The sequence below is a fragment of the Phyllostomus discolor genome, chromosome 8 (assembly GCF_004126475.2).
Source record: "Phyllostomus discolor isolate MPI-MPIP mPhyDis1 chromosome 8, mPhyDis1.pri.v3, whole genome shotgun sequence".
In the NCBI taxonomy this organism is placed as follows: Eukaryota; Metazoa; Chordata; class Mammalia; order Chiroptera; family Phyllostomidae; genus Phyllostomus; species Phyllostomus discolor.
This window is the reverse complement of record NC_040910.2, coordinates 33,793,723-33,917,174: the sequence shown is the minus strand read 5'-3', so window position 1 is coordinate 33,917,174 and position 123,452 is coordinate 33,793,723. Positions and strand designations below refer to the sequence as shown.

At 41.2% G+C, this 123,452-nt stretch overlaps 2 protein-coding genes across 2 annotated transcripts; both read left to right on the top strand.

Annotated features, from left to right (window-relative positions):
- The first annotated feature begins 44,147 nt into the window (after positions 1 to 44,147).
- MTMR9 (myotubularin related protein 9) lies at positions 44,148 to 79,163 on the top strand. The gene is made up of 10 exons (XM_028520794.2): positions 44,148 to 44,814; positions 49,568 to 49,676; positions 53,102 to 53,227; positions 58,812 to 58,985; positions 61,997 to 62,214; positions 63,303 to 63,464; positions 67,593 to 67,734; positions 69,497 to 69,717; positions 71,236 to 71,387; positions 74,326 to 79,163. The coding sequence occupies exons 1-10, from the start codon at positions 44,633 to 44,635 to the stop codon at positions 74,487 to 74,489; spliced, it is 1,650 nt and encodes a 549-aa protein (XP_028376595.1). The 5' UTR covers positions 44,148 to 44,632; the 3' UTR covers positions 74,490 to 79,163.
- Positions 79,164 to 89,878: 10,715 nt separating this feature from the next.
- LOC114502344 (L-threonine 3-dehydrogenase, mitochondrial) lies at positions 89,879 to 101,585 on the top strand. Its single transcript, XM_028519182.2, has 9 exons — positions 89,879 to 89,961; positions 93,715 to 93,914; positions 95,459 to 95,501; positions 96,154 to 96,224; positions 97,965 to 98,114; positions 98,213 to 98,385; positions 99,111 to 99,201; positions 100,347 to 100,616; positions 101,213 to 101,585. The coding sequence occupies exons 2-9, from the start codon at positions 93,731 to 93,733 to the stop codon at positions 101,350 to 101,352; spliced, it is 1,122 nt and encodes a 373-aa protein (XP_028374983.1). The 5' UTR covers positions 89,879 to 89,961; positions 93,715 to 93,730; the 3' UTR covers positions 101,353 to 101,585.
- Positions 101,586 to 123,452: the final 21,867 nt, after the last annotated feature.

Sequence of the window (123,452 nt, the reverse complement as noted above, 5' to 3'; positions counted from 1 at the left end):
AGTTGCAGGGTGCCAAATCTGGGCTGTAGTGGTACTGAGTCACCTGGGTGATTTAATATTTCACCAAAAAACTCTTCACGAGACATGATGCATGAGCAGGTGCACTGTTATGACAAAGCTGCCAATCACCAGTTGCCCATAGCTGCAGCCTTCTGAATCATCCTAACGGTTTCCATGGAAGAATGTACAAGCTTAACACAAAATTTGATGCAGATTCATTGCTCTACTCAGTCACTTTGAATGCGATGGCCACACAGTACACATGCTCAGTCAACAGCGTCTACTACCCCCACTGACTGGTACAGTAAAGTCATTGTTCATGCACGCACATTCCAGTCCACTCACCGTGGCTGCCAGGTTACATCGATGTTGCGCAAGCCATTCTCATTACAATCTTATATTAATAATGTAACACTATTACATTAACAATGGCTGGACTTTTTCCATACAGACTTCAGTATTATAGAGATACCACTATTCTTTAGTAAACAAGGGGTGCAGTGCCAGGAAGTTATTTGTTAAAAATGTGTTGTCCAGAGGTCTGCTTTCTTAACAGCATACCAGGTAACTCTTTCCTGATGACTTGACCTTAAGGTGGTCTCATGCTAAGAGGCTCTGAGTATCTATGGGTGTACTAAAGAGCCACCCCTGGCCTACTGGACACTTTTGTTGTTTCTAAATAACTTTTTTAAATCTCTGCTTTTCAGAGTTCAGTCAGGTAACAACTTTGGCCCCTGTTACTTCCACTCAGATATAGGCTGGGAAGCCAAACTACAAAACATGTTGGAATTACATATAAAATAATAATACGTAGATTTTAGAGCCTCTTTTATGAGTAAAATAAGACAGATTTAATATATGGAAATTATGGCATACATCTTGGCTGTTTAGAGAATCCTTTGGGGTTTTTCTCCCCAATTCTCTATTTTCAGAAAGGCAAAAAGGGGAAAGTTAGGGTTGAATGCTATTGTGCATTAGACACTGTCTCAAATATCATTCCATGTAATCTCACCACGGTCCAAAAGTCATGGAGATTAGTATCCCCACAATAATGGTCTAGAGAGTAGCCTTGAGTCTACCAAATGACTTAGCCAGTCACACCCATCGGAGGTAGAGTGACCATTGATTAGGATCCAAGCAGGTTCAATTCCAAAGCCTAAACTATTGCTCAAGACTAGGCAGTTATTGGCCCCCGGAAATGAAGTCAGTGTTGCTGTATTAGTCACTGGAGGGACCCTGTTATGATGCTGATACACATCTAGGAGACAAAAAACTTGAATTCCAACATGGAGATTTGCCCCAGCAAAAGCATTACAATGGGGCTTCATCATACATTCTTCACAAGATTTTCCTAATTGGAGCCTGAGTAAAACCTCAAAACCAGCAAGTAGATGTCATACTCATCGATTTTATTCCATGTATCTTACTGTCTTCTATAAAAATAAGACTTCTTTGAGCACTGCAGAGTAAGCTCGTAGAACCCATTGTCCCTTGAAGCTCCATTTCTATATTTGATATTAAGAGTTGAAATTTCAGCATACATTCCTGCTAGTGTTACAAAATGACACAATTTCTATTGAAGGGAATTTTGAACTTTCTGTCAAAATTAAAAATGCAGTCACCCCCAGACACAGTCCCTCTTATGTGCGTTTATAAATATGCACATGTCAAAAGTTACATGTGGTCAAGGTTATTTAGGTAGCATTGTTTATAATACAAAAGAAAAAATGAAGGAGGGGAAAAAACAAGTATCAGTCTAAAGGGAAACTGATAGAATACCATGCAGTGGCAGTGGAAAGTTACAGTTTTCTTTCTGATGATACAGAAAGAGTTGCAGGATACTTTGTTATACAAAAAGAGCACAGTGTAAAACAATAGAGCATTTTGTGTAAGATAGCAGGAAGGATAAGGTTATCTATTCTTATTTGTATTTGCATAAGCAATTCAGGAAAGATACCCAAGAAACAAAATGATTGCCTATAGGGTGGTGGTAATGGTGAGGAGAAATGGTGTGAACAGGAGCAGGGATGGGAGAAAGACGACAAATGTTTGGAGGTTTGGGGGGAGGAGTGTGCACACACATGATGAGGTACAGGGATAGGTAGGAATGAAGGAGTAGGCATGTCTGTATTTCTCTCTGGACAGTAACACCACTGGGGAGTATTTGGAAAGGTTCTCTCTCTCTCTCTCTCTCTCTCTCTCTCTCTCTCTCTTTCTCTCTTCTCCCCCCCAAGAACTCTGACATGTATGAATTAACTTAAACCCTTCTTAAATTTCCTTGCATTTTTATCCCCTGTATTGTCTAAGTAAGGATAATGAGCTCCATGACTTAATTCCCCAAAGAGCAGAGTACAGTAAATTCATCATACATAGACATAAGTTACGTGAAATCAACTATTCATGTTCAACCAAAAGAAAATGAAGAGCAAGCAATAGCAAATCAAATCAAATCAAATCATACAGGTAGTTTCAGAGAGGGAGTACATGCACCTCTTTTTTAATGTTTTTTTTGTTTTTATTTTAATTTTAATAATTTTACTCTTTTTTTAACAAAAGAGTTTTTTTCTGTTTTTGTTTTTGTTTTAATCACAGTAGGTTAAGCTCTGTATTTAAATTGCCGATCTGCCATTAACTCGCTATAGGATTTTGAGTAAGGTACTTTCTTAGTTAAGCCTCAGTTCTTCAACCATAAAAATCAGGAGAGTAAGATTTGCCTCAGTGTGATTTATGTAGTTTAATGAAATAACGTGTATACAAAGTGCCTGCCACTGAATAAGTGGTCAATGCTGGCCCTTCCCTGCTTCATGTTGCCAGGTCTTTATGGAAGTCTTCCCCATCTCCAAGCTCCCAGTCCATTAATTCATACCGCATTTTTTCCCCTGGGTTGCCAGCACTGTGTGGTTAAATAGCTGTGTAGGCTTTGGGAACTTTGCCTTTCAAACTACAAATTGTGTGATGGAACCAGCAGTCACACAGCCGTGAGTCTGAACTCCCTGCCCAGCCCCTTACTATGTCACCTGGGAAAGCTACTTCAGCTCTCAGATCGGTCTTCCTGAAGTGTAAAGTAGTGAGCATGCTGTCTTCCACACCAGATTATTGTGATATCAATGCCTGGTATACACTACATGCTAATTAAATATTAGTCCTCTCTCCCTAGTCACCCCCTATACCGATTTTCTATGGCTTCCATAATAAATCACCACAAACGTTGTGACGTAACACAAACTTATTATCTTACAGTCCTGGAGGTCAGAAGTCTAAAATGGGTCTCAGTGGGTGTCAAGGTGTCAGCAGGGCTATGTTCCTTGTGGAGGCTCCAGGGGAGAGTGCCTTTTCTTTCTGGATCTGAGGTTGCTCACATTTTCAAAGCCAGCAGTTGCTTCACCTCTGCTTCCGTCATCACATCTCTTCCTGTAACTCTGATGCTCCTTTCTCCCTGTTCCCTTATAGGAACCTGCCCAGATAATGTAGGATAATCTCCCCATCTCAAAATCCATGTTTTAAATGCACCTGCAATTTCTTTTGCCATGTAAGGTAATGCATCCATGAATTGTAAGGATTAGGATGTGGCCATATTTAGGGGTTGTTATTCTGCCTACCACTCCCTATAACTTATTGATGTGCAAACCTGAGCTCATCATCCCTGGCCTTCAAATTGATGGTCTGATTTTCTTACCACTATAATACCAGCCTCACCTGGTCATCCTAGACCTCTAGTCCATGACTCACCAACTCCAAGACCAGTGAGCCAGAGTGAATTTAAGAGCATTTTGTGTACAACTCCTGTGTTACAGACAAGGAAGAGGAAGCTAAGCATAAAGGCATTTATTTAATATCACACTGGTTCACATTAACTCAAGGATTAGAGCTTAAATTTCCTGCTGTCTAGGCCAGACTTTTAATACTACATAATGTGAATTATGCTGATTCACATACCTTATAAAGTTGCATAAGTCATTTATTTTCAGCTTTTGATAACTCCTCATTTCTATTTCTTAAAGATAGGAACACTGAGCTTAAAGAGCAAAAGGCAAAAAGTAGGTTTGATTTCCAGTGACACCATTTACTAGTTCTATGACTTTATACACATCTGAATTGAATCTCAGTTCTTGGGTAAAAGAAGAATATTAATAACTTCCCTACCTCCCCTCAAGTCTTGTTGTGAGAACCCATGGGTTTATCGGGTGCTTTATAATTCATAAAGAGATATAAAAATATATATAAGAAACTTTCGTTTTAAATTTATTGATTCTGAGAGACAGAGAAAGAGGGGGAGGGGAGGGAGAGGGAGAGAGATTTATTGGATTTATTACTCCAGTTATTTACACTTCATTGGTTGATTCTTTTATGTGCCCTTACTAGGGATCAAACCTGCAACCTTGGTTTATCGAGACAATGTTTTAACCAACTGAACTATCTGGCTAGGGCTAAGAAACTGTTTTTATCCCAGTTGAGGCCTCCTACCTAATCTCCCTGACTTTATTTCCCATTTAGTCTGCTTACCATCATCAGATTAATAAACCTAAAATAGCCCTGGCTGATGTGGCTCAGTGGATTGAGCGCAGGCCCACAAACCAAAAGGTTGATGGTTTGATACCCTGTCAGGGCACGTGCCTGGGTTGCGGGCCAGATCCCCAAGTGGGGGCATGTGAGAGGCAACTGATTGATGTTTCTCTCACACATTGGTGTTTCTCTCCCTGTCTTTCTCCCTTCCTTCCCCTCTTTCTGAAAATAAATAAATAAATGCAAATAGTAACCCCAAAATACTGTATATTAATGTGAGAACACATAACAGCTCACTGTTGCCTACTATACAAAATCCAAACTGCACCTCTTAGTTCAGATCTTCTACAATCTTGTTCCAAACCTACATGGCCAAAATTAATTTTCACTGTTGGCCAGAACACACACCCTTATCAGGAAAATATCCTCATTGTCCATACATGTCCAGCTCATTCTTGCACTGGAGCTTCTGATCTTGCTTTTTATTCATTCACAAAGTCTTTTCACCTCTTTGTCTATTAACCAATTCAAAAATTTAAATCAACAAACTTTTAATGATTTCTTGATTTTATCAAAATCAAAATCTATGTATTGATTTTTTGATTTTATCAAAATCAAAATCATTTAATGATCTTAATGAAGGCCTACCATGAAGAAGGTGTCATGATAGCAATAGCTCAAAATCAGTTTCATCTTTCAATACCTGTTTCAAATCCCACCTTCTTCAACAAAAATGTCCTTAATAACTTCAATACAGAATAATACCATCTTCTGAAATCCTTTAGCATTTACAATCTCTACCATACATTTTAATTTATATGCAGTCTTGCATTCTCTTAGTTTTTGTGATGATTTTTTTTAAAAAATTCAAGCCATGAGGAATCATCATTTTATCTTTCATTTAAAAAATAAGAATCAGATATTTATTCAAATATTTATTGAGCATTACTATGTATTGAGCACATTACCCAAGGAATCCAGTAGTGAGCAAAGCAAAGTCTCATGAACTCCAAGAGAAGGGGGTGGATATAACATGCAGAGGGAGCCACTTGAAAGAGGCGTGGGGCTTTGGCTGGTGTGGCTCAGTAGATTGAGCACAGGCCTGTGAACAAAGGGTCACCGGTCAGATCCCCAGTAAGGGCACATGCCTGGGTTGCAGGCCAGGTCCCCATTTGTGGGCGTGCAAGAGGCAACCACACATTGATGTTTCTCTCCATCTCTTTCTCTTTCCCTTCCCCTCTCTAAAAATAAATAAATAAATAAATAAGAGGAGTGGGGCTTGTGAAACTGCTTAGTGTGTCTCCACAATTGGTTATGGGGAGAAGTGTGAAAGGAGAGAGGAAGATGGCAAATGTATTCTGGAGCCAATTTTTGAAGATCCTTAAATGTTAGGCTTAAGATTTTAGAGTTGATCCTATAGGCTGTGTGAAACCAGAAGTGACAAACAATTTTGCATTTTAGGCAAATAACACTGATGACTGCAGAAGTTAGAACAAAAGTTGACAATAAGTTGATGTCCTTCGCTGACTCACTGGTGTCTATATAAACCAGCATATTTTGGTCCAACATTCATTAGTGAAGACAGGGAGAAACTAATATTCTTTTGATAAAAATCATATTCTAAAACAGATGAAATTTTCCTAGTTCAAACAAAATAAATTATCTCTTTAAAAATTGGCAAAATAGTTCCTTCATTTATATAGATCTCTTTCACTCACAGTTCTGTTTTATGATTTTCTCAACTATAGTGCTTTTAGAGGAACATATTAAAGGATTTAAAATTTAGATACCAAAATTAGTCACTTCTTCCAAATAGCACTACACAAAGCATTATTTGGTTTTAAAATTTCAGCAGAATGCCAACTTTCAGTTAATTATAATCACACATAATCTTTGGGAAGAAATTTTAATAAAATACATCTGCCTGACTAGGATCTTTTTTTTTTTCTGCTCCAAAGCACTGTCTGCTTAAGGATATGTAGAGACAAATGCTGTGATGAACCTCAGTGATTTCCCTCCCAGTGTTCACACTTTTATGTAATCCCTTCCCTTTAAATGTAGAGAAACTGTGACTAGATTCTAATCCACAGACTATAGTACAGGAGACATAATGTCACTCTCCTGAGTTACATTACACTATATAAGCTCCTTCGTAGCAGGCTGGATCTGAAAACTCTTCTCCTGGGCTGGACAAAGCCAATAGCAGTAGCAAGGTGACCCCTACCTAGGACTGGGAACACTCTCCTGCCAATAGCGAGCAAGAAGCTGGGACCTTCAGTAATATAACCACAAGGGAATAAATTCTGCCAACCACCAAACTGGCTTGGGAGTAGATTCTTCCCTGGTCAAGCCTCTGGTGGAGAACACAGTCCTTCCAAAACCTTGATTATAGCCGCCTGCGAGCTGAGCAGAGGACCCGGCCGCACTGTGCCTGAACTCCTGCTTCGTGGAAACTGTGAGATAATAAACGTGTGTGTTTTAACTGTTCAGTTTGTGGTCATTTGTTGTGGAAAAACAGAAAACAAATATAGCATATAAATATAATCATTCACGTTTTGCTAGTTATTTAGAGTTCTATGAAAACTCAGTTATGTGGCACCATATTTCTAGTTGATTCAAATATTTTTATGCCCCTTATAGACTGAATCCCTCCGCCCATACTGCCCTACTGGCCTGCCCCTTCATCTAGGTGCTGGTCCAGCCTTGGATGGAAATGCAGACAGAGAGACAAACGAAGGGCCTTTGTCATGGTCTAGGAAAGCTCCTCAGTGCCTGGGCCACACACAGCAGTGGAATCAGGGGAGAGGAGGTGCCAGATGCAAGGGATAACTCAGAGTTTTATTTTATATTTTGACTAAAGCATTGCCCCATGAATCTACAGTATTGTACAGTTATAATTGATGCTCATAATAATGATTCTAAGGCAGGATCCGTCGGCATCCAAAAAGCACTAAGCGAAATACAGGAGCTTCGAGAGTGTTTTTAATGTTCTAGTTCTTGAGATGTGGGTACACAAGTATTCATTTTATTACTGTGCTGTGTTATATAGGTTCTTTGTAAATATTAGTGCACAATTTAAAATACAAATAAACATTAAGATCAGCCTAACCTACTTCTTATTGTTAATCGATTTCTCTTACCTACCAGGAAAGGACTGTGCTGGGTGAAGGAGTAGAATGTCGGTTAAACACAAACTCTGCTTACCAGAATGTCACACTCCTGAGGATATAAATCACTGAGATTGTTCTTGTCACCCATCCTTTGTAATACAGGTAGAATGAGAAAAGGAAAGAATAGGGAGCAAAACAAACCAGGATGAGAGGAAAGAAAAGGAAAAACAAACTGAGAATTTTCTTTTTATATTGCTGAAAAGGGGAAGAGGAAGATCTTGAATGAAGGAAGAAAGGCCGAGTTTGGTGGGAGAAGCAGACAGAAGAGAGAAAACACAGAATTATATGTAAAAGAGACATGAATAATTTATACCACATGTAAATTAGGTACTGGAAGGTTGAGTCAAGCACAGAGTGGGCTTTCGGGCCCACTCATGAGCTCTTTTAGACATGCAACTTCAGCCACAGTAGCCACAAAGTAACAGGCACAGCAGTTGTCAGCAGCCGTTTCTGCTATATACAGCCTGGAGCTTCTTTATCATTGCCAACATTTTCAACCAAAGCTCAGGGGGTAAAGATCTAACTAGATGCAGTCCTATCATCCAGGGACCCTTACATTAAGGGCACAGGGAGTCAGAAGAGAGGCACTTAAAACTTTCTAAGGCAGGGATCTACATCGGTGGCCAAAGAGCTGAATTAGGCAGGCAGACATGTTTTATTGGATTGCTTCTGTGAGTGTGCATATGTGTGAATCTGAAAATCTTTAAGCACCCTCCATTCTGACCTAGTTCCCACCATTCTCCAAAGTTTTAGCATAACAGTTCACACAACCCAGCTGCTGGGTCCTTGAAGCCATTTGAGTTTGTACCGTTCTTGTGTAAGCAGATAAATTTGATTCTTGGGGTTTTTTTATCATTCTTCTATCACCTTCTTACATAATAATGGCTAACACAAGGATATTCCTGACTAGATCAAACAAGTCCTTTTTAAACTAACAGGTGCTACCTCCAGATTCTGTGCTTTCTCTCTGGCAGCATTGCATTTGCCTTTGTTTCCAGAACTATGCAATAGACTGATAGTTTTAATGATTTTTCAAGAATAATCCCTAAATCCTTTTCTTGATCTGTGTGTTAGAGGATTATTTTCTGTCTAGACACATCACTGGACTGGCCTCCTTGCTCCCCAATTAATTATTAGTTTGTCTACATTAAATTACACTTGCCATCTGCTGATAAAAATCGCAAAACTCTCCAAGCCTTTTCCATTTCTTCACTTTCATTGCTGGTTTGTTCTGCTTCCTATCAGCTGAATCAGCTGCAAACTGGGGGATTTGGTTTCTAATTTCTTCTTCTAAGTTTCTTCTCCATAATGGAATTTCTTTGTGAAAATTTCCTATATGGTATATGTATATATTTTATACATATTTTATATACATATGGTTTTGAACACTTAACACAAACATCAGTATAACCAAGCTTCCTGGAAAGAAGGAAGAAGTAAGAAATGTACTAGGTGATTTTGAAGAACTTCACAATGGGTCATAAAATAATTAATTCTAAGAAGGATACATAAAAAAGAACGAATAATAAATAGTAGAAATAAAAAGAGATACCTCAAAATATAATGCAGAAAAATCAATATGAAACAAAATAGATTGGTATTAAATTTGAATCACAGAGCTCAATTTTAGGTGTGCAAGAAATAAAGTGTTATTTTCTATTAAACAATTGAATTTGTATTTCAGGCCCTAATCCTACAAGATTTGCAAGCTTCCCACCTCAGCCCTCCTGGGGTGGTCCTCCCCAGGATGTGATAAAGTTCTGAGGTCTCATATAAGGTCAATGCCTATGTATTAGTTTGCTCAGACTGCTGTAACAAAAAATGCCACAGACTGTGTGGTTTAAGCAACAAAATTTATCTTCTCACAGTTTTGGAGACTAAAAGTTCAAGATCAAGGTGGCAACAGAGTTGGTCGTCCTCGAGGCCTCTATCCTTGGCTTGTCTTTTCCCTGTGTCTTCATAGGTCTTCCCTCTGTGTGTGTCTGTGTCCTGACCCTTTATAGGGTTAACCTAGTAAAACTAGGTTAAAGCCCACCAATATGATCTTGTTTTAACTTAATTACCTCTTTAAGGACCTTATCTCCAAATACAGTCACATTCTGAGGTACTGGGGGTCAGGTTCCAACATATGAATTGAACTGTCGAGAGCTCAGCTCGGCCCATGACAGCCTAGAATGGGGGAACTTCTGGCCCTGAGCCAGTGTTTCACCCAGAGATAAGAGCATTACCTCTGGCCAAGAGGTCCCTGTCCATTCAGGTCAACTGCCTTCTGCTGCTTTTAAGCCGTGTTGGAGTATCAGGATGGGTCCACAAGGGCTAGGATCCACCGTGGCTCATGCCCTGAGCACATCTTGCACCATGGGAGACACCAGCACCACCACCACTCTGTGCCCTAGAGCAGCAATTTTCAACCATTTTCATCTCAAGGCACATGTAAACTACTAAAATTCCACAGCACATCATAAAACATATTTTTTGCTGATCTGACAAAAATAGGTATAAGTTTGATTCATTCACACCAGATGGCTATTGTTATGTTGGCTGCTGTCATTTTTTTATTTAACAATCTAAGGAAAGAGATCAGTGCCTTTGACTAATAGTCAGGTATCGCATGTTTTAAAAATTCTTGCGGTACACTGGTTGAAAACCATTGTCCTACAGTAATGACAGAGTGACTCTTCTATTCCAACACCACCAGTCCTCACTTCTGTCATCCAAATGGGAAATTTTTCTTTTCGGTTTTGGGAAGGCCCTGGCAGACTCTATTTCCTGTCTGCCACTACCTTCCCTAAGGCGATGAAGCATCATCTACTTAAATTGAGTGAAACGAAAATGTGCAAAAAATAAATTAGAATCTCACACTACTCTTCAGTTACATATGACTAATACATGTGTCCATGAGTAATTGTGGTTTTTCCAATTCCAGTGTTCTGAGAGTTCCATTTTGTATTTTGTAATTATATGATTTTATTTCAATCTGGAATGGTAGAGTCTTATAAAAATGGGGTATATTATTAACAAACATAATGACAACAAAGTATTTATTGAGGACCCACAGTAAAGTTTACACTGGAGACACATATTTTTCATCTTGGGACAAACACAAAACACAAAAATGGAACAAATAACCAACACATGATAATTATTGCACTTGAATATCCTTATTTTAAAACGTACATGTTTTCTGTTTTTTTTTTAAGGATGATACATGTTCTTATTTAAAAACTCGAAAATGTTAAAGTGAAAATCACCTGTAACCCTATCACCCAGAATTGGTCCATTAAGTTTTAGATCTTTATTATACATTTTGACAAACTTTTTAACCAGTTGTTGCTCATTTGTTTATTAATCAATTATGTATTAGATGTTTACTATTTGTAAAGAAGTCCTTGTGCTTTTGATAACTCTCTAAATGCAGAATTTCTTAGAACAAAGTTGACTAATGCCCTTTGGACCCCAGCTTAGGTTGTTCCAACAAGACCCAGATAACAGTGATTGACAAATACCAAGCCCATGACCCACCATGGACACATAACAGCAGCAGGTCTTAAACAACCTGCCCTCCCAAGGAGGAATCCGGTGATCTCATGGGACTCGAGAACCACTGCTGGGAAGCTTCGTATTCTGCATCTTCATAACAAAACAACCACCAAACAAACCATGCCATGGACAGTAAGAGCAAGGACTCTGGAGACAGGCTGCTTGGGTTAAATCCTGATTCTACCCCCACATTTTGCCTGTGTGACCTTGGATAAGTTCCTTAGCCTCTCTGTGCCACAGTATCTTCAGCAATAAAGTGGGGATGACAATAACTACCTCGACATAGATGGTTGTAAGAATTAAATGAGTTGGTACACGGGAACTCTTAGAACAGTGTATGGCACATAGTGAGCACATGGGATGTAGTAGCCATCATTCCATTTTAATTTTGAAATATTGTGCCCCAGATGTTCTGAAACACACACAAACACACACTTTTTGTCTTGTGATATTCACCCAAAATGATTATATTATCAATGGCACAAGCAAATTAGTTGACAAAGAGGAGGCAGACAACCCAGTAAATAGTTGATTAAAGGCTGTAGTATGCAACCCTTTAAAAAAGATTTTATTTATTTATTTTTAGAGAGGGGGGAAGCCAGGGAGAAAGAGAGTGAGAGAAACGTTGATGTGTGACAGAAACATCAACTGTTTGCCTCCTGCACAGGCCCCAACCAGGGACTGGGCCTGCAACCCAGCCACATGCCCTGACAGGGAATCAAACCAGCAACCTTTTACTTTGTGGGATGGTGCCCAACCAGTCAAGGCTGTAGTCTGCAAACTTTTAAATAATAACTAGTGATGAAAGCGGCATCCTGCTATGAGTAGATTGGCTGATTTAAAACCAACTATTTCCAGTGAACATTTACCAAAGAAGAGAGATACATTTCCTTCCTCCTTTTTTCCTCCCCGACCTCCATACTAAAAATGCTTTATATCAGGAATAAAGAAAAGCAGGCTCCAAGGTCTGCTAACTGCAAGTTCCGTTGGGAACAGGTGTCACGCCGACTGGCACCTGAAACTTTTAAGATCCACTCTCCATCTTTCATCTCCACCTGTTTCACCAGATTTATCCATGTGGTGGGAAATATGTACTCAGTTGTTCCCAAGTTTCACATGTTATAGTTTGTGCTAACAGAGAAATACTACTTGACCTCTTCTGCCTTGAGGCCAAAAAATCCTAGAGCAAGAGCTCCTGGGCTCTGCTTCCAGGTGCCCTTTCCTGGGCTAATTAATCAGTTATGGTTGGGGCAGAGTGAGCCAGGTTAAGGACAGGGCAGGGTAGGCCCCAGGGAGGTCAAGTTTCTAAGAGAAAAGAGATGCTGGGCAGAACATTCCATAAAAGTGCAGAACCCACAAATGTGTACCTATGGGTGGTTACCCAACTGATAAGAGCATCTATCTTTTTGCTATTATAAAAAGAAATAATAAAATATACTCTTAACTTACTTAAATGCACCTAAAATTACAACCCAGGTGACTTTTAAAACACTATTTCAAACTCCTAAGATTCTGGTTTCAGAAGTGAAAGCTAGCATTTCCCAAAGGAGAGAAGAGTTGATATAACTGCTCTTTTTCTCGAAAATAGAAATAAGAACCAGCGCTCACAGCATGTACACTAGACAATGTCTGATTAGGGGTACAGAATCTGCGGATGTGATATGTGGCTGAAAACCAAGAGGAGCTAGAAAGGGAAGTGTGCTTGGTGAGAAGGTTTTGCTTGTGTACTTATTTGCTTACTAGAAGCAGAGACAGAGAGTTCACCTCAATTAAGAACTTACAATGTACCAGGCATTGCACCAGGAGTTTAACACACATTATTATTTAATTTTTAGCACCCTCCTAAAGACAAAAAATTATCCTCACTTTTCCCACAATGAAAACAAAATACAGTGAATTTAAGTAATTTCCCAAGGTAATAGCCAACGGGGGTGAAGCTGAGACTTCAGTGCGGATTCATCTGCGAGTTGGCTGCAGGATCCACGCTCTCTGCAGTGTGTTTGCGCAGCAAAGCAGAACAACAATGAGAGAAGTGGTCGGAGCTGGGTAGGAAATGGATGGAGTCCTTGGTACCACTGTGGGTGAGTTTTCAACTTTGAAAACATAAAATATGAAGTTGACAACTTAAACTTTAGCCACTTAAAGTAATTTAAGAAAGTTATCAGAATCACCTCTACTATCCTATGGGAAAAGGAATACATGGCATATAGAAAGAAAGAATATAGGAGTGAAAAGGGAAAGTAAAATAATTTACATATCTGTTCAACAGTTCAGAAATTTTTCTGTTGCTTTTCTTTTTTAAATGAAGCTCAGGAATGAGTTAAGATATAAACAATTATAGCATCCCTTAAGGATACAGTAAGAATCTTTTAAGGTATAAAACACTAGTTTGGGTTAAGCCAGAAAGATTCCTCATCATCTAGAATTTTAGTATTTTACAATTTAATATTTTGAAGGTATTTCAAAGTTTTAGGATAGTTATGAAAATATAAAATCATCATTGTTATCAATGCTCTTAATTAAAATTTGAAAAATATATGGGAAAATCATATGGAATCTAATAGTCCCTGGCTCAATTAATACTTTTTAAGGGTTTGTAATTATAAAAGGACTCTGAGGAAAATATTTTATTAAAATATTTAAAATATCTTTAATATTCATTAAATGTTAACATTTTGTTCTTTTCTAACACAAATAGTTAAGGAATATTTGATTTCCTATATTAAATAACAGCTTCCCCAAGTTCTTTCATTTTTTTCCAGTTCATGCTTTCAAATTTCAAAACAATAGTACATAATGGAAATGTCAATTCTTTTCCATTATAATAATGTAAATTATCAGTTGCCACCACCTCCTCAGTAACTCAGTGCTATTGAAACACGTCACATAATATAAGGATTTGATTTGAGCACTAACCCCAAAGGTAGAATGATCTTGCATCCACTCCTGCTTAGCCTTTGATCCAGGTCCTTACCCTTTCTGGTCCCTGGTTTCATTATGTATAAAATAATCTTGTCCCTGACTTAATTTTAAAGTTCTTGGGAAGATGAGGTGGGATCAAGGACCGCCTTACTCCTGCTCCCGGGGAACCTGGTCCACAGTGGGTGTTCAGTGAATGCTTGAAGGGCGCACTGAACAAGGAAACCCACCTGAGGAATCTAAAAATAAAATCAGGTGTCTGTAAACCCCAGGTCGACATTGCTGCCCACCATTAAACTTTCACTACCATCTGGAAACAGTGCATGCGTTTGTGTACTTCATATTAACCAGCTATGGCTTCACAGAAGAAGAAGAAAAAAGAAAGAAATGTACTATCCAAGAATGTATATGTAAAAATCAACTTAATTTAAAGATTTTAAAAATGGTTAAATATTAACTTTTATTCATCCACTTTTTAATTTCAAAACAGAAATAAAATTGAGTAAAATCTATCGATAATTAAAGCTTCAGCCCTAGCCAGTGTGTGTCAGTTGGTTAGAGCCATTCCCTGTAACCTGAAAGGTCATGGGTTTGATTCCCAGTCAGGGCACATGCTTAGGTTTCAGGTTTGGTCCCTGGTTGAGGCAGATATGAGGCAACCGAATGATCAATGTTTCTCTCTCACATTGATGTTTCTCTCCCTTTCTCTTCCTTCCCCTCTCTCTCTCAAATCAATAAGCATGTCCTTGGGTGAGGATTAAAGAAATAAATAAATAAATAAAATAAACTTCAGTTTAGCATTAGGGCCACTTAAGGAAGACAGGGCAAGAAAAAACAGGACAAAGAAAAGGAAGGAAAAAGCCCACCAGTAGGGCTCCCTCTCCTCAAGGAACAAAATCTACCTCCTTGTCCGAAACTGCTTTAGAAAATACCTGCCTTTAAGTGTGCAAGATGTGTATGCGCTGTCTGAAATTGTTACAAAAAGTTGGGGGAGGGCTTTCAACTCCTACTTTGGAAGCATAGGCAATCTTGAAATCACTTCTCCTAATGTGCAGTGAAGGAAGGGAGACAACCTCACACTTTGGCACTTTGGAAGGAAAGTGGGCCCTGACACTTTTCATTTTATTGAAAAAAAAACACCTCATAAATAATTAAGACAATCATCTTTGTGATTGCCTTCTTACTTTCAAACACTCACTGACAATTGCTTTATCACAACTATAGGCAAAAATCTGCCCCATGGCCCAAAGAAATTATGCCAAAAGTTGGGCATACTTATGTCTCTTTTTATCTATCCTCACCCTCCAGAATTGTTATAGAACAGGTCTCTTTCAAAAAAAACCATGTCATCATGTTTTGGGGATGATTTCCCCTCCTCTCCTCCCACCCCACCCCCACCCCCATCGTCACATCGCTGCCCCAGTTTGCCTTTCCAGCATCTCCTTCCCATTACCAAGGCCCTAGCCACACCAGACTCTTCCCTGTTCTCCAAACACACCAATACTTTCATGTCTCTGTGTCCTCATCAGCTGCATTACTCTTTTTGCCTAGAAAAACATCTCCTCCTTCTTCAGAGGCTGGGGTAACATTGATCTGTAACAGTTATTCTCAACCCTAGGTGCACTGGAATCACCTGAGAGGCTTTTAAAAATACCACCGCCCAGGCCCCATCTGATTTAATTGGTTGAGAACAATTCACCTATACATTTTGGGGACCCTTTTCTTCTCCACATAGGATACAACTTTCCAGAGCTTTCTCTACATATCTCCATCGTACCACATAGCAGAGAATATTGGAGTTCTCGTTATTCTCAGTCTCCTCATGGGTCAGACCTAAGGTCTCCTGGGCCTGGGATCTTATTTTTCATCTTTGTGTGTGTCCCATGTCAGAACCACCTGGAGAGCTTTTCCCAGGAGACACCAAACCCTTACCAAGTCTACCTGGAATCTTGGGAGGGAGGTAGGAGAGCAGGATGGGTGCAGAGGATGAGGTTTTTGTCTTTTCAATACGTTCCAAGGTGACTTTGATTGGCAGCGTCCAACATGCCTCCTCCCCACTCAGCTACTGCTCTGAAGACAAGTGTGACTCCCCCCTGTCTTCTTTTGCGTTCATTCTGTCCCTAAGTCCTATCATCTCTCCCTCCAAAATGTCTCCCAATAGTATACCATTTCCCCTTTTTCCATGGCTTGGTGTGTCGTGTCATCACTCTCAAGTATTTTGCTCCTGTAACACCCCTCCTCAAACTTGTGCAGGCTTCCAGTTGCTTCCAAATTTAGAGTAATCACAGGCTTTGAAGTTTTCCATTAATTTATCTAAGAGCCCCCTCTCACCACGGTTCTGGGTTCATGGTATCTTCAGTTTAGCAAAGTACTATCTTCCCTCTAGCCTCTATCACTACCCATATTCCACACTTCCATGTGAAAGAGCGGGGGCTGGTTCTCCTGCTCTTCCCCCAAACTATACCACAGTTTTCTGAAGCAAAAAGCAAAAACAAGATTTGTTTTAAAGTCACTTTTTAAATCTCTGTAAAGCTTTTTCTCACCACTTCTAACATTTTTAAAAAAACTATTGAGTATGCATCTTTGTTATTTTCTTTGGTGTATTTTGCTTTTTATTTTGATACATTTCTTTTTTTGTGTGTTTGTTGGAATGATAAAGGGATTGAAGCCAGAGATTTTACTAGCTATTTTTCTCAGACTTTTCACTTTGGGCAGGCTCACTGTTCCTGTCTATGAAATGGGGATAATCACGGTAACGTGCACCTGCTAACCTGAACTCTGTGCTACAGGATCCCAGAAGATAAGGCGCATGGAACGTGCCCTGTGAGTCCTAACCTGCTTTACAAATGTGAGACAGGGACTATCACTGTCGCTATTTTCTGCCACCAAAATTCACTTCAGTAGTTCAACACACAGCTCTATACCAACAAAATCTTGACTCGGAAGCATTTTAAGCTATTTTACAAGGAAGATGACACAAAATGTTTGTGTTCTACCTTCATTACATTATTCTGCTAATGGTATTTATTTAGTTCCACATTTCCAACAAGCTTCAAGTTATTTGCAGTTCTTTACGTGTCCTTCTAACACTAACTTTAAGTCAGCAGCAGAAACCACTTGAAGCCACAGCAAGGTACTGAGCCCAGAAAGCCAAGTGTATTGTAGGAATAAGAATCCAGAATATTGCTCTGTTCTCCTTGGGTTCTTTCTCAGTAGTAGTTCTGCCTCTGAAGCGACTTGAGAGCCCCAAAAGAAAAACACCGCATGCAGGAGCCAGCCTCCTGCCCCCATCTTTCTGTCAGCTCTGCCTAGGCGAGTCACAATAATATTTGGAACTGGCAAAGCAACTTCTTCCCAGGGCATTTGCTGCACTAAGACATTCCTCATTAATGCACACGGCACTCCTGTGGAGGAGGTGGGTGGCGAGCAATTTCAAACCCTTTTCTTCTTTGCCTACCAAAGAGCCGTGGCTCTCAATAGCTGACACAAACGAGTGAACCATTCTGGTTAAAAGATTATGATTCGCCCATCACCCCCCATTAACACTATTAAAACAACCTTTGTCTGCCCTCAAATCTGTGCAGTCATGTGTGTGCAGAGTTTAAAAAGAACATAAAAACTGTCCTGGACGTCTGTGTGTGAGACCGGGCATTAGATATGAAGCCCTTTGTCTGGCTTTGGAAAACTCCCATAGGACAAATAGGATTAAACGTGACACCCCTCTTTCTCTGGCAGCCTCCTACAATGCACCCCTTTTCACAACCTTTTGTCCCTGCACACAGCCCTCCAGCTCTTCGCCCGAGCTGTCATGGTGACCGTCCAGAAATTCCTCTGTCTCCCTCACTCTCTTGCCCCACTTAAGCAAGAATTAACTGCTTCCATTATATAAGAAAGCGCAAACAAAACAGAAGCCAAATCATCCAACTTGGGGTACCCTGAGGCTCCCCATTCCTGCACCCATGCTGGAGGCCCAGAGCCTTCATGCTGGTCTTCCCTAAGTTTTTCCCATGAAAACTCATCTGGAACTTAGAGCAACATGACACATTCTGGTCTTTTTCTAAGTCCTCCATCACAACATCCACTCTGCTAAATAACTGTATTGACTAAGGGGCAGTTTGAAGCTCATCACATGGGAGAATAGAAGGGGACACAGGAACTAGCACTTAGCAAACACCTAGTACATGCCAAGCGCTGTGTTAGGTACTGCACTATCATGCCATTGTCACGGTAGCCTGTGAAAGAGGCAGCAACATCTCTGTTTTGTGATTCACTCACCAAAACCCCAGTGACTTAACACCACAAAGGTTTAGTTCTCACTTTCAAAACATACGAGGGGGGATCCATGAAACCCAGAACTTATTTATTAAAAATTGTGTATTTATTCTTACATGTTTAAACTTCAGTCACCTTCCAAGTACTCTCCATTTGATGTAATACACCTATTGAGATTTTTTCCCACTGCTTAAAAACCATTTTTGCTGTGTAGTATTCCATTGTGTAAATGTACCATGGTTTTTAAAATCCACTTATTTACTAATGGGTACTCAGGCTGTTTCCAGCACTTTTCTATTGTACATAGTGCTTCTATGAACATATGAGTGCATAAGTTCTTTTGAATTGCCAGCAGAAAGAAAGAAGAAACTCCTAACTTTTGTGACGCCATGGATGGAACTGGGGAATATTATGCTAAGTGAAATAAACCATTCAGTGAAAGACAAATACCATATGATCTCACCTATAAGAGGAATCTAATGAACAAAATAAACTAATGAACAAAATAGAGCCATAGACATGGAAGCAAGGAACAGGCTGACAGTGGCCAGAGGGGAGAGGGAAGGGGAATAAGGTGGAAAGAAGGAGAAGGGACTAGTCACAGAACATGTATGAATGACCCACGAACATGGATGGACAACATTGTAGGAACTGACCGAGGGGCGGGGGGATGGGTGGAGGAGGGCAAAGGAGGAAAAACTGTAATAGAATAACAATAAAAAATGATTTAAAAAGAATTTCCAAGTCTCCCCCCACAAAAAGAAACAATTTTTGAACTCATTGATTTTGATGCTTTTCAGTACTTCCACTATTTTTTGTTTCATCTCTTCTACATTGGCAAAACATTTCCCTTTAAGGATTTTTTTTTCATCCAGGGAAACAAAAAAAAAGTCACTGAGGGCAGGGCATGGGGGTCATGCTGTTTCTGGTCAAAAAACTGCTGAACACTCAGCACAATGTGGGCAGGTGTGCTCATAAATCACCCATCATGAAATGGGCAAACATATTGAGTCTTAAAAAAAATTCACTGAAGCCAAATGCAGCCTCTCACAATAACGCCAGCTGGTACACTGATACAGGTGGGTTCCTAGAACACTCACTTATCAGGGGGAAGTAATTCCATTTTGGGGGGTTGCCCCGTTGTATTCATCATACTTCTGCTTCATGTTGCTACTCAGGCACCCAATTGATGGAGGCACTTCCTTGTCATAGCTGTGCCATCTGGACCCCGTGGACACCTTGGTCACCAGGTGGGAGAAGAAAGCCTGGAGGGAGGGTCTTGCATAGGCTTTCCATTGCTATAGTAGAATTACTTGTGGTTCCATTCCATTACCTAAATACTCACATGGTCCCACCTAACTCACTGCCAGGGGACAGGAAGATGCCTGAAAGGAGACAGAATGTTCCATGAGTAGCTGTGGACATGCCAGGTCAGTGGAAATATAAACATCAATAACTATGCTCTGCATCTTGAAATGCACATATCACATTTGTTATGGGTGCATAAAACTCCACTGCATGACTCTACCATACCTGATTCATCACAGCCTCTATTTGAGGATGTTCAAATTGTTTTCCATCAACTAACTTTCTTTGAACACTTTTTATGTGCAGGGTACAGTAGGTAAGGGACCAAAAGGGTGTTTACAGATTCAGAGGGGAAGTCAGACATATTTACAAATAAATGCCATTTTAATAAAAGACAGATTTTGATGAATGTAACAAGAAAACTACCAAGTCCTTTGGGAATGCAAAAGAGGAAATCATTTCCTGCCAAGATGCTAGGAAAGGACTTAGAGGGGGTTTATCCATTTTGATTGGCCTTTCAAGATTGATTAGTATTTGCCAATAGGTAAAGTAGGAGAGGATGTAAAAGCCCTTGGGCAGGAAAGCTCAGAAGGTGTTCAGGCCACAGTAACCTTCTGCCCTGTGGCTTAGGGGAGGGTGCAGGTGGGGAAGGCAGGAGAGATGAGGCCAGAAAGTGCGTTGCATTCAGACAGAACAGGAGAGTGGTGAGGGCTGTGTTTGGGAGTGTAGATCTGGGGAAATGGGGAGCCACCCACTGACGGCCTCTGAGCACAGGGATACCGTGGCGAGATCTCTCTAGACTCTCCTAGAGACAGCAGCCATCAGAGTTTCCCTTCCTCCCTTTGGGAATTTCTAGTCTCCATGAACATATTTATTTTCCTTCTACCCTGGGGTTTGTAATCAAACACCAATTTAATCTGCCTAAACACATATACCACGGAATCAAAGTTTCTGTTTTATCCAAAGAAGCCTATAATGAGGCATTCACACTTCTTTAGCTCGTGGGGGGTTCTTCTTCTTATCCTCTTTGAAATAAATATTCTTGTAAAATATTGCAACTTCAGAATAAAGATCAAGGAATTAAGCCCCATGCTGTAGTTTTGTTCTATTATATTAAATTTGACTATGCTGATTCTGGAGCCCCCTGTTGTGACTAAAGGCCAGTTCACCAGCTACTAATCATGTGTTTTTGCCAAATACTTAACCTCTCTGTGCTTTAGTTTCTTGATTTAGCAGGAAACAATATCTATTGATTATTCGTTCCTTCCTTGAGCCGATATGATGAAATATCTTCCATGGGCCAGGAAATGTACTGGTCAGAGATGACCTTCATAAAAGCACTTTATCCTCTTCCAAAGAAAGGAGGCAGGGAAGGAAATGAATGAATATTAATTACATGCCTACCGTGGGCCAGCACATCTCTTTGAGGTTTTACATGTGCTATGTCAATTACTTATGACATGACTCCCATGACAGCGTTATTTCCCCTGTTCTACGATGAAGAAGCTGAGGACACCCATGGTAACTGGCACAATGGCATCTGGCTGCTGAACGGCAGACCCAAGTTGGGAGTCCTGCACACTGCTGGATCCCAAGGCTCCTGCCAATTCTACTCCACCATGGCGTGAGGCACTGGGAGCTGAAGCTTGTTTGCCACACAGTGCTTTTCTTCTCGAAACTATCACTGTGCCTCTTGCTGTCCATGGGAAGAAAGAAAGAGACATATTTTGGCTCTCCTGACACACTTTTCTGGAATGCATTCAGCTGTGATGAATCAATCCCGAAGTTCTGACTCTAGGCTGCTTCCCCAGCCTCCAGACGCCCCTTGCCCACCCAGCCAGGCTACTTCTACCAGCAACGTTGTCGCTGGAGGATTCCTCTGAATCACCATTTGGTCACTCCCTCTTAATTGCTCACAATTACCCAAGTTCCTTAGCCCTACAATAAGCAAGGAAAAGGGTAGCATTTTCTAAGATATATGTGTTTAGTGTCACTGGCAGATTTGTAAACTTATTAGTGCCTCTGCATACCATGTAATTAAGATCAAATTATCCAAGAGTTTTAAATAGTGCCTGCTGCTATTGTGTGCTGAAAACCCTAAGGAAAAAAAAATATTTGCCTTCTTCTCTTTTTTTTTACAGCTTACCTCTTCCCCATTTTCTCTGAAATTCTTATTTTCAGAAGATGCCAGAGGACCTCTGGATTTAGCTGGACTGCTGAAAAAGTCCCACTATGTTGGAACACTTTGCTTTTAGAAATGTTGCCATATCAGAAGCTTAGGGGAACATTCTAAAACATCTGCTGTGGCACCTTCTGGAAGGAGTTTGCAGTGCCAGGCAGGTGTGTAAAGGCAGATGCTCAGATGTTGGGCCTGTGTCTTGGTGAGACTTGACCACAAATGGCTCGAGGCTGATACTTCAAAAGGAGAGTTGTTACAGCTATGTAACTTACCAGGGCCATGAAGAAACTGATAAACACAAGAATGTGTGCCCCATGGGGGCCTAGAGACAAAGATGGGGCAGAAAAGGGATAATCCTGGCAGGAAAATCTCAGACATTCCATACAGCAACATCTTCCCTGATATGTCCCCTAAAGCAAAGGACATAAAGGAAAGAATAAATGGGACCTCATCAAACTAAAAAGCTTCTGCATCACTAAAGAAAACAGCATTAAAATGAAAAGAGAACCAACTATATGGGAAAATGTATTTTCCAGTCAAAACATTTGCCAAGGGTTTAATCTCCAAAATATGTAAAGAACTCACACAACTCCACTCCAGGAAGACAAAAAAAAAAAAACAATTAAAAATGGGCAAAAGAAGAGACTTCTCCAAGGAGGACATACAGACAGCCTAGAGACACACAAAAAGATGCTCAGCATCACTAGCCATCACAGAGATGCAAATTAAAACCACAATGAGATACCACTTCATACAGGTCAGAATGGCCAACATAAACAAGTCAACAAACAAGTGTTGGAGAGGATGTGGAGAAAAGGGAACTCTAGTGTACTGTTGGTGGGAAGGCAGACTGGTGCAGCCACTGTGGAAAACAGTACGGAATTTTCTCAGAAAACTAAAAATGGAACTGCCTTTTGATCCAACAATTCTACTTCTGGGATTATACCCTAAGAGCCCTGAAACACCAATCCAAAAGAACCTATGCACCCAAATGTTCATAGCAGCACAATTTACAACAGGCAAGTGCTGGAAGCAACCTAAGTGCCCATCAGTAAATGAGTGGATCAAAAAACTATGGTACATTTACACAACAGAATACTATGCAACAGAGAGAAAGAAGGAGCTCCTACCCTTTGCAACAGCATGGATGCAACTGGAGAGCATTATGCTAAGTGAAATAATCCAGGCAGTGAAAGACAAATGATCTTACCATATGATCTCACCTTTAACTGGAACCTAATCAACAAAAGAAAAACGCAAGCAAAATACAACCAGAAACACTGAAATTAAGAATAATCTGACAGTAACCAAAGGGGACATAGGAGGGGATAATGGGGGAAAGGGTTTTCAGGAGCAACTATAAAGAACACATGGACAAAACCAAGGGAGGGTGGAAACAAGGGAGGGAGGTGGGTTTGGCTGGAGTCAGGGGGAGGGGTGGAGGGAAAATGCAGACAACTGTTTGAACAACAATAAAATAATTAATTAAAAAAGAAAAGGGATGATCCAGGCATGTGTATGAAGTGCCCAATCCAAGACACTGTTCTGGGCTCGGCCCTGTCTTAAGTGAACTGAAAGTCCAATGGGGAAGGCAGAACAGAAAGGCAAAGAAGATATGCCTGTGTGGTGAGTGATGAGTGCCTGTAAGCAGAAGGTGCTAGGGTGTATGGTGAGTGAGAGAGTAGGAAGGGATTCCTTAACTAGGAGTTAAGCCAGGGGTGAAGGATGTCCCAGGAAGAAGAGGCGGTATAAGCAAAGCCTCGGAGGCAGCAGGGAATGGACCAGTGAGTCGTTTAGGGGTCACATGAGGCTCCACACTCTAGCAAGGTAAAACAAACGTAAAAATGGTGATTTTAAGTAGAAAAAAAATGTAAGCGGATTTCTATTTGAAAACAACAACTCATACTGAATGAATTATAACTGAATGGCTTTGATATAAGAGCAAAGATCAGCCCTGGCTGGTGTGGTTCAGTGGATTGAGTGCTGGCCTATGAACTAGAAGGTTGCAGGTTTGATTCCTGGTCAGGGCACAGGCCTGGGTTGTGGGCCAGGTCCTCAGTTGGAGGTGTGTGAGAGGCAACTGATCAATGTTTCTCTCCCTCTCTTTCTCCCTCCCTTCTCTTTCTAAAAATAATTAAATAAAATATTTTTAAAGAGCAAAGATCAATGAGAACAGTAATTTCTAAGTGTGGTGCTTACACCAGCAGCAACAGGGTCACCTGGAATTTTTAGAAATGCCACTTCTCAGGCCAAGCCCAAACCTGGTGCATCAGAAAGTCTGGGGATGGAGTCCAGCCCTCTGTATTTAGCAAGCCCCCCAGGTACTGCTGATGCATGCTCAAGGTCTAAAGGAGGCCCCTGCAATAAACCAGGTAAACAAGGATCCAGGTGAGCAATGGACAAAGGAGATGGTAGTAAGAGAGTAGAAAAGGAAACATATTGAGAATATTTCTGGTGAAATTCTTTTGTACTTCTCTCATAGCATTTCCCCACTTTCTGCTATGTCTCATTACCCTGGTGTTTTGTGTCTCTGGTGTCTTAGGGGCAAAGACCTCATTCTTCCACTGGGCTCTTGTGGTCCCCTGCATGGTCCCTGGACCCTGCATGGTTCAGTACAAGTGGAGCTCAGGTGAAGGTTGGCCAAGCAATACTGCATTGTATCTTGTCACAGCTGGTCATGGGCCCCAGGGGTGGGACTGAACCCATGAAGGACTCTGTAGAGTCTTCCTAGGAAGGGGAAGCTACAGAGAGAAGCAGCTATGTTCACAGCAACTCAGAACCCCAGAACACATAGTAAGCAAGGCAGAGAAGATCGAGAGAAAAGTGAGGAAGGAAAGGGGGCTGGGAAGGACCAAAGAAGGAAGAAGACAGATGAAATGGAAATGGACAGGGAGGAGTCAGGAAGGAAGAAGACAAGCAGAAAGAGAAAGAGGAGTCTGGGGAAGGTAGTAGATTTGAACATTAACTCCTCTCTCTACAACCCCAGCACTCCCAGCTCTAGCCAGAGCTGTTCCTGCCACTATTGGTGTGGCTCCCACCATCCTCAGTTGCAGTGGTCCTTCTTCAGGCCTCCATACCCACAGGATGCCCACTGTAGTTGGACAAGGCCCCATGAGCACCCTCTGGGACCCAGGCATGAACCCTAAGCACTGGAACCCCCTCCCTTCCTCTGCCTTATCGTACACTGTGTCTATAAGCTCTCTTAACATCCTTTCAGAAAGACATGTCATCATGATGAAGAACATGGGTTGGGAGTTGTGAGTTCATATCCTTGTTCCACCACTTGCTGGTACTGAGAATAGTACATAGCATACAGTGGTGCCTAAATGAATGCATGGATCAATAATGGCTGAGTACTAGTTTGAAACCTGGAGCAAGTGAATCATTCTGAGCCTCAGTTTTCTCACCTGTGAAATGGGGATAATAATCGTTTCTATCCCATAGGCTTGTTGGGAGAATGAACACTATGTCAAGTGCTCCTGTGGGGCCACTCTCAGGCAGTAGAAGTGGGCTTGCTGCCCTGGGGGTGGGGGAGAACAGCATTTCCACCACCCACTACAGCAGTGCTTCTCAGTGCGGTCAGAACCACCTTCCTCACAGTCAGCTGGGATAGCGGCTGAGTGTGGATAGACACCAGAGAGAGGGATTTCCCGGCCCTCCTCCAAACCCACTAAAAAAGAATCCTTAGGGGTGAAGTCTAGAACCCTGCACTTCTACCAGTTCCCCCAAGTGACTGTCAACTCATGTTTAAGAGCTCTATATTAAGGGCTCAGTTTATAAATTAAAACAGAGTCAACACATGAATATAACAGTTCATAGCTGTGAGCATCAGGCTTCAGCGTGGCCCCTTCTAGAGTGGAATTTATGATAAAAATGAAAGACCATAAATTCTGTAATGGAGTAACAGATATGCTATCTTAACACCTGGCAACCTAATTCTTCTTGGAGAGGGAATTGTTTTTAATACACCCACTGACACTGGACACTGATATCCAGGGGGAATGAACTGGCCTTGCTAAGCCTCCTCCACAGACAACCCTGTTCCTGAACTGGTCTTCATTTAAAATGAGGAAGAATGAAAGAAAATAAGAAGGAATGGTGGGTTGAGTTTGAAGAAACAGAGGAAGGCTGGAGCTGTGGTTCTGAAATAATTTAGGGACTTTTGGGGAACTAGACTACATAAACTTGAATTTCAACTTATTTGCATTGTTGTAACTTTCAACCCCTGTCTCCTCAATCCCATTGCAAGGGCTCCTGTACCTACAATACTAAATGTGAGTACTTTTACATCCTTTCCCCAACAAAGAACTGTGAAAGAAAATAGTGCCACCTTTAGGCAGGGTTTATTCATTGGCTTCCCATTCTACTTCCTCACTCAACTCTCAACTGAGAGATTGTCAAATCTTGCTATTTTTAAAACAGGGAACAAAAGGCAAAGGGCCATAAAGGAAAGAAAAAAGGTAAATCGCATCACATTGTAATTAAGAACTTCCATTCATAACCTTTAAGAGAATCAAAGATGACTCGTAGAATGGAGAAGACATTCACAATATGTATATCTAACAAAAATTCTTACCCATAGGAAAAAAACCTCTTACAAATCTGTAAGAAAAAGAAATAATCACTCAATAAAAAAATGGACAAAAGACATGAAGAGTCCATTCAAACAGGCACATCCAAATGGACAGTAAACCTATGCAAATATGCTAAAATTAATTTGTCATTAGGGAAATGCAAATTAAAGCCAAAATAAGATATCACCTCACATCAACCAGAATGGCTAAAATGAAAAAGGCAAAACATACTCAGTACTGGAGAAGATGTGGAACTGGAACTTTCATAGACAGTTGATAGAAGAGCGTATTGGTATAAGCATGTTGGAAAACTGTTTCATAGTACCTATAAAGCTGAACACATACATACTCTGTGACCCAACATTTCCACTCTCCAGTTTTTTACCCCATATAACAGTGCACATATAATCAACAAAAGACATTTGCAGCACTACTCATAGTAGCCAAACCCAGTAGAATGGGTATTTTTCTCCTTGGACCTTTACATAGCAATGAGAACGAACAAATACAGCCACACAACAACAGGGATGTCTCATGAGCATAAGGCTGAGTAAAAAGAAACCAGACATAAGTGAGTATATATTGTTTGATACCGATTAAAGTTTAAAGACAGGAAAAACTATTCAGTGCTGTTAGAAGTCACATGATCATACTCGTAAGGGTCTAGCAACTGGAAGAGAGCATCATGGGGACTTCTAGGGAGTGGTAATATTCTTTGATTTGGGTGTAGGTTACATGGGTGTGTGCTTTTACTTAAATTCATCCAGCTGGACACATGATTTGTGTATGATTTATGTGTTATATGCATTTTGTATTTCAATTAAAAGTTAAGTGAATGAGGTAATAAAACGAAATGACAAAACAAACAAAACCTAGAAAACAGAGCCCAGGGCTCTACCTAGGCATACTGAATTAAATCTTTGGGGGTAGGAACACGTCATAGCAGCCCCCAAAACATCTTCCTACGACTCTTACTTCCTGGTAGTCACAATTGTGTGTGTTCACCTCACACACTCACTAGAACTGCCCTGTGCAACTGGCAGGCTCTTGTGGAATGAATGATGAAATGTGACTTTTGAATTTAGATCATATATGACATTTTGCCTTCTACCTTGCTCTCCCTCTTGGATCACTCTTGCTGGGGAAAGCCACCACATTAGAAGGACACTCAAGCAGCATTGTAGAGAGGTCTGTATAGTGAGAATGGAGGCCTCCTGCCAACAGCCAGCACCAGCTTGCCAGCCATGTGAATGAGCCGTCTTGGAAGCGGGTCCTCTAGGCTCAGTCAGGCCTTCGGATGGATACAGCCCTGGCTGACATCTTGACTGGAACCACATGAGAGACTCAATACCACCCAGGTAAGCTTCTCCCGAATTTCATACCCAGCAAAGTGCTATGATATAATAAAGGTTTATTGTTGTTTGAAGCTGCTAAGTTTTAGAATAATTTGTTAAGAATCAATACAGGCCAAGACATATGTATATACATTTTAAATTCAAAGAAATAATATACTTATTTATAAATTAACTTCAATAATATTTTGTACTTTGTTTGGCATCACTTTATTTTTTGTTACTTTTATAAGAACACTTAACATGAGCTCCGTCCTCTTAAGAGACTTTTAAGTGTACAATACAGTATAATTATCTATGAGTACAATGTTGTACATCAGATCTCTAGAACTAATTAATCTTGCAAGATTGAAATTCTGTACACATTGATTAGCAACTCTTCATTTCCCCCTCCCTCCAATTCAGGGAACTACCATTTGATTCTTTGCTTCTATGAGTTTGACAATTTGAGATATTTCATATAAGTGGAATCATGCATAGTTTTTTAAAACTCCCTAGATTTGGATGTACAGCCATGGTTAAAACCCTTTGACATAATATTTTGCTTCTATCCCTGGTATAGTACCTATCATTTTGTATGAGTGATATTTCTTACTGCTCCTCCCTGATCAACTGTGAATGCATTAATCGAGGGAATGCTGTTTTGCTCATTTGGGTACAATGAACCCAAAGAGCACAGGGCACAGAGTGAACAGTCCACAAATTATATTTGTTAAATTGGAGCAAGCCTGCCAATAATCACACAGAGTAGGACCTTTCATTGCTACCAGCCAGCCACACCTCTTTAATGTAGCTTTTTGATTCTATATATTTATTTTTAAGAGCTTACTTTGTTTTCTCAATAAAAAATTCAGTTTCTTGGGGTTACATTGGCTAATAAAATTATATAGGTTTAAGGTGTACAACTCTATAATACATCATCTCTACATTGTGTTGTGTATTCACCACCCCAAGTCATGTTTCTTCCCATCACCATTTATCTACCTTGAATCAACACTGGACTGGTGTTGGAGGTGCAAAGAAGAGAAAGGTCAGTCCTTGTAGCCAGGTGTTCAGTCAGGCAGGAATGACATTGGGGACACCCAGAGGCACACGTCATGCTTGGTGAAGGAGCCTCAGATGAAGTGATCAGTTCTGCTTGGCTGAACCTGTGATGTTTCCAAGAGTAAGCGATGCTTGAGCCACATCCCATAGACTGACTAGCACTTTGCCAGGTGGATGAGGGGGAAAATGCATTTTGGGAAGATAAAGAGCCATGACCATGACCACTATGAAACCATGCAGAGTGTTGGAGAAGGGCAAGAGAGTGAGAGATGAGTGGTTGGTAGGGAGGTTGAATTTATTTTGTAACTAATGCAAAGTCACTGAAGGATGAAACAGGAGGGTAGCAGGACCCAACTTGTGATTTTAGAGAGATCACTCTGCTTGCAGCATAGATGGTGGGTTTTAAGGCAAAACAAAAGATCTCAGGACCATGTAGAGGAGATAGGTGTATTGTAATGATCCAGGTGGGGAAAGGGGAAGGCCTTAGGGTTGGAAAGGTGGAGACAGGTGTGAAGGACATGCCCCTACTGGTTAATAAAATAGGACCGTGGTCAGAGGATTCCCCACCTTCTGTATAAAGGTTGGTGGAAGGGAGGCGAGTAAGAGGTGTTATATAAGTAATGTTTTCTTTCCAAATTTTCCTCCTTGGAACCAGAAAAAGAAAATTGGAAAGGAGAGAGGGGGTGGGATTCAGAAGGAAATATAACACATATGCTAATGTCACTTGGAAACTATAACCAGCTCACAACTTCCATCTATTATCTTAAGTGAAAATACATTTTTTGCTGAAAAGAATTATTTTAAAACACGGGTGTGAAATAAATGAGTGCATGAAGCCATGTTGTCCAAAAGGCCTCAGCAGAATGTTTTCCTTACATAGCAGCCTCAGGGTAGCACTGCCAGCATTCTGCAGTGCGGGCAAGGATCTGTGCTTTTGTCTCAGTGATTTGCAATGAAAAGAAAAACAACAGAAAAACGCTTATCTAAGAAATGCATCTGAAACGCCGTAGCTAGCAGGTGCTTAAGAGCATTGAACAGATGTCTGCCTGATGCACCAAAAGTCATATATGTACATTGAAAAGCACATGTGCTCTGGTTTCCTGCTACTGTCGTGGAGAAAATATACCAGACATGCGTCAAGGGGGCTCTGCCTTTCCTTCCTGGCTATTTTCCTGTAGGACATGGAGCCCGTGTTGATGGCTACTCAGAGTCCTCAGCTCATTGGCCTTTGGAAAGATCTTAACTGACTGTATCTACAGCAGATCCTTGGATAACATCATTTCATTACAACATTGATGAGAAAATAAAAAATTAATTCACACCCAGGGCCACTGTGTGGAGTTCAAGATTCTCCCTACTTTTGCACGGGTTTTCTCTGGGTACTCTGGTTTCCACCCACACCCCAAAGACATACACAGTAGGTGACTGCTGTGTCCCAGTCTGAGTGAGTGTGGGTGGGTCTGAGTGGCCCCGAGATAGAAGAGAGTCCTGTGCAGGGAGGGTGCCAGCCTTATGCCCTGAGCTGCCGAGAGAGGCTCCAGCCACCTGTGATCCTGGAAAGAGCAGGTTGGAAAATAATAATCTTGTTTTTTATTAATTTTTGTGACTATATATCTCACATTTATTTTAATGTTTAATACTAGAAGTGTTTTGGGTCTATATTTAGAAGTTTGGTGATGTTTTTGTGACCAGACATGCTACAGGAACATAACACTTCTTTACATCAATTAGTCCATGGTAAAACTGTTTTTGTCATACATCGTTTTGCTTAAAGCTCCAGTTTCCAAGAACCTTAACATCAATGATGTTAAGTGAGGTCCTTCATTGCCTCCAAGCAAGACTAACCAGCCAACCAAGAATTTCTCAGCAGTATCTGGTGTTCTCTTGAAGCCTTGCAAGCCTTCTATTCCTTCGTGTTAACCCTGCATCCTGGATGCCCTTCTCACAAGTCTTGCTGTCATAGGCTTAGGGCAGTTATCTGTCATCTCTTAGGCTCCTTATCAACCAAAACTCTCCCCATCTTGCCAGCTCCCCATAGTGATGAGGTCCTTCCATTCATTCTCAAGTTGACTCCCACCCACCACCCTGTAAAATTTGCAATTATAGAACCTGCTTTACATGAGAGGCAGCCTGGAGCCCTTGGAGGAGTTAGGAATCAGAAAAACATGGGTCTCTATCACAGATCTTCCTCTCCTCATTTGGGGGATCCTGGGCAGTCACCTATCCTCTTTACCCCTCTGATTCTTCCTGCAGAAAATGAGGGTGAAGCCCCTTAAATAAGACGACCCTTCCAAGTATCCAACTGTGAAGGACACAAAGAAAAGCAGAGTGGGTTCTCTTGTGTGGAAATCTTTACACTCACAGTGCTCCTATCAAAGGTCATCATAAAATGCATTTCACATACAGTGAAGCTGATATTGGGATAGATTACATGACTTGTTCAAATAATGAAGCAGAAAGGCCAGAATTTGAACCCAGGGCTGCTCACCTCCAAAGCAGACCCCCCTCTACACTGTTGTGCCTTCCTCCATGACCCTCACTCTTCCCATCATCCAGATTTCTTTACTGCCCTCTTTCTCTCTGCCTCTAGTCAGGGCTGTGCCACTGTTAGAAATAAAATCCCATAGCCTTAAAGAGGAAGGACATTCTGACATGTGTTATAACATAAATGAACCTTGAAAACATTATGCTAAGTGGAATAAGCCAGTCAGAGAAAGAGAAATACCATATGATTTCACTCATCTGTGGAATCTAATGAACAAAATGAACTAACAAGCAAACAGAATCAGATTTACAAATGGAGAGCTGATGACAGCTAGTGGTGGTGGGGGGCGGTGGTTCAAGGGGTGGAACAATAGGGCAAAAAAGAAAAAAGGCACATAGACATGGACAACAGTGTGGTGATTGCCGGGGGAAAGGAGTATAAGGGACTAAAAGTTAATGGAAAAAATACAATAAAGATTAAATAAAAATAAATAAATACCATAAAAATCCCTGTGACCCTGTTTACCGTCTCTCTCCCTTCCTCTAAACTCCTGAAAAGAATATGCTTAACTCAGTTTTCTTTCCTAAATTTCTTGCTATTTCACCCCTCGGCCATCAGGTGTTTGCCAAGCCCTCTGGCTCAACCCTCCCCCCTGAAAGGTTGCCTGCAAATGCCTGTCTTCCTCCACCGTTGGCACGATGGGCCCCAGGCATCAGGGCTCTGTCCCTGGCTTCTAGGACCCTGTCCTCCATTTTTCTGATCATCCCTTCTTTATCTCCCTGCTGGCCGTCTGCCCATGCCCTGTGAGCCTTCCCCCTGTGCACTCACTCCCGAGGTGGTCTCCCGCATCCCAGTGCCTCAGTCTCCTGCTCTGTAAAATATCTGTGGCACCCAATCTCATCTGATCCTATGCCTCATTTTGAAATAAATATTTGTAGTATCCTCTTTGCTCTTCTGAAATGAAGATCAGAGATATAACTAACTACAGACAGATTTTTAAAAACCGCTCCAATCTCTAACTGTAGTTTAAATGGCAAATTCGAGTGAATAGGTTATGGCGAAATAATATATAAAGCCCTGGTCAGTGTATTAACCATGTCTTTTATTTCCTGTATGCTGGTCATTTGACTTCTGGGGCCTTGCTGACCCTGGAGAGACTGCCCCTCTCACCGCTAGCCCATTCCTAGATACAGTGAGTAAGGTGCCCAAAAGTAGGCTTTTCAAATTCAAACCAACCAATCCAGAGCCCACAACCCAACCACCCCACTGCTTCTCACACTCTGGGACACTCTCCTCTTGCTCTAATCACCCCAAGGTTAGGTACTAGATGACTAGAGACAGCCTCATGCCCCAGAATCTACTGAAATTATTTGGACTAGCCCACACTAAACCTGCTTCCCCTGACTCACTTGTTTCTTCCCATGGAAACCACAAGAAAGGCTCTTGCCCACATTTCCTCCTCACTCTCTCTGCCTCCTGACCAACCCTGGTGCTTCCCTGTTTGTCTGCCATGGCTCAGTGTGGCCCCTCCTCTTGGGAGTTGTGAATAACACACCATTATTTCAATGGCAGTCATCTTCTCATCTGCTGGCATTACTATACCTCAAATTTTCTATTAACACACCACATTTTTAAAAGAGACAGAACTACAGACCTAGGAAATGGTTTATTGATACTGCTTATAATGAATATGCTTAGATTTAACAAAAGTCAGAAGATCAGAAGCCATTTCCTAGAAGGACAGAGAATAAGAAAGCAGAAGAATGGCTAGACAGAGGGATGAATTTAGTGTTAAGTATTAACAGGGCTGATTGATTTGTAAATTATAGGAAAAAGAGGAAAATACCTTAACCAGGGATAAAATGCCACGATGAGTAATAGATTATCGAGGAAAATAAGGAAGTTTGATATTCTTGCAAATCATCCAAGCCTTTTTAAGAATCAGTGTCAGAATAATTCCTTGTGATAACATGAGGTGTGGGGGTATCAAAATGTTGTGGAAAAGACATTCCAGATCTTGAAACTCCATCACAGATTGAAGCAGACATTCTATCTCAGAATGTCTGGCAGTTTGTTGTAAAGTCTTATGGGAGCTGGGTAATTTCTCCCTTGTGTGACCAGTCTGGGCATGGCAGGACATCCAGTGTCCCTCCTAGTAAACATCAGTAGCACACTTGACCATTGTGAGAACCAGAACTTCCTCCATGGGCTTTCAAAATGCCCACATTGAGAAACCACTAAATTGGACAACTCCCAAGGTCCCCCAGAACTAGCTCACTTCAATTCTATGGTTCTAAGATTGGATTCCTGAGGCTTCACAGATGAAGTATATTGCTAATGTTCTTTAAAATCTGAGAGTTACTATTGCTAGTCATGAAAGGCCATTACCATGAACTAGTCAGAACATAATAAGAAACAAAAGGAACAGAAACATAGGAAGAAAATAACAACAAACCAAACCATGGTGGCTTACATTTGAGGGCAAATTACCATCTCTAAATGAACATCAGAAAAACTACTTTTAGATCTTACCAGAACAATTGTGTGAGTAATTATAGTTCTGGAAGCACAGTCTGGGGTCAGCACTCCTCAAGCCACCAGGTTCTAAGATATGGATCTGGTAGTGTGTCCTCGGTGGTTTAGAGCTTGGGCTCTGGAATGAGATAAAACTAGGTTCAAATCCCAGCTCTGCCCCTCTGTAGCTGTATGACCATTGTTAATTTACCTGGCCTCTTGGAGCTAGTTCTACAATTGGTAAAACTGGAATCAGATGCCTAATTTATGGGCAGTTGTAAGAATGAGCTAATGCATACAAGGCTTAGCCCAATGCACGGCACTTGAAAAACAGTGTAAGCTATTGTTAATTTCTACAGTATCTGATCTTTTATTTTCAAACTGTCCCTCACAGGGCACCAAACACTGTCCTGGAACTTGAAAAGGCTGTTAACTCTCCGGTTTTCCCCCAAAAGTATCAATTTGTAAAACACATGCTAAAAATCCTAAGCATTGATGTCTGAGGAAAGAAATGTAGCAGACTTTATGTGTGCTTGCCCCTTCACTGTTGAGAGGCCTTGTAGCTAAAATAAAAATGCTCAACTCCAAGATTGTCAGTTTAAATGAAGATAGGTGTATAACCTTGAGGTGTTGGGGCCACCACTTGAAACCAGCAGCAGATGAAGGACAGAGCCATGAGAGCAGTCTTCCCCTGGTGCAGGTGATAAGGGACGCCATGTCTGTACAGAATTTAAACACAAGCATACAATTGGCTAAAAGTCAGTTTGTTGGCTTTTTTAGCTCGCCATGTTCCAGCAATTCTGAACAATGTCAGCAATAAAATACTACACAAAACAAGCTTTTGTTGTTCAACGTTGTAAAGAATTTCTGTGGGTACGACTGCCTTTTAATAATATAAATGTAAGCTTCAATTTAGTACATTTTCTTACTTATTATTAGTGATCACATTATCTGGAAGTTAATTCAGAGAACTCCCAATTGTGCTACAGTTCCTGCCACATGGATTCAGCTTTGTGCATTTTCCTTCCAGCATAAGTTCCTATTAGTTCAGAAACATTCTTGAGCAGCAACTGTCTCCAACACCTGCTTAAATAAGTAGAGTCAAAATGAACTGTGATAACACAGTGATTATAAAGACAAAGAAGTAGACCTTATCTAATATAAAGCATGGGGCAACTGCTTTCCCCAGGGGATGACTTCTGGAAAAGTAGCATGGACTTGAGGACTCAGCCTCTGCTTAGTCCACTGCATTCCCAGGTTAATTCATTGATTCTCTTCTCCCACAATGGACAGACGCAAAACTCCGTGTCTAGGATAATGGTCACTGCCAGGAGGCGGTAAGGAAGTTGTGAGGACAAGCTGAGGAGGAGCTGTGACCCAAAGATGAGACGGAGATAGGAACAGTGTTTTGTTCTTATCTCAATGAATGAAGTGAAGGAGATCAGAGCTGTCTGGGCTGCTCTTATTAATTATTTCATAATCCTTGGTAAGTGTGTATATGTGTACATAGTATGTCCAGAAAGTATTCAGCCATGCACTACGAACAATAAAGACATTTATTGGATAAGATACAAGATACAAGAAACATTGTACATAGGACAATGATGCCTCAGTCTCCTTCAAAGTAGGCACCTTGGGGCCCCACACAGTTCTCCCAGTCACCATCAACTGCTCAGTTGTATTTTCCTGAATCTCATTGACGGTCTGAAATCTCGTCTCTGTCAAAGGTAATTTTAGTTTTGGGAAAAGCCAGAAGTTGCAGGGGACCAATGCTGGACTATAGGGGGGCTGAGTCACCTGGATTATTTGACATTTCACCAAAAACTCTGCCCAAGACATGATGTACGAGTGGGAGCATGGTCATGATGAAGCTGCCAATCACCAGTTGCCCATAGCTGTGTCCTTCTGAATTATCTGAATAGTTTCCATGGAGGAATGTTAAAGCTTAACATAAAATTTGACAGATGCATTGCTCTCACTCAGTCACTTTGAATGCGACAGCCACATGGTACATATGCTCATTCAGTGGTGTCTTAGCCCCCACTAACTAGTATAGTGAAGTCTTTATTGTTCACACATGAGCATTCCAGTCTACTCTCCTTGTCTGGCAGGTTACATCAATGTCACACAAACTATTCTCCTTTTATTAACAATGGCTGGACTTTTCCTAGAGAGACTCTCTCTCTCCCCCTTTCTCTCACTCTCTCTCTCTGTAGATATAGATTATATATAGATAGGTACAAATTATATATAAATCTAAATACATAGATATATATCTAGATCTATATATAAATATCTATATAGAGCTATATATTGATATCTATATATGTATATATCTATATAGACATACATATATAGATATATAAAATTTTGCTTGGGCTGCCATAAGAAACTACCACATACTGAAAGGCTTAAACAATAGAAATTTATTTTCTCATGGTTCTGGAGGCTGGAAGTCCAACATCAAGGTGTCAGCAGGTTGGTTTTTCCTGAGGCCTCTCTCTCCTTGGCTGATAGATGGCCACCTTCTCCCTGTGTCTTTCCTTGGCCATTCCTTTCTATACATCTGAGTCCTAATGTCTTCTCCTTATAAAGACATTAGTCATTGGATTAGGATCCACCCCAATGACCTCACTTAATTTTAATTGCCTTTTCAAAGGCCCCATCTTCAAAAACAGTTACATTCTGATGTATACTGTGAGTTAGAACTTCAACATAAGAATTTTGGGAGGACACAATTCAACCCATACCTGCCTTCAGTTCTATTTGAGCTTCCTTCCCCCGCTACCCCTGCAATCATAACAGAAAATAGTGATTAAGCACAGATTGATCAGAGCTTGGCTTCATTAAGTCTCCCCCACCCCCATTTTCTCTGTATGATGATAACCTGCCACCTTCTCTTACGTGCCTTAACTTCCCCTTTTTTGCATGATTATACTAACACAGAAGATGTCACATGGGTTGAAAGTGCCATCGTTCCAATATCTCAGTTACCATAGAAACCGAAACATCACACTGACCTTATACTTCCACAGCACTTTACAGTTTACAGCTTTATTTCATAATCATTATACTTGATGCTTACCATAACTTTGTAGGTGGGTGTGGCTATCCTCATCTTGCAGGTGAAACAAGAGTAGAAAGTGAGAGTAGAAGTGACCATCTCGAGACTATATAACCAGTAGCATGTGTTAATATGATCTGCAGAGGCCTCTTTGGTAGCTTGATATTAGCTTAAGAACATTAAGATCTGCTCTAAGATTAAATACACATATGGGAGACAATGTTGCTCTTACTCCAAGGACAACCGATGAACCTGCCAATGGCCAAAATAGGTCATAGCACTTTTTAAAATCTCTAACTAAGAAAGAATGGTCTTTGGTTCTCTAGACAACAAAGGCAAATAAATATATTGAGGTGGGGAACCCGCAAGTAAATTTTTAGTCTAAAATAACCATTTTCGAATCAGCAGTATATAGACCTTCTCTCTCATTGATCCCCCAACTTTACTTTCTGGCTTTTTAGAACTAATGACAGAGATGGCTACCCTTCTTTTACTGTTCCTTCATTTAACTAACAGAAATTTGTTGAGTGCCTTCTATGTGCCTACCTAGTACCGTGAGGAGCTCTGAGAGGGAAGAAACCCCAAGGGAAATAGGATTTAGATCTTTGTTCTAAACTAATATGATCTAGAATAAAGTAAAGGAGAGAAGAGAATGAAGAAAGGAATATCAAGTGTGAACCAAGTAAATATGTGGCCACATTCAATTTTCAGGTTAAAATTCATTGATACAATAGATGAGGCCAATTAAAAAGTATGTTTCCTTGACATAATTTTTGTGAAAGATTCTCTCTTTGACCAGACTCTAGTCAGGCTCTCTGAGCCTTCCTACCCTTTGGGTCTCTTAACCTTGCCTTATATAAACTGCATGACCCTAGCCACCTTAAAGCACCTGTCTGAAACAAACAAAACCAACCAACCAACCAAACAAACAAACCAAATTCTTTGGTACCCTCAAGGCTACCAAAGAATTTACTGCTTGTTCCAGTCAACATCTGAAGATAGGCCTTTTACCCATCTTCATAGACTACTTAACTAAAAATGACTTATGGTAGTTTTCTCCTTATCTGCAGCTTTGCTTTCTGAGATTCCAGTTACTTATGGTCAACCACTGTCCAAAAATATTAAATGAAACATTCCAGAGATAAACAACTCATGGGTGTTAAATTGTGCACCATTCTGAGTACCTCATCTCACTGTGTGGCATTGTATCATCTCATATACCCACAAAAAGAGGAACGGTGAGTGAAGTACAGTAAGATATTTTGAGAGAGACCACATTTACATAACTTTTATTACAGGATATTATTGTAATTTTTCTACTGTATTATTAATTATTGTTAATCACTACCCATGCCTAATTTATAAATTACACCTTATCATAGGTTTGAATGTATAGGAAAAAAACATAGCATGTATAGGGCTCTATCTTACCCATGATTTTAGGCATCCACTGAGGGGTCTTGGAATACATCCCTCATAGGTTAGTGGCAGGGGGTCTACTGTGAATTGTGAATCCTTCCTCTGTCCTTTAAGATGTATGTACACCTTCTACAACTCAGGAATGTCTTTCTTAAGGACCTGGAAGCCATTCCTTGAAATGCAACCCTCAGAAAGGATAGGACCCTTGTCTCCCAGTCTGTGGGAGGATAGAATCCAAATTTCAATAACTGCCAGCTCACAGACACAGCTGGCCTACTGGCATTTACACTGGCCAAGATTTTATAATTCTTCACTTCCCTGACTCTGTGTAAGCTCCTGGCTGCTCCTCCCTATTTCCTCATTTTGTGGGATGATACCTGTAGATCTGTCCCCTACCCAGAGGGGGTCATCTCTGAGAGAAAAAAAAGATGGGAGAAGAGAAAGGCAAAACAGGATGAGAAAGAAAAGGACAGTGGGGGAAAGCCAAAGGAATAAAAGTAAGGAAAGACATAGGAGGGGAAATTGGAACAGGTATCATAGGCTATTGAACAAATTCAAGGATTGAAAACAAAACTGTATGTCACATTGAAAATTATACATAAAGCATCCCCTAAATAATGTGGGGAAAGAAGAAATGAAAAGCTAAGGAGGTGAGACTAAAAGAGTTGAGAGCAGACTGAGGCTGCTTCCTGACTTTATTGGACAGTGAACCTGGTTTAGGTTCAATGACAATAAAATTAACTCCAACAGTGATCACTGAATTAACATTGTTGATATTCCCACCTAGTAAATTTTTCTACTTCTTAATTATGCTTTTTTTAGATGTGTCTCTCTATTTTAATTATATCTAATTAAATATAATTGCATATTCTTAGATCACTTTATTATGGCTATGAGTGGAAAAGCACGTTGCCAAGAAGAGTGTGCTGACTTTCGAAATATTCTCTTTATTCCTCTTTCCAGCTGCCACTGTGTACAAGGGGGAAAAATACATATATGTTTCCCACTATCAACTTCACCCCTTCAGCATACATTCTTGGACACTGCTCCTATTGAGAGATGGGATCTATGTCCTCTCTCCTGGAAACTGAGTGGGTTTTTGTAACTGTTTAAGATCAATAAAGTGCAGTGAAAGTGATATATGTGTCATCCAACTGTAGGTCATAAAAGTTAATGCAGTTTCTGCTTTGCTCTTGGGAATACTCACTCTTGACAACTCCAGTAGCTGTGTGCACAGCCCAACTGCCCTGAGGCCAGAGTACTAGTAGAAATACCAAATTAACTCCCAAGGAGGCCATGGGGAGAGACCCTGAGACTGCAAGAGAGGTGGCTGAGCAGCCTCTAACTGCTTCAGCCTTTCCTTCTCCCACTATTCCAGCTCTAGGTACCAACCGCTGGATGTTGTTTTAAGCAATTATACATGGGCTGACTTATTGTATGCACAAGAGCAACAGTCCCTCTTCTTTCCAGTTTGCCACTTTCTTCTGAAGTGCTAGGTTCCTGTTCTGATTTGGCCTCAAAAAATGAAGGTGGCTCCATGATTGAGACATAGGAACCAGGAACAGGGGAGTGGATATTAGAATGTAGCATCTGAATCCAGGCCCATTGATCATATTGTTGTCCCCAGAGCTTCCCATTTGTTGCTGTGTCCAGTGAAACCTTAGCCCTCCTTTGTTTAAGAATGGCTGTCTTCTCCCAACATCCACAGTTCAGACCCTTAACAGACAAAAACTGTGCAAAATAAGTCTAATTTAAATTAGTGTGATGGCAAGGGCCCGGGTTTTGATCCAAAAGTTGTCTTTGGGTTTTTGCCTCACTGCTTGGTTTTGTCATGGCAAGGAATCCCCATCCCTTTAGCCTCGGTTCTTCCTCTCTGAGCTGGAAACAATACCTCTCATACCGACTTCACTACGTCATTGAGAAACCCACATGTGATAGTACATTTGAAAACATGTTGTGAATTGTAACACGGTGACCAAACATAAGAGATTATCAATATCACTATCACCAATAAGTTTTTCATTTGCTTTCATTTCCTCATCTGCAACGAGGGAACAATATAGCACTGCTTTCCCCTTGCTCTCACCAAAATTCTGCTATAAACACTGACAATAGTATCTAAAGTCACTCAGATTGGGTGTGGGAGAGGAAAGATCAGGGTGGAATATGTAAAGTAAAATACAGGGTCTCTAGTCAACAAATACACATTGAGTGGCAACTATATATAGGCACTAAGCTAAGATCTTGGGCACACTACAGTCAAGAAGTGGTTCTTGCTCTCAGGGAGATTACTGTCTAGTGGAGTGTTACACACACATATGAAGTCTATTTCAATACACTTTATTAAGAGGTAAAATCAGAGAGAGCAACCATCTCCTGGATGGTGATATAGCAAGGTGGTGAGAAGTACAGAATCTTACCTAGCCGATTACACCACTTACTGCTGTTTGACCTTGGGAAAGTTATTAAGGTCACTTGCCTCAGTTTCCTCATAGGTAAAAAGAGAATAATAACCTTAAAGAATTGTGAAGGAATTTCAGAAGCCAATACATGTAAAGCATTTTATCACAATGTCTAGAACAGAGTAAATACTCAAAAGTATGAACTATTGTTATTATTAGATGGTGCTGTGGAGCCTATATAGGGTGGAGCCCATAGTTTTGTAGGGGGAAATCAGGGAAGGCTTCCCAGAGGCAGTGGCATCTTACCTGAGATCTGAAGTATGATAAGAATTAGCAAGTCAAGAGACAAAGGTATTGTGAGTGAGGTGAGTATATGCCAGGCAGAAAGAAAACTGTTTCTTTGAAACAGTACATTCTCAAACTTTCATGTTCATAAAAATCATCTAGGAATCCTGTAAAGTGCAGATTCTGATATAGTAGCTCTGGAGTGGAACATTTCTAACAAAGTTCCTAGGGAATACTGATGATGCTGGTACCTGTTCTACACTTTCACTCAGTAGCAAGGTTCTAACTGGATGCAGAAGTCTCAAGAGGAAACTACGAGCTATTTAAGAATAGCTGGCACTGCCCTGACTGGTGTTGCTCTGTTGGTTGGGCATAGTCCTGAAAAGTGAAAGGTCACAGGTTCAATTCCCAGACAGGACACATGTCTAGGTTGTGGGTTTAGTGCCTGATCAAGGCGTGCACAAGAGGCAACCAATTGATGTTTCCCTTGCACATTGGTATTTCTCTACCTTTCATTCTCCTTCCTTTCCCCTCTCTCTCTCCATAAAAAAAAAAAAGTAGCTGGCACGAAAATTGTAAGAAATGAGGACTGAGTGACTGTTAGTGGCTATTATGCTAGGGAAGAGACAGAGTAGGAGAGATGAGATTTGCAATGCTGATCACTGCCTCAGGGGCTAAATCACAAAGGGACTTACAAGTGAAGAAAAGAAAGAAATTTAGAGGGAACATGGGTTGGAGGAGACCCACAGTAGAATGAGGGGGAACAACTAAGAGGGTTTTTCTGTTAAATGATGGTGGCCTGAACTAGGTGGCCTTGCAGATGGAGAGAAGTGGGGGAATTCAAGACCTGTAAGAAGATACAATCAACAATTTGGTGATAATTTGCTTTAGGGATGAAGGGAATGCAGAACACAAGAAAAATGGGGTATGAGGTTGTCAGGTTCATTTCGGCTGCCTGCAGTCCACATATAATAACAAAGCACATATAGAATAGCTGCTCGTCAATGGTACCCATAGGCAGGGTCTTCTCCATCATAGATACTCCTGCTACTTTTGGCAATTGTTGACCTGTCTTATTCAAACTACCTTCAAAATCCCTCAGTTTCTACTAACTACTCAAGCCTTAGTAGAGAAACACAAAACCAGGAAAGTAAATCTGTACTTCAAAATTTAGTACTTTCTTAATTGTTTCAAGCTACGTGGTGTTTGTTGGCCTTCTCAAACTAGCTATTACTTTGAGGGCAAGGGCAGTGTCACATCTATTGTTTCCATCCCCCACAATGTTGATGGCCAAGTAGGCACTTCATACACACTAGTTGGCTATTTGGTGGAATAACATCTAGATGATTAGATATAAATGTAATTTATCTCATAAAATGATAAAAATAATAACATCTTTAAAATGAGTGTTTTATATGCATTATAAATGTCATCATCTTCTTTGGTTCATCAGAATTCTCTGAGACCCTTACATGCAGGCAGTTTATATAATAACTTGTTTGATTATAGTTTCATTGAATGATTTTTAATAGAATGGAAGCCTATCTCATTACTGTCAAGCTCTACTGCCATCTACTGTTCATGTAGTAAGTTAACATATTGTGCACCCCACCACCTATATTCATCACAATTCATTGTTTGTTTTCTTCAAATCTCAAGGGTTTTCTATGCTTTAAGCTTCAACCCAGAGTACATGTAATTTTCCAATAGTTTTCAGTATTTTTATAATAATTCAGCACACTTTTAAATTCAGACAATTTTCTCTCATGGGCAAAAAGTTTATGCCTTTATGGAATATTAAACATTTTAAAATTTAATGGCACAATGATATTTTCATAGGTTTCCCCACCACCCCAAAATAACTAAGATAAAAAGTCAATGAAATTTCTGAAAAATTTTTCCTTACCTCTAGTAGACATCATTAAACTGAACATCTATCTTGGTTACACTCCATTTAGGGTATAAATCTGACTCATCGCTCAAGATCTTCCTTTCAAATGATACCTCCTCCATAAAACTTTCCCTGATTCTTCATTCTGGAATAAATTCTTCCTTCCACAATCGGTAATTGTAATAACGAACCACATAGTGGAAGGACAACAAAAATTCCACTAAAAAACTTCATAAGTCATTTTCCATTATTCCCTCTTCTCTATTGGTCAGTTTTTCTTTTGCAGACAAATATAATAAAAAGGGGCTCTCAGCTGTAACAATATTTATGATGTTGTTCTAAGGACTAAACATTTTTGAAAGGGCAAGGACAGAAGCAGAAACACGTGTTGGATAACCTGATGAAATCTGAGGCAATTTGTCTTTGCTGTGAGATTTTAACCAACTTGCTATACTAGATGGTGAGGATTTCAAAAGTTAGTGAAGTGACAGTAGACCAGGTCAAAAACTCCTTGCATATTTCACACCTAATTCCCTCTTTTAGAATGAAAAATGTCGGTTTAAAAAAGTAGGGGAGGCACCAAGGAAGGAAAACGTATTTGAGTAACTTTCTGGTATAATTTGTGTCTGGGAGTAGTTTGGTTGGTTGTATTTAATGGGGAGGCTGTGCAGTAGTGTTCAAAGCCCTAATGGCTTGGGTTTCATAGATCTAAAGAGAAACCAAGTCTGTGCTACAAAGTAACTGTTTTATTAAGTCACTTGAGCTTCCTCGCAGGATAGGATCACTTCCTCCTCTGTGCATGGTACGTATTTATTATACCTAGGTCCGTCTCATAGGTCTTTGGATACTTTTCCTTTCTTATTCAAAGTCACAGCATCTTGGCGCGGCGTTCTCTGGAAATCTGCAGTGTGCCGCCCTTACACCTGGCTTCTTCTCTGGGGGAACAATCACTGATTCGATCCCTCACTTGACAATCTCTTCATGGAGAAAGGATAAAAATCGCCACAACTGATGGCAGCCCCACTCTCTGAAAAGCCCTTGTAGGGCTTACTACTCAAGTGGAAGGAGAAAAGTCAGGAACCTCTTCTCGTCGTCCCGTCTTCCCTGGTCTTTTCTGATACGGAATATTTGAAAGAACTGAGTTAACAGCAGTAGACGTGAAGGAAAAGGAGAGCTTGTTCCTGGTAGGAACACAAATCTCCGACTTCGGCTGCGCTTCGGGACCCAGGCCGGGACCTACTTCCGGCTCCGACTTCCTGTCTCCAGAGTTTCGAGTTCCGCTGCTTCCGCCCAGAGTTGCTCTAGGCTCCGGCTGGGAGCAGCTATTTCCGCCAGCAGTCCCTAGCGACTGGCACTTGGAAACTGGTCCTGAAACGGCCTCCTCCTTTTCCCCTCAACCCGCCCGCACTTCCCGGGTCCCCAGGTGGCGGCTGTGGCTGCTGAGCCTGTAGCAGAGCATTCTCTCTGGCCGAGTCCTGGGTCTGGGGGAGAAACGCCCTGGTGTGGTCGAACCCCGGTTTTTCCGCAGCCAGTGACGAGGCTACAGGCCTCACCGTGCCCACCCTGTCCTGGGGCGGGGCCCGGCCTCCCCGCCCCGGACCCCGCCCCTCCGGCCTGCCTAGCGCCGAGTCAGTTTCTTTAGCCCTGCGGCGGAGTAGCCGCCCTCCGTCTCCCGGACGCGGCAGTCCCCTGGCTCCGGCTGTTGGGGAACATGGAGTTTGCGGAGCTGATTAAGACCCCACGGGTGGACAATGTGGTGCTTCACCGACCTTTCTATCCGGCCGTTGAGGGGACCTTGTGTCTGACTGGCCACCACCTGATCCTGTCTTCTCGGCAGGACAACACGGAGGAGTTGTGGCTGCTCCATTCAAACATCGACGCCATCGACAAGCGGTGAGTGCTCATCGCGCCCCCTATTCTGCAGGGAACCTGGGGTCCTTAGGTGGTCCTCTGAGGAAACGCGCCCCAGTGTTTTCCTTTTGGCCCGACCAGCCAGCAAAATGAGCCCTGTCTGGCCTTGACTGAAGATTTGAGTTTTTGAAAGCAGAAAACCATCCATAGGAGATCCCCTGGTTGCTAGTCAATCTGGATGGAGTTCCCGGGGCGATCACATAATTGGTATCATCCTGATCATCATTTTTGGTACATGACACTGTTTCCGTGGATTTTCTTTTTCATTTTCTTTTCCTTGCACCATGATATTCCTCGAATATGTCCATCACAGTTCATGAAGTTATGATTCAATGCGATTTAGGTAAAGTCTATATTTGCCACTTTTGAGGAAAATTCAACTCAGTATGTATGGTCTAAATTCCACAAAACTCTCTCTCCCCTCAAAGAAATGATCACATTTCTCTTTATTTCTTACCTTTCATTTCACCCATTTAATACGTCCCACTATGGGAGATTATAATGTCTTTTACTTCTCTTTACTCACTTCTGCTTTTGGAAAGAACAGAGTTGGAGATTAAGCACAGGTTTTAATTAACCTCTTTTTTTTTCTTTTGCACCCAGACTCTATCTTTCCAAAGTAGAATCTCAGAGTCAAAAAAGTTATACTTCCATCTGCAGTCAAAATTCCCATTTCCCCAATGGCTGTGTACTTTAGCCAGGAGAAGGTAAATTGATTATCCAATTTACACTAACGTTTCAATGAATGACAATAGCTTTACCTGTTACCTCTCAAGAGAATTTGATATTAAGAAGACTTCTAAAGAGGTTATGCCTTCAGAGAAAATAATTTCTAATGGTATAATTTGAAAGAGTAGAGTGAAAGGGTAATCGATTTTTTTTTTAACAGAGGGTTGCTATTAGACTCCGCAGATCACCTCTGGGCAAAGGTTTTCAGTGCTCTCTCCTGGCCTGCACGATAAAGTCTAAACCCCTTCGTCTGTCACTCATGGCAATCCATGTTGTTCTGTCACCAGCCTACTCTTCCCACCCTAGGTCTTGCCATTCCCTTTCATGAACTTTTCTTTACTAGCCAGTCCTCACTGTTTTTGCCCACCCATGTCCCGCGTTCTCTCATGTCTATTAATTATACTGACACGGAAGGAAGTGGAGGGAGTGCCTTATTCCTCCCAAGTTTCCTAAACATTTACTGAATGTTATTATATTGCAGCTATTTTGTGAGGTATGAAGGACACCATGGTGGATAAAATATATTTCTTTCAGGAGTTTATAGGCTATCATCCAGTCGTTAGCCATCTCTCGATATTCAGTCTAACCATTTCAACTGCCATCCATCTCTTTCACAGATTCTTCTGTTAATCCCACAGCTAGAAGTGATTCCCCTTACCTTAAATCCTGTAGCTCCTTAATTATGTCTCTTTCATAAATGTATATTAAAACTTGCATCTGGATGGCTACATATATGTTAGCCCCTCGATGCCGGGACTCACATTTTGTTAATTTTTATCTCCTTCAAACACCTAACTGTGGCTTGGGCAGATAGGCACATAGGAAATAAAGCAGGCTTGACCACTGAATGGTCAGCGGGGCCATTGAATGCAAATTAAGAGTTTCTCCATGCCAGCAACTGTCTTTTCTTTCTTACCTACTACTTTGTGTGGTTGCTTTTCAGTCTTTCATCATGTCTGCCTAGCATTTACTACATGCCGGGCCTGGTAAGGCTAAGGAAGTATATAAGACGTGGGCCTTTTAATCTGTTTGGGGGAAATGACAAACTGCACACCCATTTGCCTTTTTTCCTGGGGAGCAGCATGTTGTAATGGGGAGAGCAGGAGGTAGGTGGTCAGATCAGAGGTTGTTGCTTTCAAGAGAGGTTTGCTTGCGTGTGCCTTCTACGCACTGCACCGTTCAGGGCTCTGCAGATGTGGTGGTGACTAAGACGGACAAAGAGCTTATGTACTAGTGGAGGAGATGGACGTTCAAAGAAATCAACAAATAAGTGCCAGGAAGGGAAATAAAGGCAGATGGGAGGATAGAGAATGCTAGGAAGACAAGTGACACTTGAATGAATGACATCCAAATGAAGGGAAGAAGCTAGCCCTGTGACTACCAGAGGAAAGCATGTCAGCCAGGGAACAGTGAATACAAAACCTGAGACGGGAACATGCTGGCAGGTGCAAGGAAAAGCAAAGGCCAGTGTGGCTGGAGGGCAGTGAACAAGGGGTGGAGGCCAAGGGGACAGCAGGAACTGAGATTGGAGGGGTAGGCAGGGGCCCGATCTGGTAGGGCCTTATATGCCACTGTGACGGTTTTCATGGGAAGGCCTTGGAGAGTTGAAAGCAAGGAAGTAGCAGTTGGTAGACTTTTTAGGAGATGATTGTGGTCACTGGCAGAAAATTGATTCTAGAGAATCAAGAGTGGAAGCAGCCGCCCGGTTAGGAGACTGTTGAATGGTTCAGGTAAAAGGTGGTGGTGACCTGGAGTAGAAGTAGTAGAGGAGCAGTCAGACTGGGGATGTACTTCCAAGGCTGAGCTGTCATGCCTCGCTGGTGAATTGTAAATGGGGTGTGAGAGGAAGAGCAGCATTAAGGATGACTCAGTTTGCCTCTTGTCAGACAGGTGCCCTTGGGCAAGCTACTTAACCTCTGTGAACCTCAGCTGTATCACATAAACGGAAGACAACCCCTCTCATATCAAGTGGAAATTTATATTGGATAATGCTCTACAAGCTTGTAAAAAGCTTTCATGTACACTGCGTACATAATTTTATTTCTTTCAGTAGACAAGGTTGTACACAAGTTTTACAATTGTACTTGTTTTCTTTGGATGGACCTCAGATATAGACAGTTGAGTTAATTCTACTCAGTTGATGACTCATCATTCATTGCAAGGTTTTCCAGTGTTTCATTTTGTTCTTTAGCCCTAATTTTCATTCCCATTTTTCACCTCATCCTCAATCCCGATAGGTAACTGTAAGTGTTGCTTTTTGTCCTTGGATATATATATACATATATATATATATACACACATATATATATATACATACACACACACACACCTATAATATATATAACATCACTGTGTGGGGGTGAATGCATGCATGAGTTTAATTCACCTGAGTAGAATGATGTTGTAGATCTGGGTGTATCTCGGTACTCTTTTTCAAGATCTCTTGATACTGCTCTCTGTACATTCATGTCACTGCTTCTGACTGCAGCATAGCATTCCAGAGTGCCTACAACATTTATCTGACCCTTTAGATAATCTACAAGTCCATCATCCAAACAGCCCTGGTAAGATAAACATATTCATTTGGGTCCCAGTACAATCTTGTGCAAGAAGAGTTTCTCTGAGATTGTGCCTACGATGGGATGGAGCGGGGGAGTCAGCGCCTAATTCATTTCACAAAGTAACACTAGATAGCTCTCCAGAATGACTACTCTACTATGCCCTCCTACATTCTTACCAACATTTGATATTATCGTCTTCCTAATTTTTGCCAGTCTGATGATAGTGAAATAGTATCTTTTTGTTTCAGTTTGTATTTCTCTAATTACTTGTGAGTTTAAGTATTTCTTTACATATTTGTTAGCAATTCGGTCAAAAATGGTTCCCTTTCTCTGAAAAACTGGATTTGTTGTCGTTCTTGTGTTGATTTTCACCAGTCCCTTGTGCGCCCTCTAGCTGTTAAGTCTTCACTTATGTAGTGCAGATGTCTTCTCCCAGTCCCTCATCTCTTAGTCCATTTTCCTGGGGTCCCCTTTGTTGAACAGAGGTCCTCAATTTTAATGCAAAATTTGTCAGTGCTCTACTCTATGGTTTGTGTTCTTAAAGTCTTACTTTAAGAAGTCCTTTCTTATCCCAAGGTCATTAGATATTCTCCTACATTTTCTTTCATATTAGCTTTCTAGTTTTAGTCTTCATTTTTAGGCCTGTAATGTGTTTGGATTCTACCTTTGTTTCAAGTGTGATAAGTATCCAACTTTGTTTTTTGCACATAGCAAGTCTGTTTTCCTAGACCACCATCTAACAACCCATCCTTGACCGATTTATCATATATCAGGTAGTTTAATGTGTATATATATTATATATATATATTTATGTAATATTTATACAGCTTTTGCTGTGTTCAGTAAGTTTTGTAATGTTGTGTTTTTAATTTGTCTCAAGTATTTTCTAATTTTCCTTGTGATTTCTTAGATCCATTTGTTGTTTAAAAGTGTTGTTTTGAATTCTCATTCTTTTTGTTGTTGTTATTGATTTCCAACTGTATCCCATTGTGGTCAGAGACTATACAGGCAAACATTGTTTTATTATGCTTCACAATGAGATTACAACTTGCTTTGTTGCAATAGCAGCTCCGTTTTGGTGTCTGGGACCGAAACGGTAGTATCTCTAGTGCATGCCTGCTGTCTGCATCTGTGACGAACTCTCAATATGCTAATTATAGATTTTTTTGCTATTCTTTGACGTAAGGCCCCAAATAATCTTTGATAAATGATTTGGTCTAGTATAAATTATATTTGAAATTTTTTTCTATATACATATATTTTTTAATAATTTATGGCTCACATTTTTATGATGCAGTCTTGACTCTTGCTTAATTAGACTAATTAGGGAGAAGAAAGTTGAACATAGATGGTGATTATAACTATATTCTCTTTTCACAGAAATAATCATATGCTTAAAGTTAGAAATATCAATGTTCCTAAGCATAATCTATAATTGTTTACAGATTTGTTGGACCCCTGGGTACCATCATCATAAAATGTAAAGATTTCCGAATAATTCAGCTGGATATTCCTGGAATGGAGGAGTGTTTGAACATAGCCAGTTCCATTGAGGTAAGCATTTTGGAAGCAAAATGTGTGATGAAAATAAATAGTAATGAAAAGAGCCTTGTATTCTGACTCATTGTAGCTCTTAGGTTTCTTCATTAGGTATTTGCTCATGTTCTGTGATTCAAAATATTGAAGACTGACAGGAAAAGCTTCACCCTGACTCATATTATAGGAATGTAACAAGATTTTATTGACATACAGTAGTTTTTAGGTTTACTTATTCTTCCAGGTTTATCCATATTATAGCATGTGACAGAATTTCCTTACCTTTTAAGACTAAATGATATTTCATGTATAAGAAGATGAGCTGAATTGTCTTACATATCTGTCATTTGGAAGTGACACAGTAATGTTGATTCTGCTGAATTTGCTGCCATGAGTAAGAAATGCACGTGGCTTCTAGGCTGTTAGACTGAAATGTGGCCCTGTTATTTGGGCAGGGGAATGCTACTGACCCAGTCCAGTAAAGCATGTGGTTGTTTGTTTGCTTTGTTTCTTTTTTCCAGTTGTAGGGCTGGGTTTTCACTGACATGTGTACATTTCTCTTAATCCATTTTCTAACTTCTGAAGATAGATGGTTGGTGGGTGTTATTGAAGTTGCCCATCGTGAGGAAACAGGGCAAGACTTATTACTCCACTTTCTGATTGCATTACTTAGCTCTGTTAGCATCTGACACTACTCAGTTATTTACTTAGCTGTAGATATTATCTAATGTTCTGTACAAATCAACTGATTATATAGATGCTCTTACAGCTGAAAAGAGGTCATAAACTATGAGTCATCCTCATAATTGGATATCAGAATGTGAACTCTCTATTGTTTTTACAGTTTGGTAAACACACATAGTGAACTTGGTGTCTAGCCTTTACTGTCTTTCAATTCCTCTTCCCGCAATACTTTGACATAATTTTGGAGTAATAAATAAAATTCCCATATAGCATAGTTGAGCTATTTGTAATCAAGAGACCATACACCCAAATATATTGTTTGCAACAAATAGATTCCCATTGGAAGGATAATTGGCAAGTGTCCAGTTTTCTAAATTGTAGCAGGAAGTTTGATGAAGCCTTTTGCTCTGTACTTTCAACTGCTTTTGGGATTGAAATGTTTTTGTTCAGCATTAATGTGTTTAAAGGAAAAGTCCTATCTCTAGTGACATAAAATGTAATCATGACAAGTGTTTATTGTCCGCCAGAGTGGTTGTTGACTTGCATTTAAAATAATAGTTGTACCAGTCACAATGGAAAACAGTATGGAGGTTCTTTGAGAGATCAAAAATAGAACTACCATATGATCTAGCAATTCCATTTCTGAGTATACATACAGAAAAACCAAAATCATTATCCTTAAGAGATAGCTGTACTTGCTGTGTTCATAGCAGCATTATGCTTAATAGCCAAGGTAGAGAAACAACCTAAGTGTTGATGGATGAATGGATAAAGAAAATGAGAGAGAAAGAGAGAGAGAGAGAGAGAGAGAGATTGATTATTCAGCCTTAAAAAAGAAAGTAATCCTGCCATTTGCGACAACATGGATGAACCTGGAAGTCATTATGCTAAGTGAAATAAGCCAGGCAGAGAAAGACAAATACTGCATGGTGTCACTTATGTGTAGAATCTTAAAAAGTAAAGCCAAACTCATAGAAACAGAGAGTAGAAAAGTTGCCAAGGGCTGCGGTGTGGGGAAAATAGGGAGATATTGGTTAAAGTTATGAAGTGTTAGCTATAAGCTGAATAAAGCATGTGGATTTAATGTATAACATGATGACTCTAGTTTATAACACTCTATTGTTTCATTGAAATTTGCTAAAAGATTCTAACTTAAATGCTCTCAAAAACAGCAGCAAAAGGTGATGTGAGGTAATGGTGTGTCAACTCAGTGGGAGAGAGGAATCCTTTCACAATGTGTATGTATTGTGTTGTACACTTTAAATATTTTACAGTTTTATTTATCAATTGTATCTTGGTAAAGCTGAAATTCTGCTAAATATTACAAAGAATATCTTAAAAATGAATGAATGAATGAATGAATGAATGAATGAATAGATGGTTGAATAGCTCTGGCCTACATCAGATGTGAACACTGGCCTTTCTGCTTCTGTTTGGTGTGATTGGCAGCCAAAGACCACATAGAAATAGATAATGGATTAGCGAGCCATGCTTCTCCATATTTTCTGTTTTATGAGCCTTGGGAGGAAGACTTCATGATTTATGTGAAGTAAAAAAGAATAGCTTTAGATGGGGATATTTTTGTTAAACTGCTGAATGATATGTTCAGCCTATTTCTTAATGAGTCATGTGCCTACCCTTTTGCGTCTGATCTTTCTGTGACCAGAAGGAGGTAGCTACCTTTGAGAGTTTGGGGGTATTAGCATGTTGTTGGGCCTACTACCATGCTCCAGGTGTGTGTCTCTATAGTTACTGCAGTTTGAATTATGCTAATTGATTTTGGCACCTTCTTGTCTAGCCATAGAAATGCTTTCCATAATTCCCTTGTCTGAAGGATGAAACTGCCACATGACATGTGTCTGTTCCTCCTGTCTAGTTGGGTTTTCTGGTGTTGTCACCCGGAGCTTAAGTGCTGTAGATGAATATAGGCTCATTGTGGGCCCAGCTTGAAAGTGGGTCAGCACGGCTGGCATAAAGATATGCTGCTACCTGACCAGATGGCATTTCACACTAGGCAGGGGATGAACATTGAGGGAGCATATGTGTGGAACATGTAATAGCTAAAATTGTTTTACAGTGTATTATGTGCCAGGCCCTGCTCTAGGCCTGTCACACACACGTGCTCTGAATGCTCCTAACAGCCCTATGAGGTGGGTGCTGTTATTTCCCCAGTTTTACAGCTGAGGAAGCGGAACATGGAGTGGTTGCATAACTTAATTACTCTTGCACTGGGATCTGGAATTTGGGTCCAGCAGTCTGACTCCAGTCTGACTCTTTGGCATCTAAGCTGTATCATCCTATTTTACAGTTCCTAACAGATGCTGATTTTATATAGTTTAACTTACATGTGTTTATATGGTTGATAACTAGATTTTGAGCCAAGGCTTTACAGACTAACAAAACCTGTTTGTTATCTGATCCACCCCCCAAATATATGGTCTGTTTTATTAGGCTTCATAAAGCGATTCAAGGAGTTATTTCATTTTTCTCCTAGAGTGGGTATGCACATTACTTAATTCTTCTCTTCATTCATCAAATGCTAATTGAGTGCATGTTATGTGCCAAAACCTGGTTAGATGCCGGACGCATGGAAATTAACTTCAATATGCTATAATTGTATCTAGTGATGAATACAATGTTAGAGAAGTGTGCCCATCATTATTAGTTCACATTTGTTTAATGCCAATATGGCCATTAGAAAGTGCTCCAAATTATGGTATATTCCTTTATCCTTTCTTTATTTCCTTTTCACCCCCTAGGCGTTGTCAACCCTGGATTCCATCACTCTGATGTACCCCTTCTTTTACCGGCCCTTGTTTGAAGTGATAGAAGACGGCTGGCATTCTTTCCTTCCTGAGCAAGAGTTTGAACTCTACTCTTCAGCTGTGAGTAGCTTTTCAGAGAACTATGGGTATTGAGAAATAACCCAACACCTTACCTTACTTGCAAAAATAATCACTTTCTTTTGATGAGTAGTAAGGTGCATCTGACTTGCTCATGCCTTTTCTCATAACACTGAACTCAGGGCCCCACCATGTCCTGTTTTCTCTTCTTAGCAGAGCAGTCAGTTTTTATCTTCGATTCTCTTAAAACATGGTACTCTTAACATGTAGTCTCAAATGGAACTATTACTAACACTTTATGGCAGCCTAAAGTTGAATTAGGTTTTTGAGAATTAAATTAACTAATGAAATAAACTGAAGTTCTACATCTTTTCATATGTGTTATTAAGGGATCCTCCCTGTTTTTTTTGTTGTTGTTGTTTTATTTACTTATCATTTTTACTTAGATTAAATCCTTTTTTTCCTAGTGGGCATCTCCTTTTTGGTCTGGCTAATTATTTAAGCGATTTGTATATTTGAATTTCTGTTATATTTTCTTGCAACTTTTGTAATCCAGATTTAATGAGAACATCTTTAATGCCTTGATTTGAGGTGTTAACTTACTGTTGCTAGATTGTAGAAATTTAAGGTAATCAAAGCATGGTCTCTCGTTCAAAGTTTAATAATTATCTAAGTAATCTATACAATAAAGCAAGTGCTGGCAAAAGTATCTACAAGCACAGGAGAAATGACATAATCAAATCTGTGTTATACAAAATCAATTCTGATGCAGGATGCTGAGAAACTGCTTAAGTGTCTACTATAATAATATAAAGAAGATGGTTGGATCAACAGCAGAGGGGTTATAGTGCAGGAAGATTCAGGAAGTAGAATTAAAAGGAACTGGCCACCCGCACTGCATGAGAGAGGTGAAACAGGCAGCGGCATCTGGGATGGTACTGCTAACATGGGAAAGACAGAAAGAGAAGTGTGTTTGACAGGGAATAGGTTGAGTTCAGTTTTGGAGATGGCAGATTTAAGGGGCCTGGATGGTATATATCATTGAATATGTGTAAGAGGTAGTTTAGAGCTTATTTGAGAGATCTATGTTAAAAATGAAAAGTTGAGAGTAATCAATGTATATGCTGTGGAAACCATAGGGAGAAATCAAGATTAACTAGGCAATGCATCTAAAGTGATAAAGGGGCAAAGGATTGAACCATTTATGGGGGAGTGGAGGAAAAAGTCAAGAGAAGAACAAGTTTCAAGGAGGAGGGCATCGACAGTGTGGAAGGCTTCTTATTCATTGTTTGTGTCTCTTCTGGGCTAGAATATAAGTTGATAAAATATAAACTTAAAAGGCAACTTTGAAAATAGATAAAATATTTAGGAATAAATTTAACAAAAGTACAGATCTGTATACTGAAAAACAAACAAAAAAAACCATTGCTAAGGGAAGTTAAAGGACGTATAAATAAATGGAGAGATATACCACGTTCATGGGTTGGAAGACAGTGTGGTTAAGATTAGTAGTGGGCTGACTTATGTAAAGGAGCAGATAGTAAACACTTTAGGCTTCGTGGGTCATGCAGTCTGTTACAACTACTCTACTCTACTGTTACAGCATGCAAACAGCAATGATAATACACCAATGAGTGAGTGGTGCTATGTTGGGCTGGATTTGACTTGACTATAGTTTGCCAACTCTACTAAGATAACTATTTTCTCCAAGCTGATTTATAGATTCGGTGAAATTCTTTTCAATATTCCAATAGAGGCTTTTATAGAAATTTTAAGACAGGATTATCCTAAAATTTATGTGGAAATGCAAAGTTACTGGAATAGACAAAACAACTTTGAAAAAGTAGTTAAAGGATTTATATTTACTTGATTTCAAAATTTACTATAAAGCTACAGCAATCAAGAGAGTGTAGTATTGGCATAACAATAGATATATAGATCAGTGGAATAAAATAGAGAGTCCATGAAAAAAATACAGTAAAAACACAAAGATATATGGGAAAAATAAAATAGAATGTCCAGAAATAATCTCTCTTATTTGCAGTCAATTAATTTTTGCCAAAGGTGCCTAGACAATTCAATGGGGAAAGGATAGCTTTTTTGACTAATGGCATTGGACTAATTGGATGCAAAAATAAAAGATGAACCTAGACCTTTACACCATCCATAAAAATTAACTCAAAAGGTATTATAGACCAAAACATAAAAGTTAAAACTGTAACACTTTCTGAAGAAAACCCAGGAGAAAATCTTTATGAACTTGGACTATACAGTGATTTTTTAGATATGACACCAAATATGACTGAAAGCAGATAAGTGATCTCCTAGTGTTGGATGTGAAGGGGAAGATATGGACTGCAAAAATATACAAGGGATTTTTGTGTGAGGTGATTACAATGTTTGTTATCTTGATTGTGGTGGTGGTTTCACAGACACATACAACTGTCAAGACTTATGAAATTGTGCACTCTGAATGGGTCTATTTTTAATATCTATTTTTTAATAAAATCACAATAAAGTTTATTAAAAAAAGAAAACTTAATGTAAAGGTTAAGTAGCTGATTAGAAACAACTAAAGAGAGAATTAGTGATCTTTAATACATACAAGTAATTACTCAGAATACAGAACAGAGAAACAAGGAAGATGAAAAAAATGACAGAGAAGTTAGAAACTTTCATGAATGATAAAGGAAAAAAAGCCAATACTTACTAAATGGGAATTCAAGAAGATAATAGAGAAAATGGAAGAAAGGCAATATACAAATAGATAATGGTTGAGAATTTTCTAGAATTAATGAAAATCACAAACCCTTGGATTAAGGTACCCCAGGAAATACCATGAAAGATAATCAGAAAGTAATCTTAGATGTGTTGAGTCCAACTATCAAACAGTAAGACAAAGAGAACATCAAAACTAGCCAGAAAGAGGACAAATTGTATATATAGTATAACAAAATTAGAAGAGAAAGAACTAATTTGATAAAATTAAACATTTATTCATGATAAAAACTCTTAGCAGTGCTGGATTTGAAAGGAATTTATTTATTCTGATAAAGGGTAACTACCCAAACCAAAACCATACAAAAAGCAAATCTTTTATCATTCCCGAATTAAAGAGTGAGACAAGACTCCCTCCAGCTCATTGAGTCACGAAGGAAAAATAAAAGGTATAAGGATTGAAATGAAAGTAGCAAAATTGCCATTCTGTGTCTATTATGTACTTGTCTATATAAGAAATAAAAAGAATCTTGAGATTATAGTCATTTGTCTATACCAAACACAATTTTGAAAACATCAATGAAATAAAACTGTGAGGGTTTTAGACCTTTATTGAGAGATTTATAAAGCTTTATTGAAAAAATTAAGAGAGTTTTATTATTTTATTTTTTAAATTTTATTTAATTTTAGAGAGGGGGGGAGGGAGGGACAAAGAGAGGGAGAGAAACATGTATGAGAGAAACACCAATTGATGCCGCTCACACAACCCCTCACTGGGGACCTGGCTGCAATCCAGGCATGTGCCCTGACTGGGAATTGAACCTATGACCTTCCAGTTCACAGGGCAGTGTTCAATCCACTCAGCTACACCAGCCAGGGCAAAAAAATTAAGAACGTTTAAAAAATTGGGGGATACCGTGCTCACGGACAGGGAGACTGAATATTAAAAAGATGTAACTGTCTTCAAATCCATCTATAAAGTCCGCACAATCTGATTAAAACCCCAATGGGATTTTACATGGAACGTGATAAAGGTTACATGATAGAGCAAAGGACCATGAGGAGCCAAGTTACTTTTAAAAAACATAAAGAAGGGAGGAGGAGACTTAGCCTACTAAATATCAAGCTTATTCTAAAAGCTGTGGGACTCACTACAGATAGACCAGTGGGACAGGCTAGAGAGTCCTGTATGTAAGGAAACTTAATGTATGACAGAAGTGGCATTGCCAGTCAGAGATTCATATCATTCTACCAAGTAGGATCAATAAGTAATAAGTAATACCTAATAGTGAAAAGTCAGGAAGTAACAGTATAGTCATGTTTATTTGGAAATTCAGAGGTAAATACATACCCCCCCATACACACAAGCTAAAAGAACAGAAAATTATTGTCTCTGGGGAAAGAAAATTAGGAGATGGGTAAGCAGGGAACAAGTAATTTCCTTTTTCTATATCATGCATCTTTTAGAAATTGTCTTTTTAAAATTGGCAACATGAATAACTTTGAAAAGTGAAATATATAATTAAAAATATGATATTGTAGCCTTTCTGGTGTGGCTCAGTTGGTTGGAGCATTGTCCTGTAAACTGAAAGGTCATAGGTTTGATACTTGGTCGGGGCACATGCCTAGGTTACAGGTTCAGTACTGGTCACGGCAAACAAGAGGCAACCAATTGATGTTCCTCTCCTTCTCTGTCTTGCTCTCTTCCCCTCTCGAAAATCAGTAACTTTTAAAACTATATATTATATTTTAATATATTAATATATTATATAAAATGTCTATATTCCATATATTTAATAATGTTAATATATTGTGTAAAACATATAGTATATATTATATAGTACATAATATATATTGTATGTGGCATATATAATATATGCAACATATTATTACATATGTAATTATAGGAATATAATACTACACATATCACATACATTATATTATATCCTATATAATAAAATATATATTTATATAATATGTATATTTATACATACATGGTATTGTATCTTGTAAAAGTGTTTTAAAAACACTCTTGTCCTATAGTACATCTAACAAACCAGTTTTATCCTACTGGTGCCACAACCTGTGGCCAGTATGATTTACAGGAACATATTAAATTTACATATATATAATTTTATTTACTTCTTTAAAAAGTTTTTTGCAGTCTTCAAGTGGTTTTCATTTTTGATGTTTGAAATAAGTTGTCACTTGATAGTTTTATATTGTATACTTTTTTACTAACTCCTAAGTATAACCTTTCTTAGTGATGTCATTATTCTTTTAAGAAAGATGTTGCCAATCTTTCTACATTTTTCTCCTTTTTAAATAATAGAAAGAAACAAGGGATGTGAAATAAGTGGTACCTCTACTCTCATCTGTTCTGGTTCAGTATTATGTGAAGTATTACAGTCTTTCTGTTGCTGTACTTTAAGAGTGCCATTAACAAAGTAAATGGTCCCCAGAAAAGGATGGATAAAATGATGTTGGCCCTGATAGTTGGATGTACGTAATATATGTAACTTGGAGAATAGAAGACTGAGAATAGAAGATAATAGGAGAAATGTGTGAATCTCTTTCACACATTTGATGGGATGCCATGCGAAATAAGGAACCTGTACTGAAATCATGGTAAAAACCAATAGAGGAAGTTATAGAGCAACACATTTTGCTGAATATGAGGAAGAACTTTCTAGGAACTGGAGATATCTAGCGTTGAAGGAAGTTGACTGCAGAATGGAGCACCTTTTCTGTGGAAGTTTTAAGTATGGAATAGGTATTCTTCTATTAAATTCTTGAGATGGCTTCTTTATTATGTGAAAGTTGATCTCTAGGGTCCTTTAAAATTTTTTGGATTATTTTGTGACATTGAGATACTTGCTTAGCTTTGAAGTATTTTGTGTTTTTTCAGACCAGTGAATGGAGGTTAAGCTATGTCAATAAGGAATTTGGAGTCTGCCCCTCCTACCCGCCAATTGTCATAGTGCCCAAATCCATTGATGATGAAGCTCTCCGGAAGGTAGCTACATTTCGCCATGGAGGACGCTTTCCAGTACTCAGCTATTACCATAAAAAAAATGGAATGGTAAGTATACAGTACTGCTGCTTTCCACTGAAAGACTTGGTTCGAGGATTTTTTCTTAGAAATGCTTCGCTTTCTGTGTGCCTGTCCATCGAAGTGGTTAGTCTCTCCTGCTATCTTTCTTCATTTAAACTTTAGGGAATCAGGAGCAGAGTGTTTCCTGTGATCAGTATGTGACTTTGAATTCTTTCCATGATACTTCTCAGCCTTGGAAAAGCCCAGAGAGGTTCAGCCTCAGGACCCAGTACAAAGGGAACCAATGTTCATGTGCCACTTAAAATAACACTCAGGCAGAGAATACATATTTCTGACCAGAATGATGATAAGATACTTTATTAAAATCATTAAAAATTTTTCTATGAAAGATAAATTGAGCAGATGTTTTTATCTTCAAAAGGAGAAGAGTGACACCTGTCATTAGTCATGACTTAAGTAAACACAGGCATCAGGAATTGAATAGGCAAGTGCTCGCTGTGTATGTGCTTCCCAAATATTTTCTAAACTCCGGTTCTCTCCTCTTGTTTTCTCTCAATCAATAAACTCTACTTCATTTTGAGACCAACAGTAAATTAGAGGATAAATTATAGCCATCTTTCAATTTTTTCCCCGTAATATTAAGTCAAACATGGACATCTATTTAGGATAAAAAGATTTCTAAAAATTTGCTACTTTGGCATCAGGCCACCTGTTTCCTTGCTCGGCAGTATATCTGTTTTAACTAGAGTTCATTGTAAAGTATTTTAATAATTGATGTTAAATATGCTCGTGCACTGAGTCCATTTACATGGTAAGTGCCATCTGAGAGTTATCATCCTCTGGATGATCTTTGCTGATCATGTTAAATTTCAAGGTAGTTAAGATCACAGAATATACTATGGAATTGAGTTGAAATAATTCTAAGCCTGGAGAACATTATGCTAAGTGAAATAAGCCAGTCAGAGAAAGACAAATACCATATGATTCCACTCATATGTGGAATCTAATGAACAAACTGAACTAACAAGGAAAATGGGGACAGACTCATAGGTGGAGAGCAGGATGACAGCTAGTGGGAGATAGTTAGGGGGTGAAGGGATTGAGCAAAAAGGAAAAAGGACTTGTGGACATGGACAACAGTGTGGTGATTGCTGCGGGGAGGAGGTATAAGGGGACAAAAGGTAATGTAAAAGAAATACAATAAAAAAAATTAAAAAAAAACAACCCTAAGCCATTCACCAGGGAAGAGATCAGTATAATAGTTATTGATTTCCTGAGGAAAGTTTCAAAAGAAAACCTTTCAAAATGTATAGTTGGTAGTATTTGGAAACAAGTGGTTAAGAATTAGAATACTGAAAAGGATGAAAGAAGTCCACTGGAGAATAATTAATAACAAGCAGCTTTCAAGATAGTGAAAATGATTCCCTGTAGTGGAGCTTTATCCAGCAGAGCTTTTGTCATGGATAAGAATAATTCTACCAAGACATGATCTGCTTGAGAAGGAAAGGTGGCCAATCTCTCAAAGGAGAAGGGCCTTGAGCCTGTTCCTCAGTGGGCTTTTATTGGGTTTACTTTGCATAGGAGTACAGGGCATAAAGCTCATCAATCATTGTCAGGCAGTAATGATCAACAATAGATAACATTCAAAGAGCTATGAGGGCTTATCAGAGTCAGGGTCAGATAACCAAAGGTCCATGAAACTGGGGAACAAAGTCATTTTAGGCTTGGACCCTTATCATTTAAATTGAGGCCATTCTTAGCAAAGCAGGTTTCACAGGATTTTATACATTCTTTCTTAGGCCTGATCACTCCAGGAAACCGCCCTTTCTAGCACAGGGCCACACCCACCTCCGGCATTTTAGGCTCAAGTCAGATAGGGGATGCAGCCAAGAGATTAGGAGACTTTTTACAGATAGAATGAGGCTATGTCAAAGATAAGGGGTGAGGGTCCATCACCCCCTTTTTCTATAGTCCCCTAAGCCCTTCCCTGATGGCCCCTTCATGACCATGTCTGTCTTAGGTCGTCCCTCCCCTGAGGAATCTTACCCATCATTGGCTAACCAGTCATCTGCCTGGGGCCAAGCAGGGTGAAGTAAAGGGGGCAGAGGCTGTGTCCATACCAGGAGGATAAGCTTTGTCTCCTTAGTGGCTTATGGCCCCGAGGTCTTTTTACTCAGCCTTAGCCATGGGGGGCTATAGCTTCTGAAACTAGGTAGGGTGGTTCCCAACAATTCCCAAAACAAGAATAATGGATAAACTTTTTAAAATATTGCCATTGGTGTCTTTTTCTTTATAATTTTGGCCAACCCTAAGCTTATGTAATTGAGGCCAAAGTTTATTGGTACATAGGTTATTATTATTCTCTTTATTACAGGGCTAGATCAACTAGATAATTATTCATTGACTAATGAATTGTAATATCTGATCTTTTGTTTTTAATTTTAATCATTGTTCAAGTACAGTTTTCTCCCCCCTACTCCCATTCCAGCCCACCCACCCAACCCTCCCCCCTTCCCCCCATTACCCCCCGCCCCTAGTTTTTGTCCATGTGTCCTCCAAATTTGTTCCTGTAAACCCTACCCATTCCCCCCTGAAATTCCCTCTTCTCTCCCGTCTGGTCACTGTCAGACTATCCCCTATTTCAGTGTCTTTGGTTATATTTTGCTATGTAATATCTGATCTTAAAGAGGAATACAATAAATTACAATAAATACAATAAAGAGGAAGTCAGGTGGGGGATGCAGCCAAGAGATTAGGAGACTTTTTACAGATAGAATACAGTAACTTGCACTATGATTTATTATGTAAAAGTATTTTGAGATAGTGGGAAGAAAAGTCATTTGAAAGTGCAAGGCTTATTTTTGTTTTACAATTATTAGCTTTGTCAATACGCAGAAATGTGTCCTTATTTTAGGATCGCTCCATCTCCAAACTGTCACACCATTGTTTTTAAAATACTCTTAATCTAGCTAATTCATTTGTTTTCAAAAACTTTAAAAACAGCTACTATGAAGTTTTAAACTGTATTGTGATTCTAGGTAATTATGCGAAGTGGTCAGCCACTGACTGGCACAAATGGTAGACGGTGCAAAGAAGATGAGAAGCTGATAAATGCCACCCTCAGGGCAGGAAAGCGCGGCTACATCATCGATACCCGATCTCTTAATGTAGCTCAGCAAGCTAGAGCCAAAGGAGGTGGTTTTGAACAAGAAGCTCATTATCCCCAGTGGAGGCGGATTCATAAGTCCATTGAGAGGTAAAAGATTTTGGAAACAGTGGTGGACTCTATTCGAAGCTAATTAGAGTGAGCAAACTCTTAGCTGTTTAGAAATTACCAGTCGATGCATTAACTTAGAGTCCAAAATTGACTGGCTATCCTATCATTTGGTTTTGTAAGCAGAAAACTTACCTTGGATGCCCACAGGTGAGTTTTAGTCAAATAGCACCGTTTCTCTAAGTCAGCTCTGAAATTTTATCACCACAAGATCTGTTCCTCTACTTGTAGATCAGTGGTCACCAAGCCTAAACAGATATGCTACACATAAGTATATTTTCCTAAGTCAGAAGACTTTAGACATTTAACTTTCCCCATTCCCACCTATTCTCACACCCTGTTTCCTCCACCTAGATCATCTCCTGTGTATGCTTGCAGTTACTGGTTTCTCAGTGCTTCTGGGTAGGTGGGTGGGAGTCAGAGCTAATAAAACAATGGGATCTGGCACTGGCTGGTGTGGCTTAGTGGATTGGGCCCAGGCCTGCAAACCCAAAGGTCTCCAGTTTGATTCCTAGTCAGGGCACATGCCTGGGTTACAGGCCAGGTCCCCAGTAGTGGGTGTGTGAGAGGCAGCCCATTGATGTTTCTCTCACACACTGATGTTTCTCTCCCTTATTCTCCCTTCCCTTCTCTCTAAAAGTAAACAAATAAAATCTTTTAAAAAATCAAAACAAAAACAGTGGGATCTGAGCTGACTTTGGGCACCCTACTGACAGCACCAGGTGGATCCACGGGAGGAGGATGGCAGATGTCAGCGACGCTCTGTCTGACTTGCCACAGAACACAGTGCTCCAGCCGTCCCCGCACGCAAATAGTTCAGCTCTTTGACCAGGGTTTAATCTGTTCAGATGAAGAACAGCTTCCTGGGCATTACTGGCATTTAAAACATCTTTACAATCATGTTTAAATATTAATCTTTCAGTATTTAATCCTCAAGTTTTTATACAGCAAGGCAAATATTTTTATACTATTTTGAGCTATTGCACCTGGATTTATTGGAGGCTGAGTTTTTGGTTTGGTTTCTTCCTTCATTGTTTTTTGTTTGTTTTTCTTTTCCTTGTGTTTGAAAGGTACCACATTCTTCAGGATAGCTTAATCAAACTTGTGGAAGCTTGTAATGACCAAACACATAACATGGACCGATGGCTCAGTAAATTGGAGTCTTCAAACTGGCTGACTCACATCAAAGAGATTCTGACAACCGCCTGTCTAGCGGCTCAGTGTATTGACAGGTAGAGTACCTTTCAGCGTTCCAGAATGGGACGCACGCTGCTAACTGGACTCCGCTTTTATCCAGATACGTGTTAATATACTAATGTACATCTCAGAGATATCGTAGGTTCGGTTCCAGACCACTGCAATAAAGCGAGTATCTCAGTAAAGCACTTCACATGAATTTTTTGATTTCCCAATGCATTTAAATGTTATGTTTACCTATACTGTAGTCTGTTAAGTATGTAATAACATTCTTTCTTTTAAAAAAAATGTATATACCTTAATTTTAAAATACTTTATTTAAAATGCTAACCATCAGAGCCTTCAGCAAGCTGTAATCTTTGCTGTTAGAGGCCCTTACCTTCAGTTTGTTAAAAATGCGGTATCTGCAGAGTGCAATGAAGTGAAGCGCAATAAAACAAGTTATGCCCGTATGTTAAAGTTTGTGCCTATTCTATATCTTATGTTCAGATCATTGTATAAATCACTATGTAAGATAGTCAACAGCATTCATTTATTGAAGATGTGTGTGCAGAGTTTGGCATTTAACTGATAATTAGTTTGTTGAATGAATTGTGAACCATGTACATATATGTCTTTGATGACACAAGTTTTTTAGGTACCAAAACCCCACTTTTTTATACAATCTTTAAGTTACTAATCTACCAATTTTCCTTTTCTCAAACTGTGAGTTTTCTTGTATCTTCTCAGAGGGCCAAACTTGCCTTCCTACTTTTGAAATATCAGTGAATGGAAGTATGTAATTTTGTTGCCCAGTAAAATGATCCTTTCTGATCTCCCAGATACCTTATTACAAATTATTTGATGTGTGCTGACATAACAGGATCTCAAGTTAAGCAAATCTGATGGTAGTGATGTAAAATATATGAAGTGATCTTAGTGTATTCCGTCAGTTGAGAGTTGCTAATTCTTGAGCCTTGAGGCAGAAGGCTTGAACAGAGGCAGAGGACTGGGGTAGGTTCTTGCGGACGCTCAGCACGCCCTTTTTAAGAAGGGATTCATTCCCGCTGAAACAATAGGTAGGTATAAGCTATGCCACCGTGTAGTTGGATGCCACTTTTCTTTGAGAATTTGATTTGTTTTATTGATGCCTCCAAACTAGGGAACTACATATGTAATTTTTAATGGGTTGTGAGAAATCATGGGTTAGGTCAGTGGCAGAACCAAGATGTCAGGATTCCCAGGCCATCACTATTCTTTATTTTAGATGAAGCTCATTTATCTAATAAAATATGGGAGTTAAAGACTAACATTATATGGCAAAGAAATGAATAATACAGAATGATGAGATAATAATATTAAGGATTTTGTTTCTTTTTAACTTAAGTTTAAAAGAGTTCCCCTTACATGGTAAGTACAGAGTCTCCTGCTTTCTCATGAAACATGAATGGTGATAGACACTTATCACCATGTTGTCCGAGTCTTCAGCCGCAGGTCTAGGCAGCCCTACGTGCAGAACGTATTTGTTACCTCCACCCTTGTGTGGTTTGGGCCGGCCACCTTAAACAAACAGGAGCTTTCACACTCTTTGGAGAGTTGCAGGTTTTGGTAATTTTCCAATATTTGGTTTCCCTTTTGATATATACATACACATATATACACATACATATATATTTTAGCTTGTTACTTATACCTCTATAAAAATCTGCCCTTATAATTAGTTGCTAAAAATGTAAAAATCAACCTTAAGTAATTGAATTAAATTTAGAATATAACACAGATAACTAAGATATGTATTCGATATATATCAGAAGCCTTAACCTATTTGCTCACGCCCTTTCCAGCCTACTCATTAGATTTCATGCTAAGAATGAGGTTGTTAACATAACCATAAGTTAACACCACGGAGTCTTATTTTTAAATTAAGAGCTCAAACAATTCAGCAACAGACAAAAAGCTAAGTACATCATGTACAGTGTCACAAAAATTGGCAATAACCTTAATGTTCAACCATAGGACTAAGTAAATTGTAGATAATCACTTAACAGAATATTTAATAACCATAAATACAATACTTCTAAAGATGGCATAGGAAAATGAGAAAGTATGTATAATAAAAGTGGGAATAATAAGAAATTACCTTGTGTTAATAGCTATGTAAAGTATATATGTACATAGGAAGATAATTAACAGTAATAAGCAAACATGAAACTTCTATGAAAAAGTGGTGAGCTTATTTTCTTTTGTTTTTCCAAAGTTTTCTTCACTGTCATTTGAACATAAGAGGTGGCAGGAGGTGGGGGACAGGGGAGCTGTGTAGTTCATTGAGTTTTTGTGCTCCCTCCCGTTCTCTGTAGAATAATGGGGTCCCGGACACCTCCCACGTGTCATGGTATTGTTGCCACTGACTTTCTAGATTGATTTTTTAAATGTTTTTTAAAATTTTTTCTTCCTGTTTCATGTTTCTCAAAGTATGGTTCAAGACTTGTTTCCCAGATCCATTCCAGTTTTGAAGCCGTCTTACAGTCAGCTAGCTGATGGTGAAAGGTAGAATCGAGGTCAGAGAGATACAGAAAAATAATTTTAAGTGTTTGTTTCTAGGTTTGATGAGAAAAGCCTTTTTAAAAAATCCAAGAGGGTAATATGCTATTTTTGTCACTTATAAACCACAAAAAGTTTGGATCTCTGTTTGGCTTTAGCAAAGCTGCAATTAGAGACTTGACTTCTTGGTTTCCTTTTTATTCCCTCTCTCTCTCTCTCTTTTTTATTCTTGTTTATTCTATTACAGTTGTCCCATTTTTCCCCCTTTGTCCTGCTCTACCCAGCCCACCCCCCACTCCCGCAGTCAATCCCCACACTGTTGTCCATGTCCACAGGTCATTCATTGAACATGTTCTTTGGCTACTCCCTTCCCCTTCTTTCTACCATTCCCCGCTCCCCCCTCTGGCAGCTGTCAGTCTATTCCATGTTTCTGTGTCTTTGGTTTTGTTATGCTTGTTATTTTATTTTGTTCATTCGATTCCTCTTATAAGTGAGATCATATGTTATTTGTCTTTCACTGCCCAGCTTATTTCACTTGACATAATACTCTCCAGTTCCATCCATGCTGTCCCAAAGGGTAGGAATTCCTTCTTCCTTTATGCTACATAGTAGTCCATTGTGTAAATGTACCACAGTTTTTTAATCCATTCATGTACTGATGGGCACTTAGGCTGTTTCCAGCACTTGGCTATTGTAAATAACGCTGCTATGAACATTGGGGTGCATAAGTTCTTTTGAATTGGTGTCTCAGGATTCTTAGGGTATATTCTCAGAAATGGAATCACTGGGTCAAAGGCAGTTCCATTTTTAGATTTTTGGGGAAATTTCATACTATTACAGTGGCTGTACCATTGTGCATTCCTACCAACAGTGCACTAGGGTTCCCATTTCTCCACGTCCTCACCAGCACTTGTTGTTTGTTGATTTATTAATGATAGCCATTCAGACAAGTGTGAGGTGATATTTCACTGTGGTTTTATTTTTCATCTCTCTGATGGCTAGTGATGTTGTGCATTTTTTCATATGTCTATGGGCCACCTGTATGTCCATCTGTATGTCTATTCAGGTCGTTTGCCCATTTTTTTAAAAAGATTTTATTTATTTATTTTTAGAAAGATGGGAAGGGAGAGAGAAAGAGAGGGAGAGAAACATCAATGTGTGAGAGCTACATTGACCAGTTGCCTCTCGCACATCCCCAACCAGGGACCTGGCCTGCAACCCAGGCACGTGCCCTGACTGGGAACTGAACCAGCAACCCTTTGATTCTCAGGCCAGCGCTCAATCCACTGAGCACACCAGCCAGGGAACTTTGCCCATTCTTAAATTGGATTGTTTGTCTTCCTGGTATTGAGTCATTATTAGTTCTTTATCTGGTTTGAAGAAAGCCTTTTAATCAACTATTAAAGCAGAAAAGGTAAGTGCCTACTGTGTATATTAAAGACTGCTTTTTGTTTTTGTAAAGGAAGAAAAATTTTAGCTAAAAGTTTCCAAAGGAAGCTCTTTTCAATATGCCTTATTTAGACTCTAAACTCGATAGGGCAGAGCAGAATACATAAGACTTTGTACCAATGAATGTTTAGTATTAGCAGATTCAGTAGACCATGTTGAGAGTATCCCCTTTGTACTGTGAATTACCCCATCAGGGAAGGAGCATCCATACTGATTCATGGAACAGAAGGAACTGATTCCACACTCCAGGTTACCTCCCTGGCCCAGATCATCTTGGAACCAAGGAGCAGGACCATCCGTGGTTTTGAGGCCCTGATAGAAAGAGAGTGGCTGCAGGTGAGAAAAGCTATTTTGTGTGCAGAGGAGCTGTTAATCATTGATGCTGTGATCTTGGTTTGTGGAAGTGGATATAATGTATGAAATTTTGATTAATTAAAATGTTTAAATTGTATGTTCATTCTCTAGGGGACGGTGAGTTTATCTTCCTCTCAATAAATGGTTGTAATATTTACTGCCTATTAATTTCTGTGTGTATCTTTGCTTATGTTGCTCATTTAGCATTTGGTTCCCTTTGACTCTTATTAGTGGTACTTTGTTACCCACAGGGAAAATGCAGAGAATGTAAAACATAGTGTGTCTTCCAGAGCTTAGTCTTGTTAGAGATAAGAGGCATAAACACCAGGGAAGGAGGAGTAGGGATCTGTAATTACAAGGCGTGTGCTTTTTGATGTTCACCTTTTGCTGTAGTCTAGCTCCATCCTGTCTTCTTCCCCAGCCTAGTGAAATTCTCCTCATCCTTTAAAATACAGTTAAATGTCTTCACCTTCCTAAAGCCTTGGGAACCTTAACCTCCTTCACAGATAGAATTGGTCCACTCTCTTTGTGCATTGTTTCCTGAACTAGACCAAAATAAAGTGAGTTCTTTGAAGTCAGGGCACCTTGGCCAATTCATCTGTTTGCCCTTAGGACACAGCACTGTGGCCACTTAAGGCTGCATGACAACCCCGAAAGAAAGATCTCATAACGTAGACTGAAATCCCCTATGTGAGAGATTAATTTGTGAATGCATATACTGTGTAATTTATGAACAGTTGTTAAAAAATGAATGTTTAGATAGATCTTGGAAATGAAAGTATCTCTGAAGAAAATAATTTCTGGCCCTCCTAGTTACATTTGGATTTATTGTGTGTTAATGCTGTGTGTACCATATCTACCCTGCCGGACTGCTGACCTTCCTCTTGTTAAGTCAGACCATCCTAAATCATGGTGGAAGTCTATTCAGCCATGTTTTTATAACATAGAACAAACAAACGAGTATGATGTACTTATATGTTATCATTTTAATTGCATCAAAATCTCATTAGCCCCTGAAAAATGATCATGGTATTATCTTTGTCACACAGATGGACCCAAAGGTAAAGCAGGTCTGTGAAATACCTAAAACGGTATGATTTGGGATAAGGTCAGTACTCAGGTTCTGAGTGGGCCAGAGCCGAATGATTCCTACATTTCCTTTGGTCAGTAGATGGCAGGCTCTTCCAGTTCTCTTGTGGAGAAGAGGGAAACTACGGAGTGCTTTCTCTCTAATAAAAGGGTATTCATAAAGATTGAAGGTAACTCCTTTCCCACATGCAACTAAAGACAGCATCAGGAGTGCCCTTACAAAGTTTGTCTGTTACAGCCCCATGTTTATCTCCATTTAGTGGTGAGGCTCACGTAGCTTACAGTAGTCTACAATGCTTTGGATAGGTAGAAGGTGAGAGCCATCCTTCATTTTGTACCTGAAGAGCTTAGGTTCTTTGACTTTGCTCCAGATTAATGCAGACCTAGAAAAATGTTTATCATCACTGAAGTTCATTATTCTTCCATTTGCCATTCTAAGGACACTTGTGATTCTTATGGCAGTGTCTTTACTGTACAACCTTGTGAAGTATTTGGAAATTACTTTGAACCAAGAAATCATTATTCTAAACAGCAGTTACCAAAATTACACGATGTTCCATTTGATAAAAGTTTCACTGCACCTACGTGAAATAATGTTCATAGAATGTGGGATCTCACTAGGAAATGACTGCCACATTTTCATCTTTTCTCGTAGGCTGGTCACCCGTTTCAACAGCGCTGCGCACAGTCAGCCTATTGTAATAGTAAGCAGAAGTGGGAGTCGCCTGTATTTCTTCTCTTCTTGGATTGTGTGTGGCAGATACTTCGTCAGTTCCCTTGTTCTTTTGAATTTAATGAGAATTTCCTCATCATGCTCTTTGAGCACGCTTATGCCTCACAATTTGGAACATTTCTGGGCAACAATGAAAGCGAAAGGTGGGTACACTGCTCCCATAGTGGCCATTTCAATGTAAGTTTTTTGGCCACTTCCTACAAGAGACCAGGGTTTGGTTCCACATTAATGCTGCTTAGAAGATGGTGGAGATTACATTTAGTATAAATCACATGAAGTGTATGCTTATTTTGAGCCTATGACATGCTAGGTGAGAGCATATCCTAAGACTGTTTTGTTAGATTAAAATTAGTCCATATACCAATTAAAAATTTTGAGTAAACTGGGCAACCATGTTAAATTACAGTTTCCTTACATAGGATCATCGTGTCTTACCTCTGCAAGAAGCCTTAACATGTAGCCTAACTGTACCCTCCATTCAGTGCAATAGAGTTGGGAGGGCAATATGCAGATAAGTTAAATGACTAGTCCAGGGCCACAGCCAGCTGGTCGCCAAAAGTAGGGCTACAGCGCAGGTCTTCCTGCTCCTGCTCCAGGCTTTGTCTGTTAAAGCAACGTGTCTATATTTAACTTGGCATCTAAATAATATACTTGACTGTGGACTCTTTTTGGTGTTGTACCTGTTACTATGCCCGAGAACTACATTCAACAAAGGGATTACAAATAGATTTTATCTCACATTCTGATTGCCATTTGGTAGAGCCTACCAATAGTGCTGATTGGGAAGGATTCTGAAGTTGTGTGGGGCGGGCTCAGCCTGAAAAAGTTCAGGGATTGGCTCGCCATGGGCTTGGGGGCAGGGGGCTGGACAGAGCAGTGGTGCAGTGGTTTCCAGTCCTCACCATGCCTGGTTCCTCAGGACACAGTGTGGAACTTGCTATCCTAGCAATTAAATGCTAGTGCCACATGGGTTCTGTGATTATGTGGATTTTCTTTATTATTGGCATAATAATATTCACATACTTAACTTTCATGAAGCTTATAAGTAAAAGTAGTTTCAGAGACAAAACTAATTTTATGGTAAAACTTTAGCTTGAATAGAATCCTGTGAAAATTTAGCATATTATATTTTTGGTTAATGTAAGGTTTACCATAAATTATCTTTCAATTCTTGTTAAAAGTTTATTTTTTTCTAAAATGTGCCAGTTTACTTTTCATCCCTAACAGTTTATTCCATGATAGAAATTCAGTGTTACAGAATTTCAGGATTATTATGAAGACTGTTCATTGAATATGAACATAGATTAAATCTTTATTTATATCAAGATACATACTTATTTTTAATCTATTTAATTCTTTTAAATTAAAATACAATCTCAGATGTGAAAAGGCCTTTCTATATGGCTTAATGTTTAACACTGAACCTGACATGACCAGATTCTGGTATTTCCTTCTTGTTGTAAAGCAGTCTTCTTTTTGTTGTTATCGACAATTACAAGGCTGAATTTTCTGACATATTTTTGTTTTACATTTTATTCTGCTAATAAAAGCCTTGTGTTCTGCCTTCTGACATACAGAGAGAAGTATCCTATTAGAAGGAACATTTGATAGAAACTGTCATAAATGAACTGCTCTAAAGGTAATTTTTTTCCTTTGATCAGATGTAAGTTGAAGCTACAGCAGAAAACGATGTCTCTGTGGTCTTGGGTCAATCGGCCCAGTGAACTGAGTAAATTCACCAACCCTCTCTTTGAAGCCAACAATCTTGTCATCTGGCCTTCGGTGGCTCCACAGAGTCTTCAGCTCTGGGAAGGTGAGCCGTGCATCCCTTACAAACTCTTTATCCTCAGCCAACATGCTCTGTCAGCTGCCTCTGAGTACATGCTCTTGTTGGTACTTGAAGATGGCAAGGTGGGCCTCACTCTCAGATGTGTGTGTAATCATTTCTTTCTCAGTATTTTTTGAGGAACCCTCACACTGTATTCTGTAATGGTTGTACTTTTTTACAGTCCCACCAACGGTGCACAAGAGTTCTGATTTCTTCACATCCTTGCCAAGAGTTGTTATTTCTTGTTGGGTTCCCCTCCCCCCCTTTGGTAGTGGCCATCCTAATGGGAGTGAGGGAAAGTACATTACTTTCTGTAAGAAAGCTGGTAGATAGTAGGACAGGAACAGGTCATAAGCTCCTAGAAGACGGTTCCTGTTTCCTTTATTAGGCAGTCATTAGGACAGGCTCTTGTGCTAACGGCTCCTGAAGGGTTCATGAGGCGGCTGTTCTAGTTAGGGTCTACAATGTGCACAGGTGCCATCTACCAACGCAGTAATGCACACATCCCATTGTTCATTGGGGAACAATAGTCCATGCTTAGTTTTGAAATCTATTTGAAGGTGTTTTACTTACATTAATTTTTCAGACTCCTGAAGCTTATTTCCTTAAATACCAAAGCCTATTTTTTTAAATAGCTAAAATCTATCTAAAATTTATTAGCCATTCATTAAAAAAGACCGGAGAAATACCGTTTAATTTCTCTTTCATCATTTTGAAGGCTTCATTCATCTCTGTAGCAAATGGCAGAAGGCTTACCCGGGGATGGTAGCTGTTTGGTAGCTTGGACTGCATTACCATCGGTGTCAGCTATCATGCCCGGCCCCGATGTGGTGTGCCCTCTAGGACAAGTCACGGGTGGAGAGCTGTTTGCCCTTTACGTGGAAGAGGGTCTCAGCTTGCTCTGCTTTCCCGGCTTGAGATCAAGTCTGTTCTGTCACTTCTCTAGACGTCCGCTCTCATGTCTTGTTCCTCTGGCACATCTGTCAATAGCTGCTTCCTTCCTCTCAGCTTGTGCTTCTAACTTGTCTGTCCAGGTGACCCCTTGTCAGAATTGTGGGGAAGTGGCCCCAGACAGTCTCGAGGAGCTCTGAGTCTGAGCATTCGTGCTTTGGGAACTTTTGGCTTCTCTTTGCTTCCTCTCCTGATGGTTGTAGACAATCACAGGTGCAGAATAAGCAATCTGTTAAATGAGAGATTTCAGCTATACTTCTTGTTTAAGACTTGTGGGATCATTGACGTAAAAGCCGCTGTCGTGCTTAATAACTGAAATGAGAAACCAACTTACTGGGGAGAAAAGCCAGATTTGGGAGTTGGATGACCCAAAGGATGATTTAACTAGTTTTTACCAAACATCATTAAGTGATAGGAGGAAATTTTGTTTTTATGTGAATGGATTCCTACCACTCTATTAAGAACAGAGTTTCTATACATGTTCAGCGTTCCCTCAACTTAGACCTAGAAGAAATTATATGTTAGGTAAAGTCTTCTCATGGTCAGTAATGGAGTATAATGAGACTACTTTTTAGCCTTAAAATCTCTCTCTGCTGCTTATATTTACGTCATAGTTAACTGCTAAGTAATTCCCATATTGAAGTACAGGATTTTAAAAACAGGCTTATATAATAGAAAAATCAGCACAGGTCAGTTGATCTTTAAGCTGTGTTTCTGTTTTCCCTTTCTGATTGAGAGTAACATTTGGACATACATAGAAAGACTCTTTAGGGCCCATGGCAGTTTGGTCCATGGAATGTATTTTAATGAATCATAAAGCCTTTGTGAACTGGCCGGATACTGACATGATGAAAGACTGGGAAGTTTTTGTACCTCTTCACCTGAATATCTTTAAGCCAGTGTGTTGGGATGACAGAGTTAACATAGGTCTATGTAGAGGAGAATATGTCTCCTTTTAGTCCGTAATAAAATAATAATTTTTATTGGGTAAAGAAGCAATTTCCTGCATAATTTAAAGACTGCCTCTTAAGTCACAGGGAGAGAGAGCTCTGAAGTGAAGGCTTTTTTAGATAATAAAGTTGTATGGTTCATTTTTACTGGAACTCATGTTTTCAATAAAAGTGATTTCACACATGTGGGAGGTCTTATAGGTCTGAATAAAGTTCTGTAATTGTGGAAAAAAGATTTCTGTTGAGAAACTGGAAAGTTTTTGCCATTATAAATTGTCAGCTTATTTTCCTAAATATATTAGAGAACATTATTTTGGTCCATTTCATAATTTTTCAGGGGGTGAAGAATTAATGAGCAAGTATATACATAAAAATCGTGACTTCTTTTTTTAAAGATTTTATTTATTTATTTTTAGAGAGGGAAGGGAGCGGGGGAGAGAGAGAGAGAGAGAGAGAAACATCAATGTACGGTTGCTGGGGGTCATGGCCTGCAACCCAGGCATGTACCCTGACTGGGAATGGAACCTGCGACACTTTGGTTCGCAGCCCGCGCTCAATCCACTGAGCTATGCCAGCCAGGGCATGACTTCTTAAATCATGACTTCTTGTATTTAATTGTACTCTTTCAATACCTCAAGATTCCTACATATTTTAGAGTATAATAAAACACAGATGTGAACTGTGCCCTGGCTGGTGTGGCTCAGTGGATTGAGTGCCAGCCTGTGGACCAAAAGGTTGCTGGTTTGATTCCCAGTCAGGGCACATGCCTTGGTTATGGGCCAGCTCCCCAGTTGGGAGTGTGGGAAAGGCAACCGATCCATGTTTCTCTAGCACATCATTGATGTTTCTCTCCCTCCCTTTCTCCCTCCCTTCCCCTCTCTCTAAAAAGAAATAAATAAAATCTTTTAAAAAAGCGAATTGTGGAAAAAAATAATACGTGGAATTATATATTATCCACAACTTTAATGTTAATCCATTGTATGTATCTTTCTCTCTTTTGTTTTCCTTTCCCGGATCAACAGGTATTTTCCTGCGCTGGAACAGATCCTCCAAGTATTTGGATGAAGCGTATGAAGAAATGGTTAACATTATTGAATATAATAAGAAATTACAAGCAAAAGTAAATATCCTTAGGAGGCAGTTGGCAGAACTGGAGACTGAGGATGGGGTGCAGGAGAGTCCCTGAAAGACGTCCCCACACTCAGCATAAGGAACTTCCTGTCTTCGTGTCCCTCCTCTCTCTCCTTTTGCCCTTCAGCTCAGTTTTACACAGTAGCCTTGAACTTAAGGCTTTAGATGTGAGAACCCTCTAATCTAACGGATTTCTCAATACTTTATGAACGAAACTTATTATAATTACTCATGTTTCATGTGGACTCTTAGGCCTTTTTACTTAAAGAGCAGGAAGGAGGTGCTAGTCATTTTATTTACGTTGTGTGAATCAGGTGACTGTGTAACGTCATTTGTGTTATATGCCATTTCATCATAGGTTTTCCTTTGCGTCCACTTTCCAGACAGTGCTTCAGACCAGTCAAGGATATGATTAATCTCTTTAAGGAATATGTTAGTTTCAAAGAAGTCCAGCTGTTTAAACACTTGGAATATAGAAATGTTTTTCAAAACTAAAATGGTGGATAAACCAAGAATTTATGTTTAACGTGTCATTCCCAATACTTTTGTCATTCTCTTTAAAATAGTTTTGGACTAACAAAGCTGAATTCTGTCTCATTCTGGTTTGTCAAGAAAGAAATTCTGAATATTTATTCAAGATAAATTATTTTTACAAGAGCGACAGGTAAAGTCCTCTGATATTTACATTAACAAGTAAATTTAACAGGCACTAAAAGTATGTGCAATAAAGAAATAAAGTAGGAATTTGTTACTGATATGGTATTGTTACTATTGAGTTGGTTTTTCAGGTTTTATCATATGCTGGATATAACATTAAACCATCATTTATAATTGTCAATTTGTTCTAGTTAAGCTACAAATATGGTTTCCTTAAACCAGAGATGCACTGCCCTTGTCTGAAGTTCTTATTGCACTGGTTTATGTACATATGTGTATATTTTATTGTGTTTTGTTTTATTTTTAAGTATTCTAAGAGTTTACTAATACTAAGGTTACAGCTTTCATGGTGATTTAAGCCTTTTGAAAATTTATCTTGACCATTACATGTGAGGCAAATGTAGTTCAAGTGGAGGCGAACATTTAGGAACCTGACGCAGCTGTGTGTTAGACTTCAGATCTGCAATGGTTCAGTGGTGGAGACACAGCGATGACTGTGTTTCTGCTGTGCCAGTTCATGCCTGCAACTCGAAAGGCTCGCAGCTCAGTGTTTTCCATGGATGTTTCTGTTTTGTGGAGTTGCTCATTTTAACAAATACTATCAATTCTAGTTATCCTTTAAAAGGATAGTTGAAAAGTAATCATTAATACCATTTCTACTCCATCTGTATATAACCATTTCAGTGTAAAATACCAAAACTAAACACTGCTTTAGAGCTATGTATTGACCTAAAAATGTAATTTTTAAAAACGGACTCTATCAGAATCTCTGGCTACATTCAGAAGCCTTAGAAAGTGACAAATTCTTCCTATCTCCAGTTGCCTGTGCTTTATCTTTTTTCTGTTTCCTCAGACTTCTAGCAAAAGGCTGAATGACAATTTGTAGTCAGAACTTTTCTTTTGGTAAACTTTTCTGCCTTCTCCTGTGAGCTCAGTTTTATTCTCACCTTTTTTTCTTGGCTCTAGGTATAAATCTCAGGGCACTAAAGCCCTCCCCAGAAGGCTAAGGCAGGAAGCAGAGGAGATACACTAACTTGATATGTATATGTATCTGTGTTATGTGAAATGTCTATATTTTTTAAAAGGGGAAACACCCTCGCTTTTTTACAAAATTGCTTGCTGCTTTGTTCAGGCAGCTGACCTTTTTTGTTTTCTTCTAATTGTGTCTCAAGACTAGATATGAAGAAGGCACCCTTTTCCTTCTCTGTTAATGGACCCATATGGAAAACCATCTAGACATCTAGAGGTTTTTTTTTAGTAATTCTGTAAAAGTGACCCCAACTAGTGATATTTACTGGCCATAGGGCTTCTGTGGGTTTCAACATAGGAAGGAGTTTCGACTGGGTTTGGTCATGGAGAAGTTGTACTCCACCAGTTTACACCCGTCTTCCCGATGCGCATTTGACATGCAAGCCGGAGTGCAACAGCGTGACATTTCCGTTTCTTTTCATTTCTTTTATTGAGACAGGAGTCTTAAGTTGTTTGGACGAGTTTCATTTCAGTATTAATTTATAATCAGAGGACGTCTAAACCTCAGTTCTGATTTTAGCTATAAAAACGAACTTCGGTATGAATGCACTTTCAAAAGGGTCATCTAATAATGTAAATATTAAAGTTTCCCCAGACTTGAGAACTCTGTCAAAAATGTGTGCATTATCAATGTAGCTTGAAGAGTGTTTTTAGTAATATTACTAAGTTACCCATCTGTTGGATGAAAATACATACAATGGATAAACTCATAAGACAATACTTGTTAAACATGAATTTTGGACAGTTATCTTTGATAAATGTGGCTTTAAAGAGAATAGTGGCAGAATTAATGAGCAAGCAAATTGCCTCATAGGAGTCAATAATAATCAAGGAAGACACATTCAAGCTCTTGTATGTTAGGCATCTTCTGTATTCATTTATAGTGAAGGCAGTTGGTTTACATTTTTAGGAACCAAAAAGTACTCCCCACAAAGAATATCTTAACAATACAAAGGATTGCTATAATCCTCTATCTGCAATACAGAGGTCTTCAGATTTAGATTAATGATTTTTTTTTATCAGAAGAAAATGGCTGACAGTATAAAAATGCTGAAACCTTCAGTAGTAGGACTTTTTGGTAATTAATTGGTTGGTCAAAATTTTTCATTTTGATTTTATTTAATGGGAAGAAAACAAGCATAAATTGTAAAACCTAACAGGTTTAAACAACCTATAGATGTGTTTACTTCTAAGAAAAATTCAGACTGAAGCAAGATTTTAAAGTGATTTGGGGAGAAACTTTGGAAGACAGTAGACAGTCATTTGAGACCCCATACGGGGAATTCAGAGGCTTTTCTTTGAGCTCTCAAACCTGATTTAGAGCGGTGACGTGGGTCCTTGCTTTTCATTTTAAAGGATGAAATTTAGTGAGGTTTTAATCTCATTCAGTTAATACAATATTTATGTTAAATTAACACATCAATATAACAAAAGATTTTGCTAATGGTTGTCTTCTTGAAGTGAAAAAGAGGGACACTCTGCTGCATTTGAAAAAATTCTGCTTGAAGATGTAACTCCTGTAGTTAATCTGGTTTCAGAATTAGCTATTTAATTGTCAGTCTTACCCGGGTTATCGGGTTCATTTCTTGTAAGACCTTAACCTGAGGCAAAAGTTTTGGTATTTATCCATATCCAGATCTAATGAATGAAAAGCATACGAGGGTATTTTGAGCACTCTTTATCAGAAAGTTATTTCTTAGTCCAAAAACGAGCAATTTTTGGAATAGCCGATCCTCTGTTCTGGCAGCTTTGATGTACCGGAGAATGAAGCCATTCAGCACGTCTGACACCGGCTCGTGTTGTACCTCCAGACAGTGGTTCCCCCTCCTCCTCCAGCATGTCAGCTCGCCCCCCCTCCCAGTGCTGGCTGCCGGTTATTACCAGGTAGTATTTTTATGTGTGTCATCATCTTGACAGAAAAACATTAAAAGACTGATTTCACATTATTATTTATTCTCAGGTGACATGAAATGCCGATTTTCCTACATTTTCAGTTTTCTGACTTTTGTTTTACTGAGTAACTGCTTTTACCTTCACTCAGTCTTTATAATCTAGTGTCCACAGCATCTTCTTCTTTTAAACCAATAGCCCGGGGAGACCCACTGAAACTCTGACCAGGCTTTAGAAAGTCTGGACTTGTTACCTAAATTCCCTCTGAGGAACCCAGTGTCCTGATTTTGAACACCACTGTGGAAACTCCAGTTTGTGCTTAACTTAGAGAAAGGTGGTGGGGCGGTGAGGCTGACTGTAGACACTACTCTGTCCTGAAAAATAACCCCCAATGAGAGCTTGCTGCCTTTTAGATCCACCGTCTAACCGTCTGTGACTAACAGAGAACTGTGTTTGTGATTTGTAATAAAAACAAGCTGTGCAACACTGCCTGTGTCTGTGTGTCTGCCCAGCACTTCTGTTTCCCTCTGAAAATGCACCTGTCTTGGAGTGGTGGCTTATTCCACACAAATACACCCTGAGTTGTGTTGTTTAGAATACTTATAGCTCTATCATCAACACTAAAAATGTTGTACTTGCACAACTTAGTTATAAAAAGAATATGTATTTCTTCAATAGCGGGTATTTGAATTGTACTCTTGATATATTTGAATGTGACTCTTGGAATTAAGTGCACTATTATTCATGTTTTACACAATAAAATTGCACTATATGGCAAATGTATCTATAATGTATGCTTTGCTAAGACCTCAGAGTGCTGTAATTTATAGGTTTCTGTATTGTGAACCTGTCTATATATACTCTTTGGGACAAATTCTGAACTTTCATAAGTCTGTGTAACATTTTATTATTATTTATATGTTCCCTAAGTGATAAGTTCACTCATGTCCTAAAATTGGAATCATTCATCTTGAGTTGGATGCTTTGTCTGGCTTGGTTTCCTGGGTTACAGACAGTCTTGTCAAACATGATGCTGTTACTCCGTGTGTAAGATTTGTGTATGGTGTGCTTCCTCTGCCTCAGAGGGCTGTTGCACAGATGCTAGTGTTTCAGTTTCTATAGACAATGGAAATAAAATTTGAATATATTCAAATACTGGTAAATCAAACCTGTAGGCTGACTTTAATTTTTTTTTCAAATAAGTCATAGAATAGTACAATGGTCTCCCATACACTGTTCACCTCAACTGAAGAACTGTTAACATATTTTTCACCTTTGAGTTATGCTCTTGAGTGTACGTGTATGTTATTTTGTTGAAACATTTTAGGGTAGGCTGCAGACTGCATGCACTTTCCACCTAAGTCAGGTGTTAGGAGTATATATTTACATACTTTTTACTTGGTATGTATTGATATGATTAAATTAATGAGGGAAAAGGAAAAGCTACCCAGAACAGTTTGCCAACAATGAAATGCAGAATGACAAAATTATAAATTCACTATTTCGAAATCACCACAGTGACAACTGACCTAGGCAGTTACCATCAGTGAATGTTAAAACCAGTGGGATAAAGCTTGTGAGGAAAAGCACATAAAGCACTTAGTCTCAAAATATTTTTCCAAAAAAATAGTTATTAATTACCAAGGGGAAAGTAGTGACTACAGTGAAGGAACCCGATAGCCACCACCGTGTCCAAGCACGATCAGCACCACCAGTGATGGGACATGGCAACATCGCGTGCCTTCTGATGTGATGCACCGAGAATACAGCATCGCTTTTTGCTGACATGTTAGCAAAAACTAACCAAGAAAAGCATAGTCTGAATCTAATTATGATGTATCGGGCAAACTTAAATTGAGGGGCATTCTACAAAATAACTGCTCTGGATACTTTAAAGAAATTATGAAGCTTATGGAAGAAAAAGACTGAAAACATTTTTAGAAGTTTAAAATTATTTCAAACATTTTTAAAAGCGCAAAGTGAACAAAAAACAGTACATCGTATAAAGCTGTAAAATTAAAATGAGAAAATATTTCAGCTGATACAAATTTCCCCCCAATAAATGAAATATTAAATGAGCGGACTGGAACACATTCCAAAAGGATTATTTACCTTTCAATAAATCTTCCACACACATGAAAAAACATCTCATATGAGAAATATCAAAACTCAGAACAGAGATAGGCCTAAAACAAAACAAATTAGGGAGGTAGAAAACAAGAGTTGAATGAACTCAGGAAAGAATATGAGGAATAAAAGTAAAGTCATCTTCAAGATGAAATTATGAGGCACTCAAGGAAAACTAGATTCAACTGAAAACTTATTACAGAAAATCATGAAAGGCCAAGAGTGAAAATAGTAAGTACAAAGGTCAGAAAGAAAGTGGTCGACAGAGGACACACAAAGAAGAGCCAATGTATGAATAATTGGGTCCCTGAAGAAGAAAAACAAAATAGTGGAGCAGAACTAATAGTTAAATGTATAACCAAGAAAGTTTCCAGAAATAAAAGGTCTGAGTGGAATTGGATATGGATTAGTCAATATGAAGAGGAAAAATATCCCTGGGGCCTCTAGGCAAGAAGAGTCCGTTAAATGAGGTTGCTATTAGAATTCTCGACAACAACATGCAAAGTAAGACAATACAAGAACTTGGCGAACATTGCCTGAGAAATCTGTGAAAGGATGTGTTTCATCCAATTAGGTGATAACTGAAAAACTATAGCTTAGGGCTCTGTATTGTAATTTCAGATCCAAGACAGACAAAAGTAGAGGCAAGGGTGGGAAAATGTTATATAGAAATTATGTATTTTGACAAAGTAGAAACAATGTAATTTTTTAATAAAAGGGAAAAAGAATAAGTTTATTGACTGTCATTTAAGTAGTAGGTAAAAGGCAAAGATATTTAAACAAAATAATTCAAATTGTAAAATGTCAAGTTAGAACGAAGGTGCCTCTGGTGACCTTCTGGGTATATTACCCAAAAGAGTCAAAAGCAAGATCTTGAAGAGATATTAGCACACCCATGTTCATTGTAGTGATATGCACAATAGCCAACCAACCCAATATCTATTGATGTCTGAGTGCATAAACAAAATGTGGTATACAATGGAATATTGCTCAGTCTTAAAAAAAAAATAATTCCTGTCACATACTACAACATGGATGAACCTGGAAGAAATTATGCTAACTGAAATAAGCCAGTCACAAAAGACAAATACTGTAGGATTCATTTGCACAAGGTATCTAAAGCAGTCAAATTTGTAAAAACAGGAAGTAAAATGGTGGTTGCCAGATTCCTGGGGAGAGAGAAAAGTTCAGGAAAAAGGAAACCATTTAAAAAGCACATAGAATGACATCAACTAATTGACAGAGTAGGCAGATCCCACCTCTCATTCCCATACAATATCATCAGAACCAAGTTTATCAGAATTCTGGAATACAGTGAAAGGTTTACAGAGAACAAGAAAATGCTGAATAAACCAAAAGAAAACTGGGGCATTTTTACCTGCTATTGTCCTATGCCAGGGGTGTCAAACTCATTTTCACCGGGGGCCACATCACATGGTTGCCTTCAAAGGGCTGAATGTAATTTTAGGACTGTATAAATGTAACCACTCCTTAACAGTTAAGTGAGAGCTCAGTGCTGCCGCTGGATAGAAACAAGGTGCCAGGCTGGATAAAATGAGGTGGAGGGCCTGATTCAGCCCACAGGCCTTGTGTTTGCCACCTGTGCCCTCTGCCCTCCCTCCCCAGCTCAGTGGCAGTCTTGATACCATGTCAGCCTGATTATCTTTGTCGGGTCCTGGTGTCTGGCTCTGAAGGCAGCAGGAAAGACAGTAAAAGTTTATTACTTTGCTCGGCTGTAACCTGTCTGGGGGCTACCTGAAGGGCTGACAGAAGGTGTTCATCTCTATTTTTCCTAATTCAGAACTCAGGCTGGAAAGGCTGCGAGTTTTGATTTAAAAAAAATACTGTGAGGAGAACTAAGAAACTACAAATACCTGGCACAAAATATAGTCAAGATACCTAAGGCCTGGAAGGAAAAGCTGGAGCAGATTCTTTGGGAAAGTAAGACGTTTTAAAAAGCTTGTGTGTATGGAGTAATTCAGAAGATCACAAACATACCTAAGTTAAAATGTTTACATGTTTAGAAAAGCGTTGTGAAGACCCAAATTTTCATTTAGGAGTGATCCCTAGATTCAGTGCAAGTTTGGTGTTGAAGGAGGACCCCAACATAGAACTGATATGCAAAGATTAGAAGAAAAAACTTTTGTTTGCCTGTTTTTAGGTTTTGGGGTTTTTTATCCTCACTCAAGGACACTTTTCCATTGCTTTTAAAGAGACAGGAAGGGAGAGAGAGAAAAACATTGATGTGAGAAAGAGACATTGACTTGGTTGCCTTCTCGTACACACTCTGACTGAGGATCAAACCCATGACCTGGGCATGTGTCCCAACTGGGAATCAAACCTGTGACCCTTTGGTCTAGGGGATGACACTCCAACCAATTGAACCACACTAGCCAGGGCTGTTTTTAGTTATTTCTGTAAACTCCTGGCACTCAAAAAAATCTCTGCCAAAATATCAGGAGAACATAAGCTGAAGGAACAAACACCTCAGTAATCACACATGACAAGGAATACAATCTTTGAAAAAACAAACAAGTTTTGAAAAGTAACTAAACAATGGACTCCTGTAACCTTCAATAATAATAATGAAAAAACAAAAAGCCCCCAGCAAACACCCTGGGGAAAAGCAAGAATCTAATTTCTAGTGTTATCACATTTGTAATATTTAAATATTCAATTTTCAATAACAACAACAAAAATTACAAGGAAACCAAAACAAAACAAACCCAGTAAAGTATGGTCCATTTGAAAGAACAGAATAAATGAAAAGAAACTATCCAAGAGAAATTCCAAATGTTGAATTTACTAGAAAAAAAAACTTTAAAATTAACTTTTCTTAAATAGGCTTAAACAGTTAAAGAGAAACATGGACAAAGAATTGAATGAAATCAGTAAAATATATTATCATATGCAAATATCAGAAACTCTAGAGCTGAAAATTGAAAACTGAAATGAAAAATTCACTACAACAGTTCAATGAATTATTAGGTCAGGCAGAAGAAAGAATCAGCAAACTGAAGATAGGAATATTGAAAGTATCCAGTCTGAGGGTAACAGGTTAAAGGGACATTGAGAATCCTCCCTGTTTATGCCCAAGCCGTGACCTTTATTATAAGAATAAAACACAGGCATGCTCTCTCCCAGGGAGAACTGGCCCTTCTCCCCAAGAAATTAGTACTTTTAATATTTAACTGTTCCTTCGGGGACAACTGACCCTTCTCCCAGAGGGACCTGTTGGTTAGCTAAGTCACACGAGGCCCTTGACACATAGCCATTTTTGCCTAAAACATATTTAGCCATAGTCCCCAAAGTGAGACTTTGGAATCTCACTTTGGAAGGACGCTTGGCTCAGAACTTTCCCAGTTAGACCCTGCATGCTGTCTCTGGGATTCCCCAGTATCTGCGTTTGGGTGTTGGTGAACTCCTGTCTTGTGATGTATGATCTTGATTCTTGCTTTCACTTTGCTCTCGAGCAATAAAGTGCTTAGCTATTCACCTTTGATTTGGGGTTTTTATTGTCTGCAAATCTGAACCTCCAAGTTAAGTGGCCATGATCTCGGTGGAACCTCCATAATGGCACAGAGGGCAGAAAGAAAGAGAATGAAAAACTTAGGCCTAAGAGACCTATGTTACACCATCAAGTGGACCAATGTATGAATAGTGGGATTCAGAAAAGAGGAAATAAAAAAAGGAGCAAAAAATTACTTAAAGAACTAAGAGCTGAAACTTCCAAATTTGAAGAAAGACATAAATTTACAAATCTAAGAAACTTTCTGATCTCTGAGTGTATTAAACTCAAAGCAACCCACACTGGGACACATTATAATCAAACTGCTGGAAGTCCTTAGAGGGAAAGAAGGAAATTAGAACATGTAGCTGGATGGGTACATCAACCTATACTGTCTCTGAAATTAAAACCCAATTCTTTGAAGAGCTAAGACAATTGCCCTTATTTTAAAAATCTTTGTGAAATAAAAATGGAACTTTGGGGGCAGTTGAGAGTCCATGTACCTTTACCATCCTCAATTCCTGAGACTGAAGGGAAAAAAGGGGCTGTTTGTTTGTTTGAATGTGTGTTTAGCCAAAACTACTGCTCTGGCTCCAAGGCTCATTGCCAAGGACAAATACAAATCTTAATTGTCTTCTTCACAAATACTAATAAGAAAAAGTCTTAGCCATATAAACAAATAACTCATTCTAATCACTATAGCTAGTGAAATTCTGCCTTGTTGTACCTGTCTCAGGGCTGAATATTTTTTAAATTTTACTTATTTTTAGAGAGAGAAGAGAGAGGAGGAGAGGGAGAGAAGCATCTTTGGCTGCCTCTCACGTGCCTCCCACTGAGGCCCTGGCCTGCAACCCAGGCATGTGCCCTGACTGGGAATCCAAACGTTAGCTTTTCAGGACTATGCTCAACCAACTGAGGTACCCTGGTCGGGGCTATTAGATTCTTGATTTAGCTAGCCCCAAAACTTAAACTTTTGAGTTTTCTAGTCCTGTGTCAATGCCTGGATGTAGGTCAGCCCTCCAGATAACCGATTACCCCCTGAAGGACTCACATACTCGGATCATCTGAAATCCATCACCTAGACCACCAGATGTGACCAGTCCTCCTGGTGCCCATCATCCAGCCCACCTGACCTCTGACTGATAACCATCCTGGACCGATCTTGGCTAAAAGTGCAGGACTGAGTATTCTGAAGTTTGCATTTTTTATTATAAGAACTCTTAACTTTTCTTTCTTCTTTGGAACATTTTTGGGGTTTTGCCTAGCTGTGTTTCCAGTTAGCAAAACTTAAGATCCTTAAATAAATCTTAGTCATTTATTATTAGCCAAAGGCTCCTCATTTATGCTCATTTGACAGATGTTATTATACTTTAATTTGTTTTTATCCTGCTGATCTGTCTCATGTCAATTAGATTATCAGACCAGCCAGAAGATCCTAGAAGAGAACAGAAAATTTGTTTTTCTCTCCAACACTGCCAATATTTCTTCTCCTTTTCTCTTTATCATGATATACCCTTTTTATACCTTTAAAGTCATTTTAGAGAATTTGCATAGGGAGAAGTCAAACATTTGTTTTCAATATGCTACATTGACCCCCCAAATCTCTTTTATTTTTTAAAATTGCCATACAATGTTCAAAACAAAGTCAGAAGAAACTTTTATAAACATTTATTGTGTCCAACAATTATTTCATTGTTCTTATCCAATATTTATTCATACATGTACTTACTTTCAATGCAGTTACCCAAGTGATGATTTTATGTTTTGCTTTCTGAATTATTCATAACTATCTTCCTACAAAGGTGTGCGCTATTCAGAATTACCATGTAAACAAACTAAAGATACATTTATTTTGTAGATCCAGTTCTGACACACACACTCCACAGAGGTCCTTTTCCCTAATAAAAAGGAGACTCCCTGTTCTGTGGCACCGATAAGGGCGAAGACATTCAGTGTGGATCTGGGCTCTGTTCCATCATTGTGACCGAACAGATGTTTTGACTGTCTTCATAAATACAAATATTTCAATAAAAATCATGCAAATATTAAGTTTTTTCAATGACAAAGTATTTTTTGGTCACAAGTCTGTTTTGGGATTTGCCCCAGACCAGGGTGACTCTGCCAGAATTGCCAGGTTCACTTAGTGACTGTATTACTCACGGTTCTCCAGGGAACAGGACCACCAGGGTCGGTCTATCAATCCATAGAGTTATTACAAGGAATTGACTCACCAGGTATGGATGCCGAGAAGTCCCAAGATCAACAAGCCGGAGAACCAGGAGAGCCAATGGTGAACATTCTAGTCCAAGCCCAAGTCCAAAGGCAGGAGAAAAGCGGTGCTGCAACTTGAAGTCTGTCAGAGAGAGAGATCAAATTCTCCCTTACTTTTGTCCTACTCAGGCCTCCAACAGGTGGACGTTGTTCACCCACAGAGGGGAGGGTAATCTGCTTTGCTCAGTCTACTGATTCAAATGTTAGTCTCATCCAGAAACACCTTCGCAGAGACACCCAGAATTATGGTTCACTGATTATCTGGGCACCCTGTGGCCCAGTCAAGTTGGCACATAAAATTGACCATCACAATGACAGTGAGAAATTTCAGAACACCAAGAGATAGAGACTAGTCTACATCTTATTAACTGCTGTGCTCAGACCAACTTATATTAAATTCAGCCCTGGCTGGTGTGGCTCGGTGGATTGAGTGCCAGCCTGCAAACCAAAGGGTCACTGGTTTGGTTCCCTGTCAGGGCACATGCCTGGGCTGCATGTGGGGCAGATCTCCAGTGGGGCACATGCGACAGGCAACCACACATTGATGTGTCTCTCCCTCTCTTTCTCCCTCCCTTCTCCTCTCTCTGAAAATAAAGTTTTTAAAAAATTTTTTTTTCAGACAATTTATTTGTGAACATGTGTTAACATTTAATTATAATCCTGTATGCTGCAGAAAGATCTCTAGTAGGTCAATTCAAAAATTCACTCTAGATGGGACAAAGTGAATTAATTATTAGAACAGCTGTCCTCCAAGCGCGGCCCCTGGGTCAGCAGCGTGGGCCTCTCCTGCGAGCTTGCTAGAAATACATCCTTAGAACCCGCCCTGTATCTCCTGAATCAGATCCTCAGGTGGGGACCAGAGGTATGTGTCTTAACAAGCTCCCCAGTGATTATCTCGCACACTAAAGTTTGAGAACCCCTGGGCTTGATCATTGTTAGGCCAGATGCTTAAAGAAAAAGTCTGGTTCAATGTCACTACCCTGTTGACTCTCAGCAGTGGATGAGGAGGTAGGGTAGGTGGGTAACTAGCTTGTCAGAGCCAAGTCTTAACGAATTCCTTAAGCATTTATTTCAGGATATTAATTTCTTTCTAGCAAGAGGTTCTGAATTACGGAACATGTCTTCGATGATCTTTTTAATGTTACCAGCCTTGCTCTCATCTGTTGACCTGAGAATATCCAAGCCTATTGAGAATGTTTATAGTAATTTATTTGAATCAAACAGAGGACATGCCTGGAAGCAAGATCTCAACAGACAGAGAAATGCTTCTGAGAATAACAGCTTGCAGTTTCTTTTATGCATTTGAGATTCTGACTAAAGACATGGCAAGCACTCAGGAGCCGCATGTGGGGAGTGGCTGGAGGACAGTGTGAGTCTCAACCAAATACACCTGCAGCTGGAAGGGAAGCCCCGGTGCACGGTGAAAGTTGTGGGTTGGTGATGTCAGTATCTCTCTTGTTCCATCCCTGTGGCTCAGTTGCATTATTCCTTCTGGCCCAAGTCCCTATCCAAGCAATCCTATTTGATTTTACATAGAAACAAATCTGTCTCTTCATATCTTAGATTAACTCTCTGCAGGATCCTGAAATTAAAGCACGGAACTTGCGTGTGTTGTTTATTCTTCCTCAACTCCACATGCAGGTGTCTTAAAGAAAAACATGACCTTTGGACGTGCCTGGTTTAGGAATTTATGCTAAAAAAAATTTCCCAGTTTTCTAATTGCATAGAAAGAAAAATTTTAATTTAGACAATAGAAGCCTGTAATCAGTTTTCTATAAGTGATTTTATTTTCCCGCCTTTTGAATTTTACTTTACACACTCTGTCCTTTAACCTACGAGAGTTCCTGCCTTTTGTGACTTTGAGACTTTTGAAGAGCACTGGTCAGTCACTTTGTGGGATGTTTCTCTATTCAGGGGTGTCAAACTCCTGGGGCCATATCAGCCCTGGTGAAATATTACCACTGAGTTTTGGTGACAGAAACCTGCCGTGCTGACTTAGCCAAAGGCTATGAGGAAGGCGCAGGTTGCTGAGAAGCTGCAGACCCACCTGGAGAGCAGAAGGAGCCCACAGCAGTCCCAGCGCCGGGAAGCTCACAAGCAGTGGCCTGGGGCAGGACTGACCTTAGAGGACCTCTGCTGGTAGGGGCAGCACCTGCTGTCTTCAGGTTCTTTGCCACTCCAGTAACTCTGGAAGGAGTGTGTCCTGGCTGGGAGGGGCAGAGGGCTGACGGTACTCATGCCAGACTATTTCCTTGGAGAAGAGAGGAAGTAGATGCCAGGTAGCCAGAAACCATTCGTTAAGTCCCTGGGAAGCCACTCCTTCTTGCCCTGTCCTCACGAACAAAGGGTGAAGCCACACTTCTTCCCCAGAACCTCCCCTGCCAGCTGGACCAGGAGCAATGTCACTGGATCACTCGGCAAAGTCCACTCCTGCAGTCTCACTCCGAGGGAGCTCAGTGTCATCTCTAACCCCATCACAGTTTGAGGAAAACAAAAAAGTAACTCCTCATGATATGATGTGGTGTATCAGGAAGGGCAGGTGCCTGGGTCAGCATTCTGGTCCCCTTGGCCTTGACCAGATGTCTTCACAGCTCAGGGTGGGGTGCATCTTCCACTGTGAAGTGGGTTTAAGTGGCCTTGATAATCTCTATGGTCTCTTGACAGCCTACAAGTCTGTAATTAAGATTTCAAAGTTCAAGTGCACAGAAGGTAGACCCACAATGAGAATCATGTCAAATGAGAAAATTGAAGAAATGGGGCCCACTAAGAACCTCCCAAACATAAACACATTCCATAAAACTATAGCATCTTAATGCTAAAGAACTGAGAGCTGTTTTTCAAAAGCCTAACATGCATGAGAATCAATTGGGGGTCTTGTTAAAATGCAGATTATGATTATGCAGATCTGAAATGGGGCTGCCGTGTTCAGGGATCACACTTGGGCCCCAAGCCTCTAGGGAGGACGGATGGTTCCAGACTTTACTGCCCATTGGAATCCCTTGAGGAGCTTTGAAAAAATATACTTATGCCTGGGCTCCTCTCCTCCCCCCGCCCATTACTCAGGGTATGGGGGTCCACCACCCCCATACCCTGTCACCAAACAGATTCTGGCTTACGAATTAGGTTTCGGGTGCAGCCTGTGCGTCAAGAGATTCAAAAACTCCCTGGTGATTCTAAAATTTAGCGAGGTCTAAGAACCAGAGTCCTAGCTCAGGCTTCTCAAACTTCCGCGCGCATCAGCAACACCTGGAGGTTGTGTTTAAACACCGCGCTGGGCCTCGCCGCCACAGGTTCTATGGGGCGCCACAGGTCTGGGATGGGGCCCCAAATTTGCATTTCTAACAAGCTCCCAGTTGACGCTGACTCACTCGGCTGTCCTTGGCTTTGGAGGTCAAATTGACAGCGATGTTTCCCGCGTGGAAAACTAAGAGGCAGTGACTCGCTCAAGGTCTCTCCATAGTCTGTCTCCTGGCTCCCGACTCCTCAATCTTTCCAGCTTTCTCTTCGGCGTCTGCAAGCTTCCACATCCGCTGCGGAGGCACCCACTGCCCCCGCGAGCGGGCTCCAGAGGGGCCGGCTTCCGTTTGGGGAAGGCCCTGCCAAAGCTGCCTCCACCCTCACGGTCCCCACGCGAAGATAGGCAGGCTGGCTGCACGCGGGTGCGGGAGACGCCGCGCGTGCGGGACTCTACCGCACCCCTAGTGGGTCCCTGAATTTTCCACAAGATGGGTCCCAGGCAGAGGCCGGCGTGGGGGGTGCGCGCGGCCAGGAACCCACTTGGACCCGCAGTGAGAGGGTTGCCATCACAACCGGGTCACTCCCCCCCCTCCTCCAAGCCCCACCCCCAGGTGACCTGGAGCCTACGCCCAGGAGGTCTCGGCGAAGAAGCGGATTGGTGCCCCGGGAGGCGGGTTTGGGTGCAGAGAAGATAAAGGTGCAGCGCAGCGGGTTTGGGCTGAGGGTTCGGTCTGCGCGCTTCGGCTGTTTACCTGGAACTGCTCCAGCTCCGGTGCCACAGCGCAGCATCTCTGGGCCGCTTCATCAGGTCGGTGAGGAGGTGCCCGGAGGTTTCCCCGGGGAGGAGCGGAGGCCTCTGTCGCGGGGCCCCTAGCCCCCGGCGGCTGGATGGCTGGGTCCGTGTGACCCTGGCGCGGCGCCGCAGACTAACTGCTCCCGAGTGTGAGCACGGTCCCCCAGCCATCACCACGGACCTGGGAGGGAGGTTAGCGGGGAGCACGGTGCTGTGCTGGGGTCCGCAGGGCGCGATACCCTGACCCTTCCACTTTTTGGAAGGGCGTCCCTATTCCCCCGGCCCGGCGCCCAGAGAATAGGGGTAGACGAAACTCTTGTCTTAAAACCGGTCTATCCGGTCATCTCCCCGGGAGGGTGGGATCCCACACCCTTTTCGCCGGGAGTCTCGCTGAGCCAGAGACCAGAGTGTGGCTCTAGTCCCCGCGTATTCTCGGGTTCCCTCTCCCGGGAAGGTGTGTGGGGGAGGCGGGCGACGCCGGCTCCGCAGAGCCACACCTCCTTCTGAGACCCTCTGTAGCTCACGCTTAGATTCGGGATTCGTTCGGATCATCCCCACATTAAATCCAGTCTTTATCAGCTCCTAATAGAGACTTCATGTCGGACTAAGCAGCTTGCTAATATGTTTTTCATAGATTAATTTTATTAAATGATTTCAACAATCTGCCCTGGCTGGTGTGGTTCAGTAGATTGAGTGCCGGCTGGCCTGCACACCGAGGGGTCACCTGTTCGATTCCTGGTCAGGGCTCATGCCTGGGTTTCGGGCCAGGCCTGCATCTGGGAGCGTGTGAGAGGCGACCTATCCATGTGTCTCTCGCACATCGATGTTTCTCTCCCTTTTCTCCCTTCCCTTCCTTCTCTCAAAAATAAATAAAAGCTTTTAAAAAATTATTTTAGCAGTCACATTTGGTGGTGCCTTTCATTGTCCCCTTTCCAAGGATGAAGAAACTTGAAGTTTAGTGTGGTAGTGTACGCAGGCTCACACAGCAAGGAGTGGGGTGCCTGGCCGTGAACCCCTGAGGCTAATCCCGTGCTTTTCTCCTGGGAAGGGGCGGAGGGGCGCGCTGGACCGTGGAGGGTGGTGGGGGAGATGCCCCCTTCGGTTTCCTGTTTATCTTTTCTCTTGGTACCTGTTACCATCTCTTAAGAGAGAAGAGTGGGGGTGGTGGGAGAAGGGGTTGAAAGTCAACGAAATGGGTTTCTTTCCCTTTCTCTTGGTGATTAGTATCTTCCTGACCTTGGGCGGGTCAATGCATCTGGTGAAATGGAGAGAAGATCCCAGTTTCAGGGTTACTGTGAAGGTTAATTAAGAGTGCAGGAAAGCAGGTCCTTGTCAAATCTCGGTCATTGGGATGTGCCCAATTGATTTTTCCACTGGGCCATTACTATTAAGAGGATACATTGTTATTTAATGACCCAGAAGATTTAAAGCTCATACGGCCTTACAAATGCGTTGCATAAGCATTGTGGGTCCTTAAAGCAGAATGAGAGGTGGGAGAACCCAGGGGAAATGAAGGCGAGCTGGCTCAGCAGTGTCCTATAGACGTGGGAGAGGGGCCTGGGGCAGGGAAGTTGTCAGCTAGGCAGTGGCTGGCCTTTTGTGAGGAAGCGGCCTCTGCTGTAGGGCCAGAAGCCTCACTTTGAGGGAAAAGGAATGGAGTTTGGAGCAGCTGATCATTCCTGGGAACCCCTGAGGCTGGAACGAAAAATAAAGGCAGTAGGAGACCAATAGGTCTGTTGCCTGTGTTTCTAAGTGGAGAAAAAAGAACCAGTTGGGGGGTCACTGGGACAAGGGTTTAGGGGTTTGGATGAGACTGGGGTTTGGAAGGCACTAACTGAACCGTCAGGTCTCTGGGGCCAGCAATGGTCTTCGTTAGGTGAATTTCCTAGCTCCTTGGCAATATATGTATAGATCGTTTCTTGCAGCCAGATACTTTTTCTTTTCAATTTAAATTGTGTTTCAAAGTGTGGTTTCATTCACATAACAAAATTAACCATGTTAACCATTTTTAAGTGTACAATTCAATAGCTGTATGTTCACACTGTTACGCAGCAGCTCTCTGGAACTTTTCATCTTACAAAGCTGAAACTACATCAATTAATTCAACACTAATCTTCGGTTCCCCTGTCTCCCACCCTTGCTGACTACCTTTCAATTGACTGTTTCTATGATTTTTGACCACTTTAAATAACACATAACTCATACAAGGGGGGAGGCCTTTTCTGACTGGCTTATGTCACTTAGCATTATGTCCTCATAGTTCATCCAAACTGTGGTATGTGACAGGGTCCCCTTTTTCAAGGCTGAATAAATAGTCCACTACATGTATATACTACATTTTCTTTACCATTCATCTGTCAGGGGCTGTGTATTTTAAGCTTCATGCTTAATGTGCTGGAGACACTACTTAATGTACTATTATTTACTGTCTCTGTGCTTAAGAATGATTAAAGCCAGAAATTTGAGATCACAAAACAGAAAGAATATTAAGGGCAACTAACAGTACATCCTGAGGGAAAAGTCTTGTTTTCTTGGTCTTTAATATTTCAAATTAGAGCTTCTTTTATTGTTCCTGAAACAGAATGCTCTATCAGCCCCACCCTATCCATGATGCCACTGCTGGCTCAGAGTTCTGCTGTGCACCTGCAGATGGGGGTGTGTGCCGGGAGACGGGAGAAGTTGTATAATAACCACCCGAGAGGGGTCGGGTTAGGGAGGTGTTCCACGAGTTTTGGAGCAGAGTGTATTGACCTGTTTCTTTTCATCCCTTTGCAGTTGAAGTGAACAAGGTGTTTGGGAGAGAAAGTCTATGGACCATCATCTGATCTTTAAGGAGGGACTAAATCTCCTTTGATAATGTCCACGTACAAATTTAATAACTAGCCTGGGAAAGCAAGCATTCCTTTAGAGCAGCTGTTCTCCAGGTGCAATCTGGAGTTCTCTGAGACCTTTCATAGGGTCAGTGAGGTCAAAACTATTTTTAAACTAATGCTAAGATGCTATTTTCCTTTTCATTCTTTCTCTTACAAGTAAGTGTACAGTGGAGTTTTCCAGAGGCTATGTAACTTGTGATGAGCTTTTCCACTGATGGCTAATGAAATGTGTGCTTGTGTAGTGTGTTTCTAGAACCTTCTAAGGGTAGTAGATCTACAATACAGATACGTGCATTTTCAGAGATGACCTAAGCCTCTTCTTAGCACTCCTGTGTCCTTACTAGCTACCTTGAGTTACACCTGCTGTCATCTCTGACCTAATTTTCTTTTAATAACTCATTAGTTTGAAATTCCTAAGTTTTCCTTGGGCCAATATGGGAAAAACAGTAGAAAGTATATTGGACTTCTGGTCAAGATGGATGTGTAGGTAGACATGCTTTGCCTCCCCACACAACCACAAAAGGAATTACAACTAAATTACAAAGCAGGTAACACCTAGAACTATCAGAAAATCAAACCATGTGGAAATCCGACAGCCACTGGGACATTGGAGCCAGTTGACATCAGCACTGGGCAGTTTCCGATTCTAAACGTCCACCCACCTTCGTTTGCCTGCACGTGGCCCCAGGAATGGTTTATCCCCTTTCACAGGGCCCTGCTCCCCCTGGGCTCTTGACCGCACACTCTGAAGTCCCTTTCATTCCATTCACGAATCCAAAACACGGCTTTACTCATGAGCTGACAGTCTTAGCGTTAATCTTGGTTAAAGAGTTTATGCTACGAGGGTTTGAGAGAATAAAGGTTAATAATAAACTCAGCTCCTTTTGTCTTGCAGGGTATTTGAGGAGAAAATGCCGGTTGTTAGGACACTGCAGCGAGCTGTGGGTCGGATGGTACAGGGCCCTGCCTGCGGCTGTGGGACAGCTGCCCGGCCCCGCCAGCTCCTTGGCTCCTCCCCTTGGCAAATTCCAGCAGATGCCAACTTCCACTCTGCCTCTTTCTCCGAGGCTGACCGACCACGTGTCTTAATTACAGGTTGAGTGTGTGGCTTGATTTTTCCTTTCTGTGCAGCCTCTGTGTGGTTGTGTATTTGCTTTTGGAATCTCTGATGTGCTCTCAGTAAGCATTTATTAATCAGAAACTACCTGCTTCACTACTCCAGAATATTGCAAGTCTCAAATCTTTATTTTGTCACCATTGCCAGTTCTTGGGTTCCCTGCCATCATATTTAATTGTCTGAGGAAGGACCTAGGAAGCTGGGAGTCCAGAAGCTGCTGCAGAACTTGGTTGACTTGGGAGCAAAGGCTCACGGAGAGAGAGTGTGCAGGGACGAGAGCATGGGTTCTGGAATGAGAAGCATCTTCTACTGGCCAAACTGCTCAACCTAAACTCAGTGCCTTTCATCCCAAGCAGCTACCGTGTGTTTGTGTGTTGGAGACAGAGAAAATAAGTCAGGGTCTGCCCGGAGGACCTCACACCCATCCCCTTTTGTCAGCATTCATCTCCTCCTCACAGACTTGCTCCCTTATCCTCCCTACATCTTGTACACCCAACACCTGATTCTGTACCTGCCTCACTCTAAACATCACTCCCACCTACTTCCAGCCAATCCAAGCCCACCTCTGATTTGATTGACACGTTTTATTTCCTTTTTCTTGCCAGGTTTTCTTCCCTTTGCTTGTAGTTGTGATCTTACTACATTCTTCATAGTTTGTGTATTTCTTTCACTGCTTCCTCCTCTTCTCCCATTGCGAATGGGTTTCAAGTGTAGTTGGTTTTCCTCTGCACTTGGCTTCCTGATTCACCTGGCTTGTTTTCTCTCTTGTTTTATTCCTTCCTGCCTCCGCTAATGAAGCACCTTCCAGGGCCCATGTGAGCATCAGCGGACCAGGTTTTAGTCCTGTGTTAACCAGTGTTTATGAGAAATCCTACTTTCTGTATCTTCCTGCCTCATTCATTCCTCCCAAGTGAAATTGATGTTTGTGTTCCCCCAAAGTGTTCCCACCCCTCAGCTCTCCCATTTCTGTCAATGGCATCTTCAGTGCCACTCTGTCAATTTTAGTGCCTCCTTGTTGATTCAGTTATCTGCCCTTTTTTTCAGATGACATTTTGGTTTTTCCCCCTTCTTATTCCTTTCGCATTCCATTCCAGTTCCCGATGGAGGATGGGATTCTGGGAAACCCCACCAGAGGTTGATACAAACTATTAAATTTGTCTTTGAGTATTTTGGCCCCTGTAGCAGACAACTTCAGAGCCTATCGAATAACAAAGGCAGGCTGGGAGTAAATTCTTGGCCCAAGGAGCTAGGAGGTTGCCCAGCTTTCTTCTGAGTTTTTTCTTCCTACACCCTTCCTCCCCTTCAGCCACTTTGTGCTGTAGAGAGCTTTGTCTCTGAAACTAATGTTACCTGTATTGATTTCTGTCTTTCCTTAGAGGAGGTAATTCAGTTCTATCAGGCCAATCTGGGGTTTTACCTACTTAGCTAAGATTATAAATATAGTCTTATGCCATTATATACTGGGAATAATTGGGTTGGTTACATTTGCATTAAGTTTTACTTTTTTCCCCCCTTCATCCAGGGGGTCTTGGCCAGCTTGGAGTGGGGCTCGCTAACCTTTTAAGGTAAGAGCCCTAAAAGTTGAAAGTTAAAATCTGAGTTCTTCAGCATGGCACCATTTAATCTTTTCTCTCCCCTCTGGCCTCTTACTGTTTTTAAGAGACGGTATCTAAAGTGGCTGTTTAGAATAAACACTTTATTTCATTTTGCCTCTTAATATCTGAGACACTGAGTCTTTGACTCAACGACTCCCACATTGGTCCTCTGCCCACTCTTTTCTCACTTAGAGTAAGACACATAGTTCCAAATGCATCACTTGACTTTTAGATGTTTGGGGCAGAGGGAAGTGTGTGTAGAAACTGGCAAGCAGTACTGTGGGGTTTGGAGAGAGTGGGATGAAAGGATAAGAACAAGGAGAGAAGAGTGAGGAGGAAGAGGTAAAAATTTAGGGGAACAGGAAGACACTGGTGGCAAATACAGGGATGATAACGGAATGAGAGTGGGGACAGAAGGAGGGGCTGTGGAAAGGGAGCGGGAGGCAGGCCTGAGTGTGGTCAGAACCGAAGGCGTGTGCATTTGGGACAAAGGGAGAAAAGACATGAAAAAAGGAGGGATTGGAGGCTGACAGGAAATTACAGTACCTATTTGAAAGATTGTTTTCATAGAACCAATTATACCCTAGGTGTACCAACTTGTGTGTATTGATTTTCCCTCTAGGAAGCGGTTTGGGAAGGACAATGTGATTCTGTCTGACATAAGGAAACCCTCTGATCATGTGTTCCACAGCGGTAAGGGATCCGTACGCCTTGCTTTGTTTCTATCTTCATTTCCAAAGTGCAGTTAGAGAAGCAGCACCTGGAATCAGTGTGCGCTACAGCTCATAACCAGGCTGTGAGTTAAACAAAGAGAAGCTACTGAGGCACAGATGTGTCACTTAGAAATTCTTCATGTGTTTGTCCCCAGCAGCTCTGTGAACTGTCTGCAGTAACGCTGTTGTTCGTTTGAGTGTTACAAGCACAGGAGTGTTCTTCTCAACGTGGAGTAAAGTTTTGGAATAATGTCTTTGAGTATCATTTGGAGTACAGTTTTTGGAATAAAAACTTTGATTCCTGTCTTTTTTAGTTTTTAGTTAACTTCTTGGTACAGAGAGCAAGCAAGCAAAAGTCAAATCTTGTAGTGAGGAAAATGAACTTCCAAGACCTGGAGACATCAATTGTCATATGTCACCAGACTTGCTCTGAAGCTACTGTGCACTCTCTCTCTCTCTCTCTCACACACACACACACACACACACACACTCACACACACACACACACCTCTCAAGCTCCCCTAGCCAAGTTTCCACTGACTCAGAAATGCTTTTATAATGTCTTCTAGGCCTTTCTGGTTCAATACCATCCTTTTGCTGCTTGTAGGGAGGAAGAGCAGTAATTTCCTGTAAGAGTGAAAAACTGGCATTGAACAAAACCAGCTCTACCTCTAAAAGTAACTGGGTACAATAAACTTGTGATTTATGGTTCCCTTATTCCAGTGATTTTCAACCCTTTTCATTTCAAGGCACACATAAACTAATTACTAAAATTCTTTGACACACAAAGATACATATTTTGTGCCACTCTGACAAAAAAAATAGTATAATTTTGATTTGTTTATACTAGACAGCTATTGTTGTGTTGGCTGTTGTCAATTTTTAAAAGATTTTTATTTATTTTAGACAGAGGAAGGGAGGGAGAAAGAGAAGGAAAGAAACATTGATGTGCAAGAGATACATTGATTAATCGGTTGCTTCTCACATGCCCCAACTGGGGACCTGGCCTGCAACTCAGGCATGTGCCCTGACTGGGAATTGAACCTGTGACCTTTTGATTCACAGGCCAGTGCTCAATCCACTGAGCCACACCAGCCAGGGCTATTGTCATTTTTTTATTTGACAATGTAAGGGAAAAGTGGTCAGTGCCCCTGACTAAATAATAAGTCATTGTCTGTTTTAAAAATTCTTATGGCACACCGGTTGAAAATTGCTGCTCTATGTCATGGATGGTGTTTTGCTTTGGATTGTAAACCTATTTCTCTCTTCTTTTAAAAATATACAACTTTTAAGCAGAATGAAATCACTCTGCCTCTGGGGTTGATGTTAGCAGTGCTGATGGAACCAGCTGCCTGGTGGTGATCATATTTCTTTCACTTACTCTCTGATCCTGGCGAGTTTTTAGCCTTCCTATGCCTCAGTTTCCTCATCAGTAAAATGCATCCGCCTCAGAGGCCATGTGAGAGCTAAATATACAGAAAGCCCTTAAAACAGTGCCTGCAAGCTTAAGTCCCATGTAAGCATTAGCTATTATCAGCTGTGAGGTGGTTGCAGTCAGTGATTCTGCCATAAATGCCAAGTGGTCCCCAAGAGGTTCGCTTACCAAGTGGATACTAAGGAAATTCACAAGTCAAGGTGGGTTGTGAGAAGGAGGAAGGACCCTTTAGCTTTTTGAACCCCAAACTTCTTACTTCCTGTGGTTTCCCCATGTTCCTTGTAGGCCCATTTGTATATTCCGACATTCTGGACTACAAGAATCTTCGAGAGATTGTGGTCAACCACCGTGTCACCTGGGTGTTTCATTATAGCGCTCTGCTCAGTGCGGCTGGAGAAGCAAATGTATCCTTGGCAAGAGCCATAAATATCACTGGTCAGTTTCTGGATCTTGCCCAAGGTGACCTGCTTGTCAGTTTTCCCAGTTTTTCAGTGAGACTTTCAGACTGTGACATTACTGTCTGGTGGTTGCAGGGTTGCACAATGTTCTGGACGTGGCCGCAGAGCACAACTTGCGATTGTTTGTGCCCAGCACAATTGGAGCCTTTGGACCCACTTCTCCCCGGAACCCAACCCCCGACCTCTGCACTCAGAGACCCAGGACCATCTACGGGGTGTCCAAAGTCCACGCAGAGCTCATGGGAGAAGTATGCAGGACTGGGCAAGATGCCTCTGTTTCCTTTTCTCTTTTGCCTCAAACATCTGCAGATTTATCCTTAGGGGGACGTCCTCTTTCCCTATCCCAGCCCTGGGAAATGCTCATCAACTGATCACATTTGCCAAGCGGCAGGTACAGATGGTCCTCAGCCACACAGTACCACTCAATACTTCCTCAGGGCCCCTCAAATGGCATTTGCTGCTCATTGTATTTGCTCCATTCTTCTCCCATTATTGGTAATTATTGATAATAACTTTCAAACTTTGTGTTAAAACTTCAAACATCTTCTTGGTTTTATTTTTTTATACTCTACATCTTTGTAACTGTGGCAAATTTTAGTTGGTGTCTGGCCTTTCAGCTGATGTGTCGCAGTGGTGGCCCTCTGGTCACCCCCTGTCCCCCCCTCCCCAGTGCCACATTGTGTAGGACAATGAGCAGGGACTCCCTTCCAAAGAAAGGTTGGAAATCCCTACCGTGGGCGGATTTATTATTTATTGTGTTGATGTATCCCCAGAATGATGATTCTTTGAAGATGAAAACTGAAGGGTGATTTGTTAGAGAAAAATGAGATGAGCCTCAGTCTCCCTTTCCTTAAGGAGAATTTTAATAATAACCACAAGAGATGACATTTCAGAAAAAAGGCTACTGCTTCTCTGTATTGCTCTGTCTGATTTAAAAGATTCTTTTTAAAGTTAAGTTTTCTCTTTTCCGTAGTATTATCATTACCGGTATGGGCTAGATTTCCGATGCCTGAGATATCCTGGCATCATTTCAGCGGACTCCCAGTGTGGAGGAGGAACGACTGGTGAGCGGTGTTTCCTGTTTCTTTTGTCTGTGAGATGGACCCTCTGGGAGGTGAGACAGGGGATGGTGGTGATGGATCTGCCGCCTTCGTAGCCGGCTGCCGGCCGGAGTTTCTGCGTCCCATCCAGGAAGTGCGTCTGAGCAGCCCAGTGATCCCTATTGACTTACACTCGCGAAGGGCAGCTCCTGCGGTGTTGTAAATGCGCTTCGGGCGCGGCCACTGGGTGCACAGTGCCAGAATCACACAGATCATATTCTAGAATGCTTTTGTTACCCACAATGTAGGAGGACACCAAGTAAGAAAAAGTCTCTTTTCTTTGACTGCAGGCTTCATTTCTTAACACAGACAACTCTATTAAAATGGACTCTACGCATTATACTTTTAAAAGGAACATAAGCCTTATTATCACTATTACTAACTTGGACTCAAGCATGCATTATAGTTCCTAACTCCCACATTAGACATCCTTCCCATATGTGAGGGGTCCTGAGGTATAACATAAAAAGGTACTTGATAAAATCTGAGGGATTATAAAAGAGGTTTTGGTTTTTGTTACTTTTCAAAAGCTTTTTCCTGAGTGGTGCTTCTCCAAGTATTCACTGGGGACCCCTGGACATCCCTGAGACCCTTTCAAGGGGTCCAAGAGGCCAGAAACTATCATGTCAATACTAAGACATCATCTGCCTTTGTTGCTCTCCTTTGCAAGTGCACTGTTTGTTTCTCAGAGGCCGTGGGCCGTGTGATAGCTCAGCACACCGAATGCACGAGCAGATAGGGGGCTTCAATTGTTTCCTATGGAGCCAAATAGTAAAGGGATTTTCAAAACATAAAACATGCTATTCTTCTTACTGAATTTTCTATTGATTGGGAAATATGTTCTTTTTTACATAGCATGTCATACATATTAATATGTCAGGGTTTGTTATTATCATTTAAAAATGTAATATTTTTAAAAATGTCTCTGTTTCTGATATAGTAAATATTGATGTAATTCACATTAATAAAACCTCTTTGGGGGTGCTCAGTGTTTTTTTAAGAGCATAGAGAGGTCCTGAGACTAAAAGGTTTGAGAACTCCCACCTTCATCCAAGAGGCTCACTTCTGATTTTGTTCTCAGAAGACCCACAGACAGGATTCTCTTTCAGACTACGCAGTCCAGATTTTCCACGATGCTGTAAAGAATGGCAAATTTGAGTGCTACCTGAAACCCAGCACGAGGCTCCCAATGATGTACATTGATGACTGCCTCAGGGCCACCCTGGAAGTCATGGAGGCCCCGGCCGAGGCCCTGTCCTTGAGGACCTACAACGTCAACGCCATGAGCTTCTCCCCTGAGGAAGTGGCCCAGGAGGTTCTCAAGCACATACCGGGGTTCCAGATCACGTACAACGTGGACTCTGTCCGACAGGACATAGGTTGGTACATTGTTGCAAACCCCTCAAAACCAAAATTAGGTTTCATCGTGCATTGTGTCCCTTGAGGACATAAACAGTGAAGGACAGAAGGAGCGTAGTGCCCTCCTGAGGGTCCTGACACATTCTGGGACAGGAGCTGTTCAGCCAAAGCCCGTAGAGGCTGCAGTTTTGGGAGGTGACATGTAAAGTGAGCAGAATAGTTTCGTTCCAATGAAACAGCTTGTCAGTGTTGCACCATTTTACAGTTTCAACATAAAACAAGCAGACAGAGTACAAAAGCAGCCCTGGGTTTCCAAATGCTGTGAGTGTGCCATTCTGTAGCCCTGAGCACCTTCGAGTAGAAGATTCCTACCTTACAAGTTTGCGTGAGATTTCAGTAGTGTGTGACAGTTCACAGTGCCTGACAGTAGGTGTGTGATACAACCTTCTAATCTCAGAGGGTGACTATATGGGTGTCATAGCTGCTCTGGTCTGCTCAAAGGGGGAACTTCTTTTGTGGTACTTTGTATGATAGACCTTTATATAACGTGTTCTGGACCATTTTTGCAATGACAGAGCCTGTAAAACTTAAGCTACTCTTCCATATCTTTTCCTAGCGGATAGTTGGCCTCTGAACTTTGATGACAGCAATGCTCGGAAGGACTGGGGCTGGAAACATGATTTTGACCTTCCAGAGCTGGTGATGACAATGTTGAGCTTCCACGGTTCCGACAGTAGAGTTGCCCAAGCTAACTGAAGGCCTCAGAAGGAAGAGCTCATGTATCCCGGACGACTCTCAAGGGATGGCTGTAGACAACAAGGAACCTAGATTATCCACAGTTGAAGGCCTAATTGGACTAAATTCTGGCAGCTCGTATTGAACTGCTGGACGGAGAATTGAGTTGGCTTTAGCATTTGCAAAATGCTGTTGTTTTGGTGGTAGGACCTCTGAATCTTTGCTCTTTGCCTAAACTTGCCACACACATAAACTAAACTCACGGATCCCAGAACAAAGACTTGAGTCATAAAGGTTTCTATTTCCTTAATTAAGATGAAGTGACCATTTCTGGGAAGGTGGAAGTATGCGATGTTTGTGTTTAATTAAATTTAATTTAAATATCACTTCTGAGCCTCTTATTCTCTTCACTAGAGACCAAAAATTACATTTTACAGACTATCAAAGATGATCTCATTTAAAATCACTTCTTTACTATCTCATCAGAACATAAAACACTGGATTTTTTGTATTTATCCCATGTTCATTATGTTCAAGAGCTTTTGACACTTCTGCAAACATTAATCACTTCTTGTTTCTTTTTCTGTGAGGAGGTGTATCTGTAGGAATTGAAGGATAGCAAAGACGCAGAACTCTTTTGGTTGCCTTCCTATTGGTGCGCTGAACGGTAACTAGGAGGATAATTTCCTTCCTTGGCAAAGTCGGTCCCTCAGAGGAGCTTGTCTAAATATACAGGTTTCTGGGCCCACCCCGCCCGGGTGACTCAGTAAATGGGGATGGGAATCTCCAAGTGCCACTAGTTGTCCTATTCTAGCTCCAGCTCACTAGTGTAGACCAATTTCAAACACTATTTTCTAAAAAGAATGTTCTGTTAACAGCCTTTTTTATGCACTCTTAGATTGAGGCTTCCGGAGAGGCACTCTAAACCCTCTGAAGCCATTACGATGCAAATCCATACAGGTTTACTTTTTTTCCAGCGACTCCTGGATACGCTACATGTAAAATCGCTGGAAAGTGAAACCACACAGAAGAATCATGGGTATACTGGACAACAGCTGTTGAGGATCGAAAGGCATTTATCTTGTATGCTTATTGACGATGCTGTGTATTTGGAATTTTTAGCTGCTAGGTATACATACGATTTTTTTTGGAGGCATAACTGGATTGAAATTTTAATGGGAGAAATTGCAGATAATTGAATTCTTAAGTAGTCATGTTAATGTAGTTTCTTTCCTATGTAATATAATTAAGCTACTAATGATGGGGTTTTTTTTACAACTTTATTGAGGTCTTTCACATACTGTAAAATTCAGTATACATATTTTTTCATTATATTCACAGAATTGTGCAACCATTACTATAAACTAATTTTCAGCTATTTCAAATCCCACGAAGAAATCGAGTATTAGCCCTCTGTACCCTAGGCAACCATGATTACTTTCTGTGTCTGGATTTGCCTGTTGTGGACATTTCACAGAAGTGGAATCATGCCATGGGTGGTCTTTCATGATTGGCTTTTTAGACTAACATAGTGTTTTCAAGGTTCACCTATGTCGTGGCATGCATCAGTACATCATTCACTTCCTCACTAAATGGTGTTCCACTGTGTGGATACAGACACCACATTCTGTCTGTCCCTACATCTGCCAAGGGGCATGTAGTTGTTTGTGTAGATAGTTGGGTTTAGAAGCTCACTTATTTCTTATTGTTCAGTTTGACAAACAATCCTTAAACTCTCTTAATTTAGTCTCAGTTATCATGAAGAAACAGAAATTGTTTTTTTCCTTCCGTGAGAAGGGAAGAAGCATCTGACTTGAGTGACCCTTCGACTCTTCCAGTTTTTCCACTAGCTTCCTTGGGTGACCTTGAAACTGGGACCCTTTGCAGGGCTTTGCTCTAGAATGGCTACAGAGTTTAACAATCTATAAATGCACCCCTAGGGGAACTGAAGAGAAGCATAAAAGAACAGTGACTCCTCTGAATTACATGGATGATTCTTATTTCACTGACATCTTTGCATTATAATTAAGACTAAAATAGAGTCGCCCTTTCTATCAAAACACTTTCTATCTAGTGTACATCTTGGGATCCGGATGACTCCTTGTTTTGCTATAAAAAGCTTTCCTTTCTGTTGGGAGAAAGGTTTTTATGGTTAATTTAGAAATGACCTGAAAAAGGTCATTTAACCACAAATTTAGGTTCTACCAGAACCTGGTATTAGCATGGAGAGGGGGTTGTCTGAGGCTAATCATGTTTCCACAAACAGCATCCTGTCCAGGTTATTAATAGTGCTTAGGGTGCTATACACAACATTGTGATGGCTCATCTATAAGGTGAGCCCCTCTAAGGGATACTTTTGGAAAAAAATTTGCCTTATGTTGGGACATGTATGATATATTTTCTATTGGTAAATTTGTTTGAAGTCTTCAGGGAAAAAAGTTCTCTTTTTTGATTTGTTAACAAAGGATAAATTTTTCATTTTGACTAGTTCTTTCTTTAAATTTAAGTGTAATTCTCATGTAAATTCAGGAATCTAAACTGTGGATTACTGAGAGAAGTTTAAAGAGAATTTGTAGTGGGCAGGAATTAACCAGAGTAAGTCCCTAGCCCTCAAGGATGTGGTTTTGCATTTTTTCCCCATTCAAGGCACCCAGAAAATATATCACTAAAAACAGAATTTAAAGATTGCCCTGGTTGGTGTGGCTCAGGGGGTTGAGTGCTGACCCAGGAACTGAAAGGTCACGAATTCAATTCCCAGTCAGGGCACATGCCTGGGTTGTGAGCCAGGTCCCCAGCTGAGGGCGTGCGAGAGGCAGCCAATTGATGTTTCTCTCACAAATCAATGTTTCTCTCTCTAAAAATAAATGATTAAAATAAAAAAAGTCATTAGAATATGCCATTATTTGTAACTCCATTCTTTTTATGTTCTAAGAAACAAAATCTTTTTAATTTAAGTCAATGGTTTCACACTACTTAGAATTTTTATTTTATGCCTTATGAAAGGACTTATTTAGACTTTACTAGACATAGGTTTTTATCACTTTAGCACACATAAAAAAAGAAAGGCAAATGCTTGTTTGGTATAATACCTAAATCTTCAGATCTGACTTTTCTGAGCCACTTTTTGACTCACTTGTTTCTTTTTATTCTACCCATTGTTATTCTCTGTGTCGATAAGAGTGTTGGTGATAGGGCATTTCTTAAAGAATTCATAAAAACTAAAAATCAACCCTGACCAGTGTGGCTCAGCTGGTTGGAGCACTGACCCACAAAGTGAAAGGTCGCTGGTTTAATTCCCAGTCAGGGCACATGCCTGGGTTGCAGGTTCGGTCCCTGGGCCCAAGTGCCTGGTCGGTGTGCATATGGGAGGCAGCTGATCAATGTTTCTCCCCCTCTCTTTCTTCCTTATCTTTCTAAAAATAAAATCTTAAAAATTTTTTTTTAATTTTTAATTTTTTAAGATTGTATTTATTTATTTTTAGAGAGAGGGGAAGAGAGGGAAAAAGAGAGGGAGAGAAACATCAATGTGTGGTTTACTCTTGCACACCCCCAACCAGGGACCTGGCCCACAACCCAAGCATGTACCCTGACTGGGAATTGAACCAGCAGCCTTTGGATTCATAGACCCATACTCAATCCACTGAGCTATACTAGCCAGGTAAATAAAACCTTCTAAAAAACAGTATTCAGCACATTCATATTAAAGCAAAATTCGTTGTCTTGCTGAGGAATTTATAAAGACTAATGTTGGATTTCTGTTCAGTGAAATAACTAGAACATGTATATTGCAAAAATTTTAAAATTCTTAGTTTTCTCCTTAAGATACAGAGTTGTTTGGGGTTGGGGGTGGGGAATTTGCTGGCTATTTGTCATATGGTTTGAAACTAATCTTTCACTGTTTACTACATTCTGGAAATGAACTACTGTGCTGGCAGATTTATTCAGCATTGAAACAGATGGGATTCTGTCTGAAGGGGAGAAATGAATGATTTTTAAGAATCTTTCCGTTTTAATAAAAGATTCACAATCTGTCCCTGTTAATATTGAATTTTGATCATGTGGCAGTTCATATGATTGTGCAGAAACTGTTTTCAATACTTCTGTTCAGTAAGGACAATTTACAGTTCCTTGGAAAGATTCTTTTGCACTAATAGACAATCCTCATTATTGTAGATGCTTCTGTTTTACCTTCATTTTTACAACATATATCAGAGAGCCTAAAATTACTTCATAATTTTTTTAAAAGTGTCACTCACACCTCTCCTGTACCCAATAGAAAATTTAAAATACTGGTTTTGGTGTTTTCCCCTGTTCACCTAAGAGATGCACACACACTTACATTCTTGCTTCCTTTTCTTCACTCTGTTCACGTGTGTGTGAGATGTTGTTATTGACTCCAATGAGGGTAAATGCATATTTTACTAGATCTCAACATTCTTAAACATTTTTCACCAAAGTATAACATAAAAGGTACACAAATTTATGTGTACAGATGGATTCATTTTGACAGATATGTACATCTGTGCAACCACCACCTAGGATCAAGATACAGAATACGTGTCAGCTCCCAGGACCCCTGTACCCCCTTCCAGCCACTGCCCAACCTATCTTACAGGTAGCCAACCCACACTTCTAACACTGTAGATACGTTTTGTTGTTTTGAAATTACATGTGATTAAATCACAGAGTCCTCTTTTGGGTACATGGCTTCTTTTCTCAATATTATATTTGCCAGCTTCATCCGTGTGGTTGTGAGCAGTTCATTTCCCTGCCAATTAGCATTCCGGTGAATGACAAAGCCAACATTTTTTTTAAAGTCCATATCAATTTTGGAGAACATCTGCATTGTCTCCAGTTTGGTGCTATTATGAAGAGGGGTGCCATGAGCCTTATTTACACATCTTTTGTTGAATATAAGTTTGCATTTTTGTTGACTAAAGACTCAGGGTTTACAGCCTGTGCTGGCTCATAATGTAAGTTCAGTGTTAGTATATCCTACCTAACACATCCAAGTGGCTGGGACACCTCCTTAGACCCTGGTGAGGATGAACAGCACTTGACATTTGCTGGTGTGGGCATGGGGGTGGTTCAAAGTTTTGTTTTGTTTTTCTGTAGTGTTTGATTGCACTAGAGTGGTTATTTCCTAAAACTTTCTGTCTTGTTAGGTTGCCTCTTTCCTGGTTATTTAGCTAGAGAGCACAGTTTGGGGGTGGGCCTTCAATGAGCAGTTCCAGACTGCCAGCTTCTCCAGCACCCACCTGGGATGTATGAGGCAGAAAGGAAACCCAGGGAACTCATCATTGTTTTTCTTCAGGTCCTGGGACGCCCCGCCAGTCTGCCCTCTCGTCTTCACCTTTTAGTGTCTTCTTATATTTGTTTTCTATATCCAGGCTTTTTAGTACTTGGAAGGAGAGTTAAGGAAACATAAGTCCATTCTATCCTTTTGGACATCTTGGACTGTTTTTTAGAGAATTAAAAACTCACCCCCTTCCACCTCCTCTCTCACTTTGCAGGTGTTAATGTGTAATGTAAAACAAAAAAATATGGAATAGCAAGACTCAACTACAGTTGAGTCTAGAAAAATCACATTTTAAATCACATTTAAATCACATAAAGATGCAAATAAGTTACAAGAAAAAGAGTGATACACAGAGAAACCTCATAGAACATAAAAAGAAGTCTAGCCAGGTTGCAGGACACAAGGTCAGAATACAAGAATCAGATGCTCTTCTATATGCTGGCAACGAGCACACCAAGATAAAATTTATGCTAGAACAGCATCTTAATAGATGCAGAAAAAGCATTTGACTGGACCCAACATTCATTCTTCATAAAACTTTTCAATAAGTAGAAATAGGAAGGAACTTTCTCAGCCTGATAAATGACATATACTATTCCACACTGTACTGGAGGTTCTTATAGGGAACCATTCTGCGTGGCTTGGGAATGTAGCCCAGCTCCCACTGGGAAAGGCCAGTGGGAAGCGAGGTGTGGCACACAGGGGCTAGGCCCATGGGTAGGTTCTCCAGTGGGGAATCAGGCCTGCATTGTACCTAGGCTGCTATGAGACTTGCTTTTGATAAAACTCCCTCACCCTGAATTGCAGCAAATGTTTACTGCATATCTTTAAAGTAACTTCCTAAAATCTATGCTAAACCTCCCAAGGATGAGTGTAATCAGTTCAACCACTTTTCCCTTTGCATTTGCAAATATCCTTCTTCTGTGATGTAATTAGCAACATCCTCTCCCATGTTTTCTGTAAAAGGTAACCACCTAAAGTGAACCCGTGCATAGTACATGAAGACCATCCACAATGTAATGTGCCCAGAAAAGCAATAAAAGCTTGTCCAGGCAAGGGTCGAGGCCTGCCCTCTCTCTATCACTCAGAGAGGCCATGCCGTCCACAGGACTTCCTTAGTCCATGTGAATTTTTGTCTTGCAGCCACAACACACAGACCCCATGGGCTGGGGTCTGCATCAGGTTCTGGCCAATGCAATAAAAGTAAGAAAAAGAATAAAAGATGTCTAGATTAGCAGACAACATGACGGGCTATATAAAAAATTGTATAGAATGCAAAAGTAACTTCTAGAATTAATAAGTGATTTTAGCAAGGTTGCAGGATGTGAGATTAATCAAGCTGCCTCCCTGGCCCCTCTGCTCCCAGTCTCACCTTCCTCTAATAAATGCTTTGAGCGGATAAACACACTAAGCCTCTGCCATGCCCCTGGTCAGAACTCTTTGGCTAACTTCTCATTGCCTACAGCATAAAACCTACTACCATTTACATAAGGGACTCTCCCTGTTTCAGGTTCTGCCTACTATCCAGCCTCATTTCTCCCCACTGGCTCCCTTGCATCCATCTCAAGTAATGCTGACCAAGTTGTTTCCAAACATTTCCTGTTCTTTTGCCTCAGAATCTGTATATTGACTTTTCCTTTTTCCTGAGGCATCTTTCCCTGCATTGCCATTCTTATTTCTTCTATCATTAATAGTTTCTGCTTAGTCTTCTGCGTCAATGCTTCATTGATTTTCCAAGAAATTAATGAATGTATTTATTTTTTTAAGATTTCATTTATTTATTTTTTAGAGAGAGGGGAAGGGAGGGAGAAAGAGACAGAGAGAAACATTGACTCGTTGCCTCTTGCACACAACCCCAACTGGGGACCTGACCCATAACCCAGGCATGCGCCCTGACTGGGAATCAGACTGGTGACCTTTCAGTTCACAAGCCAATACTCAATCCACTGAGCCACACCACCCAGGGCAATGAATGTATTAATTAACTAATTTATTTATGACCAAAGGTACATGGCATTCATTACAGCCTTGGATCATTTCAACCTGCTTCTGTGGCTTCCACCATATCATGCACAGGTCCAGGATGTCAGTATGGGATTATCAGGCTTTTTATCGAATACTCGGGTAGATCCCAAATGGTAGAACAGTGAATTGGCAACCCAATCGATCTTAATTGTTCCCTTGGCAAGGGCCTCTGCTGGGTGCTGGGGTTCTGTACTAAGTGAGAAATAGTCCCTCTCCTAAGTGACTGAGTCCAGTGAAGAGAAATAGAAAAATGTAAAAAAGCAATTACAATACACTGTGATAGATGCTAAATAAAAAAAATTAGCATATGCTGTATGGGAAGGAGCTCACAGTCTTGTGGTGAGGAAGGGTCCGGTGGGAGTTTGGTCAGAGTGTTTCCCTGAGGAGGCGAAACCAGAGCCCTTATTCTCTGTATATCCACCTGAATGTGTAGCACCTCCAGTTGGACATACACACGGCATCTCCTACTTGACTTGTTCACAGTAGATCTCTCGCTGCTTTGAGGAAATGTTGTGAAGGAATTTGAAATGGGTGAAGATTAGGAGCACACTCTTCTGCATCATCTGTGTCTGTCATTACTTTTCAGTTATTTCACAACTCCGTAACTTAACTGAAAGTAATAAAAATGATTCTTGTTCATAGAAATGCAAATGAACTTTATTTGATGGAGGAGCAACTAACCCCCTTCCCAAGAAGCAAGTGTTACATTTATTAACAAATTTAGGCTGGCATTCTTCATGGAGCGAATATGTATTGTGTATGTTGACTTCTTTGAGTCACCTGTAACATCTTATTCCCTCATTCATTAATGAGTTAAATACAACCTTTGTTTATTTTATACTTTTATGAGGGTCATGATTTAGCCCATTTCAAAAAAAATCTTTTAAGTGTTCCACTTTCATGGAAGTCATCCTCTGAGCTGGCCAGTGGACCCCCTTGGCACAGCAAGGTAAGCTGCGTGGCCTGGGAAGGGCCTGCTGTTTCCGACATAGCCCAGACACGTGTCTTCTGGATTTCCAGGAGAAGCGCCAGCAGCCACAGGACTTTAGCATTGCTGAATTTCTGTTTCCCTAGTTTTACTTTTCTCCATTTACTGATTGTGTGTTTTGTTTTTATTTCTGGCTCCCAGGGGCTCTTTCCCCAGGGTAGCAGCAGTGAGGGAATTTTGTGTTATGGGTTATTTAAATGTATTCTCTCTTGAGTGAAAGACAACAGAGAATCTGGTTAGTTTATCTTCTGTTGTTTTTTCCATTTGGCCTCTTTTTATTTAGTTCAAGTCACAGGAGAATTCTGTGACCACTGGGAAGAACAGCTCTGCAATATATACAGAGTTATATATATATATATATAAAATACAGGGTTAACTCATGACTCTTGCATTTCTGCAATTTGTTCTTGACTTGTAGATGAAATTGTGGAAACAGAAAAAAACTATAAACTCTATGTGTCTGTTGTTGCATGAGTGCGAAGTGTTTGTCTGTCTCTACATTAGATTATCATGTCCCTTAACTTAATGGAGCTCTCTCCTCATTGGCTTTAGAGATAAATAAGTGCTGATATAAATTGAATATTCCTGCAATCCCAGAAAATAAGGAATTTTAACATCTAATACCAATTCAGAAACATTTTACAATCCCAGTTTGTGTAAGTAAAGTTAATCTTAGGCAAATGAGAGTAATTGAACCATGCTGACTTTGAACAACAGTGTGTTGCTCCCCTTATTTATCAGTGCACAACACGAGCATACATTTTCTCTTACTTACTTTATTTTTCCCAAGTGCTGACAGGCTTAGTAATCAAATTAGCTAATACTAAATGTTACATAAAATTTAGTATTATTAAATATGTAAATTTATGTTCAACTAAATTCAGTCATTATTCTGACACACATTTTCTTTCCATGGTAATTATGATTTTGTAGCTGGAAGATAACTTTCAAGATTTTAAGGTTATCTGAAACCTTGGACTGATGTTAGTTCATGGAAAATCGTGGGATACCTAGACTATGTCTGAATACTGTAAAATATAAAAACACTAATTATGAATATCATTTTAGGTTTATGTACTATTGCTTCTTATTTGTATGCTGCGAAGAGGCTGTCTTGGGTCATGTGAATGACTGTCTTCACTTTGCCACTTGAAGATGTAAAAGGAGGTGTGTGGCTGTAGAATGCTGTGTTCTGTGGGGTCATGAGTTTTGCTACTCTGCTGAAATGTCTGTGTGTGCCAGACAGTTCTCCCTCATCCACTCCTCTGGTTTGCTCTGTGAAACAGAAGGAAGGCACAGGGGTTAAAGTCATGCAATTAACATAATGCTGGGGGCTATACAGGAGAAATGGTGACAGAATTTTTCATGGAAAAAGCATCCCCTCTCCCACCCAAAGCAGTGATTCTCCACGTTTTGGGAGCTCCTGCAGGCCACACAGCAGGAACTGCCCTCCCGCCCTGCCCTGTTTCCCTCACGGGCACTTACTTTCCCCAGGTACTTCTTGGATCCCATCTCGGCATCCCACGCTCAAAGGGCCCAGGGTGGCAGGGGCTCTTCTCCCTAAGCACTGTCATTGTCCTTACATCTGCCCCGCCTCTCCCCGCTGGACCAGGAGCTCTCTGATGGCTGAGTGTGCTCAGTCCAACCAAACATCCGTGTGCATTACTGAACTAGGTGCCAGGAAAACAAGCATGTATATGCAAATTGTGTCTGAAGGCGCTTGAAAGGATTGCTGTGGGAAAGGCGGGAAACAGTATTGTGAAAGCACAGTGCCTGGAGCGGAGCAGAGGCTTGTGTCAGTTCTTTTGAAGTCTGGACCCTCGCCAGCCTCCCAGGACCCAAAAGTTGCATTTCACTTTTACTTCTCAAGGAACCTGATATAGCCAGGATGAAAAAGACAGACCCAGAGCCCGGATGGGCGGGGTGGCAGGTGGGGGCCAGCAGCATCAGAGACTGGAGGCATTTGTTTCTGCCTGACCTCAGGGACAGGTTGCCTTTGCTGTGCTCTTAGGTGTGCAACTCCCTGGAAACAAGTGGATCTGGTTACCAGTTCACCGAGAGACTTTTATCCTTGGCCACGTGCTGATACCCTATCCGCCTCCACTGGTTAGGAACAGCTGACTTGTACTTAATGCTGCAGGAGTCAAGATACCAGGATCCCTTAAGAAAAGTGGAGAAACCTGCTTCCCCTCCCATAACCTCCAGCATGGCACACAGCCCAGGCTGCATCAGGTCATGGCCCAAAGCATTCTGCGACCAGAAGACTGGATTGCAGCCCTGGCCCTGCCACTCGTGACCTATAATTGGGCGAGTCACTTAAGCAACCTCGGCTGCCTTTTGTCATCTATCAGCTCTCATGGCCCCTGGAACCACAGCAGCCACCTAACAAATGGTGGTTGAATATGAGAGTAGAAATGTATCACCGAGAATTACACAAATGCTAGCATTGTGAAACAACGATTAAGACTTGCATCGGAAGTAAGGAGAAACCTGCAACATCAGAGAGAGTTTTGGTAATTGGAAATCAGGTTGACACAAATAATCCAAAGTTATGTAAAATCTCCACAAATGAGTGGTTGCTCTGCCTGAACCGCTCAGACATCGCTGAAGTACCTGGGCAGGTTTGGCCAGGTCCGCTTGTGCAACCATCAGTAATAACTGCACACCCCTTGTCTGCGTGTTGGGTCCTTTTGAGGCTGGAGCAAATCTGAGTCCTCTGCAATCTAGATGGTGGTTCACAATAAGTGTATTTAGCGACAAGGTTTAGATACAGGATGAGTTCACAGAACAAAAGGAATTCCTTTCCCAGCCTACTGCCCATGACTTTAAAAATGCTCAACCCAGAGGGAACACAGTGATTCCTGAGACATAACAGAGAGAGCGTTTACCATGTCCTGGCACCTCTCTACTTTTGTCAGCCAACACAAACACCCCTCACCACCGCAAGCACAGAAAGCCCTGCAGCTGCTTTCTCGGTCCATGGCTGTATTAGTTATCTACTGATGTGAAGAAAACTTAATGGCTTAAAACAACACACATCAATTATCTCACAGTTTCTGCAAATCAGGAGTCCAGGTAGAACTCTTAAGAAACCCTAAGAGTCCTCTGCTTAGAGTCTCACAGGAAGCAATCACGGTGTCACCCAGGGCTGGGGTCTCATCCGGAAGCTTGACTGGGGAACAGTCAGCTTCTAAGCTCCCTCAGGTCCCTCGCAGAATTTATGTCCCTGTGGTTCTGTCACTGAGGGTCCTCGCTTTTTGTGTGGTGTTGGCTGGAGTTCACCCTCAACTCCTAGAGGCCACTCCAAGCTCCTTGAGTCTCCTGGAAGTTTCTTGCCACATAGGTTTTCCCAACGTGGCCACTTATTTCATCTAGCCAGCAAGGACGATCTCTGGAGTGAGTCTACTAGTGAGGAGTAACCTAGTCCAGGAAGTGATATCCCATCACCTTTGCCGTATTCTGTCAGTCAGAGATAAGGCCTTGCTTACACCCAGGGGAAGGAGGTTTCCCAAAGAAATTAAGATCATAGGGCAGGGATTGGGGGACACCCTCAGATCTGTCGATCACAATGGCCAAGTCTGACAGTTGCCCGGCACTTTCAAGGCCATGCACAGATTTCATCATGATGTGTTAAAATTACTTATTAAGACCCCAAAGAAAAGAGGCACTTTCCATTTACTGCCAAAGCCTTTGATGAATTATGTTCTTGAGTCCCTGCGGGATACTCCCCTGGCCAGGTGACTATGTCAGGAACACCCGAAAATGCTGCGCCGACACCTGACTCCCCCATTTTGGGGTTAGGCACTCTTCCTTTGTTCCACTGGCCATCTCAGAGAGAGAGAAAGTGCTTCCCATCTTCCCTGTCATCTCAGGGTTTAGCCTTGGTTGACACTTCTCCCTGTCCCACTCCCCTTCCTCCAGGGTCCCAGAGGCTTTTTGCCAGCTTCTCACCCAATCCTCCAAGTAGCTTTCCCATCCTCTGACTCTGTCTGGACATCAGCCTGGTCTCAGATGGACATAGAACCAAACCTCAGCTGTACGCTACATGCTACATTTTTCAGGGTAGAAGGCTCCGGCTTTTATCAGATTCTCAGAGGGTCTCCTTCTACCCCAAAACCTAAGGAACCATGCTGTTAGGAGATCCTCACCTATATATTTGGAAGAACATGCAGACAGCTCATGTTTGGGAGCATGGGCTGGCTTCTTCTCCCCCCTCTGCCCAGGGCCCCAGACCTGAGCTGGGCAGTGTTCCATTGTCCCAGCTGTGACCAGCCAGGAAAGCAGGAGGGGTGGTGTGCTATGCCGGGAGCGGTTCCCAGGCCCCACTTAGTTTATCAGCCACTCTGCCCTTGCCTTGAAGCTGAGACCTTGTGAGCTGATAGCACCCTCCTCTCCTGCCAGAGTCAACTCTGCCGGAGACTGTGAAGCTGGCAGCAGCTCCTACAGAGGGGATTGTGTGCCATGTGTGTTCAGCAGGTGTTGTGGGCTTTCACCTCCACAGGCCCTTATCATCCCCCTTCCAAGGCCTAGCGGTGGTAATTGAGGACAGGGGGTCCAAAGGCAGCATCTTTTCTCTGTCTGAGGTGCTCTGGGATCCGCTGCCAAATAGATCCATCATTCTTCAAATCTTGTGCCTATAGACATTTGGTCTCACTGGTAGGAACCCTTGTGGGAACTTGTGTTCCCAAAGCCATGCGCAGCATTAGCACCTGGGCAAGAAACTACAAACCTGATGGGGGCAGGCTTCAAGGCTGAACAGCGATCAGCTGAGCGTTTGCAGGCGCAGGAATTCTATGTGATGTCAGAGCCACAGAGGCCTCCGGTGCCGGGCAAGCTCCGTGTCACACAGTGCAGAGTTGTGAGCACTCCATGCCAGGGCTCCTACCACGCCCCACCAGGAGAAAGGAGTGAGTTCTGCATGTGGTGAAGGCTAGACAGGCATCTGCCAAAAGTGTAGACTATGCATTCTGGAAAGCGCATCAGGTGGATGGGCAAGTTACCACATGAATGATTTATGGCAAAATCATAGCAAAGATCTCAGAGACCTGAGAGGCCCTGACTTCTCAGTCTCTGTGAAACTCATTTCATGAGAGGAGAGAAAGAGGCCACACTGATTGTTCTTGGCAAGTGAGATCAAACAACTAGGTTGAACTGGGTGGCGCCAGGTGCAATGGGTGTGATTCAGTTCCCTGGGTCAGATGGAACGGGCAGAGTCCAGGGAGTGGAGGTCAGTGGGTCCCCACCTCTGCACCCTGCACCAGTCTGTGTCTTTTGTTGACGGCTCTGCCTGCAAATGTGCCAGTGAGCAGAACAGGTGAGCGGGAACTGGCTCCTGGCATTGGCACGTCCTGGTCTGCGGGGACAGATTTAGAAACAGGGGCTGCAGGGACCCTGAGGTATGCACCTCCACCTTTTGCTGTGTCAGATCTCATGGTAAACTTAACCAATATATAGAACATTCTCCTGGGCCTCAGGTCAGGGTACTGAAGGGCTGGAGTAATGAACAATTCTGGCAGAGATCGAAAGCGAGAGAGAGAGAGAGACGCCAGAGCTCACCATTCCCTGTCAGAGGCTACAACCCTGGAGGAGGACAAAAGCAGGCAGGGCACACTCGTGGTGACATGGGGTGGGCTTGGGAGCCCAACTCCGCATTCAAACCCACCTCCAGGTCACTGTAAACCCCTAATGGTGCTGGATTCCCTCTGGTCACACTTGCCTGCTTGTAGTCTCCCCAGGCTACTTGTATGACTTCTACCGATGCCATCTGTCTTTGCCACGAGGACAGATGGCATCATTAGAATGTGTTGGAAAGAGAGTCCTGAAGGGGAGCTTAAGAATGTCCACTGGGTGCTGGGAACACAACACAAACGTGCAGCGATGCTGCTGCCCGCCACCCTGGGGACACTGGGGGCCAGCGCGCTGCCTCTGTTTCAGCTGCTGGCTCCTGTGCTCCCGCAGATGGTGTCCGAGTTCTCATAGCCTCTGTAGACCACAGCGGAAGACGGTGGGGAGAAGCTGAGAGCAGCCTGAGCCAGGAAGCCATATCCCCAAAGAAGAACCCCACCCAGATCTTTAGGAGAAGGGCAATTAGCTGGAGAAAGCTGGAGAGTTATAAGTTGTGATTCATCTTTTTCTCAGGCTGTTAGGAATAGTATTTACATGAAATACAAACCAAAAAAAAAAAAAGCTTTGCAAAGTGAGGCCAATATTTTGTTCAGAGGAAGATATAATGTGATGAAGAATGATTGATGCGTGGTCAAGGCAGATGCTCTGTGAGAGAGAAACTTCTGGAACAGGGACTTGACCATGTACTGCAGGGGTCCACCTCTCCTGAGTGTGGCCTTCTGGGAGGGCTGCAGAACTGAGCAGAGAAGTCGGCTGGAGCCCTGAGGCCCAAGATGAGCTGGCTCCCGATTATCTCCTCATGTCTGGAGTGGATTTTCCAAGGTCTCAAGTCTTGTGCACAGTAGTCGGAAGGCTGGACTCTGTGCCCGATTGCTGAGGGCAGACCTGAGGCAGCGGGGTGAGGGGACCTCCTGGCTGAGGACCACCTCCTGCTAAGGGGCATCATCTAGTTCCCCTGACCATTAAGTCAGAGCCCATCTGGGCTGCTGTAACAGACTATGGTAAACTGGGTGGCTTAAACAACAGACATTCATTTCTCACAGTTCTGGAGGCTGGAACTCCAAGAACAAGGTGCCAGCAGATTCTGGGTCTGGTGAGAGCTCTTTTCCTGGTTTATAGACTTATTGTGTCCTCACGAGGCAGAGGGGTGAGGGAGCTCTCTGGGGTCTCTTCTGCAAGGACATGAGTCTCAGGCATAAGGGCACCACGCTCATGACCTAACCACCTCCTAGGGTCCCACCTCCAAATACCATCATATTCCAGCTAGGCTTTCAACATACGAAATTGGGGGAACACAAACGTTCATCCATAGCACCTTAGCTGACCCAGCCTTCAAGGGGGGAAACCCCAGTGATTGTCTGGGTTGCATTTCTGCACACTCTGTCTCCTCTCCTGTCTTGCTGCTCAAAGGGAGGTCCCCTGGCTGCAGCACCATTACCTCAGAGTGTGTCAGGAATGCACACTCTCAGGCCCCGCCCCAGACCTGCTGAGTCAGAATTAACAGGATCCCAGGTGCTGTGTGTGCACTTCAGTATTTTTGAGAAGCGCCGCTCTACCAGACGCTGAGTTAGTGATGTGTGGAAAAGCGTGGTCTCGGGAGGAAAAACATGGCCAAGGGGGCCACACAGCTGTAGTTTCAAATCCTGACTCCATTACTTCCCAGATAGGACCCCCGCAAGTTATTCACCTTCTCTGAGCCTCAGTTTCCTCCCTGCAAAACAAGGACAGTCATGGCCCCACCTCCATAAGACTAGGGAAGGATTAAACAGGCTGATATATGAGAGTACCTGGTGCATGGTAGGTGCTCAGAGGGTGAGAATTCTCTTTCTGGAGCTCCCTTCCTGGAAATTTCACCAGGGTGGGGGCCTGAGGAGTGGGTGTCTTTGAAAGCTCCCAGGTAATTCTAGTGCAAGGGCAGGTGACAGTCTGTGTCATTGACAGAGCCTAACACCTGGCATTGTATTGGAGAGCATCCCTGTGCCTGGGACAAGGCTCACAAATGTTGGGAGGTGAACTTCCCTGCAGTGGGAAAGAGAGACACCCTCCCGATGGCCTGGGCAGGGAGCAGTGGGCCAGCCCCTCAGAAACTCGGTTGGGAGGTCAGACTTGCTGGGCACAGGCCGACACACAGGATGACACATTGGAAGGACAAGGGAGAGAGAAGTGGAGGCGGCAGGGTCAGAGTAGCTGTCTTAGAAGCTTGGCTGGGAAAAGAAAGAGATTTGTGATAGCAGAGAATCAAAGGGATTGTTTAGAAATGAAAGAATTGAGGCTACGCTGACAGGGAGGTGGTAACTCAATTTATTTTATTCAGCACCTACATTTTCTCCTATAGGTTTGATTTTTTAAAACTTCTTTTGGAAATTATATAATGCAACATACATGTAGGGAATCACATAAAATGAAAATGTCCATTTGAACAAATAATTAGGAGGCAAAGTCCTGAGCAACCACCAAGTCGCTGGAGAGGCAGAACCACACCAGCACCCAGCACAAGTGTGCCGCCTGGACCCCTTGCTGGAAGTTGCACGTTCGAGTGTAATGTATTTGTGTCCCTATTTTACCCAAGAAGAAGCTGAGACGCGGGTAGCTTAATCCCCTCCCCCAGGGTCACACAGCTTATATGCGGCAGAGCTGGAATTCAAACCCCCTCTGCCTGACTGCTGGACGGTGGTGGTGTGGGGCTGGGCTCCTTGGAGGGAGAGGGAGGGTAGCACCAGAGGGCCAAGCGCTGGAGGAGGGGCAGGAACGGAGTGAACCTGGGACATGGGGTTCACTCTCCTGAGCAAGGGAGGATAAAAGGAGAGGTCAAGTTTAGCGGTTACTCTGAAGGGAAGAGTGAGCACACACCCAGAAGGCGTTCATCCTCACCAGGGCTTCTCACCTCTCCCAGACAGTTCTGGGGGGAGGGGTCCACCCTCAGAAAGGCTTGTGAGAGGAGCCCCTGAATCTTTGTCAGACAAAAAGCTTGACAGGTTCGTCTGGGATCTGGCCTGTGCAGGATCACCGAATGGAAGACCTTCCGTGGGGACGATGGAAAGCCAAGCACAAAGGTGGAACTACCCCCTCAGCGTCCCCAGTGGGACTGTGTGCTGAGGAAAATGCTCAGCTGGGTTGGTCTGAGGGCTCGAGCTAAGTTTCAAGTGAGATAAGACCAAAAAAAGTCAGTGGTCAATGGCAGGCCAAGGTGAACCCTGCCAGAAAAAATGATTATTCTGAGGAGTTCACAAGGCCATTATGTAACCTTTGAACCGGGGCGTTTCTGCTTCTCCATCAGCAGCTGGGAGTTCCCGAGACCTGTTTGCCCAGAGCTGGAGCTTCTTATAAAGGATGTGTGACAAGCGTCACGCCCGCCCCTGCCCTCTATCGGCTCAGTTCCCACACCTTCCTAAGTAAACTTTATTCTTAGTGTCTTGTGCACCTTTCCAGACCTTTAAAAAAGCACATCCAGGCATCTCCCTGTCACACATACTGGTTTGCCCTTGCTTTTCCTTCCAATAAGAATAGAGGGAGAATACACATAAACTTACCACGTTAGCAGTTTTAGGTGTGCAGTTCAGTGGTGGTAGGTGCATTCATTTGCTCTGCGACAGTCACCAGCATTCATTTCCAAGCTCTTTTTATCTTGCAGAGCTGAAACCCTAGCCACCAAACACTCATTCCCCATTTCTCCCTCCTCCCAACCCCTGGCAACCGCCAATCTGCTTTCTGTCTCTATGAAGTTGACTACTCTAGTATCCTCATGTAAGGCTCCCTTGTGACTGGCTTGTTTCACTTAGCATAATGTCCTCAAGGTTCATGGGTGTTATAATATGTGCCAAGACTGCCTTCATTTTTAGGGCTGAATAATACTCCATTGTGTGTACAAACCACAGCTTGTTTATCCGTCCCCCTCTCAGTAGATACCTGGGTGGCCTCCACACTGTAGTTATTATGAATAATGCTGCTATTGCCACAGAGAGATCTGATCAGACCCCTGGGGAGAAGCAGGGAGGGGTCATAGGAGGAGTTTGCCGAGGCAATGGTAAACGGTCTAGGACGGAATTGGCTGACAAGCTGAATGCCTCCAGAGCTCATGGAAATAAAAAGAGGGCAGACTCTCGGGCTGTCTCTGGCTCTCTTATTCCTCGACACCTGGATGATTGTGCTGCAGCTGCCCAAGTTTCCCAACGGACAGTATTTTGGATGGAAAGGAACTCCGGGCACAGCCTAGGATCGGGCTGGCCTGGCAGAGGGTGGCAGGGTTATTCTTCTTTGAGTGTTCTAAAGGGGACAGGTTCTGTGGCAGAAGCCTGCCATTCTTCCAAAATTGTGTAGCTTTTGTATCTTATATTGTTTTAGTTTGTAAACTAACACTATAGAAATAAGATCATTAAAAACTAACAGGGGGAATGATAGGAGAACTCAGGTATTAAAGAGCTTAGCTTTAATTGATAGGCCTAAGTGACTAGTCCATGTAGAAGCTGTTATTCCAAAATTGTGAAGCTTTTGAATAAAGACTCGTTTCCTTTATCACCAAACCTTTGCCTCCAGAATTTTGCCCAGAGGGTGGCGGGGGACAGCAGGACTCCAAATGCTGCTTGGCAACTCTGTGAACATGGCTGTATAAATACCTGTTTGAGTGCCTCTTTTCAGTTCTTCTGGCGTATATTCACCTTGCCTTTTTATTTAACTGTATCTTAGAGATATTTCCTGACCAGTTTAGAGACTCATATGTGAAAAAACTGGGTCCCAGAGAGGGAAACTGTGTTGAAACTAGAACTGGGCCTCCAGACAGGCCTCCTACTTACTCCCAGACCAGTATTTATTTTTTCTAGTATGTTACTTTTTCTCAATGTTTTTTATTTATATTAAAATTAATGCCAGCTCTGGGGCTAAAAATACCATGGTATGGACATGTGAAAATGAGGAAGCTGGACGTGTGGTTTCCACCCCAGAGCTGCCTTCAGTTTAGCGGCTTGCACACACCCAACAACGCCGCTGGCTGGAAGGGGCTGGAAGTTCCCTTCAGGGAACTTCCCGACGTTGCTTCTTCCCGTCGTTGCTTCTTTGGGGGAAGGGCCCTCCCATTTTGAGGAGAGAGCATCCTCATTTTAGTAGACAGTTCTGCGTGGTGTGGGCCCAGCTCCCACTGGCTGATGCACAGAACCCACACCCACGGATAGGTTCTCCAGTGGGGAACCAGGCCTGCAATGTACGTAGACTGCTATGACTCTTGCTTTTTGCTAAAACTCCCTCACCCTGAATTGAGGATATTTACTGCAAAGCAACTTCCTAAAAACCATGCTAAACCTTCCAAGGATGAGTGTAACTGGTTCAATTACTTTTGCCTTTTCATTTGCAAATATCCTTCTTCTGTGATGTGATTAGTGGCATTGGCTCCTTTGTTTTCTGTAGAAGGTAACCACCTAAAGCGAATCTGTGCATAGTAAATGAGGACCATCATGTAGTGGGCAGAGAAACCCAATAAAGGTCTGGGATGGTGGAGGCCACGGCATTTTGCTCCCCTTGAGAAAAACCATGCTGTCTCTTTTCCTCCACTGGACTTGGTAGTCTATGTGAATGTCTCATTTCATCCATAATGACACGGACACTGTGGGCGGTGTCTGCATCACCTCATAGACTGCTCCCCTGCCACACAGATGCTATGTGACCTGATCTGATCACTTTGGCAACACTGGTGTTCAATAAGGTCTGCAATGGGTTGATTTCTGTCTACCCCCCAAATTATTCATATGTTGGAGTCCTAATCCCCATCACCTCAGGATGTGCCCATCACCTCACATCCTAACTTAGTGGTCAGCTATGTTCTGCCTCCATGCCCTTGCCCTGAAGCAGGTCCTTACCTCTCAGCCAGTTGTCCCAGGAGCAGAAGGTCACCAACAGTCCCTGATCATGCTCATTTAGGGGAGAAATGTCATTCTACTGATAAGGAAACCAGAAAAGTTGTTTCCACTCGCCTGATGAATGTTCCACAGCAGTCCTGGGACTGGAGTGAGGCAAACCAGGCATTCTTTTCAGGCACAGAATTTAAGGAGGTACCACAGAAAACTCAGCAATCAAGATAAACAATATTTTAATGCAATATTTAAAAAACGGTGGTAAAGATATACATAACATAAAATTTACCATTTTAATGAGTTTAAGGGAATTAAGCAAATTTCACATCGTTGTGCAGCCATCCCCACCACCCATCTGCAGAACTTCTTCCTCTCCCCAAATGAAAACTCTCTACCCATGAAACTCCCCATTTCCCCCTCCCCTCAGCCCCTGGAAACCACCCTTCTAAGTTGTCTTCATGAATTTACTATGCTAGCAACCTCATAAGTGAAATCATACAGTATTTGTCCTTTCATTTCTGGCTTATTTCATGTAGCCCAATGTCCTCAAGATACGCCCATGTTGTAGCTGGTGTCAGAATTTCCTTCCTTTTTAAGGCTGAAGAATACTCATTCATATGGATGTAACACATTGTGTTTGTCCTGTATCTTCCCATGGCTATTTGGGTTGCTTCCACCTTTTGGCTATTGGAAAGAGTATCCCTGTGCATATGGGTGTACAAATATCCAAGCTCCTGCTTTCAATTCTTTTGGCTTTATACCCAAAAGTGGAACAGCTGGATCATATGGTAGTTCCATTTAATTTTTTGAGGAACTACCACATTGTTTTGCATACATCTGCACCATCGCACATTCCTACCAGCAACACATGAATTTCAGTCTCTCTACATCCTCTCCAGCGCTTGTTCTTTTCTGATTATCTGTGATAGACATTCTAGTGAATGTGAGGTTGTACCTCACTGTGGTTTTGATTTGCATTTCCCTAACAATTAGTGTTGTAGGGCATCATTTCATGTACTTGTTGGCCACTTGTGTGTCTCCTTCGAAAAATGTCTATCCAAGTCCTTTGCTCATTGTTTGAGTTATTTGGGTTTTTTTATTATTGTTGTTGTCGAGTTTAGGAGCTCTTGATATATTCTGGGTGTTAATTTCTTACATATATTTAATTTGCATATATTTTAGCCCATTCTCCTTGCCCTTTTACTCTGTCGATAGTGTCTTTTGATGCACCAAAGTTTTTCATTTTGATGAAGTCTAAATTTATTTTCTTTTGTTATCTGTGCTTTTGGTATCACAACCAAGACATCATTGCCAAATGCAGAGTCACGAAGCTTTCAAAAATATCAAAATTAATGCTCCCAAAAGTATGTGAACAAACTGTCAAAATCTAAACAAGGCAGGATCTGACCTGCGCTTGCATGACTCTCATCCTGGTTCACCTCATCCTGTTCTCAGCCCCATGGAGTCCTGTCTGTACTTCAGATTTTCACGTTTTGTTCACATGGGGTTTGGGAGGCACTCACTTTGATCTTTTAAAATACTGCATTAAAATATGGGTCATCTTGATGACTGAGTTTTTGGATGCCCTCCCAAAATTTTACACCTAGGGAGCGCTCCTCTCTCTCCTCCCCCATGCCACCCCCGCTCCAGAGAGAGGCGGCAGCTAGCCAACTCTCTCTAGGGCCACACCACGGGCCTGTTCTTTACACTGGGCTGGTTCTCCTAAGAACAGCTGGGGCAAGCTGGAACCCACGTCTGCAGAGAAGCCCAAACTCAGTTGTTGATGCCAAGAGAAATTTACTTATGACAAATTTCACCTACCAAATATAAACATGATGAAGAAGTTGTTGAAAGAGTTTGATGTCATTCCCTAAGTCAAATTGTGGCTCAGGCAGGCAAAGGTATCATCTAGCAGGTGGTAGCTAGCCAAAAACAGAACAAAACAAAACAAAACTCAATACATGATTTGGAAAGTACTAGAATGATTTGATGATTCATTTTCACAATAATTTATGTCACATTGTAGTGTCCATATAATTCAGTTTATTTGGATAGGAAGTAGAATATATTTTGCTGATTTGATTTGCATATGATTTACATTACCATTCCTGCTGTTAAAAATTGTCAGATCACAGCTGCTTAGGGAGCTCATTACGGGGAGGAGAGGCTGGAGCTGAGTTTCAACTGTTAAGTTCGGAGAGAGGCTTTGGCTCTGTGTTGCACATGAACATGAGCGAAGACACGTGAAAGAGCCTGGGATACAACAGGCTCATTAGACAGCCAAGTGTGGGCAGGGAGAGCATACTCATTTCAGTCATTCATTCACTAAATATTCATAAGATAC

Bases quoted from the DNA above. Each gene is read 5' to 3' on its own strand.
- LOC114502344 (XM_028519182.2), top strand. From the start codon at position 93,731: ATGCCGGTTGTTAGGACACTGCAGCGAGCTGTGGGTCGGATGGTACAG. The intron at 93,915-95,458 runs GTTGAGTGTGTG...CCCTTCATCCAG, and splicing joins ACCACGTGTCTTAATTACAG to GGGGTCTTGGCCAGCTTGGA. The intron at 96,225-97,964 runs GTAAGGGATCCG...TGTTCCTTGTAG, and splicing joins TGATCATGTGTTCCACAGCG to GCCCATTTGTATATTCCGAC.
- MTMR9 (XM_028520794.2), top strand. From the start codon at position 44,633: ATGGAGTTTGCGGAGCTGATTAAGACCCCACGGGTGGACAATGTGGTG. The intron at 53,228-58,811 runs GTGAGTAGCTTT...GTGTTTTTTCAG, and splicing joins TTGAACTCTACTCTTCAGCT to ACCAGTGAATGGAGGTTAAG. The intron at 71,388-74,325 runs GTGAGCCGTGCA...CCGGATCAACAG, and splicing joins GAGTCTTCAGCTCTGGGAAG to GTATTTTCCTGCGCTGGAAC.